Here is a 144,179-nt window from a genome sequence, read left to right as displayed (position 1 = left end):
TTTAAATATTAGCAAATTACATTCAATTACAAATCTAATGGTACAATTATGATGCTATATAATTAATATTTTTGAAAAATATTATTGACCAACGTTTATCACCTCAAAGCCAAAACTTACAGTATTTTAAACGGATGGAGTACTAAATTTCTTGTTTTACAGTAAAAGAAAAGTATATTCTCTATGTTACCACTCAAAAGTGTCTACTTTTCTGCTTGCTAAGTAGGTCAACATCGTTTAACATGCAAAGTGTCTCTATTTTATCATATGTACTCTAAACAACAGATCTGACAACTCTTTTACCGTTTATTCTACCTCACTCAATGTAAATCAGGGAGTTGTGTCTTACACAATATTCATGTTGTAGTATAGGTTAAAAAAAGAAAAATAGAAAATAGTAACACATCTCACATTTTATACAGTACTAGAATTTCCCTTTTCTTCATTTTTTCTCCCTATCCTCCGATCCTATGATTGTTTAGGGTGGGGCAACCCTATCATGTTAGCAAGCTCGTGGAAATGTCGATTGAGTGGCAAGGGTAATGTCAGCAACCACCGGTTACACTTTAACGTGACTAGCGACAAGTGAATCTTGCAATCTGAACTTACACCGGTAACAAGCTAGCATGCATAATGATCAAGTAGAATGCCGATGGTGATGACTTTATTAGGTCCAATGAGTTTATTGCACTCAACATTATCATGAACCGTGATGCAACCACCATTGAGTAGGATGATTGTTGCCACATCTTCTAGGTTTAATCTCAATGTTGGCGGCAACATATTGTTGTTGAGCTTAGATGCATGCACCAATGGACTTAGGGAGAAGACCCCTATGTATCAAACACCATTATCACATTATGAACGCCAAATAGAGAGAGTGATGGAAGAAGAAGTGAATGAGTGTATGATATGTGGGACCTATCATCTTTTGGCTTTTTTAACTCATCATGCTAGCATATAAGCTAAAAACAAGCCCAACTCAGATTAAGATGTGTACAATAGGTAGATTGAAAAGTTGAGGAACCACCAGATTTGTAAATTTTATGTATTTCACAAAATACTCAAATTTATGAAGAAATAAGGAGTAAATAAATTTCTTACTCTCCGTTCAGGAATACATATCGGTTTTCACTGATAATAGATGAACTTAATTTGACCACTATTTTTAAGTAACATCCAAGTGGATATGTTTAAATATCAGATATTAGGAAATTACATTTAATTACAAATCTAATGGTACAATTTTGTTGCTACATAATTAATGTTTTTGAAATATATTATTCACCAAAGTTTAAATAGAGGGGTACTAAATTTCTTATTTTACAGTAGAAGAAAAGTATATTATCTATTTTACCACTCAAAAGTGTCATATCTCCTTTTCCACTTCAAAATAGGTCAACATAGTTTAACTTATATAGAAAATTACTTTATATTTATACATAAAAATCCAAAAGTTCAGAAATATTCTAGCATGGCATAATAAATGTACGAAAGGTGCAGTTGTTTTTTTTTACTAGGAAACATGTTTGAACTTTGTTGCCTTTTATGCAGTGTTATAAGAAAAAATTCGGAAAGTATACTTTATATTTTTCAGAAATTATATAATTGTGGTAATTGGCTACAGCATAGTAGTCATTATTTAATATTTTAAGAAAAAAAGGACAAGTAAAGTCAGTTTTTCCCTTGGAGTCGTACGTCATGTCCCTGACAGATCAATAAAGACACTCTCTAATGCATTAGTTCATGATAATCTTATCAAGCACTCAAAATATAAAAAAATATTGCTGTGCTCATCATTTGTATTCTCACCATTGTTTGGATGTGTAAGATTTTCCTCAGAATCTATTTTTGTCACTAATATATCGTCCATATATGGTGGTATGGCTCAGCAGGTGCAACCAAACATAACTAATCATAGAAAAGGATTTTTGTAGACCGCTAATTGCAACCTCTCTCCTCAAAAGAGGAAAACCTAACACGAATTAAATAAAGATAAAATTGGCATTCATCGCCACCTTATTATAAGACTATAAAGTGTAATATATATATCCTCTTAGAATAAACCAGAAGATAATAATATTGTATATTACTGTCAAATAGGTTATGTCCTACAATACATGCAATCAAACCCTAAAATCTTAAATCATTATAGATGCAAAACACTTTCATATAAGTACTTTTTTGCATGTGTTTTAAATATATTTATATTAAAAGCTAATACTCCATCCGTTCTAAAATATAACAATCTAATACTAGATGATGAGACATCACATATTACATTCTTATCCAATGCCAGGTTAATACATATTTTAAAACGGAGGGTGTAACAATCAATACTACTTTATACAGTACATGACATTATAAAAGAAAAAGTACTCTTATAATAAGCAGAGAGATACTTATTAATAGTTGCATTAGCCAACAAAAGGAGCAATCCCTATGCTCACCATGTGCATTTGTTCTATTGTTTCCATTTCCTGGGAATCTATCTATCTTCTCCACTGTCCATCATTCACAATTCCATAGAGGTATGCATGGACTAGTTGCATTCATTGCCGGTGCAACCAAAACGGCCACATGATTGGAAACAGAGTTGATGCCACATCCATACATATTCCGAGCACAGATGCTAGGGGACAAAAAAGTGGCAAGCGTGGAAGCGCCTCGTGGTCTTTTTGAGGCAGAAGAAAGGATACCTGTGTGCTTGCTAGCTTACTAGCTAGTGGGATAATCTGATGCACCAATCTTGGTCGTTGGAGGCAACTTAGATTTATTTGCGAGTGGGATTAAGTGCTAGATCCCCCATGCATTATTGTATCTTTGCCGTTCATGTTGCAATATTCCTTTCTATTTCATATCTTACTGTATGTACTCCCTCCGTTTCGAAATGGTTGACGCCGTTGATTTTTTATCACATGTTTGACCGTCCATCTTATTCAAAAAATTTAAGAAATTATTAATTCTTTTCCTATCATTTGATTCATTGTTAAATATATTTTTATGTAGGCATATAATTTTACATATCTCACAAAAGTTTTTGAATAAGACGAACGGTCAAACATGTGCTAAAAAGTCAACGGTGTTAAACATTTCAAAACGGAGGGAGTATTATTTATGCGACAGTGCTGGAAGATAAGTTTTTTTTTACTTAATCTTTTACCCATTAAGGAAAGACTGTTCATGTTGTTGCCAAGTTTCGCATCCGGGTAATTTAAGTATGATCGTGTGTGTGTGGTGCGGTTACAGAAAGTTATATATTTAAAATCTTGTCTAAAAACATATACACCATTTTAAGAGAGCTAGCTATTGGTTCTGAGTTACATACTACGATTTCAAATAAAAATCTAATTGTATATGTACTTTGATGTTAAATAAATATATAGTTTTGGAACATCCACGGGATTTATACCATCAGACTCTATGTTGGGCCCCAGTCAGGTGTTGGAAACCTTGGAAGGAAGTTGGGTTTCACTACTATAAAAGGAGTTTTTCCTGGCGGCCAAAATTTGATTTACGCTGGTGGCACTGTTAGTCGCTAGCAAGCAAAGGCCAGTGAAAATGAACAATATTCACTAGCAGAACTTTACCGCTTGCGAAAATCACAAGCAGTTAAGTTATGCTGACCGTCAGAGAAAATGATTTTCGATTGAAAAAAAGTCGTAAATTTGTTGCCAGATCGCCAGGAAAAATTGATTTTGGAGAAAAAAATAATCAGTTGGATCGATGCCTGAGCTCCACCGCCGGATGCACCGGCTAGGCCCCACCACCCCAGAGCCGCCGGATCTGGGAGAGGGGAGGGGGTGGAGGGCGTACTAGAGCCTGACCATCGTCATCGCAGCCGCCACTATCGAGCCCCGCCACAGCCTCCACTGCTCCCCGTGTATCGGATCTGAGAGAGGGAGAAGGGGTGGTGGCGGCGGGGGAAGGGGAGGAGGGAGGAGCGGGGGAGAGGGAGTTAGGACAAGGCGGCGGATCTGCCGCCGGATGGAGTCGCTACTGCCATATCCGCCTTTGAACACCGCCATGGAGAAGTCACCGCTGCTCCTCCCATGTCAAACTGTTGCCCTCCCCGCCGGGCTCAGCCGAGCTGCTGTCCTTCCCGCTGCCGGAGCCGTCACAACTGGACACCCCCCCCCCCAAACCAGTTGGGAGGGAGCGTGGTGTCTGGAGAGGAGGAGGCGGTGGCTGGGTCTGGAGAGGAGGTAGCTAGGTGATGGTTTTTAATGTTTTCATTTTTCTTAGTGTGACGATGTTTTCCGCTGGCGGACCTCTTTAGCAGCCGCCAGCGAAAATCAATTTTCGCTAGCTACCACTTAAGATGTCCGCTGATAAAATTATTGTTATTTTTACGAGTGGATATCTCAAGTGACAGCCAACGAAAGTCAAATTTCGTTCGCCGTTCGTGAATTTGAATCCCTCCAATACAATTTCACAAGCAGTGTTTTGTCATAGCTGCCACTAAAAATAAAAGGGTGATGTCATGAAAAATTGTTTTTTAAGTGTTTAGGGTAAGGCCCTATTTTTAAGTATCAGTCTTGATATAATAATATATTCATAAGAATTATTGAAACTATAGCAACATTAAAAATGTTTTTACATAGTAAACCTATCAATATACTCCATCCGTCCCAAAATATAAGCATTTTAGCATAGTGACAAGTTAAATATTTTCAACTTTAACTATTAATAGCAAAAAAATAAAGAAATATCAATCATGTAAAATTGATAGATTTATCATTAGACAAACTATCATAATATATAACTCATTTTATTAAAAACATCTTATTTTTATAGATATTATTGGTTAAAATAGCATCTTGGAGACCGTCTTAGAGTAAAAAAAATACTTATATTTTAGGGCGGAGGGAGTAATTTTTACATATTAAATCTAAAGATATTTCATATATTACCGATTTCAAATTTTGAATTAAATCTTGAGTTATTAATTCATGCGACACAACGACAGTATTAATTTATTAGACCGGGCTTTCTAGAAATAAATTTTGGCCTCTATCGAAGAAAGTTGATTAATTCGCAGTCTCAAGCCATTTTGGATTTAGCTCTAACGAAGGATTATCACCATCACGTAAACGAGATAAGTTATTAGCTCGTAATTAATTAAGTATTAACTATAAACTTTAAAATATATTTATTTGATTTAAGAAAACTTATATATATAATTTTTTTATGAAACATACCGTCTAGCGGTTTGGCAAGTATACACTGCTACACAATGGTATATTGGTGTCGGTTGGGAACCAGCCTTTGGCGTCAGATTTCCCAACCGGCACCTTAGAGGCGGCACATATGTGGGGGAATCAAAGGTGCCGGTCACCTTTAAGGTTCTAGGATTAAAAAAAGGTTGGCTCGAATGCATTGAGCCAATGCATTCGAGCCGATGCTACGAGCCGACACTAATTCCATCAAGAACACACATGAACAAAACTTTCAACCAAGAACACACATGAACCTTCGCCGCCTCCATGCCATTCGCCGCAGCAGAGGGAGAGAGGCGGTGCCGCCGCCCCTCCTGTCCCTGCTGGGCCGCTGTCGCCTCCATGCCGTCGGATCTGGCGGAGGTGAGGTCTGGCCTGCCGCCTTCACGCCATCCGGGCCGCAGTTGTCTCCACGCCGCCGGATCTGGCGCCGCTGCCGCTGCACCTCCTCTCTCACCCAATCTGGCAGAGGGGAGGCGTCGCCGCCCCTCCCGCCACCGCTGCACAGAGAGAGAGAGAGATGATAGGAGAAGCCAAGAGAAGGGGAGAAGTGGAGAGAGAGAGGAGAGGAGAAACTGAGAGAAGAGAGGCTGGAGGGGAGAAGCCGAGAGAAGGGAGAAGCCGAGCTTGGCCTTATCTTCTGCCGGTGTGGGTGTGGGCCCCACCGGGAGGAAAAATATCACCCCCGGCTGGCTTGGCTCGATTTTATTGGTGTCGGTTTTTTTTGGAAAAAGACACCTATGATGTATGTTAGGTGTTGGGTTTTTTAAAAACGGACACCTATAATATATTATAATATATTATAGGTGTTGGTTTTCTTAAAAAAATCGACACCTACAATATAGGTGCCGGTTACCGACACCTATCTTCATTTAGGCTATGTTCGGGAGTGAGGGTTAGGAGCCTCACTCCCTGGCACGGAAAACGGAGCAGCGATTAGTGCGTGATTAATTTAGTATTTGCTATTTTTTTTTCAAAAATGGATTAATATGATTTTTTTGAGCAACTTTCGTATAGAATTTTTTTTAAAAAAACGTACCGTTTAGCAGTTTGAAAAGCGTACGCGCGGAAAACGAGGGAGGAAAGTTGGGAACTATAGGTATAGAACGCAGCCTTAAAAGTGTCGGTTTTTTTTATCTTACGAAGGTGAGAAAAACACTATAGGTGTCGGTTTTACCACTTCCGGCACCTATAGTGCCGACATCTATTTGATGTTTTGTAGTAGTGGTAATGTAAGGAAAAATCTCAGCTGAGAAGCTGAAACGAACTCAACCTCAGCCGGAAAATTGGAGCAGACAGGCCCCATCAACCTCCGAGTGCTCCATTGTTTCTTACATTAAACCTCCAGAAAGATGCTTATCATGTGCAATTGTGTGCTTGGGCATTATTCAAATCAAGACATTCTATCAGCATCACGATAGACTGTTTGATGTATGTTGAACCACACAAAAAGTCCCCCACTATGATCAAACATACTTGAACTATGTTGCACTTGACAAACAAAATTGGCGGTTGTTAATGTGCACTATGAATGTGGTCATGATTGGGGTTGGAAAGTTTCAGAAAATAGATATGTAATCTAGCTATATTAGTTGTTAATTCTGTATGACAAGAAGAATTAACGCGATGATTGGCTTATTAATCGTCACTGATGCATGAGCACTGCATACTTTAGGACATAGGACAGGCACACTGTCCAAGGAATATGACTAAGCATGAATTAGTTGGGGTTTAATTAATTGATTGATTGCTTGATTTATTTTGTATGCTTGCTTGTGTTGTGTTTTGCTGGCCTAGCTAGCTAGCTAGGGCTACATTGGAGATGGTGAACTAGTGTTTGTTCGACAGGAATGGTACGAAACCACTCTTCCGCCAAAAAGACATAGCTCATTAATTAATAATTAATTAATTATTAACTAAAAATTTAAAAATTGATTAATTTAATTTTTAAAGCATCTTTCCTATATTTTTTTTAAAAATAAAACACACCGTTTAGCAATATGAGAAGCGTGCATGCAAGAGTAGAAGTTTGAGAAGGCATAGCTAACACATAAGTATACAACTCCCTTTATTACAGTTTGATCATCACCTAAGCAGATGACGCAATAACCTAGGGCAATAAAACCTTCGTATTCTGAAATTAATCATTATAAGTCAAGGTGCTTCATCACTTCGCATCCCTTTTATTGCATCACATTTTAAATATTGCATGGTGTTGTACTAATATAAATTAATCTTGATTGGTTACATGAAGCATATTTAACGATGCCCATTTGCTCTTTGCATAAATAAACGAAGATACACTTGTTAAAGAATGATTATTTTAGGAACCTCAAAAATCTTAGGTGATAAACAAACTGTGATGAATGGAGTACTAAATAATTATGATATAAACTTTTAATAACAAATTAACAATAGTCATACTCTCTCTAATTTAAATTACCCATCATTTTAGTAAATCTCACACAAGTCAAGAAATATAAAAGATTACATCTCTACCCTCATTAAACACACACATTATATTTTTCTAAAGCATATAAACCAATGAGAATTGTGACGGCATTAATGCATGGATGTATTGACAAAGGGTATAGCGGGAAGATCACCTAAAAATATATTTGGAATATGAGAACGATAAATAATTTAACACAAAATTTGAACTCTAGAACGACACTCCATCCATCCCAATTTGATCATCACCTAAGATTTTTGAGATTTTCCTAAAATTATCATCTAACAAAATATCTCTTTATTTATTTATACAAAAAGTAAATGCGTATCTTGGAATATCCTGAATGCATGCATGCAACCAATCAATTAATTTATATTGACTCAACCCATGCAACATTTGAAGTGTGATCAATTTTCGTTGGATACGAAGTGGAGCACCTTGATCGATGAAAATTAATTGCAGAATGATGGATATCTTGGAGTTCATAGTATTAGTGTAGATTTGCTTAGAGAATGATCAAATTGGGATGGAGGGAGTACTACGCAGTACTACCTCCATCAATTATACTCCCTCCATTTCAAATTGATCTATATATATTTCATAGGTACACCAAAACCAAGAAAAGCTAATAACTCTCTCATACTATATTTACTCTAGCAACAAACTCAATGCATGCACCATCCCCACTATTTTCTAGCCAATAACAAACCAAAATATTGCATGTGGGTTATAAATACTTGTGTGTATGGATGCATGCATCAATGTCTATTTACTCCAATGCACAAATAACGAATAGACTTAATAAATGAACACAAATATGTAGATCATCTAGGAATAACCTCAAAAAAAACTATATGTAGATCAATTTGGAATGGATAGAGTATTTCGTAGTACTGTACCCTCTCACCCTCATTCCCTCTCATTTAATGAAGGGCAATTTGGTTACTTCCTTTCATAACTAATTCGCTGGGTTTTAAATCTCCCGCTATATCTGCACTATCTTCTGCTATAGCTGTTTGAGAATGGTTCTAGCTATTCGCTCTCATATACAATTTAACAGCTATAGCTCCATTTAGCCCGCTATAGTTGTTTGAGAGGCTAACCTGTCTTAGCCCGCTATTTAAAACATTGCTAATTTGTGCTTTCAACGCTAGAAACGCACTTGATCTCGGACACAGGTAATAGTAGTAGTTGTTGTCACTAAACAGTCGATTGTGATACGGTACAACTGTTAAACTGTATCAATCCTTTCCCTGAAAATTGCCTAGCTAATCCAAATAATCGTGATCTAGTTAAGTGTGTCCATATATAAACACTAGTACATAAAAAAAACTATTAAAAACACGAGCATGAAGAAATTAACACACACAAAAAAAAACTCAAGTCGCTGCTTGATCACCTCATATGCATCGTCGCATGAAACAGTCAATCCGTCGCTTTCTCGCACCTGCCGATGGCTGTTCCTTCCGCCGCTATGTCCTCCTTCCTCTACGGCTCTACCCAGGCACTGTTGCTCTGGATATGTAGGCCACGAAGCGGAAAACTATTCTAATCCCTCGAGAGGATGTTCTCTCGTTTACTCAAAAACCATCTAAACGGTTATGAAAATTTCTGGAAAAATTTGACAACATTCATACAATACATATATACAACTTCACAAAATCTTAAGTCCAAACTCAACTCACACGTCGAGATATAAAAAAGACAAATTCAGCGTATGAATAGTAGCGTACTGTTTATATCTAAATTTGTCTTTTTTGTTTCTCGATGTGTAGATCGAACTTGAACATGAATTTTGGTGGACTAGTAGGTATCATTATACTCTACATTGTCAATTTTTTTCAGATTTTTTCACAACTATTTACATCTAATTTGAAAGAAAAAGGTATACGAGGGGATATCCCCTCGAGGGATTAGAATCCACTCCCACAAAGCGGCCCTTGGTCGTCCAAACAGATCCACCATTTCCGCTAGCTACTACGTCGTCCCAGTACTCATGAAGAAAGTCGAAGCGCGGTTAAACGAAACGCGCAATGCTCATCCTCCGCTCATCGATTGTTAAGGGCCTGTTTGGGGAGCTTAAGATTTTGATAAGCAGCTGTTTGGTAGCCAGCTTCTGAGAATCTGAAAAAGCTGGGTTTTTCAGCTTCTGGCTTCTAGTTCATTTTCTGGATTCTACAACTAAAACTTCTCAGGATCTAGACTAAAAGCTATACTGTTTAGGGAGCTTCTGATTATGGAAGAAGTTGCAGCAGATAGAAGCTCCCCAAACAGGCCCAATGTGTCTTAGGTTACGTGATGCCACCATCTGCACCGCCGTGGAGCATCTATATCTAGTATCCCAAACTCACAACTGCCAGATATAGTGGCCCCTGAGCTCGTGGTAGTAGGATTTGGTGTCTCGAGCGAGATCAATCCAGTGAAGGAGAGGGGGTGGCAGAGCAGGGGAGAGGATATCCTTATAAGTAAAATGTGGGATTTGACCAATACCCATGCATGCTCAAAGGGCATGGATAGCAATGTATGATTTCGGTGAAGCGACATGGATTTGGGGTTCACAACAATCTAAAAAAGTAATGCAGCTATTGGGTAGGTTCATCGGTTCTGCAAACCGAGAGGCCAATCAAATTAATGTGTACGCTAAACATGTAATTTTACAATCAACACATTTTATAACTAGGAGCAACATGATCTAAGAGCGGCTTGCCTTGATCTTTGTCTTCAAATCTTCACAATCCTTGCAACTGGTAATTTTCTGAAACTTCCGCTACGTGATTAACAAGAGAGAACCACACAAAGCCCTATAAATAATAGTATTTGTTTAAAAATTAGTAGTGCCATTAGATAGATCTTAATTTTAAAAAGGAAAAGTACTAATTATCCCCTGACATATCGCGATCGACCGAATTACTCCCTTAAAAGTGCATCTAGGCTCCTAATTAGCCTAATGATTTTGATAATTAATAATAATGTGAGTAGACAGGACTAACATTTTTCGTTTGAGTATATGTGAGGATTGTTAGTTCTCGGCACACTGTGTTTCAATGCCAGACCCGATGATAACGACAAATCCAAGTGATGCGGCATATGAGCAAAGGGTATATTGTACATTTCAATTTCTTTGCATAATTAGGAAAGCCGTACTATTAAAGGATGATGCATTGATGATGACGAATGGTGTGGGTGCTCAAAAAAAGTTTTTTTTTAAAGTGTTTCTCCTCATTTCCTCTGTTCTAGAATTTTATGGAATTGTCTAAAATGAGTTTTCAGAATTTCCGAGAGGAGACAAAATTGAGTTTCGCTTTTGGAAATTTTTGGAGTTGTCCGAAATAGTTTTTCGGAATTTCCGAAAATAGCCGTGAAGCCAAAATTGGTTCCGTAAACTTTCGGAATTTCAGAAACTGGCAGTGACCTTCTGGAAATTTTCAGAGTTGTCCGAAAGCGATTTTCGGAATTTCCGAAAATGTCTGTGCAACCAAAATAGCTTACGTATATTTTCGGACATCCGGAAGTTATTTTCAGAATTTCCGTAAATGTCTAGACAGTGATTTTGGTTCTAGATATTTTCCGATTCGTTCGAAAAGTTTTTGGAATTTCCGGAAAACTCAGTTGACTTCATTATGTTTGTTGTTCTGGAGATTTTTGGACTTGTCTGTTATTTATTTTCGGAATTTCAAAAAAAATGGAATTATTGCACATAATAGGCAGATCTGAGACTGTGGCTATAAATAGCCTCCTCACTCTCCAAGTCAAGGCTGCTGCTCTCACTGAAATCTTGTGCCCTTGGCTTTCAAGTTTTGAGCCTTGTTTCTTGATTCCCCTCTCCACCGGTCTTTGATTTGGATTTCGTGTGTGTGTGTGAGAATTATGGATTCGAGTTTATGTAAGTGCTTTGTGTTGACTTCGTGAAGATTTGTGAGCACTTGCTTCATTCCCCAAGAGATCTTTGAATCATTTGTTACTCTTGGAGGTTGAGGACTCCTAGACGGCTAGGTGTCACTCTCGAGCCACCAATCTACATTGTGGTTGGCCGGGAGAAGTTTGTGAAGGTCGGATTACGCCTTCGAAAGGGAAGAGATACCACTAGTGGAAGGATGAGTGCTTTGTGCAACCTGTTGATGAAAGGGTTAGCAAAGACCCTGTTTTTTGTGACCTCAACAGGTAGTAGAATCCCCTCGAGCATTCGAACTTCGGGAACAACTCATATTGCAACAACCTCGGTGATATCCCTCTCTCCCTCCTCTAGCTATTCTTGTTTGTGCCGCTATAAGTCTAGTTGTTGTTTGTGCTAGTATTTCATTGTTGTGTGGGCAGCTAGATCTAAAATTTACTTTCACTTGCACATACTCTGTGATTTTTGGAATTTCCGAAAAGCATTTCTGGAATTTCCGAAAAACCCTGCTTCCGCATTTACTTAAGTTTTTTAAATTAGCCTATGCACCCCCGAAGGCCTAATTGACCCTTTCACCCTCTAAACCCGAAAACCAGACATTGCTCACTCTGAACTTTCAATACCGGATGATTTACCCCCCTTGGCCCAATCCAAAGTGGTTTTGTCCTTCGTGGCGTACATGTGCCAATCCAGTTAGCATTTTCTTATAAAACAATAGTGGGGTCCACCTGTCATACTCTCTCATCTCTCTCTTTCTCATCTTCCCCTCTTCCTCTTTCTCTTATCCAGAGCGGGGATGACGGGGATTGGCGGCAGACCGCGGACGGGCATCCCCTACCCACCCGCCCTCCACCCTTGTGCTCACGCCCTACCTCGTCCCGGGGGACCCTGAAGCAGAAGAGGAGGACGGCGCTGCAGGCGGTGTCAGTGGAGTGGGGGTGGCGGCGAGGGGAGGGGTGGCAGGGTGTGGACCCCCGTTTTTATAACAGGAATCAATCGTGTAAACAGTACCATTTCCCTGGATCAAGTAGTCTGGTACACACGAGTTCATAGCTGAAATACCAAATGCACATACACGAAAGTCTAGTGCAAATTATTACATCAAAAGCCCGCAGGCATAGTCTTAAATCATCGGACCGAGCGGTCCGGAATACATTCCAAAAACATAAGTAGATAAGGCAGCGGAGTTAAGGCAGCGGCACACCATTGCCACAGGCAACGACCGTAACTAAGACCTACTGGGCGCCATTGTCTTCGTCATCCTCCTAGTAGTAAGCGTAGGGATCCTCCGAAGCTTCATCTCCGACCTTTGATTAAGTTTGTATATTGTAAGGGTGAGTACCAACTGTACTCAGCAAGCCACCACAGCAATAATGCACATGACAGGGGAATCCAAAGGATGACTATGGTTCTTTTGCATAAAGCCAGTTTTGTAATTCTTTTCACAAGCCTAAGACCTAGCATTGACTGATCAAATTTTAGTACCAGTGTTCATATTTAAACAACGACGGTTCTGTCCACCATCCATTGTGTTCCCAAGGATAGCTTCCCGTCATTGAGTCGTCATGGTTTTCTGAGGACGTCCACATTCCCGCCTCTTAGGAAGTGGCTCCATCAGCATAAAAATCATCATGCAATATCCCATCCCACACAAGTTAAAGAATTTAGAGTCTAGCCAAGTGTAATACATGTCCCGGTGCTCAATAACCGCGAGCACGGCTATTCGAATAGATTTGGTTTACTCACACTGCAGTGGATGCACACTTTACCCGCACTCCGCGACTACCTAACACATGAGCCTCGTCCCAACACATGAGACGCGTCACGGCAAAGCTTTTCGATAACCTCGCATTGGCAGTACCCGCTCCATGAACTTAAATCCTCATGCACTCTAGGCGTTCATGTTTCTAGCAGTGAGAGGAGTTCTGGCGCTCCCGGGAAAGAGAAGTCTCACACACATATTAAATTATGGTTCAAGTTAAGTTCTCTCTCTCACAGACTCATGGCAGTCCTATCAATGGCGACACCGATGTAGGGCTCGCCTCTCGGCCCTACCTCAACAGCTGTCCCACCGTAGCGCACCTGCCTCATTCAGGGGTGAACCATCTATGCAGGGATACTGCCTCCGCTCGGCTATCTAGTCCGCTAGGTCTATACCCATACGAGAAGTGCGGTTGTACGAGGAGTCGTTTCATGCTTAGCTTCATGGCTCGGTCCTTAATTGACCGGGGATGGTACTAGCCTTTTCCAGATACCACCCAAATCCTCCGTCCACCCCAGTCGAAAACAATTGTTTAATTTTATTTCTCCTTTCACAAATCATGTCATCAACATCATGGCAATGTGGCGCTCATGTCTCCACATGCCGCATCTCAATTACCTTCTCAAAGGTAATTGCCCAAGCATATAGCATTTGATAAATATGAGTATGCATGATTCTAGAATAGCATTTCTAAGCAATTGTCATAATTGACTAGGGACTCATACGTAAATATGGTTACGAAGGAATAAGGGGCAAACAACAATCAAGGCATGGCATAATCACAAGTAGGATGTTCATCATTGCATGCAATTTTATTTGTAAACAAAACAATTTCGCAATTGGGATCAACATGTTCAAGGAATAGTGATGACTTGCCTTGCTCAATGTCTTGCGGGTCTTGACCTTCGCTTGGATCCGCAACTCCCTCGGGCTCTATAGTTACGTGCGAAAATTGATTTGAATTCGGTTAGAATTCAAATAAAAATCCAAATAAATCCAAATGAAAGTCGAATGCGAAAGTCGATTTCTTTATATTAACTTTATTATTCACGAACTAAGGCAAACCCAATTTCGATTCAAACTATTTTGCGGGTATAAATATTTTGTTGTCATAAGTTTTCAATTTAATCTACCCGAGCATTATATCCATCTAATAGGTTAGAAATTTCTATCGCGAGCTAAATATCGGATGGAATCCTAGAAATATTATACGATTTAATTTAGTCTATGACTAAATGATTAAATATAATACACGGGTAAAATCCCTAGTAGTTAAATCCGAATTTCTACCATGAATCGATTACTTATAGGGATTACCCAAAAATAATCTATAATAATCTATAAGAATTCATCTATTTGTTTACTTATTAACTACATCTAAATTATTACCGCGAATTGATTTCTTATAGAAATTGCCAAGAATAATCCATAATTTATATTAAATTTTGCAATTCTACGACTATAATTAATCTATAATTAAATTCCAATTATTTTAAATTTTCTAAACTTCCCTAATCTCCCTCTAATTTCCTATTTATTTCCTTTTTGTTTTTCTCCCTTTCTTTTTCTTTTCTTTTTCTCTTTTTCTTTCTCCTTTCTTTTCTTTCTTCTCTCCCAGCTCCTTTCTCCTTTCCTCTCTTTTCTTTTTCTCTCCTCCCTCCCGGCTTCTTTCTATCTCTCTCTCTCTTGGCTCTTTGCTTCCTCGGGCGGCGATGGCGGTGGGCGCGAGGTGGAGGGGAGGGGGAGACGGCTCACCGGCGGTGGTGGTGGCGGCGACGATGGCGACGGCGGCGCAAGGCGGCGACGCAGGCGCGGCGGCTTCGAAGGCGGCGGCACGGCAACGGCGGCGCGGCGGCGCGACGACGGCGGCGCGTGGAGAAGGGGAAGAGGGAGAGGAGGAGGGAATGGAGTGGGGTGGAGAAGGGGGATTGGGCCGGGGTTTTTATAGGGGAGAGGGGAAGAAAGAGAGGGGAAGGAGGGGGAAGGGTGAAACGACGGCGGCGCGGGGCGCGAGGCGACGAGACGGCGCGCGGCACGGCAGCGGCGATGGGACGCGCGCGGCGACGGGACGTCGATGGCGACGGCGACAACGGTGGCGCGCGGCTCGGGGCGGGATGCGATGGGCGGCGACACGATGGCACGGCGCGACAGCGACGATAGGACGACGCGGCGCGGGGCGGCGCGGGCTTGACGGCGACGGGCGGCGACGCGGCGACGGGATGGCTGCGCGGGGCTCGAGGCGACGCGGCAACGGGACGGCAGCACGCGCGGCACGGGGGTGGCGATGTCGGCGTAGGCTCGGGGCGGCTCGGCGACGTCGGCGCGGCGGCAGGCGGCGATGGCGACGGGCGGGCGGCGAGGCGACGGCGGCACGCGTGGTGATGGCGACGGCGACGGCAGAGGTGAGGCGGGGCGGCACGCGGCGTGCGGGGCGCGATTGCAACGCGGCAGAGGAGGGGCTAGGGCTAGGGAACGCGATCGAACACCTAGGGGGCAATGAATAGTGACTTTTCCTATTTATCCCGATTTTAGTGTATTTCCCATATAAATTTGATTCCACAATTCCTAATTTTTGCATATATGCATTTTACTCAATATTTGTGTTATCTCAACTAATGAATTCACCCTAGATTAATATTACTCATATTTTATTTTTATATAACTAGCAAAAGTGCCCGTGCGTTGCACCGGGTGATTACAGAGTGTGTATATTGACCAAAAGTGTTGTTTGGTCTAGCAAAAGTGCCCGTGCGTTGCACCGAGAAGCTTACAGATTAGAAAAATATGTAATTAATTAAAATACAAATTTGCTGAAATATTTGATATTTTTAAGTAGGTATGTGTATAATTAAATAAATTTACAAGTAAAGCAAGTGTGACAAATAAAATGACATGGTTAAATTTAATTTTATTAAATTCTCCATGATTAGTTACGCTCTTTGGAATTTTATTGGAATTTTCAGAGCTTAATTGCTAATTTTATTAATACGAACATCATTTAACAATTATTTAATTGGAAAAAGAAATACTTCCTTTTAGGTTTGCTTCCCTCAGGCCGATTTCGGCCCGGACGACACCGGCCGTCCGATCTCTAGGGTTTTGATCGGACGGCCGAGCGTCGATATCGGGGAAACAAAACCCCCTCCCTCTCAGCCGCCGTAACCCTAGCCCATTTCCCTCCCTCCCATCTCACTTCGCCGCCCTCCCCTCCGCGCCCCCGAGCGGCGGCGGCGACGACGGCGCCCCTCCCCCACCAACCGACGGCGGCGGCGGCACTCTCCCCCACCACTGGAGAGCGCCCTCCGCCGCCGCTGCCGGCGGATCTAGCGGGAGGGGAGGCGGCGGCAACGCTCTCCCCTCCACCGGATCCAGAAGGAGGGGAGCCGCCGACGGCTAGCCGTCCCTGCGACGGCGACGGCGACGGCGGTGGTTCGACAACGACGGCGGCGGTGGCGACCCCCTTCGATGTAATTTTTTGTTTTTATTTGGATATATATGTGTACATGCATCATGATTTATGTGATTGAACTCCGATTGTGATTGTGATTTTTTTCCCAAGGTTTGATTGGATTTGGATTGGGATTTTGGGGAGGGGGCGACGAAGCGGGACGAAAAACCGGTGTGACGACCGGAAAAATACGAATATTTATATTAGTTATAGATATACGGACGACGGAAACTTTTTTAACTTTTTAAGTAGTTAGAGATAGAGATAGAGATAGAGATTAGAGATTAGATCTTTTTATTTTGTGATTAGGAATTTAGATTGTTTCTTTATTTTTTAGAAATCTCTTCTCTACTATTATAAAAATTAAAGATGATTTTCTGGTACTTAAGTACGTCATCCGTGTATGAATCGGTTTTAAGTTCGTTTGCTTTTGGAAATATAGATTCATATTTGAGTCGAGTTTTAACTTCGTTCGTTTTTTGAAATACAAGAGTTGTATAAGAAATCTTTTTTAAAAAACTTACATGTTAACATGAGATGATCGGACTCTTATTTGCAACTTATAATTTTGTAAAAAAATAAATACATCTAATCGAATTCCCATAATAAATTTCACCTTAACTAAACTGTATGAAAACAATAAGATTAAAATAACTTTCCGCCTCTATTCGCTATTTTCTTTCCGTTGCCGCGTTTTTTTCTCATGATCGCGCGGTGACGCGGCATTGCAGGCACGATGACGTGAGCGACGATTTTTTTGTGATGTGAGCAACAGACGAAACGGTCAAAAAAAATTTACTGCTTGTATTCGATACGTCCTCAAGCCGCCAATCGGAAAAAAAAAACGTACGAAAATTTCAATGCGACGATTGGAAAATTACATATTCTTTTTTTTTCCCGATTTTTCTTTTACCGCGTTGATGAATCGGATTCGTTCCGGTTTTTTTTCACCCGGTTTTTTTGACGGACGATGGAAGCACCTCTTATTTTTTAAGTAGTAGTAGATTTATTTGAATTTTTAATTAGGGTTAATTCTTATTCCATCGTATTTAAATTTAATTGATCCAAATATGGTCACAATAATATTTTATTTATTCCTATCCACACCTAATATTTATTTTAATTTATATTTATTTTACCAATTTGTTTTTTTTACGGTTTATTCCTAATTAACTATTCTTTACTCACGATTAATAAACTTCGAGATCAAATCCAAATAAAATAGGCGAATAAGATCGGCATGATGCAATTAATTTAAAAAGTTTTTGAAAATCCGTATTTTTAGAGCTTAGATTTTTGTCGTCGAATTTTCAGGGTGTTACACAGGGAGCAACGGTGGGGGAGGGGTGGGGCGAGCTTGCAGGCGCTTGTCCAGCAGCAACAAGTTAACAACCAAATTTGGTAACATCAGTGTCAGGAAAGAAGATTGGATCAAAGCGAGGTCGGAAGCGGAGATCGAGTTCGGAAACAGAGCAGGAATCGGCCGGAGTCCAGATCGGCTACGGTTAGGATCGGCTAGGTCTGAGTCAGGCTAAGTAAGCCGATACAGCCGATTCCGACAATATGACTTTTACACGACATCGGGTTCAAGTTAATGTACTTCAAGATGATTGCCACGCACGGATAGAGTCCTGGGAAGGCAATTGTATCTATTAATTAGGATATCTTATGTAAATTCCTAATAGATAAATATGGGCAAAAGTCTGCCGCAAAGACTTATGGTATCTTAGAGTTTGTTAGAGATAATAGTCGTGTCCGGTATGGGCATATCTTGTAATTCTCGGGTATAAATAGACCCCGAGCCCTATGTAATTTAACAACACACGTTCAATACAATTTCGGCGCATCACCACCCTTTTGCTTTAGTTTTTGTTTCGACGAGTTCTTGCTTTCGGGTTAAGCTGCATTGATTTCGATCTTCAACAAGAGGTAAAATTCGTTATGACGGATTGTGTTCTTAGGATTAGTGCTTCTATATTTATGATACTCTAATCTCATTTATATAATTCGTCGAGTTATCATATATCTTATATAATCTCTAGCAATATCGACACCTAATCTACTATCGGCTAACATCTGTATGCAGAGGGCAGCCGATTAGGTTAGATTTTGATGTTGATTTAGATTATATGAGATATCTACTATTCTATGAAACTTCTAGCGGCTTGATCGTCTAGATATTGTTCTTTTTTTCATACTTAATGCGGCATCAGTTAAGTTTGATCTATTAAGTCGTGCTTAGAATATCAATCTCTAGCCTGCCTTCTAGTTGCTGATTAGAATAGCATCGGAATTTCAGCCGATCGCATCTGATTTAACTTCATTTGTTCTATATGCTCCATTGACATGTTAAATCTGCCCTTTATATTAAGATATTGCTGTATCTAAATATGTTAGGCTTTTGCTCAATATACTATACTTACTTTAATATCTTGATATAGAGTAGTATCGGAGTATTAGCCGATACATACTAGATCTATCTTATCGGCTATATGCTATAAACATATATAGTCTTGTTATTGACATATATTTTGATCTAAGTGATTTATACTGTCTCGGCATGATGACCGATCTATCCCAATCACTTGATTTAAGTATACATCGATATAAGGAGTATATATTGTTAATATCTATAGCCGATCGAGTAGATTTAGTCCTTCTTTACTTATTCATGACTGCCGATCGATGCACAGATAACATCGGCTTAAAGGTAAATGATATGTCATCGGCATCTAGCCGATCGGCTATCATTTATAGACTTAACCATGGTTGCTTTGCTTCTATTTATTGTTGATTACAGGATCAAATCAATTGGCACGCTAACAACATCCGAAGGCGAGCTTTGGACCTGCACTGGAGTTAAGCAGATCTCCCAGGCCACGTGTTTTCTGTCAACACAACAGCAGACGAGGAGGAGGAGAAGGGCCGCCCCTGCATCTCCTCGCGAGATAACCTTCCCCGCCAAGTTGAGCTTGTCATCGACCACCGCCAGGGTGCGCTGCCTCCTCGGCCTCCCCCGGCGTGGGAGGCGAAGGTCGCTCGAGCGCTGGCACGGGAGAGGCGCGAGAGGACCTCCACCACCAGCCGCAGAGAAGAAAGAAGAAAAAGGGTCGCCGAGGGAGCTCGAGACAGCGGCGGGCTCGTCAATTCCTTCCCACGAGCTCCATCTGGCACGGGAGAGGCACGGGAGGACCTCCACCGCCAGCCGCAGAGAAGAAAGAAGAAAAAGGGTCGCCGAGGGAGCTCAAGACAGCGGCGGGCTTGTCAATTCCTTCCCGCGAGCTCCATCGTGGCCACGTCACGCACCCTCACCACCCCGCTGCGCCTACCACTGGCCTCGGGGTCCGCTCTCCAACGGCTCCACACACACACACACACATAGAGTGAGAGAGAAAGAGCAGCTCGTAGTGTGCCCTCGCCGTAGTCACCGTCACGCCCGCCGCCGGCCACTGTCTCGCCGCTCCCAACATTGCCACAAAGAGAGAGGAAGAGGGGAAGAGGAGAAAGAGAGAGATGAGAGAGTGAGAGGCGGATCCCACCCTTTTTTATAAGAAAATGCTGACTGGATTGTCACGCGTACGCTAGGACAAAACCGCTCTAGATTGGGTCGGGGAGGTAATTCGTCTGATATTAAAAGTTTAAGGTGAACAATTTCTAATTTTTGGGTTCGGGGGTAATTTGGTCGACTGCGATAGTTCGGGGGAGGTGTAATTCGCAGTTTTCCTTTTAAAAAAACATATAAAGTGGAATGGAGTTGAGCAGAGTTACTGTCTGAGAAATATGAATTTTTGAAATTTAAATGATTTTTATGGGATAGAAAAATGGTTTACTGAACTTGGTAAAGAAATATTTCCTTCAGGACACTGGCTCATGGGGTCTGCTGTCAGTGAGAGGGGAAGGAGGGATCAGTGATGGGATCACGATAGATTAACTGGCCAACTGTTCCACCTGATCTAAGAGCAAGTCTAACAGTATAGCCAACTACAGGCTCCAATTTATCCATAGCTAATTTAATAGTCAATTTATATAATAGTTGCTTACTATACTATTAATATATGGTCCTATATGTTATATACACAGTGTGTCTTGAAGTTAGTGCTGTAGCTGGCTACAAATCTGTAGACCGTTACTCTTCTCTCTTATCATTTATCTTATTAAAATATTAAAATATGTTTATAGCTGATTATTGTACATGCTCTGAAGTAGTCCTGCCGCGCGTGGATAACTCGGTGACTCGGTGACCTCGCAAAATATTAACAAACAAAAAAAAAATTTCATGGGATGAGATAACAACCTTACCGCATTGTTTTTGGAAGTGTGTGCGCTGCCGATGCGTTGCTTGATTGCTTCATCTTCACGTGATAAAACCGAAAGCGACTTCTCCGAGTCTCGTCAGGTCAGACTCGCAGTCGCAGCAATGGCGGCCGAGGAGATCTTGGAGCTCTCCAATGGCCGCATCACCGCCAAGATCGCCGCCTGGGGCGCCACCATCACCTCCCTCATCGTCCCCGACGCCCACGGTCCCTTCTTAATTCTGTTCCCTCCATCCCCTTCCCTTCTCCCCCTTTCTTCAGATTAATTTTTTCGTTGGGTTTTTGGTTGGTTTGCTTATATCACTCGTTTCTTGCCAAATTTGATGTCAACAGGGAATCTCGCGGATGTGGTTCTTGGATTCGACACTCTGGAGCCTTACATGGTGAGTCAGATCCCTAATCGTTCATTCGCCCCCATAATTCCTTCGATTCAGTCAGTCAAGGTTGATTGTTCTCACCTAGTATGTCACTACTCACTAGTAGGAGTATGTGGGAACTGGGAAGGGTGGTCAGGTTTGATTTTTGCTGGGGAGTTGGGACTGAATTGGGTGCTACATTGCGGCAGTAATGTTGCCCGTGTTTCTTTATTAGATTGGAACAATTTGTATATGCTTATTTAGGAGTGGTGCTTACTAGTAGCTTAATTAGCAGAAATTACTAGTATCATACAGTGGATGTTGACCTTGTCAGGTGCTGCTTCCACAGCCTATATGTAGCAAACATTTTTGGGAAAAGGATTGGTCCCTTTAGGCGATAGGGATGGACGTTCTTGCCTGAATTCATCACATTTGCCCTCATCATGACGGCGAACTAAATTCCTTCCTTGAAATAATATCAAGTCATTTTAGGCCTTTTGTTTGGACAACTTCTTAGGACCAATATCTGAGTCTGTTTCTGCCAATAAACAAGTTGTTGCATCCTATCAATGAACCCTCTGGTTATTTTGCAGCAAATTAGCACTTAATTTTAGATTTCTTTTGACACTCCCAAATAGAGATCCCAACTACTACTGAGGTTAAACAGGTAGCCAGATAATTATATTGTATATATTCTGATCAGATACAGCTATGCAATTTATGGAGGCAGAATTCTAGTGTATCATGCTTTTAAATTCTGACAGATGACATTCAGATATCAACGGGCCAGAGATGTATAATTCGTTTACAAAAATCTGGAGTGCATCTCCAGCTCTATAAATCTGCATGTAGTTTGCTTCAAATTGATTGCCTAAAGTCATCATATTTTCTGTTTGGCAGAAAGGCATATCACCTTATTTTGGATGCATTGTTGGCCGTGTTGCAAATAGGATCAAGGAGGGAAAGTTTACTCTGAATGGAGTTGAGTATTCACTAGCTATCAATAATGGACCCAACAGTCTTCATGGTAAGGTTTCATGAATTTTACATAGATGATTTGGACAGGATATATAGTTGGTTTTGCTAGAGCTCAGACATTAGCCAGTGGTTACTTCATGGCATTATTATTGCCATCTTATTTGACTTACAAAGAATATTATGTTTCTTCAATCGCTCAATTGCAAACTGCAGGTGGGTTGAAGGGGTTTGACAAAGTAGTGTGGGATGTAGTAGAGCGCAAAAGTGAATGCCCATCAATCACCTTCCAATATCACAGCAAGGATGGGGAAGAGGGTACAATCACTAACTAGCATCATCATTGTTTTAATTGAAGAATTCTTATGCTTAAATTATTCAGCCAATTCAATCACTTAACTATTCAATCCTCAGGCTACCCTGGCGATGTGACTGTTCGAGCAACATACTCTCTTCCTGATTCTACCACCTTAAGACTTGACATGGAAGCAGTAGCAGAGAACAAAGCGACGCCCATCAACTTGGCGCAGCACACCTACTGGAACCTGGCAGGGCACAACTCCGGTGACACCTTGGATCATTCAATCCAGATCTGGGGAAAACACATAACTCCAGTTGACGAGAACACGATTCCCACCGGTGAGATAATGCCTGTCAAGGGCACACCTTTCGACTTCACAACAGAGCACAAGATTGGAGCCCGCATCAACGATGTGCCTGGAGGATATGACCATAACTATGTGCTGGACTCTGGCGAAGAGAAGAATGGCCTGAAGCATGCTGCCAAGCTGAAAGATTCATCGAACTCACGGACCCTGGACCTCTGGACTGATGCACCTGGAATGCAGTTCTACACTGCTAACTATGTGGATGGCGTAACTGGCAAAGGTGGTGCCGTTTATGGGAAGCATTCCGGAGTATGCTTGGAAACCCAGGGGTTTCCTAATGCCATCAACCAACCCAATTTCCCCTCCGTGGTGGTGCAGCCTGGTGAGAAGTATAAGCACACTATGCTGTTTGAGTTCTCAGCCTAATTAGTGATGCTGTGAACAGCTCAAATGGCTGCAACTGCAGCTCATTGTAGAATCAAATAAGAGAAAATCTAGCAGAAATCTAAGATGTAGAGCAAAGAATAAATATTAGTTACCAGACCTGGATGGTTGTATCTTGTCTTACAACCAGAATAATATAATACGAATAAATATCAGTTACCAGACCTGGATAGTTGTATCTTGTCTTACAACCAGAATAATATAATACGAATGTTCAGAGGTAGATTTATGAAGTGGTTGCACGTATATTTGAGTAGAATTTGTTCATGTGCTTGTCAAAATATTAGAGTTCCATCTTTTGATGCAATGTCATGTTGGAAGTGATATTCTCTCTTATATCAGAGTAAAAGAAATATTAGAGTGCCAAAATATGTCTTCTGGAATTCTGGACATACAGACATTTTTCAATTCTTTTACTCTCACTATTTGTCTAGAAACAAAATGAAACTGCCTGATTTTCAAATATAAACGACCAGATGGATTTGAAATAATAATAAAGGATCAGATTACTGCATCTCAAATTGTCTGTTTTGGCCTTGGGCGTGTATATATATGTTTTTCAACCATAATTTCTGTTCAAACTTGAAAATGATACACAGCGAGTCAAACAATCAAATTTTTGAAGTTACAATCAAATGATAGAATGCTGCAAAGTTGGAGGTCTCCTCACTTTTGTCGCCTGTTCAAACGAATAGGCTATCTCAATAAGCCTTGGCTCCGATCCTTTCAAACCTCCAAAGCAGATGGCAAAAGGAACACCATTCGATGCATACCCAGCTGGAACTGTGATTGCAGGATAGCCGCCGATTGCAAGCAGGCTATGAGCAGATGCACCTGGTGAAACAATTGCATCCAGTTGATTAACTCGCATTATTTTCTCGAGGCCACTTTCGCAAAGTTCGTTCAGTTTCGCAATGGCCTTCTTCTCAGTTGGACCAGTGCCATCTGTTGCTTCAGATTGCAGAAGGTAACTCTGACCAAATTCAGCCATCCTTTCCTGAATATTGCAACAGATTACCATTCGTGTTTCGACAAAATTAGCAAGCAAATGAGATACGCGTGAATTGATGCGATCTTTACCTCTACCGGATGCTTGTTGTTGAAATCAATTATGTCCGATAATGATCTTACAGGTGAACTGGCCAGTTCAGACAAGTATGAGTTGAGGGACAACTTGAATTCGGCTAGCATAAGAGCACGTTCACCGCTTTGTACTGCATCGTTGATGATGTTCATGTTTGGTATCTCGAGATTGTCCACCAATATGGCACCCATCTTACTTTCAGTTTTATAGCATCCAGGAATCAGGAGAAAGGAAAGAAACTAATATATTCAGGAAAAGAACAACAAAGTCGCAGAGAACAGGACAGATATCTACTATGGTAAATGGTTCGTTCTGTCAATAATACCTTGATCTCATTCATTTTGAGACTAGAATATGCATAAGATTGTACTGTTGACGTTGTCATTGTCATCTAAAAGAAAAAACGCTTTAAGATGGTATTATCAACAGTATATCGAGATCCTGATACATAATTACTGAAAATTAATGTATATGTCCCAGGAAAGGGTAGTATAGAAAGTACAGACATAAATAGTTAAATTTGACTATATGAGGGATGGCTTTTTAGTTAGCCTTTTTGACAATCCTGCCATCTGGAAACCACATGCACTAAGAGTTGGAACGTTATGTGGATTCTGTGCATATGCCTTTTACTTTACCCAAGATCTGATAGTTTATTTAAAAAATATTCACTTCAGTACATAGAAAATACACATTTTCACCTTTTATTAACATTTGTTCAAGATAATGCTAATACCTAGGAGCACAACATATATTCTCAACAAGAAGAGAAGAACACAAATTTCCAACCTAAGGAGGAATCAAACCTACCAGCTAGCTAGAATAAAGGACAGTAGTTCCTGAGGTCGAAAATAACAATGAACACTATGTACTGATAAAGGATACTAATGAAAGATATGTTGGTAAACTACCTTATAGTGTTGAAATGCTCATCGAAGACCTTTTGTTGGACAGAGCCCGAGGGAAACCGAAAGAAATCTTTCCTAAGGATTCCCAACCTCTTGCCTCTTAACCCATCTATATTCAAGAATTGCCTATAACCATCTTCTGGGATATATTGCAACGCCATACGAGTTGCCTCTGCGTCTCGCGGGTCATATCCAACAATTGCTTCCAAAACATGCACAGCATCTGAAACTGTCCTACAAATTGGCCTATATTGACTAGATTACATCAATAAACTGTGCAATATTAAATCCATACGAGTGAAAGGAAGATCATAGAAATGACTAGAGAAAATATAAATGAGGATTAGAATAATGAGCAAGAAGTCATATATTTCTGTGAGTTTGCTCAGTTAAGAAGGTGCCACTGTAATACACTCTATTTAGTTGCATGAAACTTTTCTCTTCCCAAAATCTTCTGAGCTTTATCTTTGCCAGAAAAAAAATACTACTGTGTTTAGTAGCTATCTGAGTATTTAAGCACAAAAGTGTTGTCTATTTAACAAAACAAAGGTCATCTTTTACTTGAACAGTGAGGCGTACCATCTGCAAATTGACACGCCAACATTAATCTGATGGAGAAAAGAAACAAACTAAAATATGAATTCAACAGCTCACTGCAATATGTGACAATATTGGGTTAGATTCAGACAGTAACATCACCCTTTTTTCAGCAATGCTTCAGAAGTTAGAACTGAACAGAACAGAATATTCAGTCAGTATCAACTATCAAGAGCTCACCCAACGGTGTCCATCCTAGGCGAAATGATGATGACGCCGGCGCGGCTGGTTAGCCCCACCGTCGGCTTAATCCCGACGACCGAATTGTAGCTGGACGGGCACATGATTGACCCGTCCGTCTCCGTCCCAATCGTCACCGCCACCATGTTCGCCGCCGCTGCAATCGCCGAGCCACTGCTCGACGCGCACGGCGTCGCCGATGGCACATAGGGATTCTGCAGCAGCAACCCCAATTGCAACACATTGCATTCAGAATTTCAGATTCAGTCAAATTGTTCAGTGTGAGCTCCAATTCGCCATTGCTAATTGCTTGCTGCGGCAAGAAACCATGGGAGGAAGCGACCTTGCCCTGGCCGGCGCGGGGGCTCCAGCCGGCGGGGATGCCGGGGGCGCGGAAGTTGCACCACTCGCTGAGGCTGGCCGTGCCAAGAACCACCGCGCCGGCGCGCCGGAGCCGCTCGACCACCCCGGCGTCGCCCGCGGGGCGCGACCCGACCAGGGCGAGCGAGCCGCACGTCGCGTTCAGCGCGCCGCCGCCGCCGGCCGCGGCGATGTTGTCCTTCACGAGGACGGGGATGCCGTTCAGCAGCGGCGGCGGGAGCGCGCCTCCTCCCGCGGACGCGAAGAGGCGGCGGGCGTCGTCGGCGCGGTCGGCCGCGGCGAGCGCGCCGTCCGGGTCGAGCTCGACGACGGCGTGGAGGGACGGGTCGAGCGCCGCGGCGCGGCTTAGGTAGAGCTCGACGAGGCCGCGCGAGGTGAGCTCCCCGTCGGCGAAGGCGCGGCGGATGGAGTCGACTGTGGCCTCCTCGAGATCGAACGCGGCGCCGGCGACGGCGACGGCGAGGAGGAGGAGGAGGAGGAGGCAGCGCGCGGGCGCGGCGGAGGGCAGCATTGCATCTGAGCTTTGTTGCGTGAGTAAAGGTGGCGTCTTGGCACAACTTAAGTTTTTTTTTCGAAGTGAAGTGGAAGCAGCAGCTTGCCTGCCGTTGACCACTGACATGTGAGCATCGAAATTAAGTCTGATGGAGAAATAGAGTTCCAAATAAATACTGTGGTAACATTCGAAGTGACGTTTTTCCTAAAAAAAAAATTTAAATAGTGCCGTAGTAAATAATTTTTGATGGATCCCAGGTTCCCTCAGCCAATTTTTTAAAAAGATGATCTAAATCGTGTCAACAACACAACACGCGACAGCAAGTAAAATATGGCTGGCTCAGCTTGCGGGTTGCGACACATGAAACCTAGGTGGAGAAGGTAGCTCAGCAGGGTAACATGCAAGCTTTCATGTTAAGTCTTTAATTAATATACTCTTACATCATCTTAATTAAAATACTCGATTCTTTAATAAATCATATAATTATATATTTTTTTAAGAGCAGCTACACTAGCATACTGTAATCCAACTATAAACACACATCGAAAAGATAAAAGAAGAGCTATAACACACGTCAAGGAAATAAAAGAAGAGAAAAGAATAGCGAGCTACAGATTTGTAACCAGCCGTAGCACGAACTCTAAGACACAATATGTGTATGATTTGTGGAACCATATATTAATAGTGTAGTATGAATTGACTATTAAATTGACTATCGATGATTTGAAACTAGTAGTTAGCTATACTACTAAACTTGCTCTAAGTTTATAATAATTAGTAGTCCATTAACCATACCTTAATCCATCCTCTCATTTTGTATGCCAAAAAAAAACTAAGAGCACCTTTGAATAGTACGAATAGAAAAAAATAGGATTCTAATAAAAAAGAACTACACAACAGAGGATTGCAAAACGTAAAAATAACCATTTGATCAGTCCGTACAAATTGGATGAAAGAGATAAGACTGAAGAAAAATTTTCAAGAGGTTAAAACTCTTGCTAAGTTAAACAAGGGTTTATTTACTATAACCGTTGCAATTTTCACTTACTAACCCACTTATCCACATGTCGTATGCTCGATTTTGATCCAAACTTCGCCACATTTTATAGCGAACTATTTCATACACCATACTTTATTGGCTTACCGCACTTTGACAGATTTAGTTGTGACAAAGTTAGTAACCAACTAAAAAAGGCCCTAAACATCAGAACTCACAACAGCTATCAGGTAATATTCCTGTCAAGATCCTTGGCGAAAGAGTAGATAATAATTCATCAGAGGTTTAATCATCTAATATATTGAGCAGGACTAAAGATCTGCCATATCCACAAATGAGCTACCATCTGTGAGTGAAAAAGATAACAAAACAATCGGTCAGTTAAATATACCCAAAAGTTCAAAACTACAATACACTCCTTCAATATCATGAACTGAAACAAAGTCATCTGCTAAACCAACGTCAGGCCAAATCCCTCAGAACAACATAAATCATTTAAATAAGTTGCAACGAAGACCATTCATGCTTCGACTAAATTGCTTGCCATTCTATAACAAGAAAATAAAAAAGACTAAATAAAATTGTACTAGTGATTAAATGTGCACATAAACACTCTTAGCAACAAAAGGATGTTGCTATAAAACTAGCGTTCCTATTCCACTACAAGGTAATGAAGAATCAAGCAAATACACAGCATAGATTTACCACCCAACACCATTTTGAAAACTAGGAATATTATTCAAGGTATCTAGGAAACTCCTTAAGTGAAATTTAGGATAAATTGCGATTTAGAACTGCCAGATATATAAATTTCATACGATTTCCTAGTTCTCAGTTATAGATTATCATTAATGACATGATAAACAAGAAGGAAAGAACTCCATGCTCTTATCTGTTTCTATTTCCTCTTTATCATTAAAATGATCAGTACACAACATAGGCATAATTGCTTTCAAGATAATAAAACATTGGAGTTACTAAGTTTAAAACAAGGAAGGTCTCAACTCTTCTGTAAAGCACCAACCAAATAAAGCGCAAAATTAAACAATACTACGGAAGCAGGGGATCTTTTGCACAAATTCTGTCAATACTTCATAAATGGAGTTTGCTCGGAAACATAAGCTGATTATCTGTGCTGATTAATGATACCTAGAAAAGGTTACTAATGGATGGTCTTTGACTGAAAAAATAGAAATATATTCACATTATGTCAAAACTAAAAGGATGATAACAAAAAAGACCTAAGGTTTTCTCAGAAACTGCCAATTCTTACATGAACATGAATATGTTTCTTTGATATTAGTCACTAGATTGTTCCTTATCTGGTCTAAAAGAAAGAAATAGCTACTTATTTCCAATCGGTCTCCAATGAAAAGTAGTTAGGTAGCATGTATTTCATCCAAGTAAGATAGATATCGTATATTGTTATGCCCATATGAAGTGTTCATTTTTTTTTTGAAACAGAATGTTCATATGAAGTCAATGGAGAGCTAATACCAAAGGTATTTAAGCATGGAAAAGTTAATTGTAAGCCTTCAAATGTTCTGAATTAAGGCAATTAGCAGTTGTCACTTGCATTCATCATGAATTATGCAATTCAATGTGCTTTCGCTCATGTTTGAATGTTACAGGAGTACAGGACAGTGCCACAGTTAAAACAAAACACTTGTTCGTAAGTAATTGTAGGAGTGTACGATATTCTTGTAAAAACAAATATGCCAACATTTCTTTTCATTACTATGTGAATTAGTATTCATTGAATGGATAAACTAAATATTTCACCAGAGCAAGATAGAGAACCACACAATGTCCAATTATCATGGCAAAGTTTCATTGGTGAATATATAACATTGAAAGCTGTTTTGCAAACTGAATATATTGGCGCCTCAGCCCTCAAGGATGAATCATATGTAAAAATAAAAACAATAGACCCTAGTACCAAAAATAACATGGTAACTCGAAAGACAATATAAGACCTGCAGTTCAGAAGCTTGAGTAGGGGTAGTAGTTGTCGACGGAGATTTCTCCGTAGACCTTCCTAACCTGCAAAAACTTGAGGTGGACCATGAACAGGCCAACACGCGTCCAAAGAAGTATGGAGCTATTCTCCTCGGCAACACCCACAATCAGTTTACGCCCCTCCGCTTCTAGGGGAAGAAAGTTCAGCTGGAGGGTTCTCCTCAGCAACCATGTGGCATCACTGCCATCTCCAATCTCCCTCTCCCACAATTGCATTGTGGATCCAACTATAACCGCGAGGCCAAGCCGGCCATCACCCGCCGGTATGATCTGACACCGGCACCGGTGAGGGAAATCCTCATCATCCTTCGCATCCAGCGGTAGCTCACTGAATCCCAGCTTCTGACTCTCCAAATCAAACATGAGCACATTATAGCCATCAAGAAACCAGTGAACCGCATTTCCGGCAAGAACGCTCGGCCGCAACACCCAGACCTCCCATGGGAGACACAACCTCGAGACATAATCACTCCAAACACCGGCATCTGACGAATAAACGGAGGCGAACACGCTGGTGAAGGTGTTCCTCTCGGCGAATACGGCGACCACGCGGAACGAGCGGCGATCGGCGGCGGCAGGAACCACCGTGGCGGAGAGGAACTTGCCGTCGACGAGCGGGAAGGGCAGGAGGCGGCGGTCGCCGGAGATGGGATCAACCACCATGAATTCCTTGCATTTGCATCCCCCGCGGAATGTGATCCTGAAGAGGGCAAGGCCCTTGCAGCAGTTGACGATCTCCCACCGCAGCCCGATCTCCCTCTCGGGGAGGAACCGGTGGGCGGGGAGGTGGTGCTGGGCGGTGGTGGATCGGAAGCCGGCGTTGAAGGAGAAGACCGGATCGAAGTCGTAGGGGAAGAAGAAGCCGAGGAAGGGGGGCTCGTGGCGGGCGACGAAGCGGCGGCGGAAGCCCGGCTCGAAGGCGAGGCGGCGCCAGCGCTTGCAGACGGCGGAGGCGGTGGGGAGCGTGGAGGCGTCCGGCGGGAGGCGGAGGAGGATCTCCTGGAGGAGGTCGTCGTCGTCGAGCGGCGACGGCGACGGCGACGGCGCGGTGGAGGGGAGGCGGCGGCGGTGGTGGTGGTGGTGGAGCGTCTCCTTCTCGCTCATTTTTTTTATTTTTTATTTTTTTGTGGTTGGGGCTGAAACAGAGGCTTTTTGCACAGTGACTGGCACATACCACCGCGCTTCACACAGTTCTCTTCCCTTGGCAACCTTATTAATATTGATTTATTCTTCATTGAAAAAAGCATTTAAGGTTTACTATTACTACATCTATTTTTAAATATATAATGTTATTTTTAACAATTATAAAACCATTTGCCTTATTCAATAATTTAGCAGACGCCTGAAAAAAAATACAAGCCGTGTTTAAAGTATTTTTACTAATAGAATTAGTTACTTTTACTAATAAAACAAATTGCAGTAAAATAAATGTAACATGTGTTTTTAAATAAGATGAATGATCAAATATTATATTGAAAAGTTAATATTATTATATGTTTAAAAATGAAAGTTACATTTTAAAAAAATTGAAAGAGAGGTACATCTTGAGACTAGTTTTCTTGCTCTATTTTCTGTGGTTCTCTTATTTGCTAGGGAGAAAATGTTGGCGATGTCGAATTAGAATGCAAAGTGGGCATGGGAGGTGGAGGTAGGTAGTGATAGCTCGATATATAGGATAGGGTGATACGGGGACAAGTGCATGAGTCGATGGTGAAGCATAATGGTGAGGTAGCCGTAGTGCCATTGCATGCACAAGTGAATGAGTCGGTGGTGAGCACTATTGGTAATGAGAGCAAAAATTGTTCTAGACTATTACTTACTTATTGTATATGATGTGGGGAGGAGGAGAGGGGATTTATATTATTCAAATCATGTAAGAAATTATTTTATTTGGTATATTTGAAAAAAAAAATGCTAGACCATTCAAATCCTATAAAATTCTTTTAAGATGGCCAATTCCTCGTAGAAAACTTTCCTCTATTCTATCTCTCTAATATAATTATGTTCTAGCCTATTCTTATTTTATTCTTGTACTTTTTAAAATAATGCATTATGCTATGTTTTGTGTTGTGTCGTTTCTATAGTTTTGAAGAAGGCCTAAGATGTATGCATATCTCTAAAATTATAAGAAACCAATATAAAAAATAGTAAATCATATTTTTATTCAATCCCATTGTAACACTAACACATGAACATGTAACTTGTATATTTAAAGCATAGTAATCCATCTACTCCCTTCCCACCATCACTACACCCTACTTCCACACATGAAACCACCCCTCCCTCTCTCGAAAGAAGTAAACTATACTTTCTTTACTCCCAATTATATAGTAGCACTATAAACCCATAAATTAATATTTACGATGTACAGATACATTACTAGTAAATACATATTTAATAATTAGTAGAATGCAATATATGGCCAAGGATTAATAGATCTACCACTACCTATATGGCTATGTTCAGATGTATGGATTGGAAATCCATACCCAAGCACGAAAACAATTTAAATGTTTAGAAAGTGTGTGCATATGAAAAAAGAGGGGGTAAAAAGTTCAGAACATGGACGAAAGAGACCAGTCTAAGAGCAAGTATTATAAACCCCTACATATTGCCCTTAAATTTACCACATAAGATTAGATAATGAGGTGGAGGAGAGAAGTTAGAAAAGCGCGAGTCATCCATTTTGTAAGGGGCAACCTCTACCTAACTCTCAATAATAGTGTAAGGCTGTGTTTTATAATTGAGGTTTGTTTATTAGATGTGATATTTTGCGTTTGTTATCTCTTCATTAATGAGTAGATAACCCGATTTAAATTAAAGGCGATATTCATCCCATTATAAAACTTGCTCAAATATCACCATATAAGTTAGAATAAATCCACCCTGGGTGGTGAAAAGAAAAGGAAGGAACGCGCGTGCATCCATTTTTTAAAAAGGAATACTTGATCAAAGTAACACGTCATGTTCGATTGTCAGCACGTGTACCATCCCCTCCCCCGTGCACCCTGTGATCGATACAACAAACCATCGTATACAAACTACAGCCATACACGTTGCTTTATTACCCACCAAATGCACAACACAGCCGAAACGGCTTTTGTATCCACGCGTAAAAAGCGCCCATCCTGGGCCGTCCGTCCCCGGATTGACCGTGCACGCGTCGCGCCATCCACAAAACGGACCTTTATCACCCAACCCTTTTTCGAACTGGAAAAATCGTAAAAACGACCCAAATATCACCTCAGATTTAAGATTCTCTCTATATACAAATATCCCCATTCTAATTTATCTCGATTTAATATTCCTCACAAATTAGTAATTGCTTTTGTTCGTGTGTTTTTTACCTCTTTCTACATATATCATATAACTTGGTACGACTTAACACATATGAAATACAACTTTTTTTTTCTCAACGACAGTGTCATACCAAGCTTATGTTTTTTCATCTTAACTCCGAAAAAAAATAAGTCACTACTAAACCCATGAGACAAAGAACAGCTCATCTTTTACTCGCTACTACCACCGTCCAATGGCATGCTAGACACCACGGGCACGGATGGCACAATCGCTTCGCCATGCATTGCAGACATGAATTACGATCACGTCTCCACAGTCATGTTACCTCAAACCAAAATGAATAAAGATGAAGTACTTACAGCAAATCATATTATATGAAGGGAATACCAAACTCACAATGATATTTGGTTTAGTTTCCTTCAAACTTTCAACTTTTTCATTACATCAAACGTTTGGACACATGTATGGAGCATTAAATATGGAGAAAAAAATAATTACACAGTTTACATGTAAATTACGAGACGAATCTTTTGAGCTTAATTAAACCATGATTTGACAATATAGTGCTACAGTAAACATTTATTAATGATGGATTAATTAGACTTAATAGATTCGTCTCGCTGTTTATAGATGGAATCTGTAATTTGTTTTATTATTAGTCTACGTTTAATACTTTAAATATGTGTACGTATACGTTAAATTTTTTTTTTACCAGAACAACTAGAAGTAGTGATTTTTGTAATATTCACTTTTCAACCCAGACCGACTCACACCACACCGCCCCAACCGGGTCTGACTCGAACGAACCCACTCAACTGCTTCCATAAATACGCGGGCACGCGCACCGAGCCACCCCAACACATCGATTATTGCGCCGTCACGCCAAGCCCTAGCTATAGCCCAAAGCAACACGACAGCATCAACAACTAGCTCGCTCGCGGCGGCAGCAGCAGCATCGATGGCGGCGGCGGAGGAGATGGCCGTGGTGGTTCTGCGGTGCTTCGACGGCACCACGGTGGCCGCGCCGGCGGGGGTTGTGACCGGGAGGTCGGGCCTCGTGGCGGAGGCGGTAGCCGGCGGCGCTGGCGGCGGCGGGGGAGGCGGGGGGCGCGTGGTGGTGGACGTGCCGGGGAACGTATCCGGCGTCGACGTCGCGGCGGTTGTCGCGTACATGGAGGCCCGCGCGGCGGCGGCCGACGGCGACGCGTTCGACGGCGAGTTCATCGGCGGGCTCACCCACGACGCGCGGATTGACCTCATCCACGCCGCGCACCACCTCGCCGACAAGGCCCTCTTCAACCTCCTCGCCTAGAAGAGATTAGCTTCATCAAATCTCGGTTCATGTTCCATTATTAGTAAATTCAGTCGTTTTTTATAGTCGGATTCAATCGTTTTTGTACCAAATTCAGTAATTATTATACTGGATCGATCGACGATCGGTCCCCTGTTTTTTTTTGTCTATTTTTCTTGCATCTCGCGATTAATCCATCTGAATTTTGTTTGATTGATTAGAGCGTATGATTCCTAGTTGAGTATGGATGCGAAACAAAACAATTAATTTCCAAGAAAGAACGTAGAAAGGATCGAGATGATTTTCATGAAAACATTGATGAGATTTAAACAAGTGTATTTGATTACAATTGTTCGCGATTGATTAAACCCCGATGAAAACACTAAATTCGATCGTTCGGTGGCCATGGCCTCCGACGACTAATTTACAATCCATACGGAAAAAGGAAAATTAAACCCACACCAATTAATTACCCAAATAAGCTGCCATTATGCTTTTCCTCCTCAAATCTCAAACCAATTCCCAAGCTTGCTTCCCAATCCTCAGATGGCGCCGAGCACGACGCCGAGAGCGACGACAATGGCGACGAGGTGGCCGTCGACCTTCCACGCCCCGCTGTCGTACGGGCTGTTGTCCACCAGCGGCTGGCTTCCGAACGCCCCGACAGCGCCGGCGCCGAGAGCGCCGGCACCGACACCACCAACCCCTGCGGCGGCGCCGCCGGCAGCAGCAGCAGCAGCAGGGTCAGGCAGGTCCCCTGGCAATGGCGAGAACGCCGGGTCGACGCCGCCAAGGGCCCCTGGGAGTGGCGCAAGAGCCGCGTCGCCACCCATGTCACCTGGCAATGGCGCGGCTGCCGCGTCGCCGCCCGCGGCTCCCGGCAATGGCGCGACAGCTCCGGCGCCGCCGACGGCTCCCGGCAGCGGCGCGACAGCTCCGACGCCGCCCAGTGCTCCCGCGGCGGCATCCGCGGCCTGCGGCAGCTCGGCGGCGCGGCCGTTTCCGCCGGGGAACATTCCGAAGGGGAGGTCGCTGCTGTGGGCGCCGATGGGCTCGGCGAAGGGCGGGAACGCGGTGGCGAGGCCAGGGGATCCCGGCGCGCCGCAGTGCTGCGCGTGGCGGGGCTCGTCGCTGGCCCGCCAGGCGAGCTCGCCGTCCTTGTCGCGGATGCGCATGTCGCCGTCGTCGACGAGCTCGAGCCTCTGCAGGAAGTTGGTGCCGTCGGTGTTGGTCTCGCCGTGCCACACCTCCTGGCTGCCGTCGAACACCTCCAGCCCGTGCCACGAGAAGAGCAGAGTGCACGTGTTCACCGTGCTCACCGGCCGGCACTCCGACTCCCACACGCTCATCCCCCCGCCCGCCGCCACCGCCGCGTCGCCCTCGCCGCCCTTGTTCACGACCACCTCGACGTAGCAGAAGTCGGCGCCGAGCCCGCCGGCGCCGGGGACGGTGTGCGAGCGCACGAAGTACGCCGCGTACTTGCCGGACGGCGAGGTGAGGAACAGCACGGGCGGGTGGACGTCGCCGGCGCCGTGGCCACCCGGCGGGATGCTGGCGAGGATCTGCTGCTTGACGACGCGCTCGATCGTTCCCGGCGGTCCGGTCACCGCCGCCGCCAGCGAGGAGGAGAGCAGCACGGCAATGGCAATGCAAGGGAGGAGCGCCATGGATGGATGGCAAGCTTTGCTAGGTGAGTAGCTAAGCTTCTTCTTGGATGCTTTGATTGGTTGTGGTTGTGCATGGAATGGTACATGGTTGGGTGTTTATATATAGTTGTGTAGCTTGGGGTGGTGATGATGGATTAGGAGCAAAATGGGGTGATAAATTAGGGTTTTAGAAAAGGTGAGACATGGATGAAGCTTGCTAGGTTGTATGGGGAGTGGTTGGAGTTGGAGTGTGTCACCTGTTCCAATACATACTGATACTAGGGGATTGGGTGAGCATAAGCTGTATAAGCTTTGTTTGGGTCAGAGATTTTTTTTTCTGAAAGAAGGAAAGGGTTTTGATTAATTAATATATTAATACTAATAGAGAAGAAATTTGGGTCAGATGGATTCAGCTAATAATAATGGAATTGAAAGCTGCAGGTGGTGTTTGGAGTTTGGACCTTGGAGATGTAATTACTACTATTAAACTGCTAATAATGCCCTAAGTTGATTGGTTGACATTCTAGTACCTTTTATGTGGGGTCCAGATATTCTCAAGGTTTGGGAAGGCAATTGTCTGCACCAGGGAGAGATTGGACTTTAATTTGGGTCCCCCCAGCAGGTGTGGTTACACGTGGATTTTAAGTCACCACAGCCATGATGAACTGTCAAGTTTCATACGCACGAAGAAACAAAATAATAAATGTAACTCCAAATTTAATAATACTCTTAAGAAATAAAGCATGAATTAAGTGAACACTGACAGTATAACTCCTTAGCTTTCTTTGCAGTGGAACATGTCTATCCGGAATTGAGAGCCTGTTTGGTTGCTACCCTGAGCAACATGTCTGCGTATTTTTCATGTCTGAGGATAGCCTGAGCTTGCTTACAAGAGTTACTTGACCAGGCATGGCTTAAATTTAAGGTAGTGTTTGGTTAAAACCCTGAGAACATGCCTAAGTGAACTCGAGTGCCAGGCAGTGTTTGGCTCATATTTTGCCTGAGCATACCCTCACCACATCGTACAGAGGTGGTGAGATTACCCTCTACATATTCTCAACTTGTTCATACATAAAGATTCACCAATGAATAATAGCCAACACGGCAGCTAAAATGGCCAAAGTTCTAGCTCGTTGTTGGATAATGTATTCATGAGTACGATCTAAATCCATCTGAGCATCACATGACAAATAATAATAATAGGTGGAGAAAAACACAAATATTGCAATGGTTCACATAGATTTTTCTTCTAACAGACATGCTCTTGACAGATCCTGGAATAACAAAGCAACAATAGAAGGGAAAAGCAAAAAAAAAAAAGAAGAAGAAGAAAGAAAAAGAAGAAGAGAACTTGAGAGTGTTTTCTCACCTTGCTGCAGAAGATCGTGGAAAAACTAGTGGAGACTTGAAACCTCACATGCACAGGAAAGGAGAGAGTTGAAAAGTTGATTCCCTTCTCTTTCAGATCTGAAAAAGTGCTCTCTTTTTTTCTAGTAGCTCTCACGTATAGAGCTGAGCTCCAACTGATGGCACCAGATTTTAGTGGAGGAAGCAGACGGCCACCGGATCTGCAAGGTGGAGCAGCCCCTTGGTCGCTGCCGCTGCAGCCATGGATGGATCGATGGGGATTTTTTTCTCCTCCTAACCCTACGGTGGTACAGTGAGGAGAAGTAGTGGTAGAAGAGAGGTGATTCTACTCAGGCATGTTGGTGGAAATGCCATGGCTTGCTCAGGCGACCTTTTTACTACGCCTGACTCAGGCAAGTTTCGTCAGGCAAGAATCCTCAGGCTAAAATTCTCAGGATAGCAACCAAACACGTCTCAGGCAGATTACAGGTTTGGGCTCAGGCCAGGCTGGTTTGCTCAGGGTAGCAACCAAACAGGCTCTGAGTCTCCTAGACTTTTGGAGGCGCCCTGATAGTTAGGGGTAGGGTATGACTTATGAATGTCCGTCGATATGAATGTCTATATCTATGTCTCTATCTCTATCTCTACTATTATAAAAAATAAAGATATTTTTACTGATATTTTGGTACGTTATACTCCCTCTGTCCCAAAATATAGCAACTTTTGTTTTTATGGGATGTAGACCTGTCCAGATTCGTAGTACCAAAATATAGCAACTTTTGTTTTTGGATGGGATGTAGACCTGTCCAGATTCGTAGTACTATTCAGATTCGTAGTACTAGCATACGTCTCATCCAACCAAAAATTGCTATATTTTGGAACGGAAGAAGTGCTTGTTTGAGTCGATTTTTTATTTTTTTCGTTTTTGAAAATACAAAAGGAGTCGTATAAGAAATATCTTTTAAAAAACTTTTATATGCTAACTTGAGACGAAAGTCGGACTCCTAATTACAGCTCATGATTTTCTAAAAAACAAATTCAAGCGAATTTCCAAAGTAAATTTTACGCTAGCTAAACCGTATAAAAAGATAAGATTAAAATAGCCTTAACCGATTGTAACATACGGACATTGTTTTAGTATTTATAAAGATACTACAAGAAGGTGCACAAAGGAAACCTTACTTCCTAACAAACTGTCCAGGGCTCCTGGTCCGGTAAAGCCCAGTAAATTCATGGCCCAGAAAATTGTTTCCTCCAGTCCCCAAGTCCCAACGGGCCAGCACATTGCTGGATGGAAAAAATACACCGAAAGTCCCTCAACTTGTCATGGGGATAAAAAACATCCTCGAACCACAAAACTAAATATACGAGATCCCTTAACTATACAAAACCGATCACCCGAGGTCCTTCGGTGGTTTTGATCCCGGTTTTGGTCTATGTGGTGGCTGAGTCAGTATGGGACCCACGTGGCCCCACATGTTAGGTGTCCACCTCACCCTATTTCTTTCCCCTTTCTCTCTATTTCTCTCATTCCTTCCTCGCTCTCTGCTCTCGCACGCTAGGGCACCCACGGCGGCGGCGCGCGCGCTCCTGGACCGGCTCATGGTCCACCTCGCCCTCGCCCTCGTCTGCTCGCCGGAGGCGCCGACCTGCACCAGGAAGAGCAGCCTCGCCCCCACACCGACGGCCAGCATCTCCTGCAGCACCGCCGGCGTCGCCGAGTGCCTTGCCATGGCGTGCATCACGCGCACGGCGCTCTTGGTGCCTGCGGCGGACAGCCGCGTCGCCGCGCACGCCACCGCTGCGAGCCCCGTCGGGTGTGCCACCAGCGATAGGCTTCCCTCCGCGTAGCCGCAGATGTGGTCATCGCCACCACGACGAGCTCGCAGGCGCGCCTGTCACCGCCGCAGCCCCTTGTTGAGGAGGAGACGCACGAGCGCTGACACGGCGCTGGCGTCGACCGTCTTGACGCGGTTCCGGCTCCAAAGGCAGAGCCGGCAGAGCACGTGGAGCGCCACCTTGACCGCCTTCGCCGACGGCCTATCTGCCACCACCCTCACCACGCCGTCGACCAGTGCGGCGGCGCTCGCCGATGTCAGCCGTCCGGGGGCATAGCTGGGAGCGCCGATTACAGCAGGTGGATTCCCTGGATCCGTAAGAGGTATCTCGGCCGCCGCAGCACGCACGCCAAGGTTTCCAAGAAATCTTCACCGTCGCTGCCCTTCATCGGATCATGCACGCCGCACGTCGTCTCTTCCTGGGAAGAACCCAGTGGCTTAGCCGACGTTGCGTCATTCACGCCCACAGAGGCGCGCTACTTGACGACGGATAGGAGGAACTCCACGGTGCCGGGCACGCCCTGGACGCACCGTCGATGCGGCGGCGGAGGAGGAGGAGAACGCCGGCCACCGCGCCATGGCGGGATCCGGCGGGGACGAGGGGGACGACGACGCCGATGAGAAGGAAAGGATCCCGTCGGGAGGAGCGTGCGCGGGGCACGCCGACGCCGACGACCACCATGCCCACTGCTAGGGGGCTGCCACCTCCACAGCCTCCGCCTCCGCCACCACCGCCTACTGGCTGCCGTTCCCCTACTGGCCGCCGCTCCCTATTCGCCGGCCGCCGGCCGCCACGCACTCGCCCGCCGGCTGCCACCGCCGCTCCCCATCCGCTAGAGAGAGAAATGAGGAAGAAAAGAGAAAGGGGAAAGATATAGGGTGAGGTGGACACCTGACATGTAGGGCCCACGTGGGTCCCACGCTGACTTAGCCGCCACGTAGACCAAAACCGGGGTCAAAACCACTGAAGGACCTCTGGTGACCGGTTTTGTATAGTTAAGGGACCTCTTATATCTGGTTTTGCGGTTTGAGGACGTTTTTTATCCCGATGACAAGTTGAAGGACCTGCGGTGTACTTTTTCCTTGTTGGATCACCAATTAACGGACCACAGAAACTAGCAAGGTACAAACCAAGATAGTGCTATATTGACATCTTTCAAAAATTTATATGTATTTATATATACCTACTTAAACAATGCGTAAGACTTTGGTTGGGTTTTTCATCCATAGTATCGAATCATAATCGCATCCGTCGTTTCTCCGAGTTTTTCCTCTGAGGCTAGGGTTTTACCGAGTTCACTGGGTTAGAAATGGTGCTGAAAAATTCACGTGATTTTGTTTAGGATTTTTGGGGATTTCGTGAGGCAAGGAAAAGGAGGATTAGGGGATTCTGAAAGTCCCTTAGCCACCAACTTTCCGAACCATCTTTGTCACGCCCCAATTTTCTTTCGGAGATTAAAAATCAATTAATGAATTATTTCTAGAAATTATATTAAAATATAAAGCAATTTATCAAATGTAGTTTAATATGGGAAATAAAATTTCCTTAAAAATCATGGCCGTTAATATTTTTGTAATATTCTCTATGGCCTAAAGTCCTCTCTCGAATTTCCCGTAAATTTTCAGATATGAACACTGGTGGAGAAACCCTTTGTAGTCCCAGTTCGTAACCCCCCTTTAGTCCCGGTTTCCAAACCGGGAGTACCAATCCGGGACTAAAGATCGCTATCTTTAGTCCCGGGTGAAATAACCGGGAGTAAAGATCGATCTTTAGTCCCGGTTGGTAACACCAACCGGGACTAAAGATGGCTCAGCCACGTGGCCGGCTGAGCCATCTTTAGTCCCGGTTGGTGTTACCAACCGGGACTAAAGATCGAGCTGACCTTTTTTTTTTTTGCATGGCCCTGTTGCTGCATGGTTTATATATATATATATATATATATATATATATATATATATATATATATATATATATATATATATATATATATATATATATATATATATATATATATATATATAAACCATGCATATAAATGTTTCAATACATATATATGCATACATATATATATGTATATATATATATATATATATTATATTATATTATATGTATATACATGCATAATATATATGTATTTATACATATATATGTTATGCAAATGCATATGTATATAGATATATATATGACCAAAATATATTTATATTATAGAAAATGTGTACACATGCATATAGAAACATATGTAGTCATGTATTAATTACAATCCATTATATGTCCTAGCTAGCTACGATTTCGACGTAGTAGTACTCGCTGCTAGCTCAGAAGCTAAGGACCGGTGAATTGTGTTTCCGTCGTAGTAGAATTCACCCTTGGGATCAAGGATTTCTTCGTTGATGAATCCCATGAGTTGTTCTTGAACCGCCGCGATAAATTCCTTGTGTGTGGTCAGGTTATCCCTCATGCGAATAAACTATATGAATATATGAAATTGATTAGTAATTAAACAAGAAATCGCTACGTAATGAAATTTTGAATTTATTTGTACGTACATCGAGCTCTCTTGTGGTGATGATTTGGTCTGCAAGGCAGTGGCAATACTCGCACACGTAATAGCCGCACAAGTTAGTTCCCTGCTTTTGCTTTGTGCACTACAAATAAATGACAAACAACGAGAGATCTAATTAATATACACTTGTATGTATTTGAATCGGAGAAATATAAATGTAGAGCATGTGTACTCACAGGAAATTTGAACTTCCGCCTAAGTCTTTCTCTCCATTTGCCGCGGACCAAATGACGGAACCGATACCAAGCCCTACATGGAGTTTAAAGCTATGATTCGTAGTAGCAATTAACATAACAAGATTTTCTTAATTAACAAAGGAACTTATGACGGTACCTGTCTATAAGTTCGAAAACCTTGTCAAACGTAGACTCTTTTTTATCCATTGAGTCATATACGTTGACGGTGCAGGCCTCCAGGTCGAAGAGTAAAAGCACCCAGTGGAATCTGCAATGTGCGTGGGATGCATTACATATGAAACACTTAGCAAGTTCGTACGGGAATGAAATTTGGTATGTAGGAAGACAGTAAAATTAAACTAACTCTGTGTTGTATCGCAACAGTATGAATGTCTTGTAATGTTGCGCCTTCAGGAGATGGACGAGATTGTCCTCTGTTTCTTGTGGATATTGGTCGAGCATTGCGACGTTTACTTTCCGAGGGTCGATGAATCCAGTATCGAAAACCCTCCGCCGTCGGGCCCTTTGAATCTCCATTCTACAACGATAAAAGGGAGTATATTATTTTCTATAGTCTACTTATATACAAGGACCTAATTAATTAAAGGAGACGTATAGTAAGAAATCTAACTGAACGATATACTTACAAAATCCAGCAACTCATAATAGAGACATCGAGGGCGTCCAGCTGGTATAGTTCGTAGATTCCCCTGAAATTGATCCAGAGAATGTCATCTCCTTGCAAGAAGTCCGTGTCCCTGATCCTCGCTCCGATCATCTCTCTACCGGTGGCGCTCATCTCCATGTACAGCTGATGGAACTTGTACATTTGTGTGGGTAGGGACTGCAGCAGCTCAGGCTTGACAAGCGGTTTACCGAGTTCGTACATGTATTTCACTTCCGCCTTTTCGATTGGTGCGACTCCTAGCAATTGATCCGTAGTTAGACCGGTGTCAGTAATAAATTGTTCTATCGTCATTTCTTTACCGGTCACCAACGGCTCGATCTCCTGGTTTGGTTGCTCTCCAAGCTGAGGGACTGGTTTGGACTTTCCAGAAGATGCTTTCTTCAGCGTTCGCTCATAGTCCGATAGCTTGATGGCCTCCTTGACAGATGCAGACATACCCCTGAAGAAGTTCCTGACACTGGGGTCTATAGGAATCTTCTTTTCTGGACTTCGAGGCTTGAATTGTCTCTTGACTTCTGATGCAACGTAAGCGTCAAGCTCCTCTTGCGTGCAATCGTACCCCGGGTCCTTGTTCTTGGCGGCGTCAACTTTCGCCTTCTTCGTTGCCCTTGTGTGGGCAGGTGGTGGAGCTGGGGGGGCCCTTGACTTTGAAGGTGCCGGAAGAGGAGCTTGCGGGGGAGTAGGTGTAGGAGCACGAGGAGGAGTCGGTGCAGGATCCAGAGGAGGAGTCGATGCTGGAGCCTGAGGTGGAGACGGTGCTGGCGGAGCATGAGGAGGAGACGGTGCAGGATCCTGAGGAGGAGATGGCGGAGCCAGAGGAGATGGTGCACGAGACGCCGCTTGTCGCCCAGGGAGGATGATGTACCGCCTGCGCCATAGAATAATGGCATGGCTTGTGTCTCGTAGATGCGTCTCACCGTCTCCTCCAGGGTAATCCAGCTCGAGGTCCTCGTACGCGCCTTCGACCAACTCAACTTCGACCTTCGAGTATCCTGCTGGAATCGGCCTGCAGTGGTAAGTACCTGAAGGGTCCGTTGGGATGGCCATGCCCGACGCCACCTTCATGTTGTGAGAGATTATTTATTAGTAATCAACATATATAAGCAGCAACTAGCGGAATGGCTAAATCTTACCTTTATTGATAAGTTCTTGAAAGGAATATGCAGCTCACATGGTGTCCGCTGAGTGATGTCATCAACGGGACAGGTCGATTCGTCCTGTGTTTGCATGGCGTCCATGCTCTGTGATCCTACCTGCCCCGTTGAGGCGCAGCTGCTACGGTTTCCTGACGGGCTCACCATTGCAGGAGGAATGGTCGGCTGGGGATCATGGGACCGATGTGCGGCCATGCGTTCATCAACCTTCCTTGCCACCTCCTCTTGCATGTTGAGTTCGTAGCTCGATACCCGGAACTCTAGGTCTGCAATCTTCGCCTCGGTATCTCTCTTGCTCCTCATCCGACTCCTGTACGTGTGGATGTCCTCCTTGAAACCAATCTTCCAAGGAATCACCCCTTTCCCTCGTGTTCGTCCTGGATGCTCTGGAGTCTGCAGGGCGAGTGTCAGCTCGTCCCTATCTCTGTCTGGTCGGAACGTGCCCTGAGAGGAGGCTTCCACTGCATCTGTTAGTCGTCGTGCAGCCTCTCGTATCTGATCGCCGAAGACCAGTGAGCCATCAGCTGGGTTGAGCGTTCCACCGTGAGCATAGTACCAGAACTTCGATCGTTCCGGCCAATTGGCTGTTGCCGGTTCGATACCCCTCTCAATCAAGCTAGCCTCCATCTGCTCCCACTTCGGCATCGCGACGCTATAGCCTCCTGACCCCAAGTGGTGATGGTACTTCTTCTTGGCGGCATTTTCTTTGTTTCTTTCCATCATCGCCTGCCCTTGTTCACCTGTCTTATATGCAATGAACTCGTCCCAGTGATCCCTTAGCTTTGGGAATGTGTCGAAGTTCGGTGTCTGCCCCTTCAGTATATACTTCTGGTACATATCTCCCTTGAAGCTCTGAAACTGTTCTGCCATTTTCTTCAGAGTCCACCTTTTCACTTTGTCCTCTGTACCCGCAGGAAGGGTGAATGTCTCGAGCATTGTGGTCCACATCATCTCTTTCTCCGAATCTGGGACAAAGCTCTCATGATCTCTGCGTGCCCTTGTTCTTCGCCAGTACACCCTACTGACAGGCACGTTATCCCGCACAACCCAACCGCTGTGACGTACATAGTTCTTGGCGGCTTCGGCCGGGGCACTAGGACGTCCATCTTCTTGCACTTCCGTTATGATGTGCCGACCCTCAAGCTTCTTCGCTGCACCTCGTTGCCCGCGTGCCCTCTTCTGTCCAACGGAGGGTTGACTACCACTAGCCTCCTCCTCCTGGTTCCCCTCCACATCCCTTTCCACGTGCCCCTGCTGGTTCCCCTCTGCATCCCTCTCCACGTTCCCTTCCTCGTTCAAGTACTGGTTTGGATCCTCGTTCCCCTCTTCTTCATTCCAGTACTGGCTGCTTCCCTCCGCGATTGTATCGTACAATATCTGTTCCTCATCGCGGTCAGCCATCTGTTGATACAAGAAACATCTGCTAAGTCGCGAGACATTTATGTTTTAACAATCTAAGTCATGTATGCTAAGTGTAAATGTCGTACATTAGAACCCTACACAACCTTACGTGCTAAGTCTAATTACAAATCGTGATATAAGCTAAGTCTAGGTGACGTATATTATACAACCCTAGCTAGTAAATAATTATATACTAAGTCTAATTACAAATAAAATAATCTTATATTAAAACTCAAATAATATTACATGCTAAGACTACAATAGTCATGTATATGCTAAGTGTTTCGTGCGTATATGCTAAGTCTAATTAAGACTACAATAGTCAATTGCTACTTGTCGCACCAATTCCGTAGTCAATAATTACATACTAAGTCTAATTACAAATAAAGTAATCTTTTATTAAAACTCAAATAATATTACATGCTAAGACTAAAATAGTCATGTATATGCTAAGTGTTTCGTGCGTATATGCTAAGTCTAATTAAGACTACAATAGTCAATTGCTACTTGTCGCACCAATTCCGTAGTCAATAATTACATACTAAGTCTAATTACAAATAAAGTAATCTTATATTAAAACTCAAATAATATTAGAACACTACACAATCTTATATGATAAGTCTAAGTACAGGTCTAATAATCTTAATTAATTGCATTAAAAATATAACAATCATTTATATTATTACGTCACTTGCCTGCTCCAATTCCTTCTAGGGCTAGCTCTTCCACTCAGGCTTGACGGACGACTCTGACAACACGTCTTTTCTGCAAGATACAAAAAGATGTATTAGGATAAATGCGAAGTAACATATATATATATATATATATATATATATATATATATATATATATATATATATATATATATATATATATATATATATATATATATTGCATTTCACATTAACGTTCGTCCTCGTTCGTTCGCTCGTTCTCATTCACGTTCGTTCGCTTGTTCTCATTCACGTTCGTTCCCTCGTTCTCGCTTGTCTTCGATCGATCGTTCTCGTTCTCGCTCTCGTTCGTTCGATCGTTCTCGTTCTCGTTCACGTTCTCGCGGCAACGTACGTTGACGTGTTCGTTCCCGCTCTCGTTCGTTCGATCGTTCTCGTTCTCGTTCGTTAACGGCGGTGTGGCGGCATCGGGGCGGCGGTTGGCGCGGCGGCGTGGCGGCGGCGGCGGCGGCGGCGGCGTGGCGACGGCGGCGGCGGCGTGGCGTTGTGGGGCCGTGGCGGCGGCGGCGTGGCGTGGCGTGGCGGCGGCGGCGTGGCGTGGCGGCGGCGGCATTGCGCGCGCGGCGGTGAAGGCGGCGGCGGCGTGGCGACGGCGGCGGCGGCGTGGCGTTGGCATGCGGCGGCGGCGAAGGCGGCGGCGTGGCGCGTCATCGTCGTGGCGCGTCGTCGTCGTGGCGCGGCGTCTCGTGGCGGGCGGCGCGACGGAGAGAGATCGAGATGCATGAAGGGAGATCTGGCGGCGGCTCTCATCCCAGAGATGCGGCGGCAGCGGAGGAGGCGGAGGCGGCGGCGAGGACGACGAGCTCGAGACGACGGCGAGATATGGCGGCGTCGGCGCGGGGATTTGCCCTAGGCAGTGGCGGCGAAGGAGAGAGGCCGAGAGAGATCGATCGGCCGAAAACGTCTAAGTGTTGGTGAAGAAGACGAGGGCGCACCGGGAATATATATACCCCCGGATCTTTACTCCCGGTTGTTGAGAACAACCGGGACTAAAGATATCTTTAGTCCCGGTTGTTGAGAACTACCGGGAGTAAAGAAAAGATCTTTACTCCCGGTTGTTGAGAACAACCGGGACTAAATCTTTAGTCCCGGTTGTTGAGAACAACTGGGAGTAAAGAAAAGATATTTACTCCCGATTGTTGAGAACAACCGGGAGTAAAGATGATATTTAGTCCCGGTTGGTATTACCAACCGGGAGTAAATATCTTTTCCCGCTATTTCGAAATTCTTTTTAAACCCGGTTAGAGTTAAGAACTGGGACTAAAGATTATAGCACTGCATATGATTTTCGCTTACATATGTGTTTATAAAATAGAAGTTAATGCATTAACATTATTTAAAGTACAAAGATTAATGACAATTACTTCGAAAAATTATTTTTGTCTGTAATAAATTAAGTGGATAAATCGTAATAAGCAAATATATGACTTATAATTAATAAAAATTCCAATATATATATATACTTAGCATATATATATGAATGATATTATTATATTGGTAAAAACTCTAATTAAGATATGTATGTACATACAGCATGATTTAAAATTAATAAAAATTGTAATCATCATATATACTTAGCGTAGGAATTATATTAAATTAAATGCTAAAAACTCTAATTAACATATGTAAATGCCACATGCATGATTTAAACCTTTTAAAAATTCGAATAGTCATATATAAGTAGCATATGAAAGATAGTAAATTAAATTGTGAAAAACTCTAATATATGAATGATAGTTTTAAAAATATATTAAATTTAATACTTTTAAAAATTCTCCAGTCAATTATAATTAGCATATGAATGATAGTAAATTAAATGTTAAAAACTCTAATTAACATATGAAATTGCCACTTGCGTGATTTAAAACTTTTAAAAATCCTCTAGTCAATTATAATTAGCATATGAATGCTAGTAAATTAAATGTTAAAAACTCTAATTAACATACATATGAAATTGCCACCTGTGTGATTTAAAACTTTTAAAAATTGTAAGTATCACATATAACTAGCATATACATGATTTAAACTTGTTGAAACCTCTAATAATCGTGCGTAATTAACATATGCCATACATCAATTGATTTATATGGATAATCAATACATCCAAAATAGTTTACATCGTGTACACAATAATTACGGCATTACATCGGCGGTGACGGTTGACCGCACGTACTTTCTCCTCACTATTGTTCTCTCCTTGTGATCGCTGCGTGAGTAAGGGGTGTCTTCATTTGATAGGAGGATGCTAGGGTCAATCGTCACCATAAAAGGGGGTTGCCCATCCAACTGATCGTAATCCTCGTCAGTCTTGTCCTCAACTCCGACGATTTTTCTTTTGTTGGGAGAACCACTTGACGCTTAGGCTCATCAGGCCCTCTGCCCTTCTTTCCTTTTCTAGACATGTCCTTCACGAAAAAGACTTGCGTTACATCATTGGCAAGGACAAAAGGTTCGTCCGAGTATCCAACCTTGTTAAGGACAACAGTTGTCATCCCACTGTCATCAATCATTACGCCTCCACCGGTCAACCTAACCCATTGGCACCGGAACAGAGGAACCTTGAGAGGACCATAGTCAAGTTCCCATATGTCCTCGATGGCACCGTAATACGTGGCAGTTGTTCCGTCGTGTCCCATGGCATCGACACGAACAGCGCTGTTTTGGTTCGTGCTCTTCATGTCTTGGGCTCTCGTGTAGAATGTGTACCCATTGATCTCATATCCCTGGAATGTCGCGATCGACCCAGACGGTCCCCTCGCCAGGAAGGCAAGTTGTTGGTTGATCGACTCGTTACCCATGAGATGTTGTCGTAACCACGCGGGGAAAGTATCAATGTGATGCCGTGTAATCCATGCATCGGACTTACCGATGTTCCTGGCGCGAACTAGAGCCAAGTGCTCCTCGATGTAAGGAGCTACCAATGAAGAGTGTTGCAGAACAGTGAAATGGGCTTTACGGAATAAATTGTTGTCTACCGTCATTATTGCTTTCCTTCCGAGAGTTCCCTTTCCCCGTAGTCTCCCTTCATGGCGTGATTCAGGTACCCCGATTGGGCGAAGGTCTTCGATAAATTCCACGCAAAATTCGATGACCTCCTCTGTTCCATAACCCTTGGCGATGCTTGCCTCTGGACGAGCACGGTTACGAACATACTTCTTCAGAACGCCCATGTACCTCTCGAAAGGAAACATGTTGTGTAGGTACATAGGCCCGAGAATACGGATCTCTTTCACAAGGTGACAAAGCAGATGCGTCATTATATTGAAAAATGAAGGTGGAAATATCAACTCAAAACTGACGAGACATTGCACCACTTCATTCTGAAGGGCTTCTAATCTATCCGGATCGATGACCTTCTGCGAAATTGCGTTCATGAATGCACATAGCTTTGTTATTGTTGCCCGGACATTGTCTGGAAGGATACCCCTTATTACAACTGGTAGCAGTTGTGTCATCAACACGTGACAGTCATGAGACTTTAGGTTTGTGAACTTCTTCTCCTTCATGCTTATTATAAGCTTGATATTCGTGGAGTATCCAGACGGTACCTTTATGCTCTCCAAGCATTCAAACATACTTTCCTTCTCTGCCTTGCTAAGAGTGTAGCTGGCTGGACTCAAGTAATGGCTTCCTTTCTCCTTTGGTTCCGGGTGAAGGTCGCCGCGTTGTTCCATATGCTTCAGATCATTACGTGCTTCCAGTGTATCTTTCGACTTTCCGTATACACCTAGGAAGCCAAGAAGGTTTACGCAAAGGTTCTTAGTGAGGTGCATCACGTCGATTGCGTGGCGTACGTCCAAGAATTCCCAATATGGTAACTCCCAAAATATAGAGTTCTTTTTCCACATCGCCGCGTGACCATCTTCGCTCTCTATATGCTGGCTTCCAGGCCCCTTTCCGAACACTACTTTAAGATCTTTAACCATAGCAAACACTGTTTTCCCGCTGCGATGTTTAGGCTTCGTATGGTGGTCGGCCTTATGTTCGAAGTGCTTGCCTTTCTTCCGTACCGGGAGGTTTGCTGCAAGGAATCGACGATGACCCATGTATACAACCTTCCTACAGTGCTTAAGATACGTACTTTCTGTTTCATCCATACAGTGAGTGCAAGCCTTGTACCCCTTGTTGGACTGTCCGGATAGGTTGCTAAGTGCAGGCCAATCGTTGATGGTTACGAACAGCAGCGCTCGTAGGTTAAACTCCTCCTGTTTGTCCTCGTCCCACACGGGGACACCTTCCTTCTTCCACAATTGTTTAAGATCTTCGACCAATGGTCTTAGGTACACGTCGATGTCGTTACCAGGTTGCTTGGGGCCTTGAATAATAATCGGCATCATTATGTACTTCCTCTTCATGCATAGCCAGGGGGGAGGTTGTAGATACACATCGTAACGGGCCAAGTGCTATGGCCGCTGCTCATCTCTCCAAAAGGATTCATGCCATCCGTACTCAAACCAAACCGTATGTTTCGTGCGTCCTTTCCAAATTCTTTAAATTTTCTGTCGATGTTTCGCCACTGCGAACCATCGGCGGGGTGTCTCAGCATCCCGTCCTGTTGACGCTCTTCAGCGTGCCATCGCAACATTCCAGCATTCCCCTTGTTCCTAAACAAACGCCTTAGCCGTGGTATTATAGGGAAATACCACATCACCTTAGCAGGAATTCTCTTCTTTGTTAGCTGCCCGTCAACTTCTCCTGGATCGTCCCGTCTAATCTTGTATCGTAGTGCTTTGCAAACAGGGCATGCTTCTAGGTTCTCATACTCCTCACCGCGATATAGGATACAATCGTTCGGACATGCGTGAATCTTATGAACTTCCAGTCCTAACGGGCAGACTATCTTCTTAGCCTCGTACGTTGTCTCAGGCAATTTGTTTCCCCCCGGAAGAATGTTCTTGACGAGTTTCAATAAATCGCCAAATGCCTTGTCACTAACCCCATTTTTTGCCTTCCATTGCAACAACTCCAGAGTGGTATCCAACTTTTTGTGCCCCTGCTCGCAACCTGGGTACAATGAAGTTCTGTGGTCCTCCAACATCTTGTCCAATTTATGGGCCTCCTTTTCACTTTCGCAGTCCTCCCTGGCGTCCTGCAACATCTGACCAAGATCATCCGCAACGTCGTTACCATCAGCAGCTATTTCCTCCTCGCCCGTTTGATTTCCTTCAAATCCAACATACTGAGCAAAGTCCGGAATATTGTCGTCTTCCACTTCATCTTCTTCTATTTCAACACCTTGCTCTCCGTGGGATGTCCAACAATTATAGCTTGGCATGAACCCCGACTCAAACAAGTGGAAATGAATAGTCCTGGATGCAGAATACTCCTTCTGATTCTTACACTTATTGCATGGACAACAAATAAAACCCCTTTGCCTGTTAGCTTCGGCCACTCTCAAAAAATAGTGCACGCCGTGAATAAACTCTTTGGACCGCCGGTCAGCGTACATCCATTGCCGATCCATCTACATGAGTCAAAAAAACCGTACACAAATAATTATTCTTACAATAATGACAGTCATACAATAATTATAAGATATCTTTATTCATACAAAAATCATAAAATATTACACCAAATAATTCTTAAAAACTATTTGTAAAGTTTTAAACTAATTTTAATGTGTTTTACTTCTTTTAATTTTCATTTTAGTTTGTTTTCTATTATTTAAGATTAACTTTCACTAGAGTTTTCCTTCTCAACTATTTTATAAAACCTTGTTTAGCAAATGAACTAAATTTCTATATATTCTTTCTTCCCCACACACATTTTCTCTCTCATCAACTTACAACTAAATTTTGGAGACAAAAAAAGTGTGCAAAACATAGGTGCAAATGTAGTATGACAAAAAAAAACATTGGAGGATGAAGTTGCAAACCTTTTAGGCACCTCCGATTTGTATGTAATTAATCACCAAAATAAATTCAATAGAAATTTTGGCATGACCTCCCCTCTTTTTTGAAGAAATTTTGAAGCTTGCTCGGGCAGCTGGAGGAGGAAGAAGACATATATATAGGGGTGGGACTTTAGTCCCGGTTGGTAGCACCAACCGGGGCTAAAGATCACCGGGATCTAGCCCCGGTTGGTATTACCAACCAGGACTAAAGTTACGATCTTTAGTCCCGGTTGGTGGACTAAAGATCCCGGGGGGGCCTGACAGGCCCTGACAGCATTCGAACCGAGACTAAAGATGATCTTTAGTCCCGGTTGGTAACACAAACCGGGACTAAAGATCAAATATGCCCGTTACCCTTTTGAACCGGGACTAAAGATCATCTTTAGCCCCGGTTTTTATTGCATTCGGGACTATTGTGGAAATCGGCCGACCGACGAAAGATGGTTTCTCCACCAGTGGAATACCTAACTTTAATAATACGAAGTTCAGTTCATCCATTATTTAAATTGAGAAACAAATCTAAATCCCTAATCTGGGCCGTTTTCGTGTATACATACACTGATACGCACATACGTATACCAGTAGCGCTAGAGCTTTGCCGCAGAGGCCGATGACGACCGGCTTCACCATCTTGCCCCTCCAGGTGGCGGTCCGTTCGACGGCACGCACGATGTCCATCCCGTCGACGACATGGCGGAACACGACGTGCCGGCCATCTAGCCACGGTGGCCTGTTGACGATGATGAACTGGGAACCGTTGGTGTTGGGCTCGGCGTTCACCATGGACCTCCAGGCCCATCATGTGGCATGTGACTCAAACCCCTCGTCGGCAATGTGTTCCCTCGCAGGGTTAGCAATCTCGAAATTGCGATATTTGTAGGGGATCGAAATTTGCAAAATAAATATAAATAACCGAAATTTTCAGGCGAGATATATGCTTGCCGGTGGGGTGAAATTACTGAAATTTCAATCACTAGCCTCCAGGCGCCGTCAAGCGCTGACTCGCCGTCACGATGTCGCCGCTCTGGCACATGAACCCGGGCACCACCCGGTGGAACGTTGAGCCCTTGTAGTGGAGCGGCTTTCAGTCACGCCCCATGTCGCATCCGCCGGTGCACATGGGACGGAAGTTCTCCGTCGTCTTGGGCACCTTGTCGGCGAACTGCTCGATCACCACGCTACCAGCACGGCTCAGCAGGGTCATCGGTGCTCTACATATGTTAGACTAATTGATTTCTCGTCTCTTTGTTCCAGAGTCCATACTTAGCTTGTAAGAAGATGAGATGAGAAGAGAACCACGGCTTATTGGAGCAAAAGAGAGAAAATAGCATCGTGGGGGACTATTCTCATGTGAGGATGACTCTTTGATACTCGTTTAATTGTACGCTCTAGAAGAAACGTATATAGTAAAACATATATATAGAGAAAATCTATGCTTTATTTAGCCATCGACAACTATCTATTCTATGTTTTGCTATGGGTGAGTGCAAATTCTACAAAATACCACCGCGCTATATATCTACGGAATGCCATCGCCACCATCAATTCATCTTTCTGTCTATTTCACTATGTTCGCCCGTCTGGAAAGACTGTTTCAACCTTGAAAGGATGCAATAGGTCAGTAAAAAAAGGCACTAATAAAAGACATTATGTGTATTTATACTAGTCACCAACTCATACATTGCACGAGCTACCTTTTTAACTTATATAATTCGTAATTAAAAAGATCATGTTGCACTCGGTACAGAGTTTCTTTTTTTTATTTTTGAGAATTCGGTACAGAGTTTCTGTTCTACCTTTTTGATGATTTAACCGTTCCAATATCCTGAATTAATATTTACCAAGATCACTCGGTTTGGACTCCCGATTGTGTCATTTTCATGATTTGTTACGTGGAAACATGTATGTAAATAATAAGTATTGAGTTGTGCCTGGTTTTGGATGTATCAATTGTAGTTTTCTCCATGATTAATACTTTTAAAAAACTAATAATTAGTTTTTCCAATAGTATTTTTTCATACCACCAAAATTCAAAATTAGTAATTCAAAATTAAGAAATTATACTTAGTTTAGAGTCTCTTTTTAATATGGTAAGAAAAATGACAATAATTAAGAGTTAAAGTGTCATATAAGATATGGTGGTGCAAATGATGCTATATAGCTTCGATATTGGCATTGTGTTGGATGATTCGACTAATGCTGCTCGTAAAGCTTCAGACATCGTCCTAACGGTACAAGGCCTTAGAGTAGTTTTCCAAGGGAAGAACAACTACACTGTTTCTAGTATAACAACTTCAATCTATTGATATGAATAGGCAAGGGCAGATCCAACATTTTATTTTGGGTTTGTGAGGTATGTGTGTGTGTGTGGGGGGGGGGGGGGGGGCTTGAGCCCCTACCCCGCTGGATCACTATTGAGAGAAGAAGAGAGGAGTTGGGGAGCCCCTCCAATCTATTTTCGATCTGTCCCTATGAATGGATATCATTATAACTAAATCAACCTGCAACTGGGATTGTTCTCGATGCTTATTTGGCAATGATACATCACTGACTTATTCCTGATTTAGGCTAGTTTCTTAAGCATGCTTGCATACAGTGGCGGACACAGGATTTTGATCCTGGGTGTGCCCGTGATGGTTCGAATGGCTAAATCAAAGCTTGATGGTTTGATGCACACAAATGTATTAATTACAAATGTATTAATTAAGAAATCTTAATTGCGGTGCTTTTCATAGCATAGAATCGATCTGAGAAGCAAAAAAAAAATTGTACTTATGAATTTCACGTCTCTTTTTTCATACAATCAATGAAACAAAGAAACGGATTGATTCAACTTGATCTGAATATACGAGTTTAATTGATTCAACGAGCTTAATGGAAAGCTCACTAAGATTCTTTATGTTGAATCGACATATGTTCCTCTTCACATTTGAATTTGATCGATTAAACTTGATCTCGGTTCTCAAACTACAAATTAAATCACAAAAGCATATGCCTTCAATTTTTGAACTCACATTGATTTCATTAATTTCAGATTTCACTAATTTCACCAATCAATCTAATGCACAGAGACTAAAGATAGAGAAAGATTATATATACTTGGTCTAGACATGGACGGACGAGTGGACGAGGACGACACCTCAAACGGCTCAACCTGGTCGGCATCCTTGAGCAGCCGTTGCTTGACTCTCTGGCCACGGTATGCTGTTGCGTGCTTGTACATATCCGACGGCAGGCAGCCTCCGCCAGTCCAGCCGACGTGGACCTATCTGCTGCCAACTGCTGCAGTGCCGCGTGCTTGCTCTGTCGCCAACGCTAATTCTCTACCTATCGCAACTGACTACATATTAAAAAGTTTTAAAAAGTTTTCGCAATTTTTGGGTATACCGATGCATACCGGGAACCTCCTTGGGTCCGCCCCTTCTTGCATATTTTAGTATTTTGGGTAATAGGTTATAGGTATACTGATATTTTGCATGGTTTAGTATTTTGCAGCATGTGTTACACTTTAAAAGCCTCGAGGAAACTGCCTAGGATGATTTTGGGAAGTTTACCTCTCTGTCTACATTTTCATTAGCACAATTAGTGATGTTCATCAAGATGATTTCCTTATATTGAACTTATGCACCTCCATTTTCTCCATGGGTCACTCTTAAATCTTATTTCTCCAATCTTTTTTTTAAACCCTATCGGGGGTGTCTTTGTATTGAAGAAGAAGAGAATTGACCCAGTTTATAAGGAAAACCGGGCCCGAAAACCATACAACTGCACAGTTAATTATTAATTATGGGAAACCGGCTAAAATCCACCGCACAGAGAAGAGCAAGGGACCTAGGTACACAACAAAAAAAGATGGTGGAGCCCAACCGCAGGACATCGCTGCCAAGCTAAACACAAAAGCGACACAACAGCTTCGACATCGCAGAAGAGGTGTTATCATTGCCGAGCTAACCGCCCAAGCGATCCAGTAGCGCCGACTTCACAACCGTAGGATACTGAAGCGAAAGTCACCAAAGCGAAAAGCAGCTCTGACATCTAACAATGGACATCAACCAAACCACCAAAGAGCCACTTCCTTCACACGGCTAGCACCAGCTCCCTAGAAGAGACTGCAACATGTCATCGTTGCCAAGCATCAATGCACCCCATCAGCGAGCAGCTCCGACTTCATCAGCAGAAATAGCCGAAGAGCATGTTGCCCACTGCAAGAACGAAGCGGACCCAAGAAGGCGAAGGCTTCGCCGAACACCAAGATATGAAAGCTTTTGAACCGAAAAGACTATCAACAGTCATCGATTCAAAGGAACTTCTCCAAAGCAACGCCCCCAAGGAATTTCTCCAATCTTAGATTGGGAAAAAGAAGATATTGATGTATAACATAGGCATGACCATATCTAAGTAGACGATTTATTGAGTAGGCCCTTATCTTTGTGATACAGGTACCATTTGTTTTTGTGGGTTGGTGCGATAGTTGGTAAGAGAGATTGATCCCGACTCAGTTCATGCCTTACTGCCTCATTGTGTCTGGTCTTGCATCTTGCTCACATTGTGTCTTTGCTATAAAATTCACGTTATCAAGCAAGAAGGATTTCAGGAGGAAACAATGGGAGGATGGGAGGAGGGAGACACATGCCCATAGGATATTTCTTTGGCTGGTCTGCAGGTCCTTCAACTCTGTAATATCAATGTTAGAATTCTCGAAGGATGACATGAGTGTTAAGGACTTGAAACAAACGAAGGTTATGGTTTGGGAGAGTAAGAGAGATAGTCTCGCATGCCTAGGCATACTCCAAATGAATCTACATATGCGGTGATGGTTCAAATTTTGAGCAAAGCCAAGCAATTTGTAGCTGAGATTTTCTATGCATAGTTTGACGGTTTAGATTCAGAACTCTATTCAAATTTCATATTTCGGCTGCACCCAAGGGCTCGCCTAGCACAAGGGTTTAATGTGGTCAGACATAACCTAGACGGCTGGTTATTGACTATATATGTCTATATCATCCGACTAGTTGGGTGCTCATTATAGTTGAGTTGTGTGGGCAACATCCTTATTTGAATAGATACCTCAGTTGCAATACAACACACATAATTGTATAGGAATAGATATCATCCAAAATATGGATATATTGATGAGCAAATAAGTAAGTTGAGATCTCGAAAAATGAAATTGACTACCTATTCTGACTCAAGGATGACTAGGACTACTCGGATCATATACCCCCAATATTACTCTTGAGTTCTACCTGGATACTGGGTACCTAGGGTGTAAATTTAAAGTTGAGCATCTCCAACAGAATCTCTATTTGGCTCTTCAAGTTAAAATTTGGCCAACACAGAGAAAAAACGAGCTCCAACAGACTCTCCATCTGGATAGCCAAGCCATCCGGATGGCCAAATTGCTCCATCGGCTAGCCAAATGTAGCCAGCCTCCTCCACTGGCCAAAGGTGGGTCCCACCACCACTCCTATCCCCATCTTTCTTCTCTCTACTCCATCAGAGGGCACGCCGGCCACAAGGGCGGTAGGGCGCCACTGACGTCTAGGCCACCAATCACCGTGGCTGTTGTCCACCGTCCGCCACGGCAATCATCGTCGTCGCCGTCGTGCCACGGTCACGCACGAGCCGTCGCCGCCGCGTGGACGTCGAGCGAGAGCGCGGCCTCGACGTCCTCGTCGACCTCGGACGGGGAAGGACGGGGAACACCTCTGGGCGGTGGCGCTTGGAGGTGGTGGTGGTGGCGGCGGCGGCGAGGGCCGAGGGGAGGAGGGGCGAAGGGGTGTAGGGGCGGAGGCGGACGAGGGCGTAGGGATGTAGGGTGGAGGTGGAAGAGGAGCATCGCGGCAGCGGCGGCGGGGGCACGAGCCTTGGCACCATGGGCGGCCCCTCCTTTGCCGCCGTTCGCCACCCGTGGCACCGCCATGGGGACCGCCTCACCGCCATGCTCTCTGCCCGTGTAGCTACTCGGGAAAAGGGGGAGAAAATGAGGAAGAAGAAAGAGTTGAGGTGATATGCGGGTCCTGTCATACACTCAAAATAGAGAGGATGAATGGAGAGGCTGTTGGAGTAAATAACAAATTTAACTTGCTATTTCAATGGAGAGTTGGCCAATAGACATTTGAAGAGTTAGATTTAAGGAGATTGTTGGAGATGCTCTTAGGAAGGGAGTGCATCACAATCTCAACACACCAACACAAATGACTCCCTAAAAACTAGCCGTTGACCATATCACCAAGATCTTATCTCATCGACATAGTTGTGTAGGTTAGATTAGAATTTCCATCATATGCTTTGTATTTGGTGTTGTCCACGGAGCAACACATGTAAACATGATGTAGTGTTATTACCCACTGGACATGAACATATATAAAACTCAACTCCCAGTCTCCTGCTTCCTCGCAATATCTTTGTACACATCCTCATACCAATCAATCCCTATATACACAAATCCCATTGGAGGGATGAAAACAGAGCGATGTCATTTTTTTTGAATTTTTTTTGGAAATGGTGTTTTTTCATATTTATAAATTTGACTATTTAGTAGCAACTTCAATACAATGCAGACACAAATTAGAAAAACTAAATTTTACATTCGAAAACAATTTGAAACGTCATATTTTATTATTATTATTTTTACGGGAACGGTATCGATATGTCGGAAGATTTCTATACCATTTTCATCCCTATCCCATCGTTAGGATATAACCCATCAATAGGGAGACGAATCTTTCTGTATGGCCAAACAACTAAACAAGCACAAACATATATACATTGTTTCTTCTAGAAACAATCAACTCCTATGAATCTTGACATACATCAAGATTTATAGCCAGAGCAGGGGAGTTGACCAAGCCTCGGGTCACCTGGGCCGTATCTTAAGGCCTATAAATCTTTTTTTTATAGAGAATCTCTTATATACCATTCTAAATTACCCGGCTTCCTTATATGCCACTAAAAAAGTTACTTTTCCTTCTATGCTATTGGGTTTCAATTTTCATCCCTTTAGTGCCACCACCGTCAGGTCTGCTGACCTTAGCTACCGTTAAGTGAGTCAACCATGTTAGATTTTTCTTCCAATACCTGTATTACCCTCACTCTTCTCTCCATGCTATCACTAATTAAATGATCTGAAATGTGCCTAGCACTCTGCATCCTTGGTCTCCCAGCGAATCAAGATGATTAGTTAAATGACTGCAAGATAATCAAGAATAACTAAATGTGTGCCGACAGTTAATTCATGGTTTAGTATGTGCCCTTGATGCAAATTAAATGTGTACCTATGGTTACATTAAATGACTGCAAAAGCTTGCAATCAAGAATAATTAAATATGTGCCTACGTTAATTACGGAAGCTTGTTCAGCAGAGCTTGTGAAAGTGGTTCACCGACATTAGCAACTTCTTTGGTATGCATCGAGAGGAGCGAACGATGTCACACAGTAGTGGGACTACAGGGGCTAGCTCAGTTAGTCAGTCGGTGTCTCGGTGATGGAATATGCACGATTGTGAAAAGAATAGAAACAGGAGGGAGAGAAACCTGAGAAAAAACAGAGGGAACAAGGGCACTAGTGTCTTTTTATGGCCTACTTAACACCAACTTCATAGTAGTCTAACAGTGGTGGCATCGAAGGGAAGAAAACTAAGGCATAAAAGGAAACATAATATTTCCAGTGGCATATAAGGTGCCGAGTAATTTTGAATGGCATATAAAGAATTTTCTCTCTTTTCTTTTTAATTTCACCTTGTATTGAATGCATGGGCCAAAGGTCTGAATATGACGAAATGCTAAGTTCGTCTCTAGCTAGCTAGGAGTTGATTTTTATTTTTATGTAGCAAGTATATATGTTCTTATAGTTTAAAAATCATGGAAAACTTGGAATCTCTACACATACACTTCTTTTATGTGCTCAATCACTCAATTTTATTATCTGGTAGCTAGATTAAGTCACCATCAGTGAGGCAGCTAACGTCCTCGATAGTTTGTAACCACCATGTCGCAACCTCAAAAAATTACATCAGCTAACACTCTCATACGCTCATCACACAGTAGCTAGAGTAGACACAATTTTAATGTATACCGAACCGTACAGCATACGTACGTACACCGGTACACGTACGTATACGGTATACACTGGCATATATACGTATGTATATGTATTTCTAGAGCACGCCGCAGTCGGTGATGACGACGGGCTTCACCGTCTTGCCGCTCCAGGTTCCCGTCCTGTCGATGGCGCGGACGGCGCCCATCCCGGCGACGACGCGGCCGAACGCGACGTGGCGGCCGTCCAGCCACGGCGCCTTGTCGACGGTGATGAAGAACTGGGAGCCGTTGGTGTTGGGCCCGGCGTTCGCCATGGACACCACCCCGGGCCCGTCGTGCTTCACCGCGAACCCCTCGTCGGGGAAGTGCCTCGCGGCGCCGTCCAGCGCCGACTCGCCGCCGGTGCCGTTCCCGGCCGTGATGTCGCCGCCCTGGCACATGAACCCGGGCACCACGCGGTGGAACGCCGACCCCTTGTAGTGGAGCCTGCTCTTGCCGGAGCGCCCGGCGCGCTCGCCGGTGCACAGCCGCCGGAAGTTCTCCGCCGTGTCGGGCACCTTGTCGGCGAGCAGCTCGATCACCACGCGGCCAACCCACTCGCCGCCGATGGCGATGTCAAGGAACACCCTTGGGTTGGACTTGGAGGACGCCGCCGGCGCCATTGGTGACACAGGAAGAGAGAGAGGAGAGAATGCAAGCAACCTAGCTAGCTTGCTAGATAGAGATAGATAGCTACTTGTCTATGAGAAATTGTGACTTGTTGTCTCTTGGTTTGAGACTTGTGAGAAGAGGAGATGATGGCTATATATATAGGCGCCAATGGTAAATGGTTGCATGGAAGAGGAGAGAACAATGGCTTTTAAGAATAAAAGAGATGCCTCCCGCGTATAAGAAAAATAGTTTTGCTTTTGTGGGGACTATTCTCTCGTGAGTCGTGAGGACGACTCTTTGATACTCATCTTCTGATTTTAACGCTAAAAGAATAATATCATGCATGTGCCTAATTCTACACTTTTTTTTTCATTTTTCATGTGGGTGTACGTGCAAGGTGTTTTTCATGGCTATAACTTGAGTTTTTCTTGTCGGAATATCACATCAACTTTTTTTTGGGTTCATTTTTTGTTCTCTTTGTGGCCAAAATTGGGATATGGAGGTTTAGTGGTTCACACATCTTGTTGAAATGCAAGTGAGATTCTGATTCGATTGTACCCTAGCTAGCTAGGTTATAGGCGGCCGGCAAAGAGTTTGTCTATTAAGCAAATATGTTAATATAGTCGGTAAAATATATTTTGGGGGATGCATCAGATGCAGCATGCACTACCCTAGTATTTATAACAATATCATCTTAATTACCATGAAAAATAATAGTAGTAGCTGCATATATACAGTTACTATTATATATATGTGAATGTGTGCATTGATAATTGATGGTTTGCAAAGTAGTTAGCTAGTGATGCTGTTGAATGTTGCGTGGAACCAAATGGTTGGTTTTTGCACAGATGTGCTTCCATCTGTATATGCTCAAGTTAATTTTGCGTAGGTAACAAGCAAGGTTAGAGGTGTTCGATATAAACTATGGCGGCCGATGCATATTAATTAGGGTAAATTAAGGACAGTGCTGGATATCATAGGTTAATTATTGGATACTTAAAAAAAAGCTGTATAGGGCATGTACAATGGTGATTAATAACGGCCTTTTACTGTTCCTAATCAGGACTATTTGTCGACATAGAAGAGATCGAGAAAGAGAAGAGACAAAACATTATTGCTATAGGTAACGGCTCAACAACGACTCTTAGTCTCTGTAATATGAAAACATGATTACATGAGAGTGACAAAAATAGAAAGAATAGTAATGAAAATAATACTCCCACTGTCTCTAAATATTTGACGCCGTTAACTTTTTTTTAACATATTTAACCGTTCATCTTATTCAAAAAAAATTTAAGTAATCATTAATTCTTTTCCTATCATTTTATTCATTGTTAAATATACTTTTATATATACATATAGTTTTACATATTGCACAAAAGTTTTTTAACAAGAGAACGGTCAAACATATTTAAAAACGTCAACGACGTCAAATATTAAGGGACGGAGGGAGTATTTTTTAAGTTAATGGTTAGAGACTTTATTGTCTCAACTATTGTAAAGACGCGGTCACTAAATAATCTTATATTATCTAAGATGCCATACTTATGTCTACCATTGAATATGCCTTATCTGTTTGTAAAGAAACTGATTTATCACACGTAAATTTCTGCCTCTTTTTCACTACATACAGTTACGCTTATTTACTCTTTGCTATGCAAAACAAAAATTAATTAACAAAAAAACTTTCGTGATTGCATGAAAGATGGATACACAAAAAAATATATTATAGTTTTAAGTGTCTCAGTTCTTAATTAAGTAGAGATTAAAAATGACCTATATACGTATATATACTTACATGTTACTCCCTTTGGTCATAGATATTTGGCACGATTGACTTTAAAATAGATTACATATTCGTCTTATTTAAAAAAATATGCGAATATCATCTATTTTATTATGACTTATATTATTATTGAAGGTATGTTAAGTGTGATATATATTTTTTATATTCACACTAATTTTTAATAAAATAAATAATCAAACGTTATGGTCAAAATTAATGCATCAAAGACCGGAGGGAGTACCAAGGAATTATACCATTGCGGAAATATGTAAGTTGATTTTAAACCTTCAAGGACATTCATTTTTAGTACGTGCTACAAATTGTTTTGCATGCATGTCTTTTATCATACTTCATGTAAAGATGGAAGCTAGGTCAAATTTGATTACTAGTCACTACACACGAGGATACCAAAATAACAAATACGAGTACAAATACAAATGTTTGCTCATATTATTTGTTTGTTCTAATTTATCCCTGTATATATGTAAATGAAATTTTTGGTCTACATGTTTGTGGAGGAACGTGAAACAATAATCTATATGGCCTACTTTTTACAGAATTTCTGGTAGCTATTCAGACCACATGCCAAAAAAAAAAAACATGTGACTGAGGACTTGAAACATTTTCCAGTGAAATATTTCTGTTCTAGATTGAACAATATATGATGCAAAGCTAAATTATTCATAATAGTAACTGAATTGATCACGAAAGGCAATGTTGTTCTGCTTGCGTAGTGTGCAAGTTTGGCTTGCCTAACAAAGTGCAGGCACCTATCTTTCATGGCTGTAAGAGCGTAAGGTAGAGATTCTTCTACAGTTGTAACGCACCTATTTATGCCTCTCGTCAGCGACCGAAAGGGCCTTATAATGTAGTAGGAGTATAAATTAATTAGTGCGAGTCAACTGAATTTTTATGTTTTATTTAACCCAAATTTCTCAAATCTTCAAAGGTGCTGTTGTTTATTTTAGTTATTGTTTAAATAATTTCGTGCACGTACCCTGGTTTCAACTTCACTTTGCTTACCGAAATGCATTGCAACTTGGCGAGTGACTAGCTTTATTATTCTACTTAAGTAAGCTTCCAATATCAGTTGCTTTCTTTGTAATAGTTTTAGGAGTATATTACTGATTCCGATTACTGAACACAATGTCAAATTATTGATTCGAAAAAAAGATAGAGACAGCACGTACAATTACATGCACCGTCCAAATTCTTATTTGTTCGCTTCGCTCTCAATTTTCTGTGAGTTCTCTCCTGGCCGATGGAGACAAACCATATTGCCATGTTCCTGGTTATGCTCTAATCTATATCAAAAGATTCTCAAATACAATACTCACTTCGTTGAGAAATAGTATATGCCATATTAGTTCTTGACACGGTCTTTAATATTGACCTTTGACCATTTATTTCTTTTCAAATACATGCACACCTTATATTTTTCCAAATGAAAGAAGTACAAATTACATTTATAATAATCAAGGTTTATAAACTCGAGAATTTGTTTCTTTTAAAAGTAGAGGTGTTTGGGTAATTAATATGGAGCTCGAGAATTATATGAGCGGCTATTAACCTAGAAGCTAGAATCCATCCAGCTAGAAACTAGCTAAGGTGCTTGACAGGTAAGCTAATTTAGAATAGCACATTATCTATGCCATCTTAGTAACTCTTTACAACCTATGGGCAGCTAGAAATAATTCAAGGCATGCTGAGGCTCCGGACCATCATTCAGAAGTGGCTGAAAAGGTGCTTTTTTTAGTAGATTTTGATCCCTCAAGGGGATGTCCCCTCGTTGTTTACATGTTACTCAAATAGTTATGAAAAAAAATTGAGAAGATGTATTAATATGTGATATATTACTCCACAAACATGCAAGTTCAAATTCAACTTCTACATCTCGCAACAAAAAAAACAAATTTGACGGTGAATATACGTTAACTAGTTGTAGTTTTTTTTTTTTTGCGAGATGTAGAAGTTGAATTTGAACGTGCATGCTTGTAGAGTGATATATTACATGTTAATACATCTTCTCTAATTATTATTTAATTTTTTTCATGATTATTTGAGTGACATGCAAACAACGAATAGACATCCCTCGAGGGATCAAAATAGTTTCCTGCTTTTTCAACTAAAAAGGTTGGTCAACCTTAAGGAGCAAAAGAGCAAATGGATTAAGGTTAATGCGGATAGAGCTTTTTTTTCCTCACAACAGAAGGGAGCATCGGGGGTGGTCATTAATAATGCTTTGGGAAATTTTGTGGCTGCTGCAAATCATTTTTATCCAAGGGTAGATAGATGCCATGACGGCGGAAGTGCTAGCATGCAAGCGAGCTGCTAAACTGGCGATGGAGATGGGTACAGATAAAGTGATAATTGGAATAGATAGTTTAGAGGTGGTGAGGACAATTGTCCAACTCCTCGAGGACAGGCTGAAGAGGTTTCCAGAAATCAAGATCAAATGGGTGCAACAATCAGCGAATAAAGCTTACCCATTTAGTAGCAAAGAAAGGACACTTAACAGGTGCAACATCGACTTGGTTATCGGTTTCACATGAAAAGAGTAAAGGGATTTAGAAGTAGATCAAATTCAAACTCTAGAAAATTTCTCATGATATCATGTTACAAATCATCTAAATTAAATTCCTACAAAATGATGCGACCTATATGAATTTGGAGAGTTTCCAATTTCAAAGGTCTCGCGCAGCACAACTAGAGCAAATTGATTTAAGAGTTCCAACTTAATGCATGGCACCCGCAATCGTCATAGCTAGGGACAAAAACTGGCATGGGGCAGTTAGGTCTTGAGCCCCAAGTCTGGTTTCATAGTCTTAAAAAATACCATGTAATTTGTAAAAGTATTTGAACTCCTATTAGTTTACCTTTACGCGTGAATATTTTTTGGATTCGACACTGGATTTGCGTTTAGGCTCTAGACAGGTAGGCTACAGAATATGAAAATACACTTCTAGATGAACTGACCACGCTACCTCTACCGAAAATTCCACAACTATATATTGCCTTCACTCATTTATTTTTATTTTGTAAGTACTCAGTTTTCTTGGGACCAGTCGAAAATAATCCCCAAATTGATCCGTGATGTCAGCAAGAGCATGTCAGTATCATTTTGCTAGCTGTTTTGTGATCACGAGACACAAGTGCTGCTGTGATTCAACAACATTGCACAACATACACGAACAGATTAACGAATCGAATAATCATGGGCGGCCGGTCGTGTGAATTAGACTGAAAAAATAAATTAAAGGTCCATGCAGCATATATGGAGATTATTCTCTTGCCACTACGTATGGCGCCCGAAAGCGCCCGAGCGGAAGCTTCGTGGTGGCTGTCGACTTTCAATTTGATGTACAGCGATCTGCATACCTATATTCATAGCGGTTCGCTGCAAATTGACGTCGTTTTCAACAAAGGAATCCGCTTTGAGGGAGAGGTCAATGTGACGACACTGACCGGGATGCATGGACGCGACGACTGTACTTTGCACCGTTCTTTACATTTGTATGCGACCGCGACCATGGTATTCACTGTCGTCAGGACAGGATAGTTCTCTGGTTTAAAATTTGTTATTTTCATATCTCATAAGCAAAGTTGAATTTGATAAGATTTTCTATATATTTGTGTAACACCATCTACCCTACATGTGTGATATTTTTGTGTATTTTGATGATTTTTTGGTCAGGTTCACGAGAGTTTACATTACAGTTTGCATGAAACATTTTTCCATACATATCTTACCACTGCCTCCGTCGCTTTAAGTTTTTATTTGTAACGATTGATCATTTATTTTATTCAAAAAATTATGAAATTATTATTTATTGTCTGTGATTTGTTTTATTATCAAAATACTTTAAGTATGACTTATCTTTTTTTATATATACTAATTTTTTAAATAAGACAAATAGTCAAACATTACACGTAAAAAGCCAAAGCGACTACCAAAGACGGGTGCAGTAATAGTTAGTGCGGACGACACTCAATCAGTAAATTTGCAGGTTTAATTTCTACTAGATGCTTCAGTCTATTAGAAATCCAAATTTATTTAAGTCATCAGAGTCCAGAAAGTTTTACCCTACCATCAATGTACATAAGTGCAGAAAAATAAAAATAGAAAGTGCACATCCTTGATGTGCACCATTCAATAAAATGTAGCTCACGCATAGTAGAATGGTTGAAACATGATATGCTGCCAGTTCTATTTCAAAGATAATCTAGGTGGTACATCATGATGTTTCATTCTATCAAACTGATATTCTTTCCCAATCGAAATTCACCTTCTCAAACTGTAAAGAGCATATTCTGTTAACTAGTCAAGTTTTATTTACGGAACACGTCAGCTCAAGGCATACCGAAACAATTCGTGCGATACTTCGATTGAATTAAACTCCTGAACCATGGTAATAGCTGTGGAACTAATTCCAGTCCTCATTTGCACCTACCATGTAGAGTATTCAATAAACATGGTAGCCACATCGGCCATTGATGCAACTCGATGTAAACTGCAAGATGCAACTAAACAGATCAAACCTACAAAAAAAAAAAGCTAAGATGAACTTCCAGTCTTCCTAATGCCCATTCCTGGCACTACGCTCTTGGCGAATAGGTTAGCACAGAAGTTGACGAACAGTGGAGTTCTTGGTGTTGCTGCCTTGCCGAGAGCCTCTGCTATGTGCTATCACGTCAGATGTTTAAGATGCATGAACAGTCACATGCTACCCAGTTTCTTTTTGGCGGCTACACACTACCCAGTCAGGAGCTACATCGACAATGATATGTGAGCTGCCATTCCATCTATGATAGTTAACCAACAAATTTCATTATCATAGCTACACAATTTACAAAAATTACATGAGATTGTTATTTTGTACAATCCCGGGATAAAGAAGAGTGGTAATTTGGGCAAGTGACCTGACCAATGGTTTAAAACTGGAATGCTTCTCAGAAGCTGCAGACAATTTAAAGCGGCACTAAATCAGAACAGGGAGTAGAATGGGAAGTATACTGTTCAAGTGATAAATGTGAATTTATAAAAATGCTAGAATTTTCATTTCATGTTGTATAAGCCATTAAGTGAAGCTTACCATGAACCATAGCCTTAATTCCCTTGGAGAAATCTTCAAAACGACCCATCACTGGTCTGATGCCACATGATTGGGATACACACAATTCCATGTAAAGTGATGTTTCAAGTATCACCAACAGAAGTTGGCACACCCTCTCTGTCTCGGTATTGAGTGCAGTAGATACATTTGCCTCTAATACTTCAGTGACAATAGAAACCACTTGATCCTGAAAAGAGTGACCACAGCTGAAATAAGAGAAGTAATAAAAAAACAAATAGTACCTCCATCCCAGAATATAAGAAGTTTTAGGGTTGAACACGGTTATTAAAAAAGTAGGTATAATTAAATAGATAGAGGTTGTGATTAGTTGAGAAGTGGAGGTAGGTGAGGAAATTGAATGGAGGGTTGTGATTGGTTGGAAAGAGAATGTTGGTGTAGAAGTTATATTCTAAAATAAATTGTGTCAGAAGTTATTATATTTTGGGACGGAGAAAGTAGCAATTTTATGTGTCATGACACAGATTTGATCGTGGTCCTTCGAAAAAATTGGAGCATAATATTGTTTGTCACTTCAGAAATGGACTATAAGCTCTCCTTCCCAAAATATAACAACAGTAGAATTTAAATTGTCCCAAATAGAACAAGCTAGTACTTGTAAAAGTTGATTTTTACTACTAAACAACCCATACTACCCCTTGGTTTCATTATCACCCTAACTAGTCCAGGCCCACACAAGACCCACCCACCCCGAGGAGACATACAAGTCTTTTTACCCCTCTTCTTAATTAGACGTGCAAGGGCTAAAACTTGTTATATTTTGGGACAAATGGAGTAAGCTCTAAGCAGACAGCGCAAAGTGCAGATGGCAAGAGAAATAGCAGCCATCTTGCTGCTCGACAGCCCGTGTTCGATTCTCCTAAACGCACTCACCATTTCTTCCTAGAGTAAAATGCTAGAAAGAATACTCTCCTTAACACCGTTGGCACCAAGTTTCTCTGTAATGTCCGCTCAAACTAGGTGGTGGATTACTGAACAGAGAGACCATCAACAGTGAGATTAAATCTAAGTTTCTCCTTGGGTCCTACATTTTTATCTAAGATCTAAGGAACTCCAACTAGATGGTGGTTAATTGAACAGAGAGCTCATCAGTAGCAAGGATTAAATTCCCTTTGAACTATAATATATCAAACTAGATATCCTTCAAGCATTAGAACGGAAGTTTATTTCCTTGTGTTATAAGCGGCAAGGAATGTTTAAAAATTGCAATTAGATACAGGTACCAAAAAGTGCAAGCACAATGAGCATATATATAGTTTTTATATGGTGTTCTTTTTCTGTTAGTTTCACTCCCGGCCCTCTTATATCAGCCTTTGGGGCCCATGTAATAGATCAATTGTCCTCTTGCTAACAATGTAAAGATTCAAGGAGATTTAGAACACCATATATATCAGCTTACCAAGTTTTCATATTTACATTACAGTTTCCAACAATTGATACAATCAGCCAGACAGCCAGCAGGAAGGGTTCAGAGGAATAGTAATATTTACCTGCAGGCCGTGAAGAATATCTGGCATCGGAAGTTCTGGGAAATGAGCAAGGTCAAGGAACTCCAGTTCTTCTGCCCTTCTTACTGCCTCTTTTGCTTGACTGCATAGGAACTTCATAATAAGAAAAGCAATCCTATAGATTTGTACTGCTAACATCTCTGTAAAACGAGTCTGCTTCATAGAATCAGAATCCGCTGGATTTTTGTCTCTAATCACAAGTGACAATCCTGCATTGGGAGGACCAGAGACAGATGGAGTTGACAAAGTACAACTTGCAGCAAATCGGAACCATCCATATTTGCTCCTAATAAGTGGTGGCTCTTCATTAAGCTTCATTTCCTCTTTAATAATAGGAGGACAACCAAAGGATAAGTTCCAGTTTGGGGAATCACCGGTTCTTTCACTACCTCTGCTTATAAATGCAAGCAGGTGGATAATAATCTCCCTTAATTCTGAATCTACTTCCTTCATACCTGTGTCCCGTGGGAAATGGTACTTGGCCAAAATACAGAGAAGTGTGAGAATATTCTCAGTAAGACTGAGAGCTGAAAGTGATGTCTGTGACTTTTGTAACAGTGTCCTTTTCTTGCTCTGATGAGTGTTAACACTTTGTGCAGATAGATAAGACGACATCAAAGGCACTTGCCCTGAAAGGAAGCTGATAGTACTGTTTGCAACACTGTTGCGGGAAATATCATCATCCATGCAATGGTTCAAAGAGGAGACAATAGCAAGACCCAAACCCCAAATTTTCACATCCTTTGTTTGGGTGCTCAAGGAATTTCTCAAACAGGAGTCATCCAAAGACATCTGACTCAGAAGGACCTTTATGAAAGCAAAAATATTGGCAGACTGAAGAATTTTAGCACCGTCCTTTGTCCGCCCCATAGTCAAGAGGAAATTCAATATGACTTGAGTACACAATAAAGCCCCACTTTGGCACTTTTGCAGTATAACCTGGAGACGAAAATGCTTTTGTAGAATAGGCACCCATACATTAGAAGGCAAAAAGCCTTTCAATATTATGTCCATTGATGCAATAGCAAGATCAAAATATTCTCTGCTCTCTGCCAATTTGCATAATACAGGTAACAAGCTCATACTTAAAAGGGATAACTCCCCAAATATATTGACATCTTCAGATCCATCTTTCATGTCAACCTTCTTGTAAATGAATTCAAATAATGACAAAAGCAGAACAAGGAGGGACTTCACTGGTTGCTTAAGAGCAGGACTGGATGGCATGAGATTAAACAAAAAGGAAGTGCTGGCACCTGAAGTTTTCATGAGTAGTACAATAACTGGATAAAGATGCCTTGAACTTTTGCTTTGTTTAGCATGGTCAAGTAAGATCCTGGTGATAGTAAGCAACAATTCCACTTGTCCAGACAAGGGAGGAAACAAAACCCCACTGTTATCAACCTCAGGAGGGAGGGAGTCAACAGCTGACTGCAGAGATTTGCATGCACATCTAACCGCTGATTGTGTAGTTGTTATTGAAATCCCTCCACCAGGTAAGCCAAACTTCTTATATGAACTCTGTAAAAGTTTCAAGATAAGAAGGCAACTAGAATCACTGGTATGCATGAAAGATCCAAGAAACCATCTAGCTTTCTAGTTTACTCTGGCAGGTCACTTGGACATATTCAAGGAGAAATTGTTCAATTATCAAAGGAGAAAATAGAGAACAGTGCGCAGAAATAATGTCAAAACAAAATTCCATGACACACTAATGGAAGTTGATGGAATTGCAAAGATGATTTCAGCATATTCAGAAACATATAGTTCAGTAATGAAAGGTGAAAGTAGAAAACAGTACACAGAACTAGTGTCAACAACAAAAGCAAGGATCTTAATATGTACAAACTTACTGTTCCAGTGCATACTGACAGAAATGTTATGAATGACCTCAACGCGCAAAGCTTTGCATCAACTTGACATTTCATCAGGTTTGCTTTATGCATGATATCCAGCATCTTTTCAGCTACTTCTTTATAAGTCTTCCAGTCTGAATGATTCCAAAGTTCAAGGCCAAGTTCATCACGTATGTGAGGAACATCAAACAAAGAAACGCCATTGGCAGCTGGGAAACTTTTCTGTAGTTGCTCCGAAGGATTGTGTTCAAAAACTTTAAATTCTAGAAGGAAGCATAGCAGCTCCTGAAACGGACCAGGAGTAATTGGACGACCTTCGAGTTCTCCATGTATATGATAGTAAAGATCACTAATTATCAAATTGGTAATATCTTGTTCACCGCTGCATTTTTCAAGGAGGTAAAAATCAAACTCAAAGCAATGTTGCAAAATTATTGTGGTACATATCTGACATTAATACCAAGCCAGCACAATGCTTCAGTCAGCATAAAGAAAAAAGAACTAGCTACTAGGAAATAGGAATTCTAATGTTTCAATAGGCTAACTGTATACCATTTCATTAGTTTCAGGTCCCCATCGGTTGGTAATGACTTATTATAAGCCATAATGACTTATTAGCGATTAAAAAATAATATGCGAGTAAAACTTTTGTATATATGTTCGTAGTGATTGAAAAGCCAAAGCTAAGAAACAACTATGTTGAAAAAGCATCAAAATCAAATTCAAAATCAAGTTTAAAATTTAAATTTTGGCTTTGGCTTATAAGTCATAGGGCAAACGATGAGGCCCTAAAAATTTTGTAAAATCTTCCAGGAGTCATAGGTTTTCCAAAAAGAACACCTACTAAACACCCAACAAATATTTGAAAGCTTTTGCTGATTTTAAATATGTCAAACGGCAGTCATGGAATATGCAGCAAACAATGAACTGGCTTATACAAATCCACTAAAAATGTGTTTGGTATGCCAGCCATGCTGATGTACGCCAGCAGCCCACCCTCTACTGTGTCTCATAGAGAGATGTTCTGCGAGAGAGAGAGAGAGAGAGAATTGCACTTTGTACCGGGTAAAGTGCACCTTGTTTCACTTTGCACCAGGTTTAGCACATACTTTCACTTTGCACCAGGGTTCATTGATTTAAGTTTCACTTAACACCAGGATACATCATTAAATATACAATATTTTCATGAAATTTCATAAATGTTGAATAAATCCTCATCAAACATGGTCTAAATTCAAAATGATTTTATATTTTTTAATCATATTTTACAAGATATTCTTTAATATATGATACAACACCTAGTGCAAAGTGAAACTTATTTCAATATATCCTGGTGTAAAGTGGAAGTATATACTAAACCCGGTGCAAAGTGAAACAAGCTTTACCTGGTGCAATGTGCAATTTAAGCAGCCATATGTCGTGCAAGAAGTTTGGTTCATCCATAAATATCAGCATCTAAAATGGTGAGTGAATGCCTGTTCTAATGAATCATAAATTAATCAGGTAAAGTTGTATGGTATTATGGTGTACAAGTGTGGAAAAACACACCATTGAATTCCAAAGGGTCCTATGAGTTATTTTAGCAAATGTCTTTTCTGGTTTTGTCTCTTCATGTCAGCTTCACGTTGAATGCTGACAAAGTGACAGGCGGAAATTAAAATTTCAATATACTAGACTTGACAACCAAAACATACATAGTTACAGACTCGTAATTCTCATCAAGTATTTTGTACACACAAATTAAGCCCATAAAAGAACCATTAAGATGCAAACAAAAATTACACGTAAAATGGAACAAAAATTACCTGTAACCATGAAGGGCATATTGTGACAGTAGAGCTACAAATGCACGGTGTTGTAACAACTGCACCAGATAGAAAAGTTTAAGAGAGATTACTCGGCAGCTGAAAACAGTGTAAAAAACTCATAAAATCAGATAGCCAAAATATGCAATAACATTATTCCCTAACTCATAAAATCAGCATCCTTCAAACTAGTTTACGCAGTACCTTAACCATCACATAAACCCCAGGGTTACAAAGTCAAAGATTGGCACACAACCAAAAGCGGTAGTATGGGGTTCTCAAAACTACAGGCCGGTGATGGGAACTTTCTTAAGAAAATACTCCCTCCGGACATAATTAACTGATGTTTAGGACAACAAAATTACAAAGAAAACAAGGCAAAATGTTTGTCCGAAACAACAAATAAAACTGACCGAGGTAGTAGTTCTATGATATTTGTTCTCAAATCTAAAGCACCATGATAGATAAGCGGACAAAATTTAGGTTTTGAAGTTTACTCACACCAACACCCCAGACTATTTCTGTCCACATCCTAATATGTAGCATATGTCCATATCATGTAACAACTGCATATAAGATTAGTTTCTATTTAAGAAACAATACAGAGTAAGAGTATTCAACCCGATGTGATGAAAAAAAAGATCAAAACAACCCATGCCCATTCCTAGCCCTATGATACAACCAAATTACTTCAGGAATAGAGATGACGCAGCAGCACATGTAACCTGAGTCGTGCTGTAGTGATGCAACCATGCATGGAGAGAAAACCAAATGTTGACATGCACCAGTTTGCAAGTGAGCAAGAATATGAGTTGCAATTGCTGATTTGTCATGTCAGGAGCCTTTATTTTGTAATTTGTCCCACAACAAAAGAAAAATAGTTTGGATTGTATGATGAGTTCACATGTCATTTTATGCCCACTTCCCTAAATAATAATAAAATGCTAGTGCTTATCCAAAGACCAAGACATCTAGAAGGTACTTGACATGGTTTTGCTCAGCACCAAATCATCAAAAAATATAGAGAAAATAAGTTATTTTCCTTTTGCTGGTTACATCTCTCTCTATTCATCATAGGCACCATACTGAACTATCAAGTTTTGGACAACTGAAGTTGGTTCAGTTTAGTTGTTTTTCTAGGCAAACCAGAGGTTATGAACCTATGCGAACCAAGCCAATATTTGCGCACAGATTCAAGACTTCTATTCCAAGTATACTGCATAGAGCATGTGTAACGACTTGGCGGCGGTCCCCAGCTACACAGGGTGTAGTCGTGCTCAACAAGAGGAAGGGATTGAGTTCCCTGTCTCTCAGGAGCTGTCATGGCATCGGACACCAAGAACAGAGATTTGCAGAGACGAGATCGAGATATTGGAAAGGAGATAATTCTTGCTTAATCCAAATGAGAGGTCATTGGCTTACGCTGAACTAATACAAACTGAACTAATTTGAGAACAAACCAATCTAATAAAAACGGATAATGAACCTAACCTTGACCTAAGCCAAAGAAAGCGTTGGCGTCTGTCGACTGAGCGCGGTCACCATGTCGCCGGTGTGTCCAGTGCACCTGGTTTCCTGTGCTTGCTATACGTGGTCCCCCACATAACAGTGTGCGTGCACCAGCACACATGTGTGTTAACTATAAATAGCCATTTTAAGGTCCATTGTTATTTCAAATTCTTAATATGAATTGTGCTTTTAGAAGAGATGGCCTTTTGGTGTTACCTTATAGTGCCTTGGAGATAAGTGTAAGTTAAACATATAGAGTATTAGCATTTGTATGGATATTTGAGATAACACTTCTACAAGTTAGACTACTTGCAATTTTTATATGCAAAGAATGGTTGCAGGGTCATCATAGTATGTGTTCGATCTACATTAGATTGTAAGTGTTGCTTATCTTTTGGCACAAGTAACTCATGGTTGCCCATTCATGCTACTTACTCTAGTGCATCAGAAGAATAGAAGTTACATGTGTTATTTTAGAGCCACGGCTAAACACATTAACCCTAGAAGGTTGATCTAACATTACTCATCCCATTCACCATCTGACTTCCAAAAAATCAGAGGCCACCCTTACATTCATAAACTTTATGTTTCCATATCGCCTTATTGTCTATGAAACAGTCAGCCCTATGCCTATCGTATTTTTATATGGAGCCATAAAACCCAAATCTATGACTATTGGAAATACCACACCGCCACAGCCATATCACACGCTGATGTTAAATATAGAAATGATAAGATATCAAAGCGGATAACTTACTTTACTAGATATGAGCTGAATCTTCTTCACTAGCGAGAATGACAAGCTTCCAGTATCACCACTGGACAGCTTTGTTAATAGACGGATAATGCAAAGGCAGGATGCTACCTGGCACAGGAAAGATGATATCAACAACAACGCTTATATATACGAGTAGAAACCAGAAGTTGCTCTTTATAAAAACATACTACCTCCGTTTTTTAATAGATGACGCTGTTGACTTTTTCTCACATGTTTGACCATTAGTCTTATTCAAAAATTTTATGCAAATGTATAAGATATAAATCACACTTAAAGTACTATGAGTGATAAAACAACTCATAACAAAATAAATTATAATTACGTAAATTTTTTGAATAAGACGAATGGTCAAACATGTGAGAAAAAGTCAACGGCGTCATCTATTAAAAAACAGAGGGAGTACAAAATGATATAATTGTACTGCAAACACATATCAATATTTATAAGCCTATATAAGTCACAATGCGTGCTAAGGAAGTCAGATAACCAATGAGTGACCAAAAATCTCTTGGGCGTAAAACAATAAAAGTTCAAAATAACAAAACAACATTCTCTTCACTTTATTTCAGAAGTCAAGAACTGGAAAGTTACCTTAGCACGATGAAGAAGATCATTTTGGTACCCATTACTTGATAGATGATTTACCAAATCCTCCATAGTCGTGCTATCAAACCATTTGAGCACTATGTCACTTGGACAAGGTGCAACAGAAGGTTCTTTTTGCTCCTTTGAACCAACAGGGGCAGGATCAGAAGTTTTTGTTTCTGTAAGCAACTTTCCTTGCAAGAACAACTCATATGACATGATCTCAAAAATTGTACCAAGACAACAATATCTGCATATGCAAAACCTTGCTTTATCATTCTGAGAACCATGGTATTAAATCTTATCTATGAAAGGTTGTATTTAATATCAAATTCTGAAACAGGATCCAGTCGATAACAAAAAACTGAGACCAGTCAAATTGGATTCATATGATGAAACCATCACTGGTGGCTTCAAACCCAAAAATGTTTTAAATTTTAAAAGAAATATTATTCGATAGAACTCTTGGCAGATATTACAGTTAGCATGTAGGAAATGGAAAGCTAAAGCATGATGACCATACCTCAAAGATTTTTTTTCATCAACAGTCTCAACGCTGTCGATAGGGTAACTAGCAAAAGCAGCACGAATACAGCATGATAAGTTCTCCCAGAATGTTCTAGAACTTCTCAGTTTCTCTAAAATGTATATAAATTGAGCACCACTTTCCCATAATGCCTTCAGTAGATCAAGAACACCTGATAATATAGAAGGAGATCTGAAAATAACATTGTTCAGCTCAACCACACGCATAAAATAGAAGAGCAAAAGTATCAGCACTAGAATAAAAGGTGCAACAATTAAAGCGAAGACTCTGGAAATGAGGCAGTGGAAATACTCTTCTGGGGTAAAAAATTATGTTTCTGACCTACCAAGATTTGACTCTTCAACCTTTGCTTCAAGGGAACACAAGATGAAGCACAAAGAAACAGTGAGAAATGTCAAAGAATCCTTTACCTATCCATAAGCTCAGTGGATCGTCCAATATAACCCAAGATTTGCTCAACAAGTCTAGGATTGCTTCCTGAAGGGTTCAGAACAAAATATTTACTGCTCTGCTCATGAGCGGAATTATCAGAATCTGCTTGCGCCCTTGTACTCTGTTCTATCAAGGAAATAAGAAGAGCAGGCTGCAACAAAAAAAAATGGCGAAGTTAACCTGTGGCTCTCTTCGGTCATAAATATTTGGCATTTCCAACAAGATTCAGTCAAACATTTGAAACTTGGATTGAATCATCAATAACTTCTCAAATGCTTAGCATAAATATGGAACAATGGTATCCGTAGATTCCTTCAAAAGTACTATCATAATAATTTTGATTGTCAAAAAGTTTTAAAAGTTTAATCCAAAATCTTGTCCCAACTCCCAAACGTCAAATATCTATGAGACAGGAGGGAGTACATGTAAAATATTTAGTTATTTAGTTTTATGTAAAAAAATCATTTAAAAGATTTAAACAAGACCTAGGAAGAAAGATCTTGTCCTCGACATATATCAACAAACAACGATGCTCTGTCCCCAATACAAACTTATCCCTATATGGCCACTACCAATAAGGTAACTCATATGACAATTCTTTTCTTAAGATGTTAGACTTCTTCATGGGCAGCCCAGCCTGGCAGCCCAATACCCCTAGGACTTTGATTTCATCCAGCCCCACAGATTAGTAACAAATGAGGGAAGTGCCGCTAGTCTCAAGCAGGTCAGAAAATTCCTATTTGTTCACCCATCCCAACCACCATGCTATGTACCTAAACCTAGCTATCCACACAATGGAATTCACTTGGTGTGACAACATCGTCTTCCAGTTTAGGCTCTGGTTGCCAGGGATCACCGCTTATTTTCCACTTTACCTCCTGGCAAGTGAACCCTCAACCATACAAGCGCAACATCAGCTCTCTGAGCCTACATGGCTACAGCATGGTATAAGCCATATTCACAAGACCAATTTGGTACATGCAAGATCTAAGGGCATATGAGATTTAATGCTAATTCTTTTGATCTTTGCCTTAGATTGTGTGCATATAATTTCTGGATCGGTCTGTCTTTTTTTACTGTAGATAAAAAATTGATGGTTTCCTTGTTTAGCACTCCATCTGTCCCAAATAACTCCATTTTTAGCCTTGGGTGTTCAAAATAAGGTGGAGGGATAAACACCAAAGTGTCCCTCTTAAGTCTTAATAGGATATTAGTATTGGTGGGTGGGTGGGTGGGTAAGGCAAGTAAGTGGTATTGAAGGAAAAAAAACTCATAGATTTGCAGAAATAAGCTTATTTTGAGACAAATGGTAGAGGCTAGAAATGGGATGGAGGGAGTTTTTCAGGCCCAACTCAGCATTGATGGAGGTACATGTAGGAATATTGAATGGATTTCTTGTTTACTACTACCTCCGTCCCAAAATGTTGCTACCTAGGGTGGGATTTGACCTATACTCTGTCCAGATTCATTGTCCTAAGATGGATCGAATCCCATCCTAGGTAGCAAAATTTTGGGACGGAGGAAGTACCTTTATGAACTGATGACTTTCATGAAGCTATTTGATTGTAGCACCTCAAGCTGGTTCTAGAATGGCATTTTGGGCTTAGGAAAGTGTGCAAACTCAACGATAAGGCTGAGCTCAGGCTTGGCGCTGTGACAACTTTTCAGGCACAACCCAGTATTTGAATAGGTCTATGCTAGGATCTGGGGGAGGACCCAGGTGTCTAAGGGCCTGTTTGGTAGAGCTCCCAACTCCTAAATTTAGCTCCACGAGTTAGGTCTGGAGTGGAGTTGTGGAGCAGCCTAAACCCAGCTCCACCTCTCTAGTTCATTTTGTGAGAACGCTCCACCCAACTCTGCTCCCATTTTAGGTGGAGTGAACTGTTTGGCTGGGCTCCAACTCCAAAAGAGGTGGAGCCCTGGAACTGTGCCAAACAGGCCCTAAGATGGCAGCTGTACTCGACTAAAGGGTGATGCCGATATCCTCACCCCTTCAAGCAGTAACAAACATAGGACCAGGGGAATGGAAGGAAAATGGGAACTTAACTTCGGGTTGATTCCATTGATCTGACATCACCTTTATATAAAGACAGAGGACAACAAACTCCTAACTAGTATATAACCAACCTTTAGTAAACAAGTCTTATCTAAAGGAAAACTAATCCTATAAGGTATTAAGGTCAATCGAAACAAAAACATGATTTACTGCATTGGCGATGGAAACGGCTGCTTCCCATGCCTAGCATAAGTGTGCCCCCACATTAACAAGTTTGAGAAAAAAAATAGGCAGTGGCAATCATCTCAGTGATGGAGTCTTCCATAGAAATAGGGAAACGCAAACAGCTGACCGCTATAAAAGAATAAACTCGTCTAAATAGAAAACGAGTGCATATGGCATGTTCTACACTGTTGGAATAAAATAGTGACAAATTTTCATGGATTATATAGAGCATGCACGCACACAATGAAAAAGGACCATCTACAGAATAAACAATACCTGATAACGAGCAGCAGAAGACAGAAGGTTGAATATAGCAACAACCTCATTGACTTTGTCTACCTCATCAAGAATGCAGGAAATACTTGTTTGCAGTCTCCAAATCTGAGAACAATAAGTTAAGGGAAAAAGAAGAATTAATGATGTCAACACACCAAGGTTAATAAAAATCAATTGCACGGAACACCATGACAGTCAAACAAATATTAGGTAACACTGCTGCTAACCTCTGAACCATTAACAACAAAGTAGGCATTTTCCATGAGTTGAGGTTGTGCTTTATAAGCAGTGAAGCACAGCATTGAAAATACTCTAGCGGCTGCAACTTGTATAGCCTTGAGAAATATATCAGTATTGTCAGTGTCCCAAGGCTTATGGAAGTTACGAGAAATAGCATACAACAGAAAAGTAAAGGAAGAAAGAAAAAGCTTCATGGACAATCTTTTTTTCAGGATAGCAATTTATGCAATTTTGTGACCAACTTGGCCTTAACAAATTGTTTAGGTTACAGCAACACTATATAAATGCATGCAAACAAAAGTATTGGACATTTCTAGATGGAATAGCCTGTTCTTAGGCAAAAGATGTCCAATGCACAGATCCCCATAAATTCATGATGCTGAATCTAGACATATATATGTCTAGATTTATTAACATCTATATGAATTTAGGCAATGCTAGAATGGCTTACATTATGAAACGGAGGAAGTAGCTTTTACTCAAAAAGGGAGAAATGAAAATCGAAGGCACAAAAAAGTTCATTGTTTTACTTTATTTGAAGTTCTATTGTTGTCCTCACTGTTTGAACAAGCATAATGTGATTGGGATAATATTTTGATGAATGCAAGTTGTAAATGGAAGATGATGCATGTGCGCATTTCTATGGATGGCTGGCCTGTAGCATACAGGAACCCATCAAACTATCCAACAATGACATTAACCAAAGCTAATTAGATAGACAAATATTACCAATATAATTTGATCCAGAAAACCTACCAGGTGGCCATATTGTCTAGATAGGACTTACAAGAGGAGGTGCAAGCTGTGCACTGATCCTCTTGAGCTACATCTCTAAGGCAAGTTGCATGACAGGGAGGGGTATAATGTCATCAATGGAACCCAACACTTTGGTTCAGTGCATGGCAAGATTAGGTATTTAGGTTGTTTTACATACCAGTTGGTTGTTCTATCACTAGAGATATCGTTATATATGGATTTAGACAAGGATGTCATCCATGCAGGCCCAGCTAATCAACCAAAAGTTAAGCAAATCTCTCCATCTCCTCATGTCACCCGCAACAGTGATACTTCTTCTATCTGTTGCTTATCCCTCCAATCTCTACCACAGATACCCTTCCCAAAAGTTAGCACATAACAACTATATTGCTTAATGAGAATACAAAGTTATAATTTTTCAGGGGGAAACCACAAAGTTAAAATCAATATAAAAAAACAAAAACTTACTGAATTCTGAAAGGACATCAATGATATTGCAGCTGTGACGAAAGGCAATGGTTTTGACGAGGACGACAAAACCATAGTAACGAAAGGCGGACTTGGAACCAACTCCTGAATATTGACAAGAATTAAGAGAAACATGAGTAAAGTTATAAAACTCTGTATTTTAAAGGACTTGATCATAACATCAGTGATAAAGAAATGAACATATAATAATCAAATATATATTTGAGACAAGGATAAGAATGGAACTCAATTTTAGTTTAGAACATGTTTTGTCAATTTTGATTTCAAGCCACAAGAAGGGCCTCACAGACTAATGTTAATGTTAAAAAGTCTACATAACTGCCTCATAGACCTCTTTGCCCCTTATGTCAGCTGCGGAGGAAATAATCACGGCGCAAAGTAAAGGGTTTGGCTACACCACCCACCATGGCATGCCAGACAGCTGTAACATCATGGTTGGCGGCGCTGTGTTGTTTTGCTCCCCCGAACTATTTCACTGGTGCACTTAACCCTAAACTATTTTTTGGCTCAATTTACACCCCGTCAACCCCGAACTATTGAAAACGCTCACTCCCCCCACCCCCACCCCCACCCCCGCAAACACTATTTATCTTTTTTAGTTCTCACTGTATAAGTCATATTTTGTACTGAAATTTTGGTAGAATATTGATGCATCCACAACTTACGTCTCAACATTCTTTTTGATTTTTTTTCTCGCTGTTTACATAGGTTGAAAGCACTTCAAACTGATTTAAACATCAAAATTTAAAGTTCGAGCAAACGCCATGAAAAATTTCAAAATATTTTTGAACTTTTGGTAAAGAGTAACAAAAAAGAGAAATGTTATTAAGGAGTAAAATGAACCCTTTTTAATAGTTTAGGGGATAAATGAGCCAAGAAATACTTCAGGGGGTTAAGTGATCCATTGAATTAGTTTGGGGGAGTAAAATGCACTTTTTTTCTTTTTAAAATTAAGTTTCGGATGGTTTGTCTTAAATATCTGTCTGGAAAAGGTTGTCTATGGCTGATGGCCGTGTTCCATATAGAAGTAACAAAGATCAGGCAATGATGGAAGTAATTGTTTGATTACTTATTATTTGCAACCGTCGAATGTGATGACTAGGTTTGTAGTTTAGTAACTGAAGAGAGATTATACAAGGATCCCAGAGAATTCAGAAAAATAAAGTAAGACATTTTATCTGATTATCTGATAGTTGGAGCTTGTTAACTTAAGGTGAAAAAAGAGCACAGTAATATCATGCATTTTTTACCTCTGGTAAGTTGGACAGCATATAAAATACAATATCAAATCCACAGCAAAGGACAAGCTGTATATCTTCAATATCCTTAAGATCATGACAATAGCTGCCATGCGAGTGCTGAAAAATTTTAACAGTTTGTCACAGAAAAGGTAATGAAGCTAAATCATGTATAACATAATTGCTCAAGGAAAGAAAGCTTACTTCCAGTAATTGCGTTGACATGGACAAAATATGCAAAAGAACACTGTGGATAGAAGAATCATACAATAGAATTTCCCAAATGATGCCACCAAGCTTTGATGAGAATGATTTGACTTGAATACAGCTCTTTACCAAATCAAACACCTTGAAATCACATTGAAATGGTCCGTTCTTATTTTCTCATTCATGAATAGAACTAATGAAAAAAGAATCTTAACACTATCTCTTGAACAAATTAAGTGAAACATAATTTATTTTCCAAACCATTGACTTGGACCAACAAAAAGGAGGCAAAACCATGTGAAGTCAATGAGACCTAACAAATAAAGTGGTCACCTCACAAACAATCAAACAAATTAAAAATATATGTACCTTAAGGGTTATCTTCCAGCGACTATAACTCTTGTATTTCCAGTTCATATGATTAACCATGATGTATTGAACTGAAAATATAATGAATGATGATATTATATCATCAGCAGCAGCTCCTTTCCGCAAAACCTGGATGGCAAAATCAAGCACTAAAAAAATATAGCAAATCATCAGATCATCATATGTACAGAAAATAATTATGAATATATAATGCATATAGGAAAGCAGATACTGAGCAGTGAGCACTGCATAATTAATTAACAGAGAAGAAATCTCACATAAATTTAATAAGAAATATTAGAAACCAATTTATAACTTCAGAGATAGCAAGATTGCATACCTGTAGTTGTAAGTGAAGAACAGTCTCCACTATCCTCAGAGGTAGCAAAAAGCATTCTTGCTAGCGCACCAGAAAGAAGCCAATCACTGCAGAGAAAACTGTAGTTTTCACTTTTTTGTTTTTTTCTCATATCTACAGTTTCATGCAGAAAAAACCACAGCAGCTGGAAATACATAAGAACTAAACAGACTTGGAACTTTTTAAGATTAGTTTACTCCAAGCCATTTCACCATGAAAGTTAATTTTCTTTACAGATGTTTCACAATGCAAGTTCCTTGAGGAAACCAAGAGTATAGCTGTTTCAAAATGACCACTATTTACCCTTGCAGTCATGTAGTGAAAGTTATTTCGAAATGACCACTATTTCCCCTTGCAGTCATGTAGTGAACAGGTTGATCGGTTGCAGTATGCCATTCAACAAAGGCATTAGTTGAGTATGGTCAATGTCACTGACTTTAATTAAGAAACTTTTTCTGCATGATCAGCTTGGGCTCGTATGGTGAAACAATGTTTACAAGTACAGCAGACAATGATAGTTTAGTTCAAAATGCCCGAAAGCCCATTTAACTCACTGTAAAAGGGTGTTAAAAAAAATTACACTATGCATGAAAGTATGACCATCATGACCATGGTCATCCCAATAATTGAACTTAAAAAGGTGATCCATACATAATTAAGAAGCAGTGAACTATTGACTTTGAAAAATTCAAATATTGATGATAGTTGGAAATATAGAACAACTTTTGTTTCAGAATACATAAATAATGTACCAATAAACGGTTGTATACAGCAAAAAACAAGGTATATTAGCCTATTTTCCTTTTGGACTCTTTTTCCTTCTTGTTAATATAATGGTGCGCAATTCTCCTGCGCATTCGAGGAAAAGAAAAGGTATATTAGCCTATTTACCAATTCCCGTACACTAGATTACCTTGAAGCAACACCAGATTGTGTAATGAAGAAGCCACAGTCCAACGCCACATTGAACACATGGTATGGAACACTGAAAAGACAAACTCCTTAGCCAAAATAATTTACAACAAACAGATAGTCAAGGCTTTAATAGAAGAAAAGGAATACTTCAACACTACTTATTCAAAACAGAAACAAACCAAGAGGCAAATCAGCTTACCAACTGAGCATTTCTGCCAGCATGCCAAGGGTTTTGGACATTACACAAGCATTATTAAAATCTTCCACATATTTGAAAATGGATGTGCAAAAAATTTTAGCAATATCAATCCTGAGAAGGGAAAAATATAATATATTATTCTCATTCCAAGGGATGTATTCAGCGTGAATAAATGTTTCAGACCCATATTCTCTAAAAGACAAAAGTTTCAAACCTGACATGCTTGTCAATATACCCCAAGTTCTGTGACGCTTGGACAGCTAGCGACTTGTCAGCATGCAGCAAAGCAAGGCACAAATCCTACAGAAAGTAAACTATGCATATTCAAGGCTCAAAATTAAATGGAGATAAGGTTGTGGAATACAGCACTAAAAACTGCAATATATTCAACAGCATGAAAAACAAATGAAGATCCCATTTGTTAAGGTGGAATTTTATCAAAAGAAGGGGTAAGTAACTTAGTTCATCGTCAAGAAACAGATTTAGAAACAAGCAATTCAAGATGTAGGGTGAAAAATAAAGGATCAGTACCCTGTTTGATGATACCATCTTATATAGTAGGTCCATTATAGCACAAGCTTCCTCGTAATTGCATGCATGAAGATCTTGTGCCAAAATTACAAGCAAAAAGAGGACACCTGAATGTGGAAACTAGATAAAAATGAGCCAGCAGCTCATGTCAGATAAACAATTCAGTACATCCATTAAAAAAATTAAGCACTATGGCAGTTATGAAAGATTTTTGCTTCTCAAGGTACAACAAAACCAAGTACAGACCAGGGACACATACATTTAAAGTAGTTCAAATTGTGCACGCCTTCCCTGATTTCAATCTATACATCCTAGTATTATATATTATTACTATATTGCAGTTGTACTATAGTTATTCATGTATACGGCTAGGCTTTCATTTCTATAGAAGACAAAAATTATGAAACTAGCAAGTACATATATACTGGTGAATTGTTGAGGCGATTCATCTCTTTGTTGATCCTTGTGGTCTCTACATGTGCTAGTCCCCTCTTTCAAGATCAAATGTATGAGTTCCTATTAATTGTTTTTGTTTGATGAAACATTGAGCTAAGATTGACACTGTATGCAAGACATATCCTGCCATAAAACATCAGCCTCGTCATGGAGTTTACTTCTATCTTTTGAAGAAAAATCCAATACTTATTGTGATGATGAATCGGTATTACAAGGCTTTGGGTAATCCTACATACAAAATGTCATATAGGCTGGAACATCAATCTTATAGTACTCTCTAGCTACAATCGGATGGTTAGGTAGGAAGCTATTTCTTAGGATTGATTTGGTTCCTATTATGTGTCTTCGGTAAAATACAAAATTTGCTTATTTGTTAACACTTAATCCATCAGTTGTCAGGGCTTATTTGTTCAATTATCACGCAATACATAAAAAAATCACCGATATTTCTCCCAAATCTATTACTCATCCTAGGCAAGGTGAACTAGCTTAACAAAAATCTATCTACCTTGCGCAGTTGCACTATCTTGTCTAACCACTAACCAATCTTGGAAAAGGTCCATTTTACTCCCTCGGACTATTCTCCAGACCACTTAACAAGTGAACTATTTTTCCAGCAAATTTCAAAACCCACCACTGAACTACTAAAAAATGGCTCAGTTTACTCCATAATGGCAATCTGTTTTGTTTTTTTCTCCATAATAAAGCATGTTTTAAGCTAAAATTTTTTAGAGCCATAGATGACAACGTAAAGTATGTTAAAAAAATAAGTTCATTTTTTCCATAGCAGTTTGTATACAGTTTTAAATCTCTCCCAACCAATGCAAATAGTGGCTTAATTTTTTTAAAAAAAAAGTTAAGACATACTCCCTCCGTCCCAAAATAAAAAAAAACTAGGATAGGATGGAGGTTATGTCCCATCCAATCCTAGGTTTGTTTATTTTGGGACGGAGGGAGTAAGGTACAATGCTATGTATCATCCCACAAAATATCAAAGTAAAACACAACTTACAGAGTAATAACAAAGAAAAATGTCATTAGGCAGTTAAGTGAACTGTTTTCAGAGAGGGGGGGGGTAAAGTGAGCTGAAATCTAGGGGTAAAGTTCTGTGTCAAAAAAAGTTCAAGGGAGTAGAATAAACTTTTCCCTTCTATTTTCAGTCATCACTACCAGTTCCTTCTCTATGGTGTTTACATCATTATAATTAAACACAGGGCACAATGAAACAAAACATGCAACTGATTTCGTTAGACAAGAATGCCTTGCTAACATTTTTTCTATCGGAAAAAGAAAGAATATCAGGTAAGTAGAATAGAGAAGGTATTTTACCTCCCAGCGAACTAATGCAACATCATCTTCAAGAACTTTCAAGATGTAGCCATGGCTTCCACCGGGAATTGTAGTTCCTTCAATACCAAAAATGCTGATTGGACTATGAATTTCAATTTGATCATGATAGTTCACATTGTCTGTATCACTCCTAGGGACTGCATACAACGTAGTCACCCCATTCATCCTCTCAAGGTAATTAAATCTGCAACAAAGTAACCCCAGAAAATATTTATTATAGGTAGAACAGTATTGCAGGTGACCAAAAAATATAGAAACTACAAGTACTGTGTGATTATGAATGGCTAAGGAATATTATAATAGTCAATTTTGTGTCACCGGACCCAAAAAATCTGTACATCACCATATAGACATCTCTTATTACAATTTAGGACATCTCAATTAGAAGGACGATGCTAAATAATGACAAAATGGTATACTGTGAACCAAAATTAATGAGCTAACAGCTTTCGGGTACCAAGTGAATGTTTCAGGTGGTAATGGTATTCAAGGCATAAGACCTGCAGGTTTTAAACGCCAAGTGTAATGTTTTAGGCAAGTTCAATATAAATATTACAAATATAAATATTCACAAAGGATCCAGCATACTTCAAACGTGTTGATTAAACAGGTATTTTCCATTGCCACATCAGCTTTGCAGCATCGTTGTCAGTTGTCACAAGTACCATGATGGTATCACAACACCATCAAGTATGGTGGTGGTGGTGGGGGGGTGTTTGGGGGGGAGAAAGGTTGGTTCAAGAAACGTAGGTTTAGGTGACATAACCGCAGGATTGTGGATGGGCAACCTTGCATAAGATGATCTGCCATAATAATGTTTGTTCAATTGGTTGTTGGGCCATGAATAGCATACAACTCCTTAATATTTGCAGACAAAGCTTGTTAAAATTTATTTTCATTCCCTAATGCAAGTGACTGTAACCATCTGGAGCTCAAATAGCATTCTGCAACATGCATTCTAAGTAAGCATGTGCAGAATTGACAAAATAACATTGTATTAGAGAAAGCATACATGCAACAGGAGCACTATCCACAATTCAGAACACTGGAATTGGAAAATAACAATATATTGAAATTGAAAGGTGATCATTTACTATAATCCTAAATTTGAGATAATACGATGGTATTTTTTTTCTCAAAAAAGCAAATCCACTAGAGAAATCCAGTTTTCTACTTTTCTTGTTTGTCAGCGATCAGAGTGTGACATTGACAAAAGAAGAAAAACAAACAAACTCCAATTAGCACTATTGAGATTAACTATAAACATGAACATCAGTAGGGCTCCCAAAAAAAGAAGAAAAAGAAAAGGGCACAAAAAATATTAGAGCTTTTAAGCCTGGCAGAGTAGCCAAAGCCATATCAGCAATGGAACACCAGAGCTAGGAAATTACAGGTCGATGTATTACGGTGAAAGAGGAGCAGAATGAATTAATACATACACACATTGAGCAGGCCAACTCCCATGGCAAACGGCTGATAAGAAGCGAATCAATTCTGATATCTGGAAAGGATACTCCTTTTCTACCATATGAAGAATGGACCTGATTGGACCATCAATAAAACTATCTTTGTCCCAGAATTGCATGCAGAGAGATTCCTGAACCATAAAAAGGATCACATCAACTGATTTATATTATGCAAATACATGAATAGTTCTACATCTGCACATATTTTGTAGTCAAACCTCTCCATCGTAAACTTCGCATAGAATATTTAAAATCATGCCAAGAGAACTATCTTCTGTCTGCACAGATGAAATACAAAATTACAAAAAACACAGTATGAAGGCAACCTTTTGTGGCTTTGCCAAGGAAACAATTCAATTTAAATGCACACTATGAAGAACCACAATTTACCTGATAAGAGATCTCATATGAAGCCACAAATGCTGAAATGAATGTTCTCAATATACCCCGAAAACCAGAAACAGGACCCTGAAAGCAAGCTTTGTCATGCACTTAAAGAAAGCTCTCTAAGTTAAAAAAAATGAATCTAGTGTAAAAATCATGAAATAAATGTGGAGCGAATAAATAGTGCAGTAACATATCCTAGATAGACTATTCGTTTTTCAGTAATCACATTATCGTTGTTTAATAGGCATGGCATAGTACTATAGTAGCATAGTACAAACAGTTCATCTAATTCTGTGTTGCATTGGGTATGTAGAAACTAAGACTGAAAATCAGGACATGGACAATTGACTAGTCAGTTTCTATACGTACTTCTTGGTTGTGTCACTGACAGATAATATGGGCCTAAACAATACTATATATACATGGGTGATGCAGAACGCATCCAGTCCAGAAGTGAAATAGGACACATTGGCCAAACACAAAACTATATAACTATATACATATTAATATAGCAAAGTTGAATCACAGCTGCCTCAGATACATGGTCACAGCTCAGTTGGAGTGCTCACAGCACATTCTGCAGCCATGTAAATTAAACAAATACAGTCAGCAGAGCCGCATTTCACTCTTTAAGTCTGTAATTTCAGTACACAACAGGCCTTACCCTTAATCTTCTTCAAGCAATGTAATCATTTTTAAATAATTTATATTTTTTTCAACACTGATGACATGAACGTCTGCTGCTTTCTTTTCCAAACACAGGAGGAAACCTTTAAAGGTATTTCCAGAATTTCAGTGAATAACTGAATACTCATATTTTATCGGTGAGAATACAAAATGAACTAAGGATAATAGTATAGATCCCACATAGTAAAAGAGTTGCTCACGTAGAACATTAACCACTGTCCACCTAACGACTGATAAACTAAAAATATAATTTCCCACTGCATAGAAGTTTTCCTAGGGTACAGAAACAGAAAACTGTTTTGTCTTTATAACAAAATCATATACCTCTTGAAATCATATCATACCAAAACTAGGATGAAGCCATGCTCATAAATACCCCCTCCAGTCATAAATATTTGATGCAGTTGACTTTGACCTTTCGTCTTATTCAAAACAATTATGTAATTATCATTTATTTTGTTGTGACGTGTTTTATTATTAAAGGTACTTTAAGTGTAACTTATGTTTTTGCATATTTGCACTAAAATTTTGAATAAGACGAATGGTCAAACTTCATGGTGAAAGTCAACTGCATCAAATATTTATGACCAGAGGGAGTACTTGATAATAATTAGTATTCCCTCGATTGATTTTTACAAGGCACATTTCGACTAGGCATGGTATGCCAGTCTCCCAAAAGGGATTTCTATCGTTGATTCCCTTTAGACTATAATGTTTGTAACAATATAATCATGATCATATGAAAGTATTTCTCAAATAGGAATCCAACAATATCAATTTTATATCACTATAAATCATTGGACTAGTTCTTGGTCAAAAATCACAAAGTTTAAATCTTAAAGTATGTGCCTGCCTATAGAATCAAAACAGGGAATAATAGTTTAGCACATATTTGGTTAATTTTTATATAATACTCCCTCCGTCCGCAAATATAAGATATCCTTGGTTGTTTTGAAGAAATTAAGGATGAAGGTAAAAGGCTATATGCCCCCTTATTAAATAAGGGTATGTAGGGAGTGGGAGGGTCGTTGGTGGTAGGATGGGAAGTAATTTGAATGGGAGGTGATTGATGTGACAAATTGTACTTAGGATACCTTATATTTTAGGACAATTTTTTTATGTTTTAATCTATTATATTGGGAGGCGAAGGGAGTATTGTGCTGCTTGGGTCAAATTTGATTATACTGATGTCATATGAGATTTTCTAGACTTTCAAAATTTGTGAAGCATACAGAGTAGTACTTAAGAGTATCTATCATCATTCATTTATATATCATGTATGTTGTAACTACCCATAAGGTGTCTATGTATGCAGTCACTACATGAATTATCTTTTGCAGCTGCGTCCACATCACTAGCCTCCTTTTATGTTCTGATTAAAACATGGCAATATCTGTAGTTACATGGTATTAATGGTGATAGCTAGCATCAGTATAAACTTAACTCCATACGATTATCTATGACTTCAAACTATTTGGGGTAACATTGCCATAAAAACAGAAATAAGGGGGTGAACATTTATTTAGAGCATTTACATCTGATTCCTTGAAGATGCTTGAGCACAGAACTCCTTGTAGATAATTGAATGGAGCAAACTCAAAGGAGCGTTGGGCATAAGATGTATGATCAATGTCCTGAAAGCTTACGAGTGTAAGAAGATACAATGTTGCTTGCTGTAATGAGCCTAATGGCATTAGAATAGTGTATGGTTGAATGCCATCCTTACCAAATTGGTATTACTTCCTGGAAGGGACATGACCAGGCAAAGGAAAACTGCCCAAGCAAGAATAAGTGGTCCTGATTCTACTGCTGCAAATTCGGGTAATTTTGATACTTCGACGTCCATTTCAAGAATATCAACAACAGAAAATGTGGAATACCCTCCGCTGAGACCCAAAAAAAAAAAAAACCATGTAAGCTCTTAAACAGAAGTTACACTGACATATTAATAAGATACTAATATGGCATGCTCCCATACATAAATGAAAAAGCCAAGTTAGTCATAAATACCTAAAAGGAACTTCATCACGAACCATCCGGAGTAGACTTTCAAAGTCCAAGGTTTGAATGAGAATAAACAGCAGCTGAGCTTTAGCATAATGAAACGAATTTTTTGCTTCAACAGATACAGCAAATTTTCCAACATCATAAGAACCAGATAGCATGTCCTAAAAGGATAAGTGCTCAAGAAATAAATATTGAAATATCAAGTGAAGAGATCTCAGATTCCCACAGAATGAATAGACACCAAAAGGATGTACCTTAAAAATCGAACACAACATTATCCACAGTCCACCATTACACCTTGAAAGGTTATCATAGAAAAAAAGAAACAAGATGTCAAAAATCAGGTTAATTTCAATCAGTGTTTCTTCCAGCCAAGAAATCGTCAATTCAGCTCCCTGCAAAATGATGAGTATATCAGTGTGTGCAGAGGACACAAAACCACAACGGCAACGGCAAAAGAGTATAAGGCAATTGCATGTACTTGTCTGTGTACTCAACATTATGACCTTCAAGCAGATTTATTGCTCATAAACATATTTCGAACAAGCAGGTAGCTAGGGCACGTTAATACTATCAATGAACTTCTACAGTTTACAGGAAATGCATTCATCTTGTAAATCAATATTTAACAAGATGCTAAAATATGCGCAGTGCAGTTCAAGTTGATTCTAGGGAAAATGACACACTAGTTTTGCTCTGCCCTACAGAATTACCATGAACATAAATTTGTTTTGCAGCAAATGGAAGGTTCAAAAGCTTGACTGAGTACAACATACTTATTTGTCATCTATGTTCTATTACGAATAAAATCAGCAGACTTAAGGCAAGCACATGGGCTTTCCTCAGTAACCATCCCAACCTAGTTTTTCATTATATATCCTTAGGACCCATTTAACCTAGGCATAGCCCGCTTTTCTTTAGTAGCTAGCAATGATTATGCTTATTTTATAAAAAGTTTTTGTTGTTTTGGGACCGTTTTGAGCTGGTCTAAGCTTTACCTATCAGGGGTTCAGTAGAGAAGCAAAATTAGTCCATTCTCTAATAGAGCAGAGAAAAATAAAATGAGATTTCGCTTGTGTATAACAATTCCTTCATTAATTGTTTTATTCCTTCCCTACAAGATTATGTTCTTCTGCAGAATATCTATTTCTTTCTAATCAAGTGATTACTTTAGTCAACTCCCTTCAAAAATTCATTTCATCATGTAAAATAAAGCATATACATATCGCAATGTACCACCTAGAATCTCAGGCTGTAGACGACATTCATTTCCTAATATATTAGAAATTAAGACAGAGTACTGAAGTTGAATCAATCATCATATCAAGTTACTTCTTTAGGAAGGGCATACACATGTGGAGGCAATACAGCCAACTAGGAAGCAGGAATTGAAATTTAAAGATGGACAGTGAACCATAAAAGTTGTCGTGACTGAATAATACAAGAATGATAATTTGGTACATTGACATGCAATGGCCACATTTTCATAAAATTAGCGCTAGGGCTGTAATATAACATACCCCTTTGACAGAGAATGCAGATGCAAGGGAATCTCGAACAATGGATAGTAGTCTCTGTTCCACCTCTTCCCTAACTAAAACTGAGGCCTCTTCTCTAACGGCATCAATTGAATCAGAACAATCATCTGCATATGGAGAAAAAAGACAGCTTGAGATGTGCACTTTAAAACCAAGTAGACCACAAGTGCCATTTGTTAAACAAAAGCATGTCTATTTTGAAGAAAGTGCCTTTATATTTCCCAGCATTTTTATATTTCATAGTTGGCAAAAAAATAAGCTTTAAGAATAGGAAACATTAACTAACATTTAGGATGACATGGTCAAACTCAAACATAAAACACCAGCCATGATTTTGAACCTTAATTCATGCCTTACTCAAAACAGCACAAAAAGCACTCGCCTAAGCGCAAAAGCAAGGTGTATCAGCTAAAGTGCCTTGAGTAGCGTCAGCCGCAGCGAGGCTGGCGCTGCACCTTTAGGGCTAACCACTTAAGCACAAGGCACTGAAGTGCATAGGTGCAAGCTTCAGTCGCATCTAGCTGTCAGGTAGAAAAGAATAGAAAATAGGGCAGGGGTCGTGTAGCCCAGAATATGGCCCAGAAGGATTAAGTTGAACTTCTAAGTAAAATTATCTTCAAAGTGGCAAGCTATGTATAAAGCAACAATACTTGTTCAATTGCAGTTTGCTAATCTCATATTAAGACCCATTTAAGGGTGGTAATGGGCACAACCTTTTGGCCTACAAAATGTAAGGGCTGGGTGTCTGGGTATAAAAAGGGTTGGGCTGAAATTTAGTAGATTTTTTAGCTAAAAATATTTAAGGGCTGAGATGTGTTGTGGAAGGGCCCAGAGGGCCCTGGCCCATTACCACCCCTAGACCCATTATATATTATTTACTTTTTTGTCATCCTCGATAGCTGAAAGAATCAGGCATGGAGTATTCTTCTTAGGGGTAAACACTCATATTTTTATGCTCGCGCTCTTTTTGCACTTTGTGCATAAGCAATATGAGGACATTGCACTTTGAGTGCGCTTTTCACTTTAATGACACTAACTAAAAGTCTAAAACACGTGCGGTTGTCATTTTCTGGACTGCAAGTGAAGAGATAAGATGTAGATGAATCATTTCCTAGACTCAAATCATCCATTAGAATTCTCAGTTTCTCACACAAAAAAGAAACACGAAATAATTTGGTTTGCTGCCAAAAACATTTTTTCAGAGAATGAGGGTAAATCCATTCACTAATGTTGCATATTGCAAACATATTTTAACCTAACTCTACAAAAACTTACTTGCATGAACAAAGATTCTTCGGATGCACTTCAGCAAGCATTGACGCTCCAGGTAATATTGTACAGATACCTTCAAAAAAGGGAAACATTATTCAAGAATAGTAGACAGAATCACATAAACAATAACAATTAATAAACCTTTCAACTAAGTTAAGATAAATCTGTACACATCCAGACAAACAGTAGCCTAAATCAGCAATTGTTAACTCCTTTAATCTAATCATGCATTTTGGAGAATTCGTCTTTAGAATGCATAAGATCCAGTTCAGTTTGAGCATACAAAATGTGCACTTATGCACAGAGTTTAAAATTAACCATACCCGGGGAATAAGGTGCACAAGTTTCTAAAAGTTCTTCGAAACCATATATCCATGAGGTGACATTATATAGTCCAGTAAAATTGAAAACAGAACACAATCAAATTTCCAATATATCAAATTGTAAAATTATCAATTTTTTTATGTCTTGAAAATGCGATTAAACTTTGACTTGAAATTGCAAGCCTATATAACATCTCAATCTATATGTGATTTCTTCTATATTAATAGTAAACTTTTATGGCTTAATGGAATTTGCGCAGCAATTTACACATGATATAATGCCTTACTTTTAGTGAGAGGATTGTCACAAGATAGAACTAGAAGATAGCAATTCAATTCCCCAGAAAGTAATTCTGGTTGCAAGATTAGAAGTTTTATAGTTTAATTTAACTTGGCACATTTCTTTCTTGAGATCTCAGATTCAAATTATTTGATGAAGTAAGAATCTATTCATAAGTGTATTCAAAATTTTAACTATTGGTTGCTAAAGTATAACCAATACATAGATGGCTCTCAGCACTCCTAACAGGTAGTATGAAAAGAAATTAGATAAAAAGCCTCCAAAAGAAATATGCAATTGTACCATACATAATGAATTATGTTGCAGCATTTTACTTTCTAATTTTCTACAGTCAGCATTAACTGCAGTGCATAAAGAAGTCTATTTTACGGGAGAAAAAACACATAAACATACCAGGCGAAGAAACTCTTCAGTATCAGCAACAAGAGCTGTTGGAGTGTTTTCTGAAGTTCTCTTAACCAGAATGTACGATTGCACCTCATCCAAGTTCTGACAGAAGAGAACATATAAAATGAAATGCTGCAGCACAAAAGACGTGTGCAACTATTTTGTTGAATAAAAACAAATGGGCCCCAAAAAAGAATATCTTCAGACTTGAAGAAGTTGGACAGAAAGATGGGCAGGATAAGCTTGCCCAACATATGACAACATTGCATCAGGAAAACAAGAACATATACAACACTAAACATATAGTGTGCTCTTTACGATATTGTTTTCTATTATTATACATAACTCAGGAAATGTTACATCACAGGGACATGCATAAGAGAAAGGTTATGAGAGTGATTGAACTATATGACATCACAACATAGATTTCGTTGGTATTTTCTTAACCACAACATTTTTGGTACACTAGAATTTATTTGAAAAACATTTAGGTAAAGAATAAAGGCTGACAGGTGAATAAAAAGTTCATGGATAACTCACACCTACCACTGGAAGACAAGAACAGCAATAGTACTAACAATCAACGCTCCAACAACAGTGGAACTTGATGCATACACAACTACACCCTGATGATAATAATTCTCACAATTACGAGAAAAGTTGTTCCACAGACATCTAAAAGGTTCCACTAATCGCACAAGTATTGAGTTAGGCGGCCCCTGCCTTTGAGTTATTTAAATTGAGGAAGTTCTAAAACGCTACTGATTGCATCTCAACCACAGAGGCACGAAATGGTGGTAGCAGTGGTGGTGTTGGGGAGTGTGGAGAAGCAGAGTACCATGCACTTGCTCAGGCGAAGCGCGGCTGCCTTGAGCTCGGGCTTGACGGCGAGGCGGTGCTCCCCAACAACCACCTCGGAGGCATCCAACGCGCCCCTCGACGCGTCGCTCGGCTTCACGAACATGGACACCGACCCGCGGAGCCACGCGTGGTGGGCCTTGATCCGCTCCGCCTGCAAACAAACACGGAACACGTCATCATTCACCGCCCGGAGGCGAGGCGAGCGAGAGCGGGATGCTAGTAGGGAGCTCACGAGGGCGTCCGGGACGGAAGGGGACGCCGCGGCGGCGCGGTCGAGATCATCGGAGAGGTCGATGAACGGGTCCCACCACAGCGAGGCGGACGCGGTCTTGCTTGTGGTGGTGGTGGCGGCGGCGGCGGCGGGGGTGGAGGCGGTGGCCGGGGCGGAGGAGGCGCCGCCGCTCGCCATGGGCGGCGAGGGTGGTGACGCGGAAACCCTAGGATGGAGATCCCGCGCGCGATGCCCTTTTTTTTCGATTTGGGAATTGGGAGCCGCGAGCAGCAACGGGAAGCCGCCGAGCCGAGGCGAGGGTTAGCGGAACTGCGCAAGAGAGGAAAGAGAAGAGGAGACAGGGTTTTTGTGTTTAGTGAGGGTTTAGGCACCGTTGGACTTGGGCCGCTCAATTGCGGGCCTTGTGGCCTTCGCATTGTGGCCTCTCAATGAAATAAGTTACTTATCGATTAATCTTATTTTCGTTCTTCAACCAAAAAACCAAATCAGAGAAGGGAGTGGAGGGTAGAAGAGATGCTGATGCACTGGCTTTCATGATCACGAAGCAATCTGACGAGTTCCATATGATGTCAGTGAAGCAGTAAACATTGGGCCGGCGAGGGTGTTGAGAAAATAGGAAAGACCAGAGGAGGATGTCCTGAAACTGAATATTGATGGATCTTTTAGACCAAATGAGCTGACGGGGGCTGGGATTATGTTATCAGAGATGCGGACGCGCATGTGATCCAGGCGGGTGCCGGAAACTCATCACGGTTGCAGGATGCCTTCCACGCTGAAGTTTTGGCCGCGGTGAAGGCAGTAGAAGCGATATCTCACGGGGGTATGGCATATATCCATCTAGAGTCTGATTTACTGATGCTGGTTCAAGCCCTGAAGGAAGGGAATCTACAATATGCAGCGATGGGGGTTCTTGTCCTAGAAGCGAAGAAGATTATAACCTCGGCTTTTATTTCTTTTTGAGTTAGCTAATGTCCTCGTGAATGTAATAAGTTGGCAGATGCTATAGCATCGATTGGATGTAACAGCCCCCAAAACACTGTACAATTGCCATATCACCAAGTTCCATGTGCCTTCTTCTCTATTTTCTCCACAGCGACGCTCGTGTTCCTCGGCTCGAAAGCAGCGTACGACGCGCACCCACCGACGAGCACACGTAGAGAGGGAGAAGAGCGGGGGCAGCATCCATCGGGCAAGGAGGCCGGCGAGCACACACACAGAGAGGAAGGAGGTGGGGAGGCTGACGAGCGGAATGGGGAGGCTCTAAATTTGTCTCGCAATTTACAGACGGAATCTGTAATTTATTTTGTTATTAATCTACGTTTAATACTTCAAATGTGTGTCCATATATCCGATATGACACGCCAAAATTTTTCGTCTCGCTGTAACACTTGGGTATTTTGCTAACTAGGATTGCATAATTTACCCAGTCCTGAATTAGGAAAATTAGACCCTAATAATCTAGTGTTTATCGTATTTTTATTTTTTTCGTGATAACGTATGGGTATTTTGCTAGTATAGATATAGGTTTGCAATCAGTATATTCTTGAGACAAGAAAGTGTGAACCGTATAGTTTCCATTTTTTTCGTGCGATCAAAACAAGGTGGGAGAAGACTGCTGCAATCTGATCTGCGATATGACTGATCTTGTCATCTCTTGTGGTGTGTGTTGTAAGATACCTTGGTACCACCACCGCTCCAATATAAATTAATATAATACTTGATGCTAGATTTATAGTAAAAATGTATCAAATATCATATTAATTTATTTTGAAACAGAGAGAAAGTATGTTTAATGTTTTTTAATGTAACAAAAGGTTGTAATTATTAAACCAGTTAAAGACAAAAGGCAATGACAAAAATACCTCTACTACATAAAAAAAACTCATAGAGAAATGTTCATAGGTGTCGATTCATTTTAGTCCAACACCTATCGACCTTTTGCCGTACCCCTGTGATAAAAAAAATATAGAACCGACACCTTTAAACACTATAAGTGCTGGTTCTAGAGAAAAAACCATACTATAGATGCAGGTTTTTAAAAGAACCGATACCTATAATATTATAGTTACCGGTTAATTAAAGGACTGATTATATGTGTCGGTTTTTAAAAATAAACCGGCACATATACCCACGCTTTTCTCTAGTGTCTTCTCCTTTGTCCCACGCTTCTCTCTCAAGCGTCTCTTTCTTAGTCTCTCTCACGGCCGCCGCCCGACGACGGCAGCGGCCCACCCTCCCCTTCGCTAGATTCAGCGGGCTCCCGCGACCGACGGCAAACTACCCACGAGTGGTGGCGTTGGGCTCCCCTCCACTAGATCCGGCGAGAGGGAAGGCAGTGGCAGTGCCAGCAAGAGGGAAGGCGCCTCCTCTCCGCCGCTGGCTGCCATGATGGTGGGGGCAGCTAGATCAACGATGGGAAGGTAGGGGAATCGATTTTTGTTATTGTGTTTGGATGATTTTCGTGATGATTTCGATGGAGTTGACTCGATGCATCAGGATTCGTGGATCGTCAAAGGTGCCGGTTTCTAAACCGACACCTATATCTCTTCACATCACTGCCGGCCTATAGGTGTCGGTTGGAAAAACTGATATTTACAACCGACATCTATAGCACTTTCTGTAGGAGTGTACATGCATAAACCTCCCTAAAAAAACATACAAAAACCAGCTATACACGCACACAAGCACACAGATTAGCACTATCTGTTCAAAGGAAACGCGTTGCCTTGGGAGTTTTATTCCACGGCTAACGCACGGCACAAGCTACTTGCCGTACGTCCGAACAAGAGACTCCCACAAAGGCAAGGAGGGCAGCAATCAGAACACCGAGAAGGCAAATCATGGTGATGACCATCCATGCATGGCCAAATAAGGCAAGAATATAGTCTACGAAAAACACAGGTACGCCGACCCAAAGCCAGCCAACGTCGACGAGTGTGTCCCGCACGGCAGCGGGAGCACTTGGCAAGAACAGGTCCATGTATTGTCTTACCACAGCGACCAGCGCCATGTAGACTCCCCATAACATGACAGCCAACACATGACAGCCAACAGACACCATGGGTAGCTAGCACCATCGAAAGGGCGGATGTAGAGGTCATATGCCAAGTACGTGGAACCGGCGATGAACATGGAGGGTAAGTAGATCGCCAGTACCCACATCACCGAACGGGATGTGCGAGACTTGGAGTTTGCTTTTCCAACCGTCAGTGCAGGAGGCACCAACTGCGTCGCGCTTCTAGTCTGATCGTTGGTAGCACTAGCACTGCTGATCTGGTACAGCAGCTGTAGAGGGTCTAGGGTATAGCCTCTGTCTGCAAGCATCTTAGTGTATGATCTTCACAGCCAAGGCATGTCTGCAAGTGTGTTATGATAGATCCTGCAAAAAGAAAAGGAGTATCTATGGTATGGCATCAGTTCTATCCATAGAAGAATACTGTACGTGCATGAAATTAAGTTATATGAACCAACCGCTGTACACAATATTTGCTCACGCTCTACTGACCTCTTCCTAAAAGCATCACATGTGTTCAGAATTTAAAATGCCAGATGAACACGAAGCATGCTATAACAATTAACTAACGGTTTTCAGAAGAAGAAATAATTTTACTACTCTGCACTCAAAGAACCTGCATAGCTCCAATAAAAGCCTAAAACTGTATGCAATTGACAGCGATCTGACAGGCTCCAACCTTGTGCATAGAGATTGAACAAAAATATGTATTTTTTTAGTTCAGTTGTACTGCTCAGGTACTTTGTACTTGACTATCGTTATTCTGCTTGCAGAACAACTCGCATGTCATATGTTTTGGTAGAAGGAAAGTACTAACACTTGTTCAACCATGAACACAACACATCAACTTGTATTCCATGTGTTTTGGTAAAAAGAAAAGCCTGACACTTGTTTAATCATGAATACAAGTATACAACACTATCAGAATAATATTTGGTAAAAATAAAGTGCTGATACTGGTTTAACCATGAACATAAAACTAAACAGAGGAACCTGCACTGTAAACATAACAAGAGGTTGAAACATGGAGTAGCGTTCAGTCATGGTGGATGACACTTTTATTAAATTATACTACCCAACAGAATACTATTATACCACATGTAAATTTCAAAGCTTCAGCCCAGCAAGATTGGCAATGGCAGGAGACCTAGCTGTATGGATTCATAAACTAACAGAGCATGGCCGAAATTATTAGTATTATCTTTTCTGGCGGCCTAGCAGGTGGGCGTTGCACCGGCTCCTCCGCCCCTAGAGCCTGCCGGAACCCTAACCCTAAACAGCAGCCGCCTCCTCCGGCGAGGAATCGACGCGTATCAGCGAGTCGGACGCCATAACGAACATGGTAGGGGACGGAGGAGGATCATACCTCGATCTACTGGGACTTCCGCCGAAGATGGAGGGGAGCAGATTCGCCGCGTTGCGGTTCGGCGGCGGCGGGGCGGCGGCGAAGGAGGTGGGGGCGAGTGGCGACGGGATTGGAGATTCAATCGACACACAGTCAGCCGTAAGCCTTAATTTGGGCCACGCAAAACGTGCACTGGCCACAAGAAAGTACTATATAAAAGAAATTCAAAACAATAATAAAAAGAGTCCAATTCAGACTTTTGAGTCCGATTAGGCTTGGAAATATCCAATCACGTCTACGCCCTGAGAAAGAAGAACAATTGATTTTCCCGTGAAGAAAAAAAAAGTAATTTTTCATCTCCCATACCAATTGTGAGATATTTAACTATTTACCGAATGGAATAAGTTCACCCGAGGTCCCTCAACTTAACAGCGAGATTTTTTGACGTCCCTTAACCGTAAAATCAGAAATCTTCACCCCTAAACTATACCAAACCGTCTAATTTAGGTCTCATGACAGTATAGATGCCCGGTTTTACTGTCGTGGCATCCTAGTCAGAAAAAAAAAAAGGGGCCACGTATCAGCCCCACGTCATCTGTCTTGTGCATCCTCTCCCTTCTCTCTCTCACTTTTGTTCTGTAGAGCGGCCGGCGGATGGGGAGGAGGCGGCGGCGGCGGCGAGGCAGGCGACGAGGAGGTCAGTCGGCGACGAGGCGGCGGCAGCGGCGGGAGCAAACGTTGAGCTCGACGCCCATGGCGTGGGCGAGCTCCCCGTTGTCGTCGGAGCGGAGGAGCACCTCATCACGGCGGTGAAGCTTGAGAGGAAGGTGGCACTGAGGACGAGCGCGTGGTTGGCGAGCTTCCGCCGGCGAGGAGGGCGGCGAGAGACGACGAGGACTTGTGGAAGTTGAAGCCGACGCGAAGCTCCCGCGCCTCACCACCTCCGCCGTCCTCTTCCCGACCCCGAGGCCGTTCGGTTCCTATAGGCCCGCCAAGGGCAAGCCGATGCCGCCGCCCATCACCATCTCCAGCCGCCGTCCTCGACCCGGCACACCTCCACCTGCGCCCACTCCTGCCCCATCCGCCCTTCGCTGCCCGCCGCCCCGGAGGATCCCGTCGACGGCCGCAAGCTCCGCGTCGCACTCGCGCACAGCTTTCTCGTCGTGTCCGTCTTCTGCAGCGCGTGGTTCCTGGACGATGGGGATGGGGATGGGGATGGGGATGGCGGCTAGTGAAGCCGTAGCCACCAAGGCCTCTTCGCCGTCGGGAGCGGGGTCACAGGGGGCAGGGGACCTCTTCGCCGTCGGGAGCGGGGGCGAAGGGGGCAGAGGAAGCGACAGCGGACGAGCACGTGTGCGTCAGTGCGGCGGCGGCGGCAGAGCTCGGCCAGGCTCGCCTCGCCCCCATCTGCCGCCGGCGGCAGCCTCCCTGGAGAGGAGCTGAAGAGAAGAAAAAAAGAGAAAAGAGAGAAGAAGAGAAGTGGTCCCCACATTTTCTATCTATTTTCATTTACATGTGGGATCCATATATTTTTTTTATTTTACTGACAGACATGTATACTGCCATAGGATCTAAATTGGATGGTTTTTTATTATTTAGGGGTGAAGATTTCTGATTTTGTAGTTAAGGGACGTAAAAAAATCTCGCTATTAAGTTGAGGGACCTCCGGTGAACTTATTCCTTACCGAATCGATTCGTACCCCTTTCGGCCCATCTCCCCCACGACCCTACTTGGCTAGCCCAATCAGTGGTCTAATGTTCTGCAGACAAGCATGGACAAAACGAAGATCGGGAGATATTTTAGACCTCGATGGCATCCTGCTGTTCTTTCCAGTAAATAAAAAGTCATTCCCTCGCAAATATCTCAGTTTGCTGCTTCACACCATAAAACTGATGAAAGTTGATCTACAACCGTTAGTGGATAAGATAAGATTGAGAATACCGAGTTGGAAGGGCAGATTTTTCACATCGGCTAGCCCGGAGGTCCTCGTCAAATCGACCTTGTCGGCAACACCTATCTACCACCTTACAGTTCTACCATAGAATGAATGGCTTTATAAGCGGATTGATCATTTTAGACGAGCTTTCCTCTAGAAAGAAGATGACTCGGACAACGTCTGTGCGGGAAGCTGCCTTCTAAATTGGAACTATGTTTGCAAGCCAAAGGATTATGGGGGTCTTGGAATCTTGAACTTGGAAAAAATTGCACGAACCTTAAGACTGTGTTGGCTCTGGTTTGGTTGGAAAGATGAATCGAAACCCGGGGCTAACATGGGAGCTACGACGGTGTGTGGCCTCGACAACCCCAACTGCACGTGGACTGTAGCGGTGCGTGGAGGGATGTAGCAAAGCACACGTCCCTCGGCGACCCCGACGGCATGTGGAGAACTCGGTGGCAGCGAGCAAGCCCTTCATCGGCTTTCCCTCCCCCCCTTGCCACCGCCGGCTTCCACAATCCATCCGTCGGCTTCCCATCCCCCCTGGTGATGACCTCATCGCAACTTGAGGACACAACGTGATAGGGGCATTTTGTTCACACTGGTAAAAAAGTGCACGACGTCAGCACGAATACACTAAAATAATTGGCACGGTGTCTGCATGCAAATTACCATATTTATAAAGTGGTTTCCCCTAAAATTCACTCCATGCGATGTCTTGAAGCATATTTTGCCTTAAAGAAAATATGAAGTAGTTTCAGACTTTCAGTAGTTACTGGAAAAATAACATCTCTAGTAAATTGCAATACAAATCTATAAAAATTGAGTGGCAATATACTTCTATACCAGAAGGAAACAGTTGGTGGCTTTGATTTTGGGGCAACCGATTTGATTTTGTTATCTGCTAATATTTTTATTTTGTTTATTTGACCCCTCGTTTTAAAATCAGAGTGGCTGACCCTATTCCATAATGGCAAGAAAACGGAGTTAACTAAGGGCCAAATTATCCTTTTTTGCCCTTGTTCATTTGACCTTGTTGTATAAAAATATTTTGTTTATTCAAAACTTTTTATATATTTGTAATGAATCAAGCATGACATATTAGAGATAGGTTTGATAGATTTGACTCCATTTTGACAAATTTAGCAAGATTTTGACAAAATTAAACGGGCTTTTTTTTGTAAAATTTTGACAACATGTTGTCTCATTTTTGTTCATCCAAGACTACATACAGTGAAGAAAAACACATATAGAGCTCCAAGATGGGGATGCTTGGCGGGAAAAATCCAATGTCGCTGCCAAACCGCCCCTTGCTCGCCCTCCGCCTACAGCCGCCCACTGACCTTGTCACCTGGCCTACGCACCATGAGGACCCGGCTAGATCTTGATAGAAGGAGCCAAAGGTGGATGTCGAGCTCGATGCGGGATCCCACCTACCATGCCATCGCTGTCATCGCCACTGTCATGCCATCATCGTCATTGTGCCTGCGATTTCCTTGTGCCACTATCCTGGCTTGATGCGCAGTTGGCGGTCATTGCCGCCGCACCTGCTACCTCCAAGCACCGCCATCGCCGATCTCGTCATGCGCTGCTGTTGCCATTCGCAATGCTACCTTTGCGCACTGTGCCCGCCACGCACCGCCGTGGACCCTGCTCCTTCCGCACACCGCCGTCGCCCATTTCGGCATGCGTTATCACCGCCGCCACCTTTGTGTGCCGCCGCTGCCTTTGCCTATGCTCCCTCCGGTCTCGTCGCGCACCGCCGTCGCCAATCTCGACGTGCGCTACCGCTGCTGCACCTCCGTGCGTTTCCGCCGCCTCCGCCTCTGCTCCCTTCGCTCTATCTGCGTGCGACGCCACTGCTCACTTTGTCTCGACCACTGTCCGCCTCCTGAGATGAATGGGTCCCTCGAGAGTGTATGAAAAAAAATACTCTCTCCGTCCCAAAATATAGCAACTTTGTACTGGATGTGACACATCCTAATACAACGAATCTATGTTGGTCTCCACTTCGTTTTGGTACAAGCTGTCTTTATTAAGTGCAAATGTATTTGGATTCCAACCCTTTTAATTGTACTACGCCAGGGGTTTGCGCGCTGAAAAGATTTCCCATTTCCAAATCGACCCGCGTAAACTTAACGCTTACTCCATCCATCTGTCGCCGAAGTTGGAGTCGGAGTGCACTCGGCCACCGTCCGATGCAGCCCACTTCCAAGTCGGAGAGCGCCTTCGAGCCGTCCGATCGACCGATGCCCTATAAAATCAAGTCATCCAGCGAGGCCTCCTCTCCGCCGCCATCCACGCTCCCTTTCCAAATCTTCCCACCCAAATCCTCTTCTCCCATCAGCTCTCCTATGCTTCTCCCCATCATGCCGGCTCCACCCATGGCGCCCGCGGTGGCGAGCCGCAAGCGCGCGGCGCCCGAGGATCCAGAGCCCCGCGCCTGCTGCGGATCCTCCCCGGCGGACGGGGCGAAGCGGCGGCGGTACAACTTCGGGAGCGCCGACGACTACGAGCGCCTCGACGTGGTCGGCCAGGGCGCCTTCGGCGTGGTGCTCAGGGCGCGGGATCGCCGCACCGGCAAGGTCGTCGCGCTCAAGCGCCTCATCGGGGCGGACGAGGGCGGCCGCTTCTCCCGCGACTTCGACGCGCTCAGGGTGGAGGCCGCCTGCCAGCACGCCTGCCGCGGTCACCCCAACATCGTCCAGATCAAGGACGTCGTCGCCGACGCCAAGACAGGTGACCTCTTCCTCGTCCTCGAGTTCGTCGGAGGCAGCCTCCGGGATGAGTTCCCCAGGGCCCGCCCGGAGGACATCGTCCGCGCCATGATGCGGCCGCTCGTCGACGCCGCCAAGAAGATGCATGCCTCGCGCGTCATCCATCGAGACATCAAGCCGGAGAACATCCTTGTCAGCTTCTCCGGGGAGCTCAAGATCTGTGACTTCGGCGCCGCCACGCTGATGAAGCCCGCCGGGAAGCCGTACGACCTGTGCCGCCCCGGCACGCTGCCGTACACCTCGCCAGAGCAGCTCGCCGGCAACCGATGCTACGGCCCCGCGGTGGACATGTGGGCGTTGGGGTGCATCATGGGCGAGCTCCTCACCGGCGCGCCACTGTTCGGAGGCGACATGACGGAGAAAGAGCTGCTCGCCGACCTGTCCACCAACCTAGGTGACCAGCTCAACGAGCTCTTCTATGATGTCCTGCCGGAGCTGTCGCCGGCGGCGCGCGAGGTCCTGTCCGGGCTGCTGGCTTTCGACCCAGAGAAGAGGATGACGGCGGTGGAGGCGCTGGAGCACAGGTGGTTCGCCGAGGAGCCCAAGAAAGCAGAGTTCCCTGGCTTCGTGCCTCTGTTTGGATAGCTCTGGGAGAAGAAGACAGAGAGTGTCAGTTTCAGTTTGACAGTCCGCCTGTAACTTAGAACAGTTAGATGTGTTAGGACTGATGATTGCATTTGCAAATTGGCATTGCAATTAGTGTAATCTTATTATTCTGATTATTCATTTGTAAGCATAATTATGTAAATCCTATTCAATTTGTACAAAGCAATTCAAGGCCCTCTTTGTTCAATAAAAATATCATATTTTTTTCAGCTTTGTGAGTCCTGCTTCATTACTGCTTGTTTGTTAATCTTCAGGAAAAGGGAATAGTTTTGTAGTATTTGGAATTATGGATTGTGTCTTGAGTACATAAGCTACCAGGAATATCAAACACAGAGTCGTCTATGCCAATGGAGTATTTTGGTTGTTTCAGGCAATAGGCTCATTTGTCAGAATCTGAGTTTTTCTGTGAAAAGATGGAGTAAAAAAATTTTATAGCTCATTTATCATATCTAGAGCTTTTGTTTAACAAAAAAGAGAGAAAGTTTTAGATCTTTTTTGTTTGGGCACTTTCAGACTTCAGTGCTTGCTTGAGTAGAGTAGTGTTCCCCAATTTTACAATATTCAGTTTGTTTTGAGTCCTGCTTCATGGATGCTTTTGTTTGTTTAGTCTTCAGGAAAAGTGACATCCAAAAGAATGGAAACCGTTGTGCAAAAGGACACATTGTGAATTGTGATCACTGCTGTTGGAGTATTTTGGTTGTTTCAGTCTTTCAGACAATAGACTTCATCTGTCAGAATCAGAGTTTTGATAGAAAAAGAAGAAGAAAGCAGAGTACTCTGCATTCACTAATATAGGCATTTGACTAGCGTAATCTTGTTTCTTTGGTGTACTACCTGAAGGCATATTCATATTATAAGACTGAACAACATCGGCTTCTTCAGACGACATGGAGCGATGTATTCTGAAAAGGAACAGGAACTTCCATCTTGATTCTTGAATGTAATAACTGTAGTTCATCCAATTAGTATCATGATCTGGCAGCTTGGAATGCATGGTCACAGGCTCACAGCCCACAGGATCCTGCACACCACCTATTCTGTCTGTCAGTCTGTAACTTAGCAATATTGGTAGTCTTGTCTCAGAGCAAGGTCAATAGTATAGCTAGCAGCAAGCTCCAAAATTTTGTCATGTTAAAATAGAGCTAACTTAAAGAGACAACTCATACAACAAACTAACTACAAGTTAGCTATAAGCTGCATTGGTTAAAGCATACATATATACATTAAATAGTTACATGGTTCCATGTGGGACCCACATAAATGTATTTTTTATCGTCTTTTTGGCTGCATGTGAGCGCTACAGTTTCGGGTGCTGTGCAAGCGCCGGCGCCAAAACAAGCGCCTGCTTGTTCCTTTCCCCGTGATTTTCTTTCATTAATCTCAGATTAAGCTGATTAATAAGTTTTGTAGCCGGCTTAATAGCACTATTGTACCTGCTCTTAGGGGTGATGATTGCAAAAGGCCATTAGCACATTGGCACTGCAATCAGTCTAATCTTATTCTTCAGATTATCCATTGCAAGCATATTTATGTAATCAAATTCATGTTCAGAAAATTTTGTAGAAAGCAGTTCAAGTCCATCTTTGTTTCAGAAATTATCAGCTGATTGAGTCCTGCATCATGATTGCTTGTTTGTTAATCTTCAGAAGAGGAGACTTGGCTAGTAGATTGTGAATTCTAAGCATATACCAGGAAAATGTAAAACAGAGCGATGATGTGAAAAAAGAAAAAAAAACAGAATCTATATGCCAATGAAATATTTAGGTTGTTTCAGATAATAGACTCATTTTCCAGAAATATAAGTTTTCGTCTAAAAAAAAGAGTAAAAGGCTTCTAGACTTTCATTTATCATATGTGCAACTTTTGGTTAACAAAAGAGAGAGAGAAAATGTTTTTTTTTTTTGTTTGGACTCCCATTCAGTAAGTGACATAGTTGGTTTTCCTCAATTGTCAGGTCTTGCTTTGAGTACAGTAGTACTCCTAAATACTACTATCTTTTCCCCCCGTCCCAAAATATAAGCACTTTTGGACTTCGACATGGTCATTGAGATGCTACTTTAACCAATGATATCTATAAAAGTAATATGTTTTAAATAAAAAGATTTTCATATTGCGATAGTTTTTTTAATGATAAATCTAGTAACATCAATTTTACATAATTGATCTTTTTTATATTTTTATTATTAATAGTCAAAGTTACGAATATTTGACTTGGCACTATGCTAAAAAGAATATATTTTGGGACGGAGGGAGTAGTTTATCTTACCCAGAATAATATAAAAATAGAAGAATCCTGTTTTTTCACGTGTTAGAGTGTTGACGGTCCTTAAATTATAATATCTGACCGTCAATACCTGCATATAATGAAATAAAACATGGTATCCAACTTAGTGGTAGGTATTATTACTAATTATTTCCACTAGTGTTGGTGAAATATGTGTATGCAGGTATTTTGAGAAGAAAACACATCCGTCAAGCGCCAAAGTGCACCTCCGCGCATTCATGACACATTTACACGGATTGGAGGCCCTATAAGTCAATTAAATAACTCCAAATGGGCCCAACTATCATGCCATTGGGCTGAGGGCCTTAAAATTAGTGTCCACGATGAAAAATGGGCCGAACGGAGCCGTCCCCTAGTTCGGTCGAACCCTTTTGGTGGCCGTTGATCGCCAAATTTTGTGTGGACGGCCCTGATCACATCCTAATGGCGGTTCCGGGTAGTTTGGTCATTTCGCATAGGTTGTAACCATCATACCTGTAACAACCTGAAAATTTAATTAGTAGTTTAACGTGTCATATGTTGTGTTTCTGATAAAATTATAGGAAATTCAAAAACTTTCTTGAAAAAAAGATTCTTCAGATGATTCTTATGTTTAAAATGACTAGAAATTTAAACCTTTTGCTAGACTTTTGTTTGGGATGATGTCAATCTTTAGCTACCATTATAGGGAAAGCATTTTTTTTCCAGAAAACAAAATAACCCTGTAACCTTGGTGGTGAAATCTAAGTTGCTGGGTTAAGGAAGTCTCATCCAATTTTTCAGAGAGTGCTTTGACGCTAATAAAATTCACCAACACAACTAAAGACCTACTCACCAATATTTTTCCTTGCACGAATGGAACGAGAATATAAGAGACTAAGCCAACTCAATACCAGATAATTCACGACTCAATACCAGATAATTCACGAAGATCCACCTTTCCTTTTCTCCCTTTTAGCTCTAAAGCCAAATTGAAACCTCTTTGTATTTAACTATAATGAATGACCAATCGGTAATTTTGTAACTCATATTTCGCTTATTTGATAATCTACCCGATCACGCATAGCTTTTGGCTAGTAGATTGAGTAACTAGTGAATGTATGCTTGTGTACCTGGTTGTAGTGTAGTCCAATTTATTGGCTTAAATGATTTTCTTTGTTTGGCTAATTGGTACATGTTAAATGAACATAGATACTCTGTAACAAATCTAAGCAACATAAAATTCCATAAAGGTCCTCATGTCAATTAGACAACCTAAGATGACCACTGTAAAGGTTTCATCATTTTATCACTCTTTTTACTACCTCAAATATATCAGTCAAGTATAGTCACAGTGATTGATTAATTAGAAACCTGATCAGGAAAATGAAGCAACTCCTAAATGTGCTTAAAAATTGATCAGAAGGATATATGTTTTATAATTTATTCAAATACTAGATTATTTATCATGAGTTAATATAATTTTTCTACAATTTTTACACTTAGTTTTGACCTCATTGAAATTCAATTTAGTTCTCAGCATATCCCTTTTCACCTTTTTGCCAGAATTAACATATTTCGAATTTTTGAGTGAAACTTTGAAAAATGGAAACTAGGTAACTCAAGCTATGCACACACACCAGATCACCCATTTTTGGAATTCTTGTAGCTAGGTCAAACTAGTTAACCAAGAAGGAGAGAGAGAAAATTCCTGAAAATTCACTAATTTCATTGTGTATCTATGTTTCTAACCTTGCTTTATCTGTCCTATGGGCCCAGTTCGACTTACTGACCTGGCCGGTTCCATATCTCCTAGATCACCTCTTGGGCGTGCAACCCCACCTCAGGAACTTAAGACAGCAAGAAAAACCCTTCATCTTCCTCCTCCTCCCTTTCCATTGCTAGCCACTTTACGTTCTTCCTTAGGCTGAGCTCCCTCCCCACTTTCTCCCCCAAAATCTTCTTCAAACATCCAAAACCAAACCCTGCATGTCACACCTTTGGATCCCTGGGGCTCTAGGTTTTCCATCCATCCAAATATCTTGCACATGCATGGCCATTTGAGAGAGATCGGGAAGGAGGAACAGCAAGGAGCTGCAGGCTGCGAGGTTGCAGCAGCTGGATGACACGTTTCTTTTCTGTGTTGGTAAGTTCTTTCTACATCCATGGCTCCCTACTTGAGTTCCTATAATGCTAACAATCCCTTATTTCTCCCCCTCCCTATGGGTCACCGATTTAAATCTTGAGAGCAAAGAGCAGCTACAATTCATATATCTCCACTCCAGCAACAATAACCCATGTTTCCTTTGAGTTCCTCTGTTTTGGTGAGTTCTCATGTCTCTACCTCCTGTAGATTTATGTTCTTAGCTTTAGGATCAAGTACTCACGGTGCTTTTGTCCTGCAAGTAGCGCAAGGTGAGTTTTGTATTGTTCTTCCTTGTACTACTTGATCGTGCTCTTTCTATATTGATAGTTTGATACCCTTCTCCGGTAAACCCGTGTACCAGGCACTGCAACCTCACCAAATGTAGGATATAAATGAGCTCACACCTATCCTTCTGCAGCCATCAGTGGATCATGGTGATTTGCATTAGTGATCCAAGTTGTTGTTGAGTTTGTCGTCCCTAAGAAAATTAGGGCCAGCCTGCTGCACCTCATCCTTTGGTGAGATTTTTCAGCACCTCGGCAATTTGTTTTCTCTCACACAAAAGGACCTCACAAAGATTGCTTTGCCACTGAACTCCACCACCAATAGCTAGTAGTTGCAAAATTCTAGGAACACTGTTCTTGGTGCTTTAGGTAGATTGTTAATTAGCAAGAAGCATGGGGATATTCAGAGGAGGATGGAACTAAAGTCACTTGGTAATATATGAGAAAGAGATAACTGGAGTTACAATGTAATTACACTAAATTCATGTGCTAATAATTACCGAACTAAATCAATTATCCCACCACATAGCTTATGCACCTATATCATTTCTTTCAATTGTAAGCTATGAAATCAAATTTCTGCTAAGGGGCAGCGAGTAGCAGTTCCATTTGTCACATTAAGTCAACGCGCATAGTTACTTCATTCCAAGTCTAAATTGGGTGATTCAAATTATATTAGAACCAGTGAATTTGGCTCCTTGGTGTGATATAAGTTTTATTCACGTAAGGTTGCTAAAAATATCAGTATATGGTTGGGTCTGTTTGTTTTATTTTCAAAAGTTGCCATTTTAGTGTATATGACTGGTTAGTTGTGTATCTCCTAAGCTAGAGCAGCAAATGTAGTTTTTATGTCAACTTGTACGTTGTCCACTGTATTTATCTATCAATTTATAGAGCATGTTGCATATGCATGTTTATTTGAATCTTATTTACATATTTGTCTTTTATCGGTAGATTCAGATGTTTCGGAGTACGTGGAGCAAGAACCTGAGATTGAGTCTGATGATCTGCAACAACAAGGCGAGCACCTAAGCATCTAGCACCCATGTTTTACTTAAATTACTTTGGTTGTGAATATATATATATATATATATATATATATATATATATATATATATATATATAGTAAATTTGTTTGGTGCTCCATGGTGCCCGGGCACCATTGTTGAAATTGAGTATATACCCAATTCAAATGAGTATGAAACTTTTTCAATTACTTAGATATTAACATTAGCTACTTTACTAACTAGTTCAAAGCAAGTTTGAACTGAATTTGAACTTATTTTTGTTAGATTTTGATTCTAGGTATATAGCATCCATACATATAATTAGTTAGGTATGTAATCATGGATTGTGAAATAAAGTTAAATTTGAGTTGTTTTGTTGATAGGTATAGGTATGAATCGAGTTATTATAACTAGTATATACTCACAATTTGAAAATTTTAAAAAATTTAAGTGATTTTGTGCATTTGATACCATGGTGCCCGGGCACCATGGTGCCCCATATGAGTGTCCTATATATATATATATATATATATATGTATATATATATATGCATTTGCTTAGTTAATAGTTTTGGGTGACATGGTATATAATTAATTGGTGCATTTACCTTAGTTATATATAGCTGCCATATACCTATTACTCTCCTGGTTGGGAATAGTTGGGATGTTTTATTCATTATGCTTAGTTTTGCTTAGTGGGGATACAACTATATGGCTGGACAGTTTTGTTAATTCTGGGATATAGACAACTTGGTTAATGGGCTAAAACTGAAGCACTTACATTAAATAATGGTTGATGAAATATGATTGACTTGAACGGGTGGTAGGGCGATGATGGGAGGTATGTTTCCCCTGATGCAGTAGCTCCGTCTGGGTCGTTAAGGACTGAACATTTTGACGTCTATTCAAGCAACCTACGTACTTACCACATGCCGTATCATGGGACCGGCTTGTTTGATTACTAGACCTACCGTGATCATTTACACCCATCGGAGAAACGTGAGGATTTCGGATCCGCGGAGTGCCCGGTTGGCCGAGGTATGGCATGGGGTATCTCCCGCGTGGTGAGCCCGCCTTAGTCACATCACACGCACGTGACTGAGTCGTCGGGGGCCTCGGTGTGGTTTAAATGGTTGGGGTCGGGCTAGGAAAGGATATGTGATGAGCTTGAATCACTTGTAGGTCGCACCTGTGTGGTGGGCAGCATTTGATCCTTGTTCATCTCGTGTGGGTACAGTTGTACACCTCTGATCAGAGTATAATCTATTCGAATAGCCGTGTCCACGGTTATGGACAATGCTTGATGTGTGCCTCAGTTATGTTAGCATCAAACTTGGGTTATTCTGGTGGGTTTATGTTTGATGATGATGTTGGCAGGTTGTGCCATGATGATGTGGACTTTGGTAGTTCCATGGTGGATGTTGTGAGCGCCGTTCAGGCTAATTTACTTGTAACTTTCAGATTAATTTGTTTGCTGTCCGGAATTTTATAATGTTGCTAATCAGTTTATTGTGCTATCGCTTCCACTTATATCTGCTCAATAAAATTGGCTTTATGCAAATGTTGAACTTAGGTTTCTCTAGGTTAAGGTAAACCTGCATACTCCTCTCTCCCCTTATATATATATATATATTTTGTGTAAGACTCGCGAGTACAATCTTGTACTTAACCCGGCTCCGCTGCTTTCAGGTAAGGACTCTGGCGTAGAATTGTTCTTCCTGTGTGGTTACTGTTATGCCGGGGGCGGGGAGGGCAGTGTATGATCTTCTGCTATCTTTAGCTTGGCTCTTGCCCGGTTGGTTTGCCCTTGTGGGGTTGTGGCACCACCGGCTTTTGTTTTGTACTTATGGCTTTTGTTTGAATCTTCCGCTGCTACTTGTGTGCTATTGGATGGGACGACCCTATTCTGTACCAGATACTTGCTGTACTTGACCCCTTTTTATGCACTCGTGATGATGTTCCAATTGCTTGCGATGAAAGTGTGAGGCTAGTCGCATTCCTAGGGACTAGCTAAGCACGAGTAATGGGTTTTGATCGCTTGAGATAATTGGGGATAGCGCTTTGGATCGAGGCACTCGGGCATGCCTTATTTTCTGGTCGCCGCCTTCGTGTGGTTGACGAGCATATGACGGAGTAGCCTGGCAAGCTATCTTATGCTTATCTCTTGCGATCATTACTCGGCATTCCGGTTATTATAGCAGAAGGTGTCAACCGTGATCATGGACACATTGAGGACGAATGGCTATTTATGCGTGTATGGATCCTACTCCTCCAATAGTATGTGGTGGTCGCGTTGGACACTGGATGGTATAATACTCGGGGTGTCCACAATACCTGCCTATAAAAGAAGGAGCTCACTCTCATTTCCAACACACAACTTTGAGCTGAATTACAAGAGGCTCTATTGTATCTTTTGTATATTAGAATAAGGTAGAGAGTGAGGGGAAGCTCTGGAGGAGTGCCCGGAAGTTTGGCGCTCATCCGACTTCTATCTCGACGAGTGTAGCTTTCTAGGAGGAATTCGGGAGGAGTACCAGAGCTGTCGGTACACTCTGCTCCGGGTTCGGAGAACTCCTTCTATAAAATAAGCATTCATATTCATTTCTTATGTTATTTAATTATTTAGTCTGAGTAAGATATATTTCCATCTTTGCGGGTTCATTGTTTAGTATTCATACTAAGTGCTCTAGTACTAGAATTCCAGATAGAGAAGGAAGTTCCTACGCAAGTATTAGAGTAGTAATTAATAACTTAGACGTGGTGTATAGGTTAGAGATTACCTTTGTTTGTTGTGTATCCCACGGATTTGTCAGAGGTAGGCGGCAGGTGGTGACAGCCCTGAATTCTGTCCCAGTAATCCTCCACGTTCGGATACATCATAGAGCTATAGCTGGAATAACGCTGGCATACCAGCAGGGGTCGGTGCCCGAAGCGACAGATAGGAAATTACCTTTGCTTAGCGTAGATAATTAACACTCATAGAAAGTCCTCTCTAGCCTGCCTACCATCAGTTGTTGTCCTTGGATAGTCTTAGCCTTAGGTAGATTACACACGTTCCCTGAGTTCGATATCCTTTATGGGTCACCCGAAGGTGAAGTGCTACAGCGGTATTCCGTGCGCTTGCGGATTTATCCGTGGTCGTAAGAAATACCAACATAGAGTATATGGTAGTTAGAGTCATATTAGGATATGATTGATTTGTGTGGACTCCTTCTATATTTGTAATCCTTCCTTATCTCTTCCCATGTACTACTATATATATCGGCCTCTGAAGCTCAATATAACACGTGCAATATTCGCATTATTTCTCTCATCTACTATTCAACATCAGGTAGCTTGGAATGAATGCCATAGGATCCTATACATCACCACTACACCATCCATCAGCCCCAGATAGTATCCAACCAAGAAAACAAGATGTTCTACAAAGGCAAGATGGGCAGTAGGGACTAGGGAGTGATCTATTACGACTCTTGTCGCATGTCATGATCTATTTGTCCAAGCTGAAACTTATCACAAAGAAACCACCCTTACTTCAAACTCATATATTCGTTTCTCTGGATTGATTTAGGGGTGTAATTCAACAGGTTTGAAAAATTTCGGGTGTAAAATATCTGGTTTTAGAGTTCAGTGGTAATTCAGATGACCTCAATAGTTCAAGGAGTACTTCAGATTTTTTCCTTTAAGAAAATAGCTATTAATTGTTTTATGAAAGATAAGTTTAATTTGGCACCGGCATAAAAATGAAAAATGGCATGATGAAGGTTTTCGGCAGTTGCGATTTTTTTTTCTGAATTTTATTTAAAAAACTTTCATGATGTTTATAGTGGCTTGTTCTCTTCATTGGTTTCTGCTAGGTGAAGCTGGCGCTGCGCGTTGTTGGAATACGACGAAGCTAGGCAACGATGATACGTTGCAGTCTCCATCTAGGTGTGGTGGTCCGGGCTATATGTACTTAGTGGTATCTCGGTGGCTTTTGACCGATGTCCACATGAAGAGTCGGAGCTACTTGATTACTTTGTGATGGGGTTGGAATAGAATATGCTTTCGCTATGAAATCGGAGTTATTGTGTCGCTAGTGGCGACAAGCTCGGCAACGATGACACAATTTTCACGAAGTCCAAGCCGTTGTGCTGCTTACGATGCAAGCTCGGCAACGATGCTCTATGTTTGGGCTCCGTCATTGTTAGTTGTTTGGTGGGGTGATGTGGACGGTGTTGTGTGTGGTGCTCTTAGTTGGCCGTATATTTGACGACATTCCTCTCGTCGAGTTATTTTTCTCTTTTCTTTTTTTTAAACTGCAGCCAGGCCAAGCTGGTGCTATATTAAGAAGGGAAGAATTTATTTACAAATTCACCAAACGGTGAAAGAGGGTGAAAGATAGAAGGGGAGGTGGGAAGAAGAAGAAAGAAGAAAAGAGAAAAGAATAAATGAAGTGACGCCAAGAAATCCTAAGCGGATATTCTCGCGATGTTTTTTTTCTTAACACATGCTTCACAGTTTGAACTCATCATGAATGTTGGTCAATGGTTGCGGCATGGTTGTTTCTTGGTTCTTAAACACTCTCTTGTTTCACTCACACCATATAAGCATAGTGGCACGTGGATTGATTTTACCGCCTTGGTTTTGTTTTTTTTTCCATTTGATCTCATCATGAATCTTGGTCAATGGTTGCGGCATGGTTGTTTCTTGATTCTTAAACACTCTCTTGTTTCACTCACACCATATAAGCATAGTGGCACGTGGATTGATTTTACCGCCTTGGTTTTGTTTTTTTTTTTCCATTTTGAGATGTTCTCTTGACCCACCAGTCTAGCAATGACTCATTTTCATCGTGTGATAGGTTTATTTCGTTGCAGTTTAGCCTACTCAAAACTCTCACCCAGATTTGGCGCACCAAGGTGCAATTTGTGAACAGATGTTGCGCGCGTTGACAAAAATAGTTATTTGACTCATTTCTCTTTTCTTTAACCCAATTGGTCTTTAGGTCTACTCCCTCCTTTCCATTTTAAGTGCAGCCATGATTTTTCGTACACAACTTTAACTGTACGTTTTATTTTTTTAAAAAAAATGAAAAAATTAAAAACATATGTCACTTATAAAGTACTATTCATGTTTTATCATCTCATAATAATAAAAATACTAGTTATAAAAAAATTCAATTAAGATGGACTTGGGTGCAGAAACTTATGCTTGCACTTAAAAATAGGACAGAGGGAGTACTTGTTAAAAATATCAACTAGTTTCAGAATTTCAGTAGTTACTGGAAAAAAAATTTAGTAGCATATTTCTAAATCTACAAAATTTACTTTTGATAGACATATTTCATTCCAACCACCTATCCTCTTAGGCTGTGTTCGGAACTCTTTGTTCCCAACTGCCCCTTTTCGTTTTCCGCGCGCACGCTTTTCAAACTGCTAAATGGTACGTTTTTTTAAAAAAGTTTCAATACGAAAGTTACTTAAAAAATCATATTGATCCACTTTTTTTTAAAAAAGCAAAAACCTAATTAATCATAAGCTAATGGATCACTCTGTTTTTCATGCACACAACTTGGGTTGGGAACACAGGATTCCAAACGCAGTCTTAATGACTTTCTCGGATTTAATACGTGACTCTTCATTCTTCCACATAAGATTAGCTATATGGGCATCGAGAAATGTAAATATTAATAAATCGCTTGTTTACGAGGAATAGCTCTTTAAGTAGCATGTTTAAATAGATGATAGGTAAAATTATTTATCCTTGGTCATTGTGGGAAGATGAAATATGAATATCAAAACTAGATGGAGGGAGTAGTATTAAATTGCAATACAAATTTGTAGAAATTGAGTGGCAATATTTATAGGGCCTGTTTAGTTCCAAAAACATCACATCGAATCTTTGGATACATATATGGAGCATTTTTTTTGCAGGGATACATATATGGAGCATTAAATATAGATAAAAAAAACTAATTTGCACAGTTTGTATGTAAATCGTGAGACATAATGACGAATTAATTAAGCTCAAACGATTCGTCTCGCGGTTTCTAGGCGAGTTATGAAATTAGGTAATGATGGATTAATTAGGTGAAAGTTCCAGACAAGTTATGAAATTAGTTAACGATAGATTAATTAGGCTCAAACTTTCGCTTCGCGGTTTATAGGCGAGTTATGGAATTAGGTAATGATGGAATTAGGTGAAAGTTCTATGCGAGTTATGAAATTAGGTAATGACAGATTAATTAGGCTCAAACTTTCGCTTTGCGGTTTATAGGCGAGTTATGAAATTAGGTAATGACGGATTAATTAGGTGAAAGTGTTCGATGATATTTTGTACACCTTTTTTTTATTTTATAAGAATTGGGGTGCGTTAAAATATTAATTCCGGGAAATACAGTACAATAGTAAAATTAGTGATTAATTATCACTAATGATATAATCTGGCGTACATTCTCATGAGAATGTTATATGACATGTGCAGTGCTGCCCAATTAATATACGGGCGCGTATATACTCATGTGTGTGTATATATATATATAATGATGTATTTTAGCCAGGATAGAATATATAAATATATGCATGGAATAGATGGTTGAATAAATGGCAGCACAGCTATAAACGATATCACTGACGAAAAGAAGAAACGACGGTGGATTGATTTTGGAAATATGCCACTGTAGCATTGTCATTAGAGGATGTTGATCATGATGATTTGCCGGCAGTTGATTGCATGGAAACCAAATACATGTTTGCATGGAAACGTAGGAAATTAAAAAGCAAGATAGCTATCTGGATGAATTTTCCTTGCCATAAGCATCACGTACGCGTATACGAATACAAAGAAACAATCGATCCATATCACACCGGATTGGAAAGGAGTCGCCGTCGCAGTATACTCAGAAGGAAAATATATTGAGCAGGATGGCTACTAATCGGTAATCACAGCATATGGAAAGAGATAAAATCATACAGAATCAATCAATTGGCTGGCCATATCGATCGACCCATGCACGTACTGGCTGGGACCGCCTTCCTTCACTATAAAAGGCCATGCCATTTTACACAACGAACACACACAGAAACGGAGGAACACACAGACAGAACACACACACGAAAGTTACAGAGAGAGAGAGAGACACGCACCATTTTGGCCGGAGAATCTCGGCGTCCGGCGGGAACACGTGCGCTCGGCGGCCGGTGACGTTGGCCGCAGTGCCTCGGCGTCCGGCGAGGAGGCGCGCGGAGGAGGAGACGATCGCCGGAGCATGTACTCAGCCATTGCCATGGGTATAGCTTATTAGCTTTCTTTTGTCTTTTTCCTGCTTTTTCTGTTCAGATCGTCATGCATGCACAACACGGCGACGAGGCGAGTTTCTGGTGCTGCCCGGCATGCTGGAGATAGCGTCCTCTCCGCCTGTCGGAGGCACTGCCGGCCGGAGATCGCGTCGCTCCCTCTCATCAGAGACGTCGGTCGCCGGTGACACATCTACCTGTTGCCGCGACGTCCTTGCCTCGCCGGCCACAACCTCTATCCCACGACGTCTTTACCTGGCGATGTGATGTCGCCGAGACGTTGGACGTCGTCACCTTGCCGGTCGCAGCCTCCCCTACACTACATCACTGACGTCCGCTCGCTCTCGTCGACGGTACCATCTTCTTCGAACTCATCGGCTGGTTGCTTGAGGAGAATGCCGGCCGGAGCGTCACTACTCGGTGCCCGCAAGGCGTCACTAGCTCCAGCTACGTCGCAAGCCATCTCGTCAGAGTTGCCGGGGACGTCGTCGAGCCGCCTGAGTCCGTAGACGACGCAACGCTACCAAGCGATGCTCGCCATCATCCGCTGCTTGCCGGAGAAGGTTTTTGTCATTTTGCCTCACCGGAGCACGCCAAAGGGAGTCGAGGCAGCCGCCAGGGCGCTACGCCGCAGAGCCGTCCTATGTCGCGGATGCTGACTGTCTTGTGCATGCTATTGTATACGGTGGCAAGCCAACAAAACAAGACATGCATGCATGCTACTGTACACGGTGACAAGCAAAATGAGTTTGCAGATTCATACTCATTTGGGGCTGCTCCGTATTAAACTTCCAAGCCACGACCAATTCGGCTATTATTCGCGATCATTTTACTTTTATAATCTAATTCCGATGCAATTCCTACATTGTCGGGTCATCCAAGCTACACAATTTCATACATATCTTCAACAACAATATAAACTAACACATCATCTAAGGCCGATGAGGCTAAACGGCAGGGCGGGCAGAGTCGACATCAAGACAACATCACCAACACCGGCGTGCGGACCGATGAGGCCGTGAATCGCTGCCGGCGCCCACTTACACACATCTACACCACCATCACCATCATGCATGGGAGAACGTGAAGCGAAGACAGACGACGACGACCAGCATAGCTTAATCGGAGGTATCTCACGGGTTTAACCCGCGAGAGTAATTAACCGGGTGTCTTCCGAGACCCTGGAAACCAGGAGATCACAATTGCCAAGTCAGATCCACCTTGCTTATGGACCGTGGAGCGTTTTTGACCAAGGATTTTGTATAATAAAATACATTTTTCCTTCGTCCACTTTATTTTTTTGTGTATTTAGTACACTGGCACGCCCGCATATTTTTATTTTTACTTCCCTGGGTGGAGGAAAATTTTTTTTCTCTCCAAACAGAAAGTTTCAGGCGAGTTATGAAATTAGGTAATGACGGATTAATTAGTCTCAAACTTTCGCTTCGCGGTTTATAGGTGAGTTATGATATTAGTTTTTTCATTCATGTACATTGTTGGAGAAACATGCGTTGCTGAGAATCGAACCCCTTTACCTCACAATATTTAGCACCTAGAGTTCTCCACCAAGCTATCTTGTCTTTGTGTGCAATGGTAGCTTGTAGATTATGAATATTTATACATTGAACAGAGATCAGCGCCAAATGCTTTGGCGCTGACCTCGGATGACGTGTAAAATCCGTGGCACCTCGGATGGTATCTCATTGCCAATGATAGTGGCACCGAGATGTTATATCTCAGCGCCAATCTCTATGGCGCTGAGAAAACGGCCTATTTGGAGATTGGCACTGAGAAAACGGTCTATTTTTTAAATAGTTTTGGTACAGTTCAATCTCAAAATAAGTTTTTTAAAAGAGTCAAATTGTCAAAATTACGGCAAAAACTCCTTCCGGTATCCGGTCAAACGTCCGATACGACACCAAAAATTTTTACTTGACCAACTAAACAGGCCCATACTAGAAGACATATTTGGTTGCTTTGGCCTTGTTTAGTTTATACCAAACTTCTCCCAAACTCCCAACTTTCTATCACATCACATCTAAAACTTTCCTACTCACATAAACTCCTAACTTTTCTTTCAAACTACCAACTTTTCTTAAACTTTTTCCCAATTTCAGAAACTAAAACACAATCTTTGACTTGTTGATATACTACGCGTGGTTGCGCGCAGAAAAGATTTCCCATTTGGAAACTTTGGCCCGCGTAAAGTTAACGGCTACTCCATCCATCTCCTGACCAAGTTGGAGTCGGAGTGCACTCGGCCACCGTCCGATGTGGCCCATTTCCAAGTCGGAGACCGCCTTCCAGCCGTCCGATCGACCGAAGCCCTATAAATCGAGTCATCCAGCGAGGCCTCCTCTTCCGCCGCCATCCACGCTCCCTTTCCGAATCTTCCCACCCAAATCCTCTTCTCCCATCTGCTCTCCTCTGCTTCTCCCCATCATGCCGGCTCCACCCATGGCGCCCGCGGTGGCGAGCCGCAAGCGCGTTGCGGCCGACGATCCGGAGCCCCGCTCCTGCTGCGGATCCTCCCAGGCGAGCGGGCCGAAGCGGCGGCGGTACAACTTCGGGAGCGCCGACGACTACGAGCGCCTCGACGTGGTCGGCCAGGGCGCGTTCGGCGTGGTGGTCAGGGCGCGGGATCGCCGCACCGGCAAGGTCGTCGCGCTCAAGCGGCTCATCGGGGCGGACGAGGGCGGCCGCTTCGCCCCCAACTTCGACGCGCTCCGGTTGGAGGCCGCCTGTCAGCACGCCTGCCGCGGCCACCCCAACATCGTCCAGATCAAGGACGTCGTCGCCGACGCCAAGACTGGGGACCTCTTCCTCGTTCTCGAGTTCGTCGGAGGCAGCCTCCGGGATGAGTTCCCGAGGGCCCGCCCGGAGGACATCGTCCGCGCCATGATGCGGCCGCTCGTCGACGCCGCCAAGAAGATGCACGCCTCGCGCGTCATCCATCGCGACATCAAGCCGGAGAACATCCTTGTCAGCTTCTCTGGGCAGCTCAAGGTCTGCGACTTCGGGGCCGCCACGCTGATGAAGCCCGCCGGGAAGCCGTACGACCTGTGCCGCCCCGGCACGCTGCCGTACACCTCGCCAGAGCAGCTCGCCGGCAACCGATGCTACGGCCCCGCGGTGGACATGTGGGCGTTGGGGTGCATCATGGGCGAGCTCCTCACCGGCGCGCCACTGTTCGGAGGCGACATGACGGAGAAGGAGCTGCTCGCCGACCTGTCCGCCAACCTGGGTGACCAGCTCAACGAGCTCTTCTATGACGTCCTGCCAGAGCTGTCGCCGGCGGCGCGCGAGGTCCTGTCCGGGCTGCTGGCGTTCGACCCAGAGAAGAGGATGACGGCGGTGGAGGCGCTGGAGCACCGGTGGTTCGCCGATGAGCCCAAGAAAGCAGAGTTCCCTGGCTTCGTGCCTCTCTTCGGTTAGTCTGTCAGTGCAGAGTGTTAGTTTCAGATTGTCAGTCTGCATGTAACTTAGAACTGTTAGTCTGCAGTCTTGTCTTTAAATTAGAACTGATGATTAGGACTGATGATTGCATTAGCAAATTGGCATTGCAATCAGTGTAATCTTATTATTCCGATTATTCATCTGTAAGCATAATTATGTAAATCCTATTCAATTTGTAGAAAGCAATTCTTATGTAAATCCTATTCAATTTGTACAAAGCAATTCAAGGCCCTATTTGTTCAATAAAATTATCAGACATTTTTCAGCTTGATGAGTCCTGCTTCATGAGTGCTTGTTTGTTAATCATCAGGAAAAGGGAATAGTTTTGTAGTATGTGTTGTATCTTCAGTACATACCAGGAATAACAAAAACAGAGTCATCTGTACACCTTATTGTCAGTCTGTAACTTAGCAATACTGGTAGTATTGTCTTAGGACTGATAATTTCATTAGGGCAATAGCGCATTGGCACCGGAATCAGTGTAATCTTCTTTTTATTATTATTCATTGTAACTTTGTAAGCATAATTGTGTAATCATATTCATGTTCAGAAAACAAATTGCAGATAGCAATTCAAGGCCATCTTTGTTTCAGAAATCATCAGCTAATTGAGCCCTGCAACATGATTGCTTGTTTGTTAATTTGTGGATTCTGTGCTTGACTGAAAGCATATACCAGGAAAAAGAAAAACAGAGTGATCTCAAAAAAGAAAAAGGAAAAGTAAAAATAGAAGAGAGAGGCGATTAAGGAGAGAGGAGATTAATGTTTTCTGACATATAAGCATCCAGAGAGAGAGCTTTGCAAAGCGCACACACCGTGTCATCTATGCCAAAGGAGTATTTAGGTTGTTTCATAAATAGATTCATTTGCTGGAATCATTTATGCCAAAGGAGTATTTAGGTTATTTCAGACAATAGATTCATTTGTCGGAATCTGAATTTTTGTCTGAAAAAATTGAGTAAAGAGGCTCTGTACACTTTCATTCATCATACCTGGAGCTTTTGTTTAACAAAAAAGAGGGGAAAAGTTATAGTTTTTGGTTTGGACTCACTCTCAGTAAGTGACAACTTGGATTTCCTCAACTATCGGTTCTTGCTGGGGTGCAGTAGTATATTCCTAAATGATTCATGCCTTATTTTGCAATACCTAGAATCATATCAGGACAACTTTTTTTTGTAGGACTGAACACCATCAACTTCTTCAGATGACATGGACTGATGCATTATGAAAAGGAATAGGAACTTCCATCTTGAATATAACAAGTGTAGTTCAACCAATTATATTTTTAGTTTTTGCCTACAGATACACCTTAGTATATTGGTCTGGCAGCTTGGTATGCATGGCCACTGCCCACAGGATCCTGCACACCACCTGGTCTGTCTGTCAATTTTTAATTTATCAATATTGCATTAAGCCATTAGCACATTGGCACTGCAACCACTGTAATCTTATTCTTCAGATTATTCATTGTAAGCATATTTATATAATCTTATTCATGTTCAGGAAATTTTGGTGAAGCAATTCAAGTCCATCTTTTTTTTCTCTTCATACTTCCTTATATAATTCCTACATATATAACTGCAGAAAGAACAGAGTAATGTCTGGTGCTGATTTTAAATAAAAAAAAAGCTTGTCGAAGAAACATCTCTATACCCAGTTTGATATTTCTGATAAACCAATCAGTCGCAATGATCACTGAAGTTTTTGAAATTTGTGACCAACCTGATCATCGCTTATGTGAACATTGCAGTGCAGTCATTTCAGTATAAGCCAAACACATGCAGTGACTAATAAAACAAATACATATAGCCTGTCGATTTATCATAATCTCACGCAACCCTGCAGTGCTTAATAAAAATGGGGATCTTTCTAAATATTTTTGTGGTCTGGCAATATGTTGCAAAATAATATCCCGAAAAACATAATGCTGTAAAAAACAGAAAATCTGAAGGAAAAAAAAAATCTAGCGTCCACTCCCACGCCGATTCTGAAGGTGGTGAGGTGTACTGTGGAAGCAGCAACCACTTCTTTCTGAAGAATAAGAATAACAATTTGGATTTTTTTTTGACGCAAATGGTAGAGAGACTCTACCTTATAACCATTGTATTAATAGCAGTCAAAGACTGACAAAGCCAAGAAATGGCAAAGAAGAGTACATTCAGGAAAGGAGAATCAAGATAAAAGAAGGAAAAAGAAGGGGCAAGAATTGCCAAAGGTGAAAAGAGCAGGAATTAAAACAAGAAATTTAAAACATGAAAATCTTAAAAAAAAAACTTAGAACAAAAGAGGAGCTGAGGAGCTGAATAGTAAACGGAAGTGAAAACACTTCAGAGTATCTTAGCTAAGCTTGTCTGCCCAAGCGTTGATATGCACGCGAAGATTGGGCTTGAGACGATGAACCCACAACTGCAGGCTTTCTTCGATTTGATGCAGGCCTGCAGGGTGCTGGGCTGCTGGCAACAGTTGGCTCTGTTAACTTGAATACCCGCTGATTGCGTGCCTTCCATTGGCCATAATTAATTGGTTAACTTATTTAGGGTTAACCCCAAATATAAAGATTTTGGCACTGGCATAAAAGAGTGTAAAACCAAAGAGAGCCAGCATGATGCAAGTTTTCGCAAAAAAATTTCTGGAGGAATTTTTGGTCTCCGAATTTTATTTACTCAAAATTTCAAGGTGTTACACTCATCCACCAAAACATAGGCATCACCATCTTGCTCTGGCCTATCACATTTGCTGCATGTTCTAAATTTCCAGCATGATCAGGTGGACAAACAAGAAATGGATCTGCATTCACCATTTTAGTGGCAACAACCAAACTTGACCCACAACGTGCATTAGATTTGTTTACTACAACACTCTGAATAGAACCATAACCCTCTTTATCAACCACTTCAATACCCAATTTCTAGCATATTCACATCCCACCTGGACTTCATCATATGTTCAAGGTCTTTGTTAGTTTCCATCTTCCATCCACCACCAGTGCATTATCCAAGCCCCACACTGCAATTTGTTGGCTCACCCCCAAATTATCTTGCTTGCCATATCATCACGCAAATTGGCAAGAGAATAGCCCTTGCATCTATCAACCCACAAATCAAACCTTTGTTCTGCCATTTCTAGCATCTCATACTCTAGGTCTGCTACGTACTTAGCGCCCTTAACAACAATTCTAAACGCATTGCCAGGATCAATCCTGACATAACCAAAACTTACAACAATTTTGGAGTCAGGACAGATCTAATTCCAATAACAAACACAAGTAACAAATAAAAGTTCATCAAGCGAAAAGACAACTCATCAGAGGGGGCAAACAATCGGCTTCATCACCGCCACAGCCACCACCAAGTGATGGCTGGCCGGCGCTAGGGTTTCCCGCCAGTTGCAGCCATTGGGGGCGACGGGCGTGAGTAGGCTAGATCAGAGGAACAATCGGGCGGGAGGGGTGGCGGAGGCGGCACGAGCAAGCGGGAGGGGCGGCGATGCTAGCAGGCAGGAGTGGCAGCGACACGTTTTTGGCTTCGAACAACAAGAAGGAATACTCTCTCTGTCCCTGAATTTTGCAACCTACGACCGATGTATCCCAGTTCAGATTCGTAGTATTAGGATACATCCCATCTAATTCTAGGTTACTATATTTTGAATGGAGGGAATACTACATTGATCCAGGAACAAAAATATCATTTCAAATCCTTCCTGTTGACATGGCTTTCTAATCAGAGATAAACTCTGATGTTTTGGGTAAAAAAAAGGGGAAGAGTGGTATCTAGATAGTGCCAATCCGTAAGAGTGGCAAATAGTTAAAAACCCCGATCCAAATGGATCAAGATCCTCTGACTTCAGTGAACATGTGATACATTGTTGGGACTTTAGCATGTCAATCAACTTTATACTGAGATGAGCCAGTCAAACCATACAAAGGTGGCGATCAAATGTATTACACATTTAGGATAAGTACTAGTCCAAATGTGGTGACCAGATGTGTTTCCAACTTATACTCATATAAGACTTTCCAGGATAAGTATAGTCCCAAACTTTCATCTTAAGTAATGATACATAGAAGAAAAAACAACTTAATCCATTCTCACAGTTTAAGTTAGTTTCATTTAATCGCTACATACGCTACAACACTGTAGCGTTCTTGTCTGCCGTTCGCTTGCAAGGTCAGAGGAGCCGATCCTATTCATTTATTTTCAGAATTTGCCATCCAATACGCACTGCCTTCACGATATGCCATCTAATTCGCACTACTTTCAGAATATGCCACTGGATGCGAATTTTCTGCGCCACTTCGTCCGACGTCAGTTCTCGTCGTCGTCCCTCTGTCTGCCGCCGCCCGCATCCCCTTCCATCTGCCCGTGCTGGTGCCGGTGCCGCTGCGTTCCCATTCGTCCACCGTCACTGCTGCGACCCCGTCCGTCCACCGGCACCCCCTCCCCTTCCCCCGGGTCCGTTTGCTGGTGTTGTCCCCGTCCCGCCGTCCATCCTCTGGCATTGCCCGTGACCCCGTTGTCACGCCCGGAATTTCTATCCAAAATTCCAAACGCTTACATGTGTGTAAACCCTCGTCCAGGAATCAGCCGAGGCACACAATAACAAATTGATAATAGAGTACAATTATTACTCTAATTAATAAGCGAATAAAATGTTATTACAGAGGTAGATAGTTCCTCTCAATCAATAAAAATCTAAGCAGCGGAAAATAAAAACGGCGCGGACGACTCCACTCCACAGGCAGCTTGACCAAGGCTACACCTAATCCTCCACTCCATCAGCCTCATAGTAGAACTCTTCCTCTGATGAATGATTGCAAGGTGAGTATATGACATACTCAGCAAGCCACGCAGCAAATATGCAAATGCACAGGATAACAAAGGATGGCATAATAGGGCTCCATTTGCAAAAGCAGCATTTAGCAAACATTTGGAAATTTAAAACAGTTAAGTATTAATTAAGCAATATTAATCCAACGCTATACAACATACCCTGTTGTATAAGCCCAACCATTCTGGACAACCATCCCGGCTGTACAGTTCTATCTCCAAACCAGGAATATACCATTCCAAACCAGGAGCTAATCAAATTATTACCAATTATAACATCATTACTATGGTGAGAAGTGTGTAACTAATCACGAAAGACATTGTTCGACCCGCCCATAACCGCGGGCACGGCTATTCGAATAGTTTTACTCTGATCAGAGGTGTACCACTGTACCCACAAGACACAACCCCACATCATGTCACCATGTGCCTCAATACCACCGCGGTACCTTGGAAAGGAGTTGTGACAATACCCCTCGCATAACACAATCCACTACAGCGCACCTTTCCTGGATCATAATCACCCCCTTATAAACAAGGCATGGACTCCCCAGCGACCCCCGTGGGCTTATCTCCGCCACTTCTCAGTCTGGTGCCCCGCAATGAACCATGCTATACAAAAGATAAAGCCGTTGCCCATGCTGGCTTGTGGTTGGCACGATAAATGTTTCACAACCGAAACTCGTGAACCGGTCCTTAATTGTCATGAGCACGACCATCAAAACCATGTGCTCACAACCCACCATTACCAGGTTTTAGTTGGCACATTAATTAATCAACTAATCACAATTAACCATCGTGAATTATCATTAAGCCATCATTAAATAACAGTGAATCATAAGTTATCCCAATAGTGAGCTAATGTTTCTAAGCAGGGCTAAGCAATTATACCTAATATCTAGTTGAACCAATATAAATAAAGTTCAACCAGTCAAATTATTATAACCCAAGGTATCAAGGAATAAAGTAATCAAGAACAAGAGGGCCATAACAAAGAATTGGTTAATTCCACCCAATGACATTCGAAAATAAATGCAATAGTTGAAAGGAAACAATAGCTTTAAATAGGATCAACATGCTCAAAGGGTTGTTTGGGATCTGTGTGACTTGCCTTGCTGGCCTTGGAACTCTTCAAACTCTTCTCCGGTGAAAACGGACTCTCCGGAAACGACGGAATCTAAGCAGAAAGAAGCAAAATCACCAAAACAGCACATAAACAAGCATGAACAGTACATGTGGATATTTTTAATGTGTAGATCTCAATTTTAGAAAAATTTAGAGACTTGAACCAACTAAATTGGAGCTAAGATGAATTAGTTATGAATTTTTAAAGATTAAATCGGATTAAAACACTTAAATCGGATTAAATTGAATTATGACGCAATAATGAATTATTTTTGAAAAGGAAAAGATGGTTTATTGCGTCAGCGGCTAGGGTTTCGGTGGACCGGGCGCACGGGCGACGGTTCACGCGAACGGACGGCCGAGATCAAACCAATCCAAGATGGACGGCCGAGATCGATCGGGTCCACGGCGGCTCACGGAGGACGAACTTGATGGCGTCAGCGATGACGTCACCCCGGCGGCGGCGGCTCGGGCAGCTGGGACGGCTCGGGCGGCGCATGCTCGCCGGCGAACGACGGCGCGAGGACGCAAACGGAAGGCACCAGGACGAAGCGGGCGGCACGGCGAACTCACCGGCGACCAAAACGACGGCGGAAGATCAACGGATGGCGACGGCGACGAGGAGGAAGCGGCGAAGCTCTTCGGGTCGACGGCGGCGATGACGCTCCGGCGGTCTTCGGCGACGGCGAAGGGGCGGACGAGGACGGCGACGCGACGGCGAACACGACGGCGGCCTTCCCGAGCGATGGCGACGGCTGGAACAACGGCGGCGCACGGCTGGAGCGGCGGCGGCGGCGGCGAAGCTAGGGCACACGGCGCTAGGGCGACTCCGGCGACGAGAGGCGAAGGCGAGGGTGGCGGCGGGTAGAGGAGACCACGGGGAACCTTTTAAAGGGGCTCGGAGGCGAAGGCGAAGGCCCACGGCGACCGGCGACGAGGAAGGAAGGTTCGGGAAAGACGAATCCGAGACGAACTCGAATCCCTCGATTTCCAAACCGATTTAGCCAAAGATTCCAAAGGAGAAAAGGTAGAGGAGATCCCGAGGATCATTTCCTCTCTATTGATTTGGCCGGAGAAGGAAAGGGGCGGCCAGATTGGAAGGAAACAGCGGCGGTGGCTCGGCGGCGGCGCGCTAGGGTTTCGGCCCGAGGAAGACGACGGGCCTGACAGGTGGGACCCACCTGTCAGCGACCGAACGCGCGCGCGCGGGCGGCTGCGAACTGGGCCGACTTGGGCCGGGGAGAGAGAGAGAAGGTTTTGGGCCAACTTTCGGCCCAAAGCCCAAAAGAGAACTTTTTAAAACTTTTTCAATTTAAATTATTTCTTAAATGCAATTCCATTTATTAAAAATACTTCCTTAGCTCAAATAAATCCCAGAAAAATCTAGGAATTATAGAATTAAGCAAAGTATTTAATGAAATTTTATCTGGCCCCATTTTATATTGGAATTTATTAATTAAACTTAGATTTTCTTTTCAAGACTTTTAAAATAAATTCTAGAAATTCCATTTAAACAACAATTTATATTTTTTTTGAATTTTTAGGGTGTGACAAACCTACCCCCCTTAAACAGAATCTCGTCCCCGAGATTCGGAAGAACTGGCGAACAGATACGGATGAGCTGACTTCAATTCATCTTCTCGTTCCCAAGTTGATTCTTCTTCCGAGTGATTACTCCACTGGACTTTGCAAAAACGGATAACTCGATTCCTGGTTCTTCTCTCATTTGTTTCCAAGATACGGATTGGTTTCTCCACATAGGTCAGATCCTCTTGGACTTCTATTTGTTCAAGATTAGCTTCTTCGGTAGGTACTCTTAAACACTTCTTCAATTGCGACACATGGAACACATTATGGACTTCTGCCAAAGATTGAGGTAACTCTAACTGATAAGCAACCTCTCCTCTTCTACTGACAATCTTATAAGGTCCCACAAAACGCGGTACCAATTTTCCTTTGGTATGGAAACGATGAACTCCTCTAAGAGGCGTGACACGAAGATACACGTAATCTCCTTCTTCAAAACTCAAATCTCTGCGGCGATTGTCGGCATAACTCTTATGTCGAGACTGAGCCACTCGCAATCTTTCTTGAATGATTTTCACCTTTTCTTCTGCTTCCCTTAGGATATCCGTCCCGAAAACCTGACGTTCTCCCGTTTGATCCCACAAAAGCGGAGTGCGGCACTTCCGACCATACAGTGCTTCGTAAGGAGCCATCTGAAGACTAGCTTGATAACTGTTGTTGTATGAAAATTCTGCATAAGGTAGATTCTTATCCCAACTTCCACCGAAATCTAAAGCACAAGCTCTCAACATGTCTTCCAAAATCTGATTCACCCTTTCAGTTTGTCCGTCTGTCTGCGGATGATAAGCAGTACTAAAGTTCAACTTAGAACCCATCTCTTCCTGAAGTTTCTTCCAAAAATTTGAAGTAAACTGACTGCCTCGATCAGACACTATCTTCTTAGGGACGCCATGCAAACACACAATCCTTGCCATATACAATTCTGCTAAGCGACTTCCGGAATAGGTTGTTTTTACCGGAATGAAATGTGCCACTTTGGTAAGTCTGTCGACTATCACCCAAATAGAGTCATGGCCTAATGACGTTTTGGGCAAACCAGTGATAAAATCCATACCGATTTCTTCCCATTTCCATTCAGGAATCTTCAAAGGCTGCAACAAACCGGCGGGTTTCTGATGTTCTGCCTTGACTCGCTGACAAACATCACATACTGCTACGTATTCTGCAATTTCACGCTTCATACTTGCCCACCAAAACCTTTCCTTGAGATCCTGGTACATCTTAGTACTACCAGGGTGAATGGAGTATAAAGTATCATGAGCTTCTTTCAGAATTGCATCTTTTAAATCTTTGTTGTCGGGGACACAGATTCTCTCACCCAACCATACAGTTCCGTGCTCATCCTCCAAGAAACCAATAGCTTTTCCTCTTCTCATATTCTTCTTAATTTCTTGGATATCCGGATCATTAGTTTGAGCTTCTCTAACTTGATCAATTAGAGTGGGCTTCGCTTCTAAGGCTGCAACGAAACCTATACTGACAATTCCCAAATTCAATCTTTCAAATTCCTTGCATAATTCCAGTGGCAACTGTCGTCCTTCTGTAGCATTGCAATAGCCTTTCCTGCTAAGAGCGTCTGCTACTACATTAGCCTTTCCTGGGTGATAATGAATTCCCATGTCATAATCCTTAATTAATTCCAACCATCTCCTTTGTCTCATGTTCAGATCCGGCTGAGTAAAGATATACTTTAAACTCTTGTGATCGGTGTACACCTCTGTACGAGTACCGAAAAGATAATGACGCCAAATTTTCAACGCATGAACTACTGCAGCTAACTCAAGATCATGAGTAGGGTAGTTCTTTTCATGCGGACGTAACTGACGAGATGCATAGGCAACCACCTTCCCATCTTGCATCAAAACACAACCTAACCCAAGTTTGGATGCATCGCAATACACCTGGAAACCCTTCTTTGGATCAGGCAAAATCAAAATAGGAGCTGATATCAAGCGATTCTTCAACTCTTGAAAACTCTGCTCACATTCTTCTGACCACTTGTACTTCACATCTTTCTGAAACAGTCGTGTCATGGGCTTAGCAATCTTGGAAAAATTCTCTATAAACTTCCGATAATATCCTGCGAGGCCTAGGAAACTGCGGATCTCTGAAACTGTCTTTGGTTGTTTCCAGTTGGTTACGGATTCCACATTACTAGGATCGACGGCAACTCCTCCTGCTGAGATGACGTGACCAAGGAACTTTACTTCAGACAACCAGAATTCACACTTGCTGAACTTGGCATACAATTGATGTTCTCGTAGCTTCTCCAATGCAAGGCGAAGATGTTCTTCATGCTCTTCTTTGGTCTTAGAGTAGATAAGAATGTCATCAATAAAGACCACCACGAACTTGTCTAGATATTCCATAAACACCTTATTCATCAAGTTCATGAAGAAAGCGGGGGCATTGGTAAGTCCAAAAGACATAACAGTACATTCGAACAACCCGTACCTAGTGGTAAAAGCTGTCTTAGGTATATCTTCCTCTTTGATTCTCAACTGGTGATACCCTGATCGAAGATCTATCTTGGAGAAAACGGTGGCACCTTTAAGCTGATCAAACAAATCATCAATTCTGGGTAGCGGGTACTTATTCTTGATAGTCACATCATTTAATGCACGATAGTCCACACACATCCTCTGGGTATGGTCTTTCTTTTCCACAAAAATAACCGGAGCTCCCCATGGTGATGAACTCGGTCTGATGTATCCTTTCTGAAGCAAATCATCTACTTGCCTCTTAACTTCTGCCAACTCATTGGCTGCCATTCTATAAGGTCTCTTATGGATCGGAGTTGTTCCAGGTACCAAATCTTTTCTGAACTCTATATCCCTTTTAGGTGGCATACCAGGTAAATCATCTGGGAACACATCAGGATACCCCCGGACTATAGGAATCTCTTCCAAAGTTATCTGGTTCAGTCTTGACCTTAAAAACTCAGAAGACAATGCATGAACAGTCACAACTCGACCATCATTGCTGGTGAGAGTTACTTTTCTGTTAGCACAGTCTATCACACCTTTATGTCTGGCTAACCAGTCCATCCCTAGAATGACGTCAAGGTCTTTGGATTCTAACAATATAAGATTGGCCAGAAATGGTACCCCTTGAATTTCTATTCTGACAGAGGGGCTACGTTGCAAAGAGAGTGCTTGATTACTTGGGGTACTAACCATCAAAGGACATCTAAGATCTTCTACTTCCATCCCATGATTTCCCGCAAAACTCATAGATAAGAATGAATGTGTAGCACCAGAATCGAAAAGCACTGTTGCAGGAACTGAGTTAACAAGGAACGTACCCAAAATCACATCTGGAGCATCTTGAGCTTCTGCAGCTGCAACATGATTGACACGGGCCTTTGATGCTGGTACAGCAGAGTTGCTCTGGGCAGGGACAACCTTCACGTGTCGGGGCTTTGGACACTTGTCAGCATAATGTCCTGGGTCTCCACAGTTGAAACATACCACAGGCTTGCTGCCTTGCTCCCTCTTGGCAGGTTGTTGCTGTGTCGAAGCTGCAACAGGACGTGGAGCTTGATTACGGATGTTGTTGCCAGCATTGTTGTTGAAGAACTGATGCTGCGGACGAACAACAGACGAAGAACCTCCATGTGGCATAGACTGGGGTCCTAAAGTAAGACGCGGCTTCTGATTATTCCCCTGTTGTGCCTTGAAGTGAGCAATCCGGCGTTTCTTCTGCTCCATGCGATTGTACTTGTCCTCCTGATGAATAGCCTTATCCACTAATTTCTGGAAATCAGAATAATCTTCAGTCATGAGTGGGTAAGAAAGCTCATCATTAAGTCCTTCCAAGAACTTCTCCTGACGCTCTTCATCATTGCGTACATCTTCCGGAGCATAACGGGCAAGACGATTGAATTCGTGCAAATACTCCGTAACAGAGCGAGATCCTTGAGTGAGTGACCTGAATTCCTTCTTCTTGAGAGACACCACTCCCGATGGTATATGCGTCTTCCGGAAAGCAGCGGTGAATTCAAGCCAAGTGATAGGTTCAGCAGTAGTCCTATTCAGGCGGAAGTGATCCCACCATTCAGAGGCAGGGCCATGCAACTGGTGTGATGCAAATGAGACCTTCTCCTGATCAGTGCACTGAAGCAAATCCAACTTCTTCTCTATGGCATGCAACCAATCACCAGCTTCAACAGGATTAGTGGTACTAGAGAAAACAGGCGGCCTTACACGAAGAAATTCTGCTAACTTATTCTGAGGGGGTGCATGGTTATTTCCTTGGTTCTGCTGGTTCTGAAGTTGCTGCATCATCATGTTCATTAGCTGAGTCTGTTGAGCAAGAACTTGAGCAAGGGTTGGATTCTCTCCATTGTTATTGTTATTGGGGTTGTTGAGGTTGGGACCATTCCCGTTGCTGCGAGTGTTCACCATCTGGCATAGACAGGGCACAAGAAGAGAAACCGGGGGAAAACTACTTAGGGCAGAGAATTACTTTAACTTTTATTGATCTTAACTAAGTTTCATTATTACAAACTGAAAACTCACACACCACTAAACTCACCAACTTCCTAACACTCAAAAAGCAAACAAACACATGTACTTACATCCCACCACTGATGTAAATCACATGCAAGACCCACACACACACAACCAAACTTAAAACAAGCAAACTAACACAACGATCTAAGACAACGGCTTAACAAGTCACTCTAGTTCTTCCGAGCATCGGAGGTCGATTGAAGGCTCGTTCGGCTCGTCTTCATCATCTTGGGTTGCTACCCACTCAATCTTGGAACAGTTGCGCTTGGATTCTTCTTCTTCATCACTACTTATGATGATGACCGGAGGATCTGCTGGGGCAACTTCTTTCTCCACCACACGAACCTTTGGCGCCAATTGATAGCGAGGGACAAATAAAGCTCTCTTCCTTGCGGTAAGACGAATCCTGGCCTTCTGAGGTGGTGCTTCTCCCTTCAATGCGGCTAATTCCTTCTCCAAACGATCCACCTTGTCTTCTAACTTGCAAATCTTACCACGATTCCGATCTTCACGATCTTGAGCTGCTAACACAGTCTCTGCACGACTTTCATCCATGGCCCACAGCATCTCAACCAAATGCCTTGTGGTAGCATCATTCTCAATTCCTTCAGTCTCCACGGTCACTTCCCTGGGGTTGGCGAGGATGGTAGCGATACTCAGTGTCGGCCAACTGATCACTGTAGCGATCACGGAGCTCTCCTATGGCGATCCTTGCCACCTCCTGACATGCATGGATGTAGTTTCTTCCTCCAGCTTCGAACATCACTGAGGGAATATCTTCACTATTACTGTTCAAGGTGACTTTGACTCGGCACTTCTCTTCATGACGATCATGACGAATCTGGGCATAAAAAGGGACAGTCCCAAATCCAATGACAAAGGACATCGTACGCAACTCCTGGACAAAACCCTCAACACCAAAAAGATACTCAGGCTTGTAGCGCGGCATCTAAAGACAAGTGAAAGGAGGGAGTTAAGACATTTATCCAATTAATAGCACAAGCTTTTGGATTAATTTGAATAAAGTTTAGAAAATCAAAGTAAAAGGTAAGTAAAATAAAGTAAACCAAGCTTGCAAGATAAGTTGAAACAGTTGAAAACGAGGTCACAAGTTTTGTATTTTTGAATAACAGGTTTCAAAAGAAATGAAATCAAGTTATAAAATCAACTTGCTAAATTTATTTTATTGCAGCAAGATTAAATAAAACAACATTGTAAAACTTTTGCTAGTAAAATGAGCCATTAGTACAGTAATAGATGTACAGTACTAATAACACTGGAATAAATTTTGAATGAGAACCATTAAAAGAGATTATGAAGTGCATGTGCCATTAGTTTGGTTTAATTAAAAGAGAAAGGGAGGAGAACAGTTCTACTTTTCCAGTATTTTTAGAGGGCTTCTATGGGTAACCATTTGGCATAACCTAGGGTCAAGGGGGCTCTGATACCAACTTGTCACGCCCGGAATTTCTATCCAAAATTCCAAACGCTTACATGTGTGTAAACCCTCGTCCAGGAATCAGCCGAGGCACACAATAACAAATTGATAATAGAGTACAATTATTACTCTAATTAATAAGCGAATAAAATGTTATTACAGAGGTAGATAGTTCCTCTCAATCAATAAAAATCTAAGCAGCGGAAAATAAAAACGGCGCGGACGACTCCACTCCACAGGCAGCTTGACCAAGGCTACACCTAATCCTCCACTCCATCAGCCTCATAGTAGAACTCTTCCTCTGATGAATGATTGCAAGGTGAGTATATGACATACTCAGCAAGCCACGCAGCAAATATGCAAATGCACAGGATAACAAAGAATGGCATAATAGGGCTCCATTTGCAAAAGCAGCATTTAGCAAACATTTGGGAATTTAAAACAGTTAAGTATTAATTAAGCAATATTAATCCAACGCTATACAACATACCCTGTTGTATAGGCCCAACCATTCTGGACAACCATCCCGGCTGTACAGTTCTATCTCCAAACCAGGAATATACCATTCCAAACCAGGAGCTAATCAAATTATTACCAATTATAACATCATTACTATGGTGAGAAGTGTGTAACTAATCACGAAAGACATTGTTCGACCCGCCCATAACCGCGGGCACGGCTATTCGAATAGTTTTACTCTGATCAGAGGTGTACCACTGTACCCACAAGACACAACCCCACATCATGTCACCATGTGCCTCAATACCACCGCGGTACCTCGGAAAGGAGTTGTGACAATACCCCTCGCATAATACAATCCACTACAGCGCACCTTTCCTGGATCATAATCACCCCCTTATAAACAAGGCATGGACTCCCCAGCGACCCCCGTGGGCTTATCTTCGCCACTTCTCAGTCTGGTGCCCCGCAATGAACCATGCTATACAAAAGATAAAGCCGTTGCCCATGCTGGCTTATGGTTGGCACGATAAATGTTTCACAACCGAAACTCGTGAACCGGTCCTTAATTGTCATGAGCACGACCATCAAAACCATGTGCTCACAACCCACCATTACCAGGTTTTAGTTGGCACATTAATTAATCAACTAATCACAATTAACCATCGTGAATTATCATTAAGCCATCATTAAATAACAGTGAATCATAAGTTATCCCAATAGTGAGCTAATGTTTCTAAGCAGGGCTAAGCAATTATACCTAATATCTAGTTGAACCAATATAAATAAAGTTCAACCAGTCAAATTATTATAACCCAAGGTATCAAGGAATAAAGTAATCAAGAACAAGAGGGCCATAACAAAGAATAGGTTAATTCCACCCAATGACATTCGAAAATAAATGCAATAGTTGAAAGGAAACAATAGCTTTAAATAGGATCAACATGCTCAAAGGGTTGTTTGGGATCTGTGTGACTTGCCTTGCTGGCCTTGGAACTCTTCAAACTCTTCTCCGGCGAAAACGGACTCTCCGGAAACGACGGAATCTAAGCAGAAAGAAGCAAAATCACCAAAACAGCACATAAACAAGCATGAACAGTACATGTGGATATTTTTAATGTGTAGATCTCAATTTTAGAAAAATTTAGAGACTTGAACCAACTAAATTGGAGCTAAGATGAATTAGTTATGAATTTTTAAAGATTAAATCGGATTAAAACACTTAAATCGGTTTAAATTGAATTATGACGCAATAATGAATTATTTTTGAAAAGGAAAAGATGGTTTATTGCGTCAGCGGCTAGGGTTTCGGTGGACCGGGCGCACGGGCGACGGTTCACGCGAACGGACGGCCGAGATCAAACCAATCCAAGATGGACGGCCGAGATCGATCGGGTCCACGGCGGCTCACGGAGGACGAACTTGATGGCGTCAGCGATGACGTCACCCCGGCGGCGGCGGCTCGGGCGGCTGGGCCGGCTCGGGCGGCGCACGCTCGCCGGCGAACGACGGCGCGAGGACGCAAACGGAAGGCACCAGGACGAAGCGGGCGGCACGGCGAACTCACCGGCGACCAAAACGACGGCGGAAGATCAACGGATGGCGACGGCGACGAGGAGGAAGCGGCGAAGCTCTTCGGGTCGACGGCGGCGATGACGCTCCGGCGGTCTTCGGCGACGGCGAAGGGGCGGACGAGGACGGCGACGCGACGGCGAACACGACGGCGGCCTTCCCGAGCGATGGCGACGGCTGGAACGACGGCGGCGCACGGCTGGAGCGGCGGCGAAGCTAGGGCACACGGCGCTAGGGCGACTCCGGCGACGAGAGGCGAAGGTGAGGGTGGCGGCGGGTAGAGGAGACCACGGGGAACCTTTTAAAGGGGCTCGGAGGCGAAGGCGAAGGCCCACGGCGACCGGCGACGAGGAAGGAAGGTTCGGGAAAGTCGAATCCGAGACGAACTCGAATCCCTCGATTTCCAAACCGATTTAGCCAAAGATTCCAAAGGAGAAAAGGTAGAGGAGATCCCGAGGATCATTTCCTCTCTATTGATTTGGCCGGAGAAGGAAAGGGGCGGCCGGATTGGAAGGAAACAGCGGCGGCGGCTCGGCGGCGGCGCGCTAGGGTTTCGGCCCGAGGAAGACGACGGGCCTGACAGGTGGGACCCACCTGTCAGCGACTGAACGCGCGCGCGCGCGGGCGGCTGCGAACTGGGCCGACTTGGGCCGGGGAGAGAGAGAAGGTTTTGGGCCGACTTTCGGCCCAAAGCCCAAAAGAGAACTTTTTAAAACTTTTTCAATTTAAATTATTTCTTAAATGCAATTCTATTTATTAAAAATACTTCCTTAGCTCAAATAAATCCCAGAAAAATCTAGGAATTATAGAATTAAGCAAAGTATTTAATGAAATTTTATCTGGCCCCATTTTATATTGGAATTTATTATTAAACTTAGATTTTCTTTTCAAGACTTTTAAAATAAATTCTAGAAATTCCATTTAAACAACAATTTATATTTTTTTTGAATTTTTAGGGTGTGACACCCGTCCACCGGTGCCACCGACGGCGACAGTCGGACTCGGCAGCTCTTCGCCGAATCCACGGGGAGGATAGCTGGGTCGGCCTCCTCGACTCGCTCGATTACGACCTCCGCCGCAAGATCCTCGACCACCGCGACTTTGAGCAGGATGTTGCTGCGGCGGCGGATGGACGGACGGCGTGGCTGACACGACCGGCGACACCGGTGGATGGACGGGAACGCGGACGGATGGACGACGCGACTGACACGACCGGTGGCGGATTGACGGGGACGCGGTGGTGGCGCCAACGGATGGACGGGGACACGAGCGGCGGCGTCGGCGGATAGACGGGGCGGCAGACGGACAGACGAGGACGAGGAGTGACGTCAGTGGACGGAGTGGTACATAACGAAGAAAATTCGCATCCCAGTGGCATATTCTGAAAATAGTACGAATTGGATGGCATATCCTGAAGTGGCAAATTCTGAAAAATCTCGATCCAAACCCCCCTAATCCATCCATCGAATCTCGTTGCTCGCCGGTCGCCGCCCCGTCTCCTCGCTTGCCGGTTACAAGGACGACCTCGTCGGGGCGGCGGAACCCTCCAGCCTCCGGGCTCGCCGCCGCCGCCAAGCTCGCATCCCGCGCCGGCCGCCGAGCTCGCCGCCCAACCCCAACCCCAAATCAATCAGATCAATTCAACTATCCAAGCCTAAGTTGTTGGATCTAGAATCCATGGCGATCGTTTACGCGGTGGTGGCGCGTGGCACCGTGGTTCTCGCCGAGTTCTCTGCCGTCTCCGGGAACGCCGGCGCCGTCGCCCGCCGCATCCTCGAGAAGCTTCCGCCCGACGCCGAGTCGCGCCTCTGCTTCGCGCAGGACCGCTACATCTTCCACGTCCTCCGCTCCCCTCCCCCCGCCGCCGCCGATGGCCTCACCTTCCTCTGCATGGCCAACGACACCTTCGGAAGTACAAACTCTCTTATACTTACTAGTATTACTCTACTAATCTATATGATCTATGGATAGGATAAGATGGATTCGTTCATTCATCTTCTTAGTATGTTCTTCATTCATTCAAGATGGTAAACTGTATTGCTTCATTAGCTAATTTAGGCATTTTTGCATGTACTTATTCATTTATGTTCCTTTCATACAACTATTTTACTGTTACTACTCTATTAGTAGCGAGCCAGCGAAATCCAGACATACTAGTATGATAGAGCATCACTTGTTGTATAATTAATTACAGGACGAATTCCCTTTCTTTACCTCGAGGACATCCAAATGAGGTTCATCAAGAACTATGGCAGAATCGCCCATAATGCGCTCGCCTATGCCATGAACGATGAGTTCTCTAGGGTCCTCCATCAGCAAATGGAGTACTTCTCCAGCAACCCCAGCGCCGACACACTCAACCGTCTCCGTGGGGAAGTCAGTGAGGCAAGTATCCTATTTATTTATTGCCTTCCACACAATTTCCTTTCATTTTTGCTCTACAATCAAATGCTCATTCTTCCAACTTGCATTGTGCAGATACATACTGTCATGGTTGACAACATTGAGAAGATTCTCGACAGAGGTGAGCGCATCTCGCTACTCGTCGACAAGACCTCCACCATGCAAGACAGTGCTTTCCACTTCCGCAAGCAATCCAGGAGGCTCAGGAGAGCTCTTTGGATGAAAAATGCCAAGCTTCTGTAAGTCACCCTTTCTTTCTTTCTTTCTTGCTTACTACTGTACTATCTATCTCTTCTCTTCTTTACCACTCACTGACAGTACCCATTAACTAGTGGTCAGTCCTGCACTCAAGTTCATTTGTTACAAGTTACTCCCTAATGACAAGTCCTGATTGATGTTATAAGGCCCTTCGAGATTGGTACTTAGCCATGGACATTTGTTATTCCCTTTTTTTCCTGCCAGTTATAGTTTACCAAATCCTGAATTCAGCCTGAATGAATGTATAATCACAAAAGTTTAGAGCCAACAAAGCTGCAATTTCCTTTTCTGAGGCCAAGTCTAAAGAGCTTTATTCATCAGTGGAAATACCATTTTGCGCGATAGTATCTCCTAAGAATTCAGGAGTGCATGTTTAAATGAGCACACTCTGCACAATGATGAAGCTGCAATTTCTTTGCTAGTCCAAAATTATGTAATCATGTGCCTTCGGTTGGTCATTATTGTTGAATAGACATGTTGGATAAGTGTATAACTATATATCACTCAGTGACCCTTGTTGAATGGAATAAGCTGGTGTATCATTGAGTTTGAGAACAATGGGCTATTGCTATTCTGTTTTTGCTGGGGTTTGAAAGAATTGGTGATTAATAGCAGGCATAACGAAATACTACTAGTTTTTTTTTAAGGATCTAGAAAACTGTGTGTTTGGTTGCTGATTGCCATACATTATATGTATAAGATCCAACCCTTTATTTATTATGATGACTCTAAGATCTACAGTACTAATAACATTTTTGACAGCATCTGACATATTTTGTCCTGCGTTGTTGCAGTGCTGTGTTGACAGCTGTCATAGTACTTCTACTTTACTTGATCATCGCTGCTTTCTGTGGAGGCCTTTCTCTTCCATCGTGTAGATCATGATCCGCTCTACAGATTTACCTCAATTAAAGCATCACACCATGTAACAACAATGCAAGCCTATCAATGCCATGTGTCGTATCTGTTCAGCACCCAAAGTTACAAGTGATGTTTTGAGAAAATGATTTGGTGCTGAGTTTTCGTTATCGGGAGGGTTGTGCTCCTTCAAGTTAATATGGAACGGTTTGTACAAAATGGGATCTATATGTACAGTAGTATGTCGTTTGTTGTTTGTGTTGGCTAAGACTTTTCTGTACCGTTGTGCTTGCACATGAATTGGATGTTTTGCCTGATGATATGAGTGCTGTGGTATGCCCTTTCCTTAACTAAAGCGAATGGCATGTAATATTCTCAAGAGAATATATGAATATGGTTTATGAGTAATGTTATCCTGATAAATAAATTTTGGAAGAAGGGAAATTCTGCCCAAAATTAAGTGTTGATTACTACATGGAGTGTGATGAAATGATTTGTAGCTCCCCGGGATCAGCTGGCGTGATGAATGTTCAGGTAGTGGGTTGGAATGGCGTCTCTGAATCTCTGAAACTTTCAGAATGCTGAAGTAATACAATACAGAGCTGAAATTTGGGAGGACATTTAGGGTAACGACGGAGGAGTCTATAATTAGTGCAGGGAGTTGGTAATACATTACATTGATCGATCAGGTAGAAAGCAAAATGAAAATGGTGCAGCATGGTGGATTGCAGATGGCAGAGCGAGCGAGCAGTTAGAAAGAACGTCTTTTCTTCACACACATATATACAAGTATGGATTGGAACTCATCATTTAGTCCTTACATATACACCCAGCAACGGTCTCAGGTCAATGATAAGAGTTGATTATTAAACAGTTAGTGGTATGATTTGATGACCCAAACAACTACAACTCCTCTGCAAATAGAGTAATATGTATATATACCTACATAGATAGAGGGATAGATTGCCAACAAGATAGATATAGATCGATCGATCAATAGTAGCAGCAGTAGGTAAATTAAGGAAGCAGCAGAAGAGATTGTTAATTAATTAATTAATTAATTAAGCAGAGGCAGCATGAGCGGGATTTGTCTCTCGGATCAATCTTAAATATCTGAAGAAGCTAATGATGTTGGCCTTGAGCAATACTTATACAAATTTGTCTGAACATGAATAAGATTTCGTATATATGCTTCTTATGAATAATCAGAAGAACAGAATTACATTGATTGCAATGCCGATGTTCTAATGCAATCATCAATCTTAAGACAAGAGTACCAATATTACAAAGTTACAGACAGATCATATACTAGTAAATCTGCTAATGCCGCGGTGGATGACTCTGATTCTATTGCGTTCTTATAACATCATCCTGAAACTACTGCTTTTCTGTTTGCAGCATCCTGATACGTAAAAGTGCAGCAACAATTGAGAAACAAATATATGAGTTAGAAGTAAGGGTGGTTTCTTTGTAATTAGTTTTAGCTTGGACAAATAGATCATGACAGGCGATAAAGTCATAAAAGATCACTCCCTAATCCCTACTGCTCATCTTGCCTTTGTAGAACATCTTGTTTTCTTGGTTGGGTATTAGACAGAAGTATTTCATTATCGAAAAAGACAGAAGTATTTAGGAGTACTACTGTACTCAAAGCAAGAGCTGGCAGTTGAGGAAAACCAACTTGTCAGTTACTAAAGGGGCGTCCAAAGTCCAAACAAAAAAAACTAATATTCTCGCTCGCGCTCTCTCTCTCTCTCTCTCTTTTGTAAACGAAAATCTGCACATAGGATAAATGGAAGTCTAGAAGCCTTTTACTCTATTTTTTTAGACGAAAACTTAGATTCCAGAAAATGTGTCTATTTCTTAAGTAACCTAAATATTCCATTGGCATAGATTCTGTTTTTTTTCCTATTCCTTTTTCTTTTTTCACATCATCGCTCTGTTTTACCTTTTACAGGTATATGCTTAGAATTCACAAACTACTAGCCAAGTCTCTTTTTCTGAAAATTAACAAACAAGCAATCATGCTGCAGCACTCAATTAGCTGATAATTTCTGAAACAAAGATGGACTTGAATGGCTTTCTACAAAATTTTCTGAACATGAATTGGATTATATAAATATGCTTGCGATGGATAATCTGAAGTATAAGATATTAAGATTACACTGACTGCAGTTCCAATGTGCTAATGGCCTAATGCAATCATCACTCCTAAGAAGAGTTTAGTTCACACCAAAATTGGAAGTTTGGTTGAAATTGGAACGATGTGACAGAAAAGTTGGAAGTTTGTATGTGTAGGAAAGTTTTGATGTGATGGAAAAGTTGGAAGTTTGAAGAAAAACTTTGGAACTAAACACGGCGTAAGTTACAGACTGACAGACAGAATAGGTGGTGTGCAGGATCCTGTGGGTTGTGAGCCTGTGACCATGTATTCCAAGCTGCCAGATCATGGTACTAATTGGATGAACTACAGTTTTTACATTCAAGAATCAAGATGGAAGTTCCTGTTCCTGACCAAAATGCATCGCTCCATGTCGTCTGAAGAAGCTGATGATGTTCAGTGTTATAGCCACTTGTTTTATGCTTCAGTTCACTAAAAGAATACTGACCTCCAAACTAACTATGATCTTAAGGGGCATAACACTTTCCAGTTAACTATCCTTACAAAAGAAGTCCTGATATGATTCTGAATATTGCAAAACAGGACACGAAGTATTTAAGGATACTACTGTACTCCAGAAGAACTGAGAGTTGATGAAAACTAAATTGCCACTTACTGAGGAGTCCAAACAAACAAACAAAAAAGAACTAACACTTCTCTCTTTTTCGTTAAACAAAGGCTCCATATATGATAAATGAAAGTGTATAAAGTCTGTAACTCTATTTTCAGACAAAAACTCAGATTCTGACAAATGAGTCTATTGTCTGAAACAACCTAAACTCAGATTCTCCCTTCTGTTTTTCCTTTTTGAGATCACTCTGTATTTCATTTTCTTGGTATATGCTTAGAATCAAGGTAAGAATCCTCAAATCGCAAAACTATACCCTTTTCCTGAAGATTAACAAACAAGCACTCATGAAGCAGGACTCACCAAGCTGAAAAAAGTCTGATAATTTTATTGAATAAATAGGGCCTTGAATTGCTTTGTACAAATTGAATAGGATTTACATAAGAATTGCTTTATACAAATTGA

General features: G+C 42.0%; 9 protein-coding genes, 1 long non-coding RNA gene and 1 pseudogene across 11 annotated transcripts; 4 read left to right on the top strand and 7 right to left on the bottom strand.

The window, feature by feature from the left end:
- The first annotated feature begins 21,167 nt into the window (after positions 1-21,167).
- LOC4348138 (uncharacterized) lies at positions 21,168-23,698 on the top strand. Its single transcript, XM_015758879.3, has 5 exons — positions 21,168-21,293; positions 21,420-21,469; positions 22,343-22,469; positions 22,634-22,735; positions 22,832-23,698. The coding sequence occupies exons 1-5, from the start codon at positions 21,191-21,193 to the stop codon at positions 23,449-23,451; spliced, it is 1,002 nt and encodes a 333-aa protein (XP_015614365.2). The 5' UTR covers positions 21,168-21,190; the 3' UTR covers positions 23,452-23,698.
- Positions 23,141-27,151, bottom strand: LOC4348137 (probable amidase At4g34880). The gene is made up of 5 exons (XM_026020737.2): positions 26,582-27,151; positions 26,239-26,453; positions 25,465-25,707; positions 24,550-24,748; positions 23,141-24,466 (listed from the first exon to the last, which is right to left on the bottom strand). Exons 1-5 carry the CDS (start codon positions 27,128-27,130, stop codon positions 24,101-24,103), a joined length of 1,572 nt encoding a protein of 523 aa, XP_025876522.1. The 5' UTR covers positions 27,131-27,151; the 3' UTR covers positions 23,141-24,100.
- Positions 27,101-31,315, bottom strand: LOC4348136 (F-box protein At5g07610). 2 transcript variants are annotated; one of them, XM_066304684.1, is made up of 2 exons: positions 30,086-31,315; positions 27,101-27,218 (listed from the first exon to the last, which is right to left on the bottom strand). In XM_066304684.1, the coding sequence occupies exon 1, from the start codon at positions 31,230-31,232 to the stop codon at positions 30,093-30,095; it is 1,140 nt and encodes a 379-aa protein (XP_066160781.1). In that variant the 5' UTR covers positions 31,233-31,315; the 3' UTR covers positions 27,101-27,218; positions 30,086-30,092. The 2 variants fall into 2 exon arrangements, with proteins under 2 accessions (XP_066160781.1, XP_066160780.1); XM_066304683.1 differs by lacking the exon at positions 27,101-27,218 and adding an exon at positions 28,195-28,455.
- A 3,705-nt stretch (positions 31,316-35,020) lies between these two features.
- On the bottom strand, positions 35,021-36,458 carry LOC4348135 (uncharacterized). The gene has a single exon (XM_026020577.2). The coding sequence runs from the start codon at positions 36,384-36,386 to the stop codon at positions 35,262-35,264; it is 1,125 nt and encodes a 374-aa protein (XP_025876362.1). The 5' UTR covers positions 36,387-36,458; the 3' UTR covers positions 35,021-35,261.
- Positions 36,459-38,890: 2,432 nt separating this feature from the next.
- Positions 38,891-52,943, bottom strand: LOC107278068 (E3 ubiquitin-protein ligase PUB23-like; annotated as a pseudogene).
- Positions 52,944-60,055: 7,112 nt separating this feature from the next.
- Positions 60,056-60,983, bottom strand: LOC4348134 (peptidyl-prolyl cis-trans isomerase). Its single transcript, XM_015757685.3, has one exon. The coding sequence runs from the start codon at positions 60,862-60,864 to the stop codon at positions 60,319-60,321; it is 546 nt and encodes a 181-aa protein (XP_015613171.1). The 5' UTR covers positions 60,865-60,983; the 3' UTR covers positions 60,056-60,318.
- Positions 60,984-66,997: 6,014 nt separating this feature from the next.
- LOC9269589 (uncharacterized) lies at positions 66,998-96,172 on the bottom strand. Its single transcript, XM_015759047.3, has 33 exons — positions 95,858-96,172; positions 95,603-95,776; positions 94,771-94,866; positions 93,757-93,826; positions 92,464-92,588; positions 91,198-91,338; positions 90,947-91,104; positions 90,663-90,822; positions 90,472-90,570; positions 88,253-88,330; positions 88,081-88,140; positions 87,836-87,993; positions 86,376-86,580; positions 84,591-84,710; positions 84,274-84,359; positions 84,060-84,170; positions 83,859-83,930; positions 82,928-83,013; positions 82,588-82,736; positions 82,216-82,359; positions 82,024-82,131; positions 80,753-80,857; positions 79,516-79,623; positions 79,289-79,393; positions 76,770-76,942; positions 76,336-76,530; positions 75,819-76,062; positions 75,207-75,314; positions 72,941-72,999; positions 71,133-71,517; positions 69,262-70,800; positions 67,733-67,940; positions 66,998-67,596 (listed from the first exon to the last, which is right to left on the bottom strand). Exons 1-33 carry the CDS (start codon positions 96,032-96,034, stop codon positions 67,496-67,498), a joined length of 5,907 nt encoding a protein of 1,968 aa, XP_015614533.1. The 5' UTR covers positions 96,035-96,172; the 3' UTR covers positions 66,998-67,495.
- Positions 96,173-98,690: 2,518 nt separating this feature from the next.
- On the bottom strand, positions 98,691-100,384 carry LOC136353673 (uncharacterized). The gene is made up of 2 exons (XR_010737057.1): positions 100,237-100,384; positions 98,691-99,236 (listed from the first exon to the last, which is right to left on the bottom strand). It is a non-coding gene; the product is annotated as an uncharacterized lncRNA (long non-coding RNA).
- Positions 100,385-104,442: 4,058 nt separating this feature from the next.
- On the top strand, positions 104,443-105,744 carry LOC4348132 (putative cyclin-dependent kinase F-2). The gene has a single exon (XM_015757966.3). The coding sequence runs from the start codon at positions 104,507-104,509 to the stop codon at positions 105,512-105,514; it is 1,008 nt and encodes a 335-aa protein (XP_015613452.2). The 5' UTR covers positions 104,443-104,506; the 3' UTR covers positions 105,515-105,744.
- Positions 105,745-120,853: 15,109 nt separating this feature from the next.
- LOC107279134 (putative cyclin-dependent kinase F-2) lies at positions 120,854-122,108 on the top strand. Its single transcript, XM_015758361.3, has one exon. It carries the CDS (start codon positions 120,933-120,935, stop codon positions 121,923-121,925), a length of 993 nt encoding a protein of 330 aa, XP_015613847.1. The 5' UTR covers positions 120,854-120,932; the 3' UTR covers positions 121,926-122,108.
- Positions 122,109-138,904: 16,796 nt separating this feature from the next.
- LOC4348130 (vesicle-associated membrane protein 714) lies at positions 138,905-141,393 on the top strand. The gene is made up of 4 exons (XM_015759500.3): positions 138,905-139,378; positions 139,661-139,851; positions 139,945-140,108; positions 140,922-141,393. Exons 1-4 carry the CDS (start codon positions 139,144-139,146, stop codon positions 141,010-141,012), a joined length of 681 nt encoding a protein of 226 aa, XP_015614986.1. The 5' UTR covers positions 138,905-139,143; the 3' UTR covers positions 141,013-141,393.
- Positions 141,394-144,179: the final 2,786 nt, after the last annotated feature.

Source organism: Oryza sativa, chromosome 10 (genome assembly GCF_034140825.1).
Source record: "Oryza sativa Japonica Group chromosome 10, ASM3414082v1".
Classification (NCBI taxonomy): Eukaryota; Viridiplantae; Streptophyta; class Magnoliopsida; order Poales; family Poaceae; genus Oryza; species Oryza sativa.
The sequence above is the reverse complement of the archived record's forward strand: the minus strand, read 5'-3'. Positions and strand labels throughout refer to the sequence as shown.

Bases quoted from the DNA above. Each gene is read 5' to 3' on its own strand.
- LOC4348134 (XM_015757685.3), bottom strand. From the start codon at position 60,864: ATGGCGCCGGCGGCGTCCTCCAAGTCCAACCCAAGGGTGTTCCTTGAC.
- LOC9269589 (XM_015759047.3), bottom strand. From the start codon at position 96,034: ATGGCGAGCGGCGGCGCCTCCTCCGCCCCGGCCACCGCCTCCACCCCC. The intron at 88,331-90,471 runs GTAAATGCTCTA...GCTTGCTTTCAG, and splicing joins GCATCTTCAAGGAATCAGAT to GGTCCTGTTTCTGGTTTTCG. The intron at 82,737-82,927 runs GTATGCAATCTT...ATATTTTTTTAG, and splicing joins TTCTTCACTTACAACTACAG to TGCTTGATTTTGCCATCCAG.
- LOC4348130 (XM_015759500.3), top strand. From the start codon at position 139,144: ATGGCGATCGTTTACGCGGTGGTGGCGCGTGGCACCGTGGTTCTCGCC. The intron at 139,852-139,944 runs GCAAGTATCCTA...TGCATTGTGCAG, and splicing joins TCCGTGGGGAAGTCAGTGAG to ATACATACTGTCATGGTTGA. The intron at 140,109-140,921 runs GTAAGTCACCCT...GCGTTGTTGCAG, and splicing joins ATGAAAAATGCCAAGCTTCT to TGCTGTGTTGACAGCTGTCA.
- LOC4348132 (XM_015757966.3), top strand. From the start codon at position 104,507: ATGCTTCTCCCCATCATGCCGGCTCCACCCATGGCGCCCGCGGTGGCG.
- LOC4348135 (XM_026020577.2), bottom strand. From the start codon at position 36,386: ATGGCGCTCCTCCCTTGCATTGCCATTGCCGTGCTGCTCTCCTCCTCG.
- LOC107279134 (XM_015758361.3), top strand. From the start codon at position 120,933: ATGCCGGCTCCACCCATGGCGCCCGCGGTGGCGAGCCGCAAGCGCGTT.
- LOC4348138 (XM_015758879.3), top strand. From the start codon at position 21,191: ATGGCGGCCGAGGAGATCTTGGAGCTCTCCAATGGCCGCATCACCGCC. The intron at 22,470-22,633 runs GTAAGGTTTCAT...TGCAAACTGCAG, and splicing joins TGGACCCAACAGTCTTCATG to GTGGGTTGAAGGGGTTTGAC. The intron at 22,736-22,831 runs GTACAATCACTA...TTCAATCCTCAG, and splicing joins CAGCAAGGATGGGGAAGAGG to GCTACCCTGGCGATGTGACT.
- LOC4348136 (XM_066304684.1), bottom strand. From the start codon at position 31,232: ATGAGCGAGAAGGAGACGCTCCACCACCACCACCACCGCCGCCGCCTC.
- LOC4348137 (XM_026020737.2), bottom strand. From the start codon at position 27,130: ATGCTGCCCTCCGCCGCGCCCGCGCGCTGCCTCCTCCTCCTCCTCCTC. The intron at 25,708-26,238 runs GTGAGCTCTTGA...TAGTCAATATAG, and splicing joins CCTAGGATGGACACCGTTGG to GCCAATTTGTAGGACAGTTT. The intron at 24,749-25,464 runs GTAGTTTACCAA...TAAAACTGAAAG, and splicing joins GAGCATTTCAACACTATAAG to TAAGATGGGTGCCATATTGG.